The 144,179-nt window shown below is 43.1% G+C and overlaps 2 protein-coding genes across 2 annotated transcripts; one reads left to right on the forward strand and one right to left on the reverse strand.

Moving 5' to 3' along the window:
- Nucleotides 1–381: 381 nt before the first annotated feature.
- On the reverse strand, nucleotides 382–70,166 carry USP7 (ubiquitin specific peptidase 7). The gene is made up of 31 exons (XM_040078720.2): nucleotides 69,703–70,166; nucleotides 39,772–39,876; nucleotides 33,770–33,968; nucleotides 32,263–32,401; nucleotides 31,462–31,550; nucleotides 30,639–30,747; nucleotides 24,908–25,038; nucleotides 22,476–22,530; nucleotides 21,854–21,934; nucleotides 21,669–21,759; nucleotides 20,806–20,888; nucleotides 19,742–19,851; nucleotides 18,734–18,890; nucleotides 17,724–17,868; nucleotides 17,039–17,169; nucleotides 15,822–15,956; nucleotides 15,516–15,617; nucleotides 14,726–14,831; nucleotides 14,291–14,383; nucleotides 13,430–13,497; nucleotides 12,446–12,546; nucleotides 10,930–11,083; nucleotides 9,487–9,554; nucleotides 8,332–8,440; nucleotides 8,161–8,238; nucleotides 7,720–7,820; nucleotides 7,014–7,113; nucleotides 6,043–6,162; nucleotides 4,724–4,795; nucleotides 3,740–3,830; nucleotides 382–1,011 (listed from the first exon to the last, which is right to left on the reverse strand). Exons 1-31 carry the CDS (start codon nucleotides 69,782–69,784, stop codon nucleotides 905–907), a joined length of 3,312 nt encoding a protein of 1,103 aa, XP_039934654.1. The 5' UTR covers nucleotides 69,785–70,166; the 3' UTR covers nucleotides 382–904.
- A 43,857-nt stretch (nucleotides 70,167–114,023) lies between these two features.
- Nucleotides 114,024–130,366, forward strand: HAPSTR1 (HUWE1 associated protein modifying stress responses). Its single transcript, XM_040078920.2, has 4 exons — nucleotides 114,024–114,409; nucleotides 115,164–115,244; nucleotides 119,347–119,622; nucleotides 127,403–130,366. The coding sequence occupies exons 1-4, from the start codon at nucleotides 114,190–114,192 to the stop codon at nucleotides 127,645–127,647; spliced, it is 822 nt and encodes a 273-aa protein (XP_039934854.1). The 5' UTR covers nucleotides 114,024–114,189; the 3' UTR covers nucleotides 127,648–130,366.
- Nucleotides 130,367–144,179: the final 13,813 nt, after the last annotated feature.

The raw sequence follows: 144,179 nt of genomic DNA on the forward strand, positions 1-144,179 counted from the left end.
CCTCCTTTTTTATACAAAGTCAACAGCTTACTAAACACTAGTGAGCATGCCCTCTGTGCTAAAAGGCTAGTTCTTGTGTTTTCCCCATCTCTTCCCATGGTAACTAAATTAATGATATTTATAATCTTTTCACTTGCTTTTGCCAACTTTTGAGTGTCATTCTATTTGCCAGAAGATGGCATAATCAATCACAACGGTATTTCTCAGTGGTTGGAAATTTAATAAAAAGACCCAAATATCTCTTTTTAGGACTCGGGGCATCCACTTGACAAAACGGGATGCAAAGTATTGACTAAATTAAATGAAAACTAGTTTATTAAAAAAGATTCTATGAAGCTGGAGGAGACAAAAATCCCGAATAAGTGCCAACAATGTACACAATGAAGTAGAGATTGCTATTTATTGATGATGTGAGTTTTTCTTTTGCATTTACAAATGCACAAAAATGTCATTTAAAGTATAACTGAAGGAAATAAATCTGATGTGAGTCTAAACATAAGGCTTACTAGCTGCAGTGATGGTGAACACCACACGGGAAGGGCAGCCAGTCAGCTTATGCCATCTATAAACGTACTACAGACAAATAATTTTGCCAATGTCAACTGTTCTACTAAACTCTTCCCTCATTATGCTGACAATTGCCTTGCATTACGTTTACCATAAAATAACTCTCATTGGCATCCAAGCTTTTATAAAAACACCTTCATTTTGCTCAAAAAGGGCAGTCAATAGATACAGAGAAGCCAAACTGAACAGCCTCAACAAAATAAAATTAACATCAGCAGCAAATCCTCTTGCTGAAGACTTCAGATATAGTGCACGTGTACCAAAGTTCTATAGTTGTTAAAAAGGTGCACACACACACTTATTTTTGTCCCTTGCCTTGACAATCTGGTTAAGTAAGTCAGTTATGGATTTTAATAGCTTTTTCAAGGTAAGTGTAGCGACTTCTCTTTGGGGCTTTATTGAAATGGTCAAGCCCTAGCCATGGCCTTGGATGAGACATGTTGCCTAGAAAAGAAAAGAGAAAAAAAATAATGAAGTTTTAAGACTAAACTGAAAAAATGCTTCCATTACACAAACTGGTCCTGTGAGCCCTGCCCACAGTTTGCTGGGAATCACGGGGAGAGCACAGGAGTGTGGAGCAGCCCCACAGCCAGCAGGGCAGGGCTTTCCATCCAACAGCACATCCCGCAGCTCCTTCTGCATCAGGAACCTGCTTCTCCTCTTCTTCAGTCACCTACAGGCCTTTACAGCACTGAAGGCTGTGCTAAAGCAAAAGAAGCACTGTTATAACTTATGGCCAGAGGTACATCAGAGTACCAGCGCTCACCAAAGTGCTGAGCCTGTTTCACACAGGGAGGAAGCTGCCATTGACACATGACAACCAACAGTATTTGCCATAAACTCTGCTATTCCTATCACCTGGTTTAAGTGGGGATATCTGTTAAATTCATGTAAAATGCAAATAATACTTATTAAGAAATCATGAAACTGAACCTCTTTATTTTCTAAGAAAAATCCCTAGTCACTTAGAGGCAAAGAAAATATACAGATATTTTCATTTGTTCAACCCAACATTCTTTATTCTCTGCTAGTTTTCATGAAAAACCACAGTCCACATGCTTCTTGCAAACAGGAGAAATTCCCTTTTAAGATGTTCTCAATGCACAGCATCCAATGTTCTTTGAAGTGAAACGATAAAGGCAGAAACTAAAGAGGCCCCCAGCAAGGAAAGTACATTCTACATTCAAAGCCATCAACTGCAACCACCAAAGCATAAAACACGTGACCTTGCTGGTTGCCTGCATCTGCATTTAGGGATATATTTTCTTCAATCAAAATTATTTTGTTGTTTTTTCTTGTTTGACATAATGGTCAATATCAAATAAAAAGAGAACTGCCAATATTAGTGGGAGAATTTGAATGTTTTTGAAGAAAGAAATTAGGAAGTTGGTGCCAGCAGAGTCATGGCTGTAGCTAGTGTACCTTGGCAAAAGCAAAGGGACACTACTGACATCAGCTATGCCAACCAAACTGGACAATGCCACAGCTTTGGTTCCAGCAGTCCAGCATGTGTTAAAATTGGGTATTTGTAGAAATTAATTATATCAAAGCATATTCTATCACAGCGGTGAATTCCATGAACTCTCAAATTAAAACCTTTTGCTCTCATATTCCCTACAATTCCTACAAGCAGTTCAAGTTCTCCCTTCTCCACATTCTGTGCCAGGTCACCTGGTTAGTTTTTCAAGCTGTTTTGGCACCACTGGCTCTGCCTTGCTCACCAAGTCCAGTGGTTCATTCCAGACTATTGCCTTTCCCTCCCTGAGCCAAGAGGGATGACCCCCAGAATAAAATCAGTTCTCTGCCTGCTCTGACCACACAAGAGAGAGTTTATCTGTCTGTGGAGAAACATCTACCTCCAAGCTGACCATCCAGATACTCTTCACAAGTGGTGCACAGAGAGGTCCTACAGTTACTCCTGGGCTCTGGGGTGACTTGTGCAGCTGCAGGCACTCACAGCTCTGGCAAGCCACAAGCCACAAACCTGCCTGTGCTACATACACAACAAAAAGATTGTTTGCTAGGCTCCTGCAAGTGCCCAGTAATAACACAGGTCTAACTCCCTGCAGGTTTTGAAATAAATGGACAGCTACAGGATTTCTTTACAGCTGTTACATCAATCCAGAGCACAGCTGGGAAAAATTGGAGAAAGCTCAACCCTAGCAAAACTTACCAATAAAAACCAGATTCCTAATTGTCAGAAAAACAGAACTGCAGAGAGTCAGTGCAACTCACAGAGAGGAAGACTCAGCTAAGCTGGGAGAAGAAACCCCAATGAATTCAAGGGTTTCAATGGATCCCTGACTGTGGATCCAAAGGTGCCATTCCCAAACAGAACTCTCGAAAGAGGAAAAGGAAAGATTTGGATTCAGAAGCACTGGTGCAGGTTGCCCAGAGGAGCTGTGGCTGCTCCATCCCTGGAAGTGTCCATGACCAGGTTTGACGGGGCAGAGTGACCAGTGTGGGGTGTGGCATCCATGGCAGCAGGGTGCAATGGGACAGTCTTTAAGGCACCTCCCAGCCCAAACCATTCTATGACTATGGAAACACTCCTGTGGTGGAACTCCTGAAGGACTAACCTGGTTTCTCCCATGTTTAAATGTCTAAGAAAATAGAGGTTTAAATGTCAGTCAAGTAAACAAGATGGCAGCCCATGCAGAGACAAATTTAGAATGGAACAGCATTTGTATCTTGGTGAATCATCTCTTTGGGGGGAAAAAACATCTAAACAGCATCAAATTGACAGATTTAACGTTCTTGTTAGAATCTTCAGATTCATTGAGGATATCAAGCATAAACAAGAATTAAGGATCCATGAGAATCAAACATGCAAGGGGGTTAGATGGACAATAAAGACAATGTGCGACTGATGCTGCAAAGCGTGTTATACTGATACTGGACCCATTTGGTCATTCACATGCAATCTTTTAACTCAAAAGGAAACAGATTTTTTATCTATATGCTATAAAATACATATTCTTGGACTAACAGACATGTAACACTGCTCAGTGTGCACATGGGTGTATACAAATACTTGCTTAGTCACTACATCTAATGTATGTCATATAGAAAGAACAAACTCTTTCTGCATCCTGAGTCAAGGATGCTTTTTAACAGCTGGCAGAGAAACTTCAGCAGGCCAAAAGAAAAGTGAGGTTGTCCAACAACTTACCAGGTTGGGACTCAAAATCTTTCAAGTTCACTTCATACTCATCTTCGTTGAGATATTGGTGTCGGCCCATCATTACAATGGCAAATTTAAACTATGCAAAGAAAGAAAAACACAAAAACAAAGTGGTAGGATACAACATTAAAATTAGGTCTTCAAGCATAAGTCACAGTCTAACTTGGCAGCTGGTTATAAGAAGTGTTCTTCAGGGGTTGAAAAAGGCCAGTCCTGGTTAAAACCCTGATCAACAACCTGGACAATGGAACAAAATAAATGCTCAGGGAATCATGAACCCACATCCTGGAATACTGTGTCCAGGTTCAAGCCCTCCAGGGACAAAGGGCAACAAACTGCAGCAAGTGCAGTGAGACTGAGAGAACTGGGGGAAACCTGGTGTACAGGAACCTCTGAGAAATGGGCTCTGTGTGGCCCAGAGAAGAAAAGGCTGACAGGGCATCTACAGCTTTCCACCACCTGAAGGACGGTGCACAGGAGCAGGCTCTTCTCAAAAAACTGCACAGAGGTGACCTCCACAAGTTGCACAATGGAACATTCTGATTCTGTGCAAGGAGAGCAAAGCCTTCCCAATGATAGCGGAAATACTCTAAAACACAGTGTCCAGAACAGGGCAGAATTCCCAACCTTGGGAGTTTATAAATTGCAACTAAAAAACCCTGCACAACCTGACTGAGTCACGTTCTGCTCTGAGCAGGAATGTGATGTGGGGGTGGCTTCTAAAGGTCCCACACCAGCTACACTTTTCTGGGTTACTTTAATGGTTTGCAGAATATCTGTCTTGATGCAGTACAGAAACACTGATCCTACCCATCCTAACGAATTAGTGCTAGAAAAAGCATTATTTCAGTCAAGCAGCTGTTCTATCACAGGAAATCTACACTTATCCCAAGTCTGTGGTGTTCCAACCTACTACAATAAATTCATTTAGGGTTTACAGTCAGCAATAAAACTCTCCCAACTTGAAATTACCTTTTCAAATTCTTTTTCTTGTATGTCCAGCATTGTCTGAATCCGCTTCATAACCTCTCTGAAGTGTTCACCCTAATAATTGCAACAAGATGTTTAATGTAAAAAAAATCTAGGAAAAAAGGGAGGCTGTTAGTATTTCCTGCTTTAAGCTTCATTGAAAAACATTGCCTCAATCTCTGTTATTTACAAAATTACACAAGTGTCAACATAATTCTGTATAATATGGAACAACAGCAGGCAACTTGCTCTAAATTCAGGAACTTTAAGTCTTATTGATTCATCATTATGCAAACTGCTCCATAAATTGGCCAGGCACTGCCACTGATATGTGCAAGTCAAGTCAAAGTTAAGCAAAGTTAAAAAAAATCAGCAGCAAAACACAAATTTGTAAAAAAACCCCATATTCTTGTTAAGCATATGACTATTTTTTGTAGTATATTTCTGCTCCCTCTCCATGTACAGTGCCCCAAAAAATGACAGATACCACCAACCAAAACATGAGGAATATAAATTAACTGTCTAACAAGAAAATTCAGAACAAATGGTTTCCACCAAAAGCCACCACATAGGTTTTACTCTTCGATCAAAAATATGGGAATTAGTAAAATTCTAATTTTAGAGTTTTAGAGGTAGAGAGATATGTCCATATTTCCCACTCCCAAATTTTTAAAGTAAGTAATTTTCATACCAAGTAGCGTACATCAATCAGAAAAAGTTCAGAAGCAAATGGCTAACTGCTCCCAGAATACATATTGATATTAAGAGAATCAGGATGACATTCAGCTGGAGCAGCACCACAGAAAAACTTGAGAATTTAAATTAAGCTTTCAAAATTAGCTTTTGTTCTTGTACCAACTTTCAGCCCAGAAGATAAAGCACATCAAATTACAGAAGGGATGAAATGCAAAGTCATCTCAGAAAGTGATGGAGAAAGCAACCCCTTTTTCCATAATCATGTCTCAGTGGGAGCAGCCACAGCAGGGGCACTTTTGCCAACAACTCTGCACTGGAGTTACTCAGGTGCTGCTGGAAATAGGGTTCTGGTTTCTTGGGGGATTCTGCAGGGGGCAGGGGATGACAGCTGCTGCCAACTGCCAGCTTACTGCACAGGCTCACTGAAACACTGAACAACCTGGATATGCCAAAGGAACTGAGCTGGGAAATGATTTAACTATAAAATGGCACAGATGGGGCAGAACCTTTGGTACAAGAGCTGTGTTTTCCTACACACTTCTTACACTAATGCATTTCTTCGACGGTGCTTTAAGAAAACATCATCAGTATAATCCCCCAGGGAGAAAAAGGGAGGCATACTGCACCTGGTGTATCCTCAGCAAGAACGGAATTCCAAATGTCCCGAAAACCTCTTTGTGGAAATGTGCCACTGTGATTAGCATCTCATTTTCTTTATCTATATCTACCTGGTCCAGAGGAATTTCCTAGATCCAGACAGAGAATGGTGACTTCAATCAGCTAAACTTCCACAAAAAGAAACTGAAGTTTTGAAGTTATTTTTCTAGTTATTAAGACACTGAAAGCATTAGTGATGTATTGTTACTGATTTCAAACAATTCTATTCAAAAACAATTAAAAGAGCCATGTTGTTTGCCAGAGTCTTTTACCAGAGTCCCTCATCCCTGGCATGACAGCACTTCAGCTTCCCCTACTTAGGAAACATTCTCCCAGCTTCCCTGAATGGCTTTTTTGACAAGAAATCTTCAGTACAGAACTAGCTGACAGGAACACAGGCCTCTTGTCAGCGCCTCATTACAGTTTACACTGGAAACTTTTTTCTTTTTTAATTTCTGATCTTTGAGGCAAGTTAGCAGACCTAAATGATGAGTTGTTTAGTAAAAAATTCACATTAAGTATCACATTTGCCCAAGAACCTCAAATGTAAAAGAAAAGAAAACCAAACCTTCTAGAATATTAGAGTACACAAGTGGGTTCTAAAACATAAACTTTTCTAACGTGAACTCTCAAACAAACCTTGGAATTACTGCCAAGACATTAAATGTCCTATGGACAGGCTTTTACAAAGTCTTCATGTATTGTCACAAAAACATATGTAAAAATGAAAGAATGAAACCATTATAGGGAAGCAGAAGGAACAAAGGATGATCTTTATAAAAGCATTCTTTTTAAAAATACATGTAATATTATCATGTAATCTTAATACAGACATCACAGTACTTGGAGATCAGCACCTAGAGAAAGAAAATTGCCACCTGAAAGAGTTTCCTCTCTCAAAGTCAGGCTTTAAAGCTTCTCTAAGACAAGCACAACTCACCTCTATTCGAAACGTTCGACTTGTTGCAGGTGACAAACACTCTAACAGCTCATCCTCCTGATGGACACCGATTATTTTGTAACTTACAATTTCTAGCAGCCTTAAAGATAAACAGGAAAAGCATTTTTAAAAAGTGATTTTTAAAAGCAAAAAAAAAAAAAAATCGATGCAGCAATTTCCTTCTCAAACCTTGAGAGAGATTAGTGCAGAATGTAAACGGATGCTGCTATTGTATTCATAAAATTTTAAACCAAATATTTAGTAAAAATCAAGCGGTAAAGCCCTAAGAGGTTAAATTATTTCTGGCTCATGGCAAAAAGCCGGGATGTGCCATTCCAAAATATAGGTTTCTAGTGGAGATTATTTTATATATCCTCTTTAAATTACCTCACTTTTAACCCCTTTAACTGCTGAGAATTGAATAGCATGAAATGTTTGGATTTTAAACAATTAATAAGTCGTGGCTAACAAATGCAATTAATGAAACTCAAAGATGTAACTTTATTAAATACAAAAAAATAAGTAACTGTAAAATTTGTATTTAGTTAAGAAAAACCCTTAACAGTGGTAATCTGGAAGCTTTTAACTCAATATTACTTAATCACTTAATTAATAATGTTTTCTACACTATTTTAAATTCTACAGATACTTTGCTGCATAAAATTTACGTGGTCACATAGAAGAAATCATAGTCTTCCAGCTTTACCTTAATTTCCCTGAACCTTTTTCAGAGAGTTCTACAACTTTTTTACATTCTTCTAACAGGTCCCGCACACACCCATGCTTATCTGGATATACTGTTATTTCCTGTGGAATTTGAAACACAAAAATCATTAGAAAATCTGAAAATGTAAACAACCACATTAAAACAGAGAACACACCAAAGTGTTCTTAACCACTCATCTTGAAAAGATAACTTAAGTCAACATCTATGTCATCTTCCAAATTTTTGTTAACAGATCTGATTTTTTAAAATTTTTTTGTGTGCTGTTTGGGTTTTTTGTTGTTGTTTTGTTAGATTTTTTTAATATCATGTACAACTTTGTTGTAATTCTGTGCTACCTAGGGGTAGAGTGTATGACCCATAACCACGGCCAGACCAGCTCTGACACAGGAATGACAGCAAGTGTGTACTGGCTTCACTCACCTCTTCCCTAAACTGGCTATTTAGCCATATGCACTTAAAACTTCTTCTGTTTTCAAAATCAGTTATCTTCATTTTGAGCTTAAGAAGGAAAAGAAAAACACTTTAGGCATACTTTGAATAGGGCAGAATTATTTTTTATAACTCACCCCCATAAAAAGAAAAGACTCTTACCTGTTGATAGTAGAGTTTTTTCGGTTGCCTAGGCTTGAAGAACTGCAGAAGATCTCTTAAAGTACCTTCATAATTATGTCTAAGAGGATTACCAGGGCCATCCCTATAACTACAGAAGGCAAGAAAACATGGTATTAAAATCCTTCTTTTCAAAATCCATCACTGCTCAGTACATTGAAGCACCAAGAACATTTTTATTGCCGGCTTCCAGTTTCACATAAATGCTAACAGGGCTTAAGGATCACAACACACAGAACTTCACTGATTTTTAAACACAGCTGGGCTGTGGGAACAGAAAACCATTCAGGGTGTGTGTTAACTCTTCTGAATGTTTACAAGCTCACGTCAGTGCTGCAGGCTGGCAGACCTACATTCCTCTGAAATTACTGGCATAGCAGCACGTGCTTTAGATTGTGAAAGGTTCATTCGGAGCCACATGATACAGCAAATTCCACAGTGACCACAGCACTGGAAACTACAAAGAGCTACTCAAATTCTCACTGATGACGAAGGGAGACAGCCTCAGGTAATTAAAGAGCACCTACACTTCCATGAATACAAAAAGCTGTAAGTTTTGTGTGTGCATTATTCCTGAAGCACATTTACAGAGCTATAACCTACTACTTTCTGCTCTAGTTTTATACAGATTCAAATCTAGTTTTATACAAATGTGTAAAACTTTAACCAGAAATATCCCTTTGAGCACCTGTGAACTCGTTAGATTGCTGTCATCTCCATAAAACCTCATTTGCAGACTTTGAAGGAGGAGGGACGTATCCAGTGAAGCAATTCCTGCATTTAAACTTGTAAAATCAGCAAAAAATACTGCTTTTATGTGTGCTTGTTTCTGCTCTCCTCCATTCTAGAAATCTGCATTCACTGAAACAGCACTTGCATTAGTTTAGCAATTTATCCCACAGCATCAGGCTTTGAAGTAATTAATGATTTTTAAAATGACATTTACTAGAACTCTTCTAAAACATGCAATTCTTTGAGGCTCTAGAGACAGACATTGCAATACTTCAGCTGTCAAAGCAACCTGCTGTGCTTGCCAGAAAGGTTAACATCTTACTGGTAGAGAATTAGTTAACGACCTGGAAAAGACTAATTTCTGAGGAACAGCTTAGACACAGAATACTAAGGAATTCATCTTACCCTTGGGACTTGAAAAACTGTAATAGCATTGGATCCGTGTTAAGTCTCTGAGCGACTGTCTTTGCAACCTGAAAATAAATTTTTGGTAAGTTCTGAATTGTTTCACCCAGTTACAACATTGCTCTACAATCATACAGTCATTCATTCCACGACAGGAACATTATGCTACTGGAATTCTGTGAGAACCCACTATGCCTACCTCCCCAAGGCTAAATAAACTAGTATTGTTAGTTTCTGAACAGTTGACACAGAATAAGATATTCTAAGGAAAAAAAAAAAAGAGGAAACTGTTTTAATGCAGTAAGTTACTGTTGCCAAAAGGCCACTAAATCCACAATAATTGCTCCATTCTTATCTTGCTTGCTTTTGTTGTTTGGTTGCTTTTTGCTGCTGTTTTTTAAATGATACTATTAGGGAAATAAGTAAGACTTGCTCTGAAGATTCCCACTCCTTTAATTCACTCCAAATAAGTTAGCTTGGTGACTAATAACACCACACTATTCCCAGGAGTACACTTCACATTCACAGCTACACAAAAAGCAGGGGCATTGTGGTTGTGCCTTACCAACAAACCTCAAATCATACAAACCTTACACTTCAACTGAAAAAAAAACCAGTAAGAGAGAGCAATTGGCCTAAAAAAAGATTATGAGAACAGTATAGCAAATCTCATCCCTGACTTTCCCTGTGTATGCAGATGCTCAAAGTTTCTGTCTTTGGAGACAGAAAGTGAAATTATCTGGTTTTAAGTGATTTTTTTTTTTTTTTTTTTTTTTTTTTTTTTTTTTTTTTTTTTTTTTTTTTTTTTGACATTGACAAAAGCAACCGCAGGAGAACTGTAGGGAGTCAAAACTTCTCAGGCTCTTAATAGATCAGATTGGCTTTACTTCAGTCTTTTTCTTGGGTCTCCATGTCCAGTTTTTCTCATCTAAACACCCCAATCCATCTATTATTAACACAAGAGGTTTGATCTGTTAGTGCCACTGAGCATTAAACTTCATTGTGTGAAGAAAGCAATACAGCTTGGTCTACAAAATAAATATTGTTGTTGATATTTACAGGCACAAAATAGGGAATCACTAGATTCCCAAGACATTTTCCTTTTAATGGTCAAATAACTTGAGCAAGTTTTACATATCACTTTGAAAGCAAATGCATAATTTCATGAGAATATAATTTCCCTGACAGAGCAGAATGGTCTACTAAGAAAGAACCCAATTATCAAATAACTCATTATTAATAAAAGTGGAGAGTTTTATGGTATTTTCTTCTCACAAGCCTTAGTGGCTTCCTTAAATTTTTCATTTTAAATGAAACATACACAATGCAAAAAACGTACACGGACAGTTTTAGAACTTTTCTAAAAGTATGTATAATGCATTTGTGCACTTGCGCAAAAGTTACTCTCCAAACAAGGAAACAAAAGAGAAACAGGACACGTGCCTGAAAGTAATTCATCCTATTGGATAAAGTGACAACAAAGCCTGGGTCATTGGGGATGGTTTTATCACAGAAAATGACATCCACACGGTGATAGAGGTCTCGGAAGTACTCCTTAGCCGTTGGGAGCTCGCTGTTATCATTTTCTGGGTCATCCCTACAAGAGCAAATAAATGATGATACATTACACATCACATTGTTACACACACAGGCAGCTGGGGCTTTAAAAAACATGTTCTACAGGAAGTCAGCAACAGTGGAGAGATACAGAGATGAAGTTTAGAAACCTTTTGCAAGAGCCAGCACTGGTACACAGTAGGACTGGTGCAGCCAGCAGTGACCCAGAGCCCGGCGCGTCTGCGCGGTGCAGGGCCCGGCGCCCTCGCCTGCTGCGCTGCTCCCCGGGCAGCCTGGCCCTGCTCTCGGCTCCTGTGGGTTCACAGCACCACTGCAGCAGGAGCCATCCCTCCCTCCCACCCTGGCACAGCCCTGTGTGTCTGTACTAACGCTGCACAGCTTTCCATGAACCCCTGTATCAACCACTTTGCGCAGAGGCCAAATGGACAGCATTCTTTGGCACAGAGAGGCAGAACAGTGGGCACAGGGCCTGGTTTGGGTCACTCCTGACTGGTACCCCAACTTCTCTGCAGAGAAATAGCACCAGGGTACAAGCTGTGCACTTACCCAGGAGTCAGCAGCCAGCCAAGGGTGCATAACACCAACTGGGTCAACTGGGAATGCGAGTTCCAAGGCATGACATGAGAAATACATTCATCTCACATAATCTGGGGTAAGAGTGCTGAAGATAGACTAGCTGGCTTCCACCCACTGTCAGCCCATGGAGAGAAACAGAGCAACACAGTTGGGTGTGACCATCAGGAGTGAGAGTATAGAAATGCTGATTTATAGCCCTGCCAAGCTTATGAAAGATCCCTTTATCTGATACAAGATGAGGAGCTCTTTTTTGCCTTGGAGAAATTTCCAGCTGAAGCATCAGTACACCTACGAGTGGCACCTGCTCAGGCAAACTTGGAGCATCTCATCACTGCAGAGCAGTAGGGACCTGACTGTGAGCACAGGGGAGAGGCAAAAAGGGAAAGCAGTTTAGTGCAGTTCTGGGCTGAAAGAGCTCCAAGAGCCGTGTCCATTGGCCATGGGACTGAGCCCAAGATGTGAAATGCTGGAAGGTTCTTCAGTGTCTGCGTTACAGTGGCTCCAGTACAAAGCTGCACAAATCAGATGCACTGCTGAAAATGCTCTGGTAATATTATGAGCTATTTCAGGATACTGTTTTTCTAAACTAGGAGGACATTTTTCTTTAAGTAATATGGCAAGTGACACTCAAACACCATTGACATTTGCTCATTTCCCCTTTGAATAAACAAATGAGAACTGCAGAGAACACTTCTACTACTGGAATGTAACACTTTGCTCTTGATAAAAAAGCTTAAAGGAAGTTCAGCTTTCAAAGTGAACCAGGTGATTTAATTGCAATAAGGTGCCCCCTTAAAATACATACTTCTGAAACACTATGATGTCACCATCCATGAGTTCATCGAGAGCTTTATCAAGAGATACATCATAGTCTTGAATCCTTTCTGTTAAATTGGGTTTAACTTCCTGCAATAAAGAACAAAAATTGCTGAACACAGAATAAAAGACAAAAATAAAGGTGACAAATAAATGTCACAGCAGTGAAGAAATCATCAGATAAGGTACATTCTTTCAGCTGAAACAAATGGATAGATATGTATCTATACAAATCCAATGCATGTATTATTAAATAGCTATATGCATATCAGATATTTATACTTGCAGACCGACCCAGGGATAAAAGCACCTATGTAAACAAACTGGAATGACACTGCAACCCTGACCTGCCCAGAGCAAGGAGCACAGCTTTGCTTTTAGGAAGGCAGTGTGCGTGCTGCCCTGGAACCACCAGAGAGAGCAGCAGGACTGCTACCAGAAATTGCAACAAGACCCCAATTCCCTTGTTCTTACTCTAGCAAGGACTTTGCCTTGGCAAGATGTGCATCATCAGCACTCAATATATGTAGCAGTTATGAAGATTCACTGCTGGTGTATTTGGGCAGAAACAGCATAGCAGACTAAGGATTTTGTTTGCTGACTTTGGCTTGGGGAAGGAAGGAGAAGATGCAACATTTTCTCAACTTCATTGAGGTGGGTACTGAAAACACAATGGCCAATAATGTCAGCAACATTAGTTCCTCTAACTCAGCAACAACCTGCTCATACAGGATCTCATGGAGATATTTTTTTGGTTTCAAAGCTTTACACTTTTATCTGTTTGATATAAAATCTGTTTTGAAGTTAACTCTCTGCTGCTACTCTTTAACAGCACTGAAGACTTCAAAATTACAGATTACAGTGCTGATAATTTATAAATTGCTATTGTCATGAGCAACGTTTTTAAACATTTTTTTTTTTCTTTACAGCATGCAAAAGACAAAAAAGTTACAGAAAGTCTAGAAAACCAAACCTCATAGAGGATAAGGTTAGTTTCTTGTGGAAATCCTGCTCTCTCACACATAACTGGAAGCAAGTCACCTGTTGGAGAAAAAAAAAGGAATGTGAAATTGTTGCACTAATTGCGAGTGAGACCAACCACAGAAAGGAGAGAATCCCTTTCTTTACCCCGGGTAGATTGTTCTACAATGCCTAAGAAAGACAGTCTTCCACATTAAAGTTCCCCTTGTTGACATTCAACCAGACACACATTTATGGTTTCTTTCCACTTCACTTGAACAACAAAAATATGTGCAAGTTCTTTGAAAATCCAAGAGATGAAATAACATTGCTCCTTCCCCAGAGAAAAGGTTTAATATCTTAAAAAAAAAAAAAAGACAGCTAAATACAAAATTTAAAAAAATGTGTAAGTTAACAAAACAAGACATCCAAAATGAAAAACTGAAATCTTTTCAGTCAGTGGGTATTTGCTGAATTCCTTAAACAGACCCATATGAAAATCAAGGCTCACATGAAATTCAGGCTGAGCAGCTGCTCAGGCTGCCATAGTGGAAGGCTGTAGAAGAGTTATTTGAAAAGCTGTTGGGAGGGAAGTGTCAAATCCCAAAGCTTTACAGGAGGCCTGAAACAGGTGTAACACCTGGGGAGTACAGCAACAGTGAACTGAGCACCTGTGGGGTTTTGAGGCTCAGACCTGCAGGAAATGTCACTGACACCACACGGGGAAGAAAACTCTCAGGTGCTGCATAAAATAAGAATTTCCTTCTGTGGCATACCTTTGGTTTCAGTGATGGAATTATTATTAAAGGAAAAGTATGTGCAATCTACTTTAAAAGCTTCAATGGTTACAATGAGATTGAAATTCAGAACTCACGTATTTTACAGGATATAGGGGTGTAGATATGTCCACAATAATTCAAACTCCGAGTCTTCGGATCATACATCTTCAGAAACAACATTACATCATCTACAAATTAAAAAACAAGATTTAATTTTAAGGAAGACTTAGGGAGGAGGAGATCACCTAGATGTTTTTATTTGCAGAGTAACAAATGTGTGTCTTTGATTTATTAATTTGGTGCCCTTAAAATATAGAGAGAAATTTATCCAGTGAGTCTAAAAACATGCAAAGCATGTCTTCCACTTCAAGAGAAATGAAGGAAAAACTGCATGAAACTTATTTCAGCACTGTAGCAGTTTAACAGGTACATCAATGACATAGCTGAAAAAGGTGTTGCACAGTGTTTTTGGAGATACACCCAAAATGAAAGTATTTTGTATTTTAGAAATGTTTAGCCCGTATGCTTACGATCTTTATCAAATTTGGGTAATGTTGCTCCAGTAGCAGCCATCTCTGGATCTACTGTTTCCAAAAATATTGTCCATGGATTCTCATTGTCACTGAGCTCAATCATCTACATAGAAAGATGTGAGAGAAGAAAAAAAGTCTCTGAAGAACATAACAATCTGGTATCTGCGTTTTCATCAGATACAAGAACTTTATGAAGTCCTACAAGAGGGAGAGGTTTTTATTAAAGTTGTGTTAAAGGAAACTTATGAAATTTATTAAGACAAAAAAATATAGATATAAAACTACCAAAAACTTTGATGAAACAGCAACAGTAGGTTTTACTTAAAATGAACCTACTTCTTAATCTTTTAAAATTTACCAACAGCTAGCTTTATAATGGCAAGGACATTACTTCATTTTAGAATAAAAGGACAGTGAAAAAAAATCTCTGTTTTCTGTGGTATTTAGATACGTTTTACATTTTAAGCAAAAGAATTCCTTAAATCCAGAGGGGTTTTTGCCCCTTTTGTCAAAGGGACATTTCCGTTTTAACCTAACATTAAGAAATCACGACCACACTTTTTTCCCACAGCAGAAAAATCATGCACCACCCACACTCCTGCTTCCTATCCAAATTAATCCACTAAACACCAAGTCTTGCCAAGAATCAAACTTCACCAGATACAATGAAATTTATTTTAAATTAAAAGCCTGAAAAATCTCGTGTCTCAAAGTTACATATTCTTAAAGAGAACTAAAAATGATGGGAGAGGTACAGAAGCAATATCATTTCTCAGTGACTACCTACCGTTTTATTGCCATCTGCTTCATTATCTAACATTGCAGGTCTTTTTGTTCCATTACTTCTAGCTTGCATCGGCCATAATCTGATTTGATCCTGGGGAAATCCCTAAAATAAACAAAAATTGTGACAGGAAACTAAATCAAGACAAGGGAAAATAGGCTAAGATGCTTTTGTTAAACTCAAACAGGTCTTCTGTGTTAAAAGGTCTAAATTAGGATTGCTGTCAATATGTGGAGAAGGTAAGGGCTGTGAAACAACCATAAGGTAACAAAAGAAATACATGCAGGTATTCAGCTACAGAAAACTCACCATTGTTTGAGAGAGGTTTTGAACAAATTCTGTAAGTGTGGAGTTTTTTAATACTTTGAAAACAGTGTATTTCACTTTTTCTTCATCATACATATCATTGCCTTGGTGACCACAGAACTGATCCTCTGCCACTATCTGGAAAATGATATTTAAAGGTTACTATTCAGATTAGCCCAGCTGCACCACGTAATACCTTCTCAGGATGCTTTACTATGCAACCTCTCTGGTCCTCTGGCACAGTGCTAACCCCATTCATGTTCTCAGGGAGCAAATTTGCAAGAATACAGATTATAATGAAATTAAAAAATCATGATTGATAATATCAGTGCAAGTAATTAAATACATTAGTTCTTACAAATTCCAAGCAATTAAAAACCAGTCGTGCTTAGATCCCAAGTCTTGGAATGTGCTCTAACAATCCTGGCACTTGGAGAAAATAAAAATGCTACATAATTCTGTGACTGGTACAGTGCAAGGAAGGCACTGAACCCTTCCCCTGTACTTCCCACAGCTCCCTTGCACTCTTTGTCAACAGAAGCACAAACAGTGCAATGCTGCCAGTGTCCCACTGCAAACTCAGTGCAAATGCAGTGCAGAAGAAGCTGGAATTCACCAGTATCTCTGCTTATCAACACCAGAGAGAACAGGCAAGGAAACATGGAGGCACATGGAAAATGGGTTCTATTTCCCTGTGCCAGATGGGCTCTGGAAAGAGCCATAAACAGGGCTCCTTAAGGCAATTCATACCAATCTAGTCCATCTGGCTTTTCCAAAAAGATAATTGCAAATATAAGCACTCTCTCCTTCTGCTTCTACTTGATGAGCTCAGTTTGGCAATAGTCCAGACCTGCAGCCTATGGCTAGATACATTCTAATTTTAGAAAATAATTCCTGAAGGAGATAAAAGTGCAGTGGCAGGGCAGCCATTTGAAATAACCTGGTCCTTTTCCCTTTCACCTGAACTTACTATTTTTACCCACAAGCACAACACATTCTAAAGAAAACAGAAATGTTTGTAACATACAGTCTTGTGTGTTTTTATTACAGTTTGTTGCATATGTAAATATATTTAAAAGCACTACAATCGTAATTTCTCTTCAAACACAACTTCAGAACAAAAATTAAAAAAAGAAAGTCAAGGCATGCGTCCAGGGTAGTTCAATATTCTCAATTTTCATTGTAAAGTAGTTGTAACTTAATCTGTTTCATAAGCTGACCTGCACTTGCATATAGAGGTGAGCTTCCTGCCTCTCCTTCCTCTTCTGAGCTTCTATCCTTTTCTCTTCTTGTAACCTTTCTACAAGTTGTTGAGGAATATCATGGTCAGTGACGGGCTGTAAAACTTCACCTAGAAAGCAGATTTTATGATGATAATTCAGGATTTACATCAAACAGGTTCTTTTTTATACATGTTGACTTCCCTCTGATTTGAAGTCAAAACCAGCTTTCCTCATCTTTCACTTTATAACATGGTTTGATACCATCATGCTTTGGCAAAAGCAGCACTTTTATGACAAGCCAAAATGCGCTACTTCCATGAAATATGTATCATTGACTTTTGAATGAAATATTCGGTTCAGAATTAAAAAAATATTTGCCACCACTCCATATTTTAAGCATATATATCTACATGTTTACAATTTGGTTTAACTCCACTACCGAAGTCAGCTCCCCAAGTTTCCGGCGCTACAAACCAGCCAGGGCTGAAGCACTTTGCAGCGCCTTCCTGAGCTAAAGCATGACCCAGAGCAGCACACACTTCCCAAAAGCGAGAGAAGGGCTGGCTGATCCCGTGCGATGTCTACGTTCCGACTGTAAATAACGCACTGCTGCTGTGTAGGAGGCAAAGCAGCCCCGAGCTCCTGCCTGTGAGCCCCCTTGGAGCACAGAGAGGACACGTACTGAGCTTGGACTCCCTGATGTAGACCAGCATGTAGGCGTTGGTGCAGTGCCGCACGGACAGGTCGTCGTCGTGCCCCCCGTAGTTGTGCTCGATCGCCTCTTCCTTCGTGCACCTCGACACAACGTCGTCGTCGAATTTACACCACTAGGAAGTTTTATAGAAAGGTGATTTTGCACCTATAAACATGCTCCTGAATGATAAATTAATCTCATTTCTGGCGTGTCTTTCAGCTCTTTGAAGTGACTAAAATTACCCCCAAGCAGCATGGCTTTTAAAAGGAAAGCTAGTTCAGTATAATTCGTGCTACCTGCGACTTGTGCTCAGCATAAGGAAGTCCATAAATACCAAACCTTTACTGAACGTTTTACAGCGAGTACCAAAAGCACAATAATTATCCCAAGAAGCTTCTCTTAAGACTGTTATTCAAATATCTAATATTTCTGTAAGAAACAGAAAATTGACTTTATCTGTTGCAAAATGAAATAAAAATCAGTGATGCACAAGACATCTAGTAATTCTTTACATTTAAAGCAATATACATCAAATTTTAAATGAAAGCAATTAAGAATAAATTACAAATAGCAACAAATTCACAGTAAAATCGGACTTCTACTCTTACTGTGAACAATCATGTACACCCAAAACCAGTCAACTCAAGGGAAGAGGCACCTGACCTATAAATGTCCAATCCAATCAAGTCACCTAAACCTGGAACAGTGGGACATACGCAGACATGCTGAACTTCTGAGTCACAGAAACACTGCAAATGCTTGTATTTGCTTCAGCAATGTCAGCCTCAAAAACATGTTGGACAAAATCTGATTGCAAAAGAACTTCAACACACACACAAGCAAAGGGATTTCCTCAGTTAAAAAGTCTTTTGTTAAAAGCTGAGTGCATATGCACTCTTCTTTTAGGGGACAAAAATCCTGAATATCTGCCCATTTATAAAAACTGCACTTAGGCATTTACAACACACAAATACTTTTAGGTGCTTTTCAATACTCACTTTGCCATCGCCCTTTGGATTTAAGTAAACAACATAATGTCCACCGTGGTTATCTCCACTGTGTACTAGAACTGCATGGAGAATGTAATTTGCAGGATCTTTAGGATCTGTTTTTTGCAAAAATTCATCTAGTGGCAACTGTTCAGGAAATTCAAACCTGGTTTTGAAAAGAATGAAGACAATTGTACTTGTAGTTAAGATAGACACACATTTTTATGCACTATTCTGGAACATTATGTGAACTCCTAAAGCAAAGTATAAAAATTGAACATGTTACTGTTACAATGCCATTTCTATCCAGGATGCGCTGCATACGGTGGCAGAATTTATACTGTTTAAATATGGAATAAAAATAAACTTTTCAAGCAGCTCAGGAAAGTATGCCCTCAGTAACAAGGGCAAGAGCACTTCAACTGAATTAGAGCTGGTTTGGATTCACTGCATCAAGGCCAAAGCTTTAAAATCTGTTATTTTCTAGCAGACAAATGCAGCTTTCCTAGTACAGGTACCACTGGACTGGAACATTACTCTGAAATATCTCACTTTGGTGAGAATGAGATAATTGCAACACACATTCCGTTTACAACCAACCATATATCTTCTCGAGAAATTATCAGCTTCTGCTTACAGTGAGTGGGCAAATGGCTCTCTCTCCATCCATGGAAACAGATGGAGGGCAAGCAGGTAACTCCTTATTCACCCTGCTTACTCTGGTGGCAGCCCAGCCACACACTGCACTAAGAATGCTACACAAGCCATTAAAAGATGACCTGTTCATGGTCAAAACAATCACTACAAATTACCAAACATTCAGTTTGTCATTCTGAACTTTGACGTTCAACCAGTGCACCTTCAGGGGACCTCCACTGTGTGTGACTGCACACGCCTGCCTCTCAGAGTTTTGTCAAAACCAGGACTTTGGGAAGCTATTTTTTGGTAAAATACACGCACAGGCCTAAATTCTACAACAAAACCCAATCCACAGACTAAACCAACCAATGCACTTACCTATCATTTATCTTGATGTTTTGGTCAGTCTGAGGATCATACATAAACCTCATGAGCTGTAGGTGTAACACTGGTGGCAATGTTAGGAACTTCACACCTTTCTCTGCCTCCTAGACATTTTAAAGGAAATAGAGGGTTGAAATTGCAGCATTTTTAGCAACTCAAAATACTTCTTTGTTGCAGACACTCTTCATATGGACTTTTATAGACTTGATGACACAATGTGCACCAGAACAGTTCAAAACCTGGCTGCAATTTGAGTGTCCTAATCCTACACCAATCTCCCACGAGCTACTCCAGTAACACAAGAACTCAGTTAAATTGAATTTAGGCCACTCATACAAACATACGTGGATACCTCACTGCATTAAGAGCAAGTTACCTGCATAAATACAATTGAGAGAATATGGAGGCAGCAAAAGCTCATTTTTGAGCAATTAAGAATTTCATGGTCATTGCACCCTGCCAACAGGGATTTGGCTACTGTGCTACACCTTCCTAAGAACAGCTAAAGAATACGCAGAACATTACTGACAAAACTTGGTATGTCAAAGCTGTGGAAATAAGCTTTAGTAAAACATTATTTATAAAGGACTTCAGCTTACTCCAGTGGGTGCAGCAAAGTGCAACTGAAGAGCTCAGAAACACAGGCACACACATGAATGTTTAATTTGCATGGGTTCATTTGGTGTTCCTGCTGAGAATACAAACATGAGCTCTCCAAAGTTACTTTTAGAGCTATGCTGGATTTTCACTTGACACACGGAAGAACAGACTACTCATAGAGGAAGAACTTCTCAGTCTTGAGACTGGTGGAAAAGCAAACCATTCTAGCAACTGGAAACTTGGACCTGTAAAACTCACTACCAATTAAATTGCTATAAAATCTGAGCTGGTTTTAATAAACCTAACACCAAATAAGAGAAGATATATAAAAAGCTCATCTAAGAAGAAACATCACCAAAATCAGTTGATAAAACCTAGAATGGGCTTTGCAACGCAGTTATTTTATCAAGGACAAATAAATAAGACTTAAAAACAGGTTAAAAGAAAGAGAATAATACCTGCAAGCCATGTTCTCCTGCATCATACTTGTTATCACCATCCAACTGCTCCACTGCAACATAGTCAATGAAGGACTCGAAAACTGAGTGAAAAAAGATTGAGGAATTGTACAGAATGAGGAAAAAGTGTAAGTTTACTCTATGCCTGCAAGATATTAATCAAATGAAGTATTAGGACTGGGGAGTTTGTGTTTGAATATTTCTGTCCTTACTTTAAGTAAAGTTTTATATTGTTTAGGAATGTCAAGAAATGCACCATATTGCAAAGGCATATTTAAGAATACCAGTAGATTTTAAAATCACAGTTCCAGCTGTCTGCCACAACTCCTGATTTCACAGCTGTTAAGCATCAAGCCAGATGCCTCTGTTTGCTGGACTCTTACACATCCCTTCCCATGCCTCATACCACAAGTGCTCAGTAAAGAGATAAGGGACCACTGTTATGTTGTTCTGAGTAGTTCATTATTTTTTTTTTTTTTCTTATTACTATGGCCAGGTCTAAATAAGAATCTATTTCATCCAAGTTCATCTTTATATATAAATTATAACTACTGTGACAATACCAGTATGATGACCACAGCACGGTTTTATGACACCAGAAGACTCCTAAAGTTATTTAGAGTTTTATGAAAAGATACCAATGAGAGAATTAGGGAGGAAGGAGCAGGGAAATGGAACAAGGTAAAATAAGAAATGTAATGCAGGCAGAACATTCTCTGCATTTAAAATGTTTTCAATAAAGTGTCCTAAAGCACATATTTCCAATCACTGTGCACTAACAAACCCATTTGAAAACAACAGGCGCTAAAGGTGTCCAACATGTTGAAGTACTGGATTGGTACATATCACAGTGTATCACTTACTATTTTTCTTTCCCTTTATACTTAGCTGGATGTCATAATAATCTTCTATTCGTTCAGATCGATAGTCTACGTGCTTGCATTGGATATAAGACTGGAAACAAAAGCAAAACAACACAGAAGTTCAATTTTATAAAAGTAACAAAAGCTAATTTAAATTATTTTTGAGAAAGGTATAAAATACATACCACCATCTTCCCTCTGAACAATTTAGGGATAGTGCCTTCTACACACGTGCCTTTCATTTTATTTTCCACATTATCAAGCAGCTGAAAGAAAAGTCAGTTTTTACACAAGATAAACTTGCAGTTTTTAAATTTATTCATCACACACATGACTACTTAAATGAATAGATGCCAAGTCACTTGGACAAAACTGAAATGTTAGTCGATTTGTACTGGCATCTCCTTTCTATAAATCCTCCTTTCCCCCTAAACTGAGGGCTACTCCAGCTACTCCACTCCTTTGAGTCTGGAAACCCCCACTGATGTAACAGCGCATTTCATCTTCAAAACTGCATTTCTCTCCATGGCTGTAACTTACCACTAGCACATGTTCCAGAAACTTTCAAGCTTCCCTATTCTTCACAAATTCCTCACCCATAAATGCCACAAGCCATCCCATTCTTAAAGAGAAACCAAAGCAAAACCTTTGCCTTTGAGATCTAATTTAAATCAACCAGGGCCACTATTATTCTGATAATCCTTAAGCACTATTATTTTGTATATATATAGATATATATACACACACACACAGACTATCAAGAGAAATGTATACATCACAGATCAGCAAGAAATAGTATAAACGTACCACTCGACATAATTCCTGGACATCATGTTGCATGAAGCTGTCTAAAGTTTCCCACCTTTTAAAGATAAATAAATAAAAATTACTAATTAGGAAAAGAACACCTCAAAGAACTCAAATTTTTTGATTTCTTTGCAGATCAACGATGTAATAGGCAGCAAGGTGTACAGACTGAGATTTGGGACTGGCTGATGCACAGGTTCTTGGTGTGTAGGAAGAAGGGGCGGTGAACTTGTGGATGTTCTGGCAGCTCTTCTGTGCCCTCCCCTGTGTGGGACAGGAACAGGGTCTGCAAAGGCACCCAGAGCCAGCTGAGGAGGCCACAGCCAGGCTGTTGCTCTTCCAGTCTACAACCCAGTCTCAGCTCATGCCAAAAAACCTCTTAAAGAAAGGCTTGGAGCAATTCAGTGCCATCGGTTTCCACAGCAGGTTCCCAGCTGCCTCTGTTCCGAGGGCCCTTCAGGTGCAGTCAAGTGGCGTTCAGGGATTATTTCAGCACAGGAAATGGAGGCAAATGGATTTACAGCAAAGACTGGCTCCTTTGTGCTCATCTAAACAGTTAATCCTAGGCATGCAGTGACTCCAAGGAGGCATCCAGCTTTCTGGACTGTCCATGTGCAAACACACAGTGAAAGCAGGGGCAAGGGCAGCAGGATCTAAGTGCCTCACAGCCAGCATGGCACACCGCAACAAGGGTGTTCAGCACTCCTGCCTTCAATAAAACAAGAAGCACAAAGTGTTTCTAGTTCCAGCATTAAATACACCTGTGAGAACTGTAACTTCAACTCAAGGAAGTTTTTTAAGTTCTAAGTCTCTGACAACTTTTTTTTTGCAGCAGTCACCACTCCCAGCTGTATGAAATAAACTCTGTAGACTGTAGGCTCCAGTTTCAGTGTGATGTTCCACCCTGGCCCTGGAAGCAGCAGCAGGGTGATCAGGAGCAGTGCTGTCTTTATCCTCCCTCCCACTCTCTTCTCAGTGACTCACCCCCACAGTCACATGGCAGCAAACTAATCTCCAAAGTGTGCCAACAATTGTGTGGGGTCCACACTTAAACAAGCTGAATCAAATGACCTGTCAGATAATTAAGAATAGAAAATAATGCCCTGACTCTCTAGGCTTTAAACACTAGCCAGCTCATAGGACAAACCAAAGAAAAAGGTCACCCACTAAAATTAGGATAAAGAAGGGCTCCTTCAGACATGGCATCATTTTCTACTTAAAGAAGTCAAACCTAGAAATTCACAACACTCAGTAACAAGTAACACCCTAACCAGCACCTAAGGCTCACAAGACCAAAAACCCCTCTCCAATTCAATGATGAAGGAAGGGAGAAACCTCAATCTTCAAACACATTCTAAAATTCTTTTCCAAGAACAAAAGCAGGCCCGAACACATTTTTAAAACCCTGCTGTGGGATACAAAATTAAGCACCTGCAGCACCCTTGGGAAAGGCCTCTTCAAGCTACTGAATATGACACAGTTGGGATCTTAACTCAAGATGAAATATTTACTCTATCACAGAGTCCTGTCCTGTAACAAGACAGTAGGAGCACTGATAAATCAAATATATTGTGTGCTAGCAGGAAGAGGGTATGGCCAGAAAAACAGACAACACAGAGGCTACTGATGTCCTTTTAGGATTCCCCTAAAGAGCAAGAGTCAAGGTGGCAAAGACACAAGGAGTGTTTTCAGGACAGAGCACAACTACAGGCTGTAGCAGTGGATGCAGGATGAACAAGAGGACAACTCTATGACAAAGATGATACAAAATGTGTTCCTGATGTGTTTCGAAATAAGACAGTGCTTGTCAATATTACAAGACTAGCCTATAAATACAGTGAGAAAAAGTAATACAAAATAAATTATTTTAGAATGGATTTCAATAAAATCCTACTCCACACTTACAAGACATGGAAAAAGAAGACTTGCAAAGGTTATACTAAGATTAATCTTTCTGTCCTAACTTGTGTCTTCAAAATGTTGTAGGAAAATGTTACAGCAGCCATCAATGTTCAACAACATGGACATGCAAATTACTGCTACTGCACTAAATCTAAAACAGATTCCATTTTTTAAAGACATTAACAATACATGAACTCCAATGTGTCAATGACTATTCTGCTCTGAATTTTTCTTAAGTCAAATGCATCACACAATGTTCAGGTAAATCATAACCCTGTTTTAACAGCTCTGTTTCTGTACAGTTCCCCTTCCCAAAAATCTGACTTTTGGATCAGCTGTTTTTAGTACTGGCTACAAATAAAAACCTATGCAAGTAGAAAATTCACAATTAACACCATGTTATATTAACACTTATTAACTATTAACTATTAACTTATTAACACTATATTAACCTTATTAAAATAGAATCTTTGTAAAGAAAAGCTTTATGAAGCCCGAGTCCAATAAATAGTCCAGGTTTTGAAACTTACCCAAATGATTTTGTTAACTTTTTAGTTCCAACTGGTTTGTCACTATGTTGCAGCTCATAAAACACTCTTTGCAATGCTAAAGGAACACTTTTGGATGAATCATCTCCTTCTGTGGGCATCATGTACACAGCCTGAAAAAAGCATTTAGTTCAATTAGTATCAGAAAAGTTTATTGCTCATCCTGTTTAATGCATTCTTTCCTCTTCAGTGACTTCCTTCATAGAACTCAATTTAATCAACACTTCAAAAAAGTCTGAAAAAAATCTTGTACCGTAGTGTAAAAACGTTAATTGTCTGGAACAACTCTTCCTAGAGCACAGTGGTTAGAAAGATGTGAACAACAGATTCCATTCATGGTTATTTTATCTCAATAGTGCCCTTATTCCAGCCTAGAACAGTAAATGCACTAAAGCATTTAACACCTTCAAATACCTTCTCATGCCCGGTATGTCTGTGCAATCATTACAGTAGGACCAGATATACCAATCAATACTACAGACTTTTGAAAGTAACTGGTTTTGTGAAAAAGCAACCACATAAAACCATAAAGGGCAACAAGTGAACAAAACCAGAAACGGTCCACATGGAGAAAGATGTCAGAGGAAGCTCGGAGAGCTCCCAATTCATTCATTCCTACTTAACGTCATCGCTGTCCAGCAAATAAACAGCTTAACAATTCTATTCACTGACTATAGTGACCTGGGAAGGATTGGGAACAAAGAAATTACACAAAGAGACCAAACAGGGATTAAGAGAGTTCAACAGTCACTGAAATGAGATTTACTTTTTAAAAAGTGTACATCGATACATCTAGGGGAGAGGAAGAGCAAACAAAAGGGAGATGTTCATTTGAGAAGCGTAAATATAAAAAGAAACAGACAGCCCTGGAAGGAGATTAGGCACCATATGAAACTAAAAAAGACCCCAATATTAAGTAGTATATGAGAAAATAACCTGTTAAAAACAGAACAATTGCCATCTGAAGTTTTGCCTGTGAAACAACAGGGAATGGTCCATTTCTGTGAGTGAAGTGCTGAACTGGACCCCAGTGACCCCCTCAGTCTTGGCATCAGCCAGAATTCCCGGGGTGTGCAGCACATCTAACCCTGGGCTCCAGTGCCTACATATCCAGTGCCTACACACAGAGCAAGGGCAGCACCTCAGCAGGAGCTGGGAGCTGCAGGGCAAACCCAGTCACTGCTACAGGACACAGCCACGGGAACCAGAGGGGACGGCACCAGATGGACAACACTGACGCTAAAACAATACAAGGCTGTGGCAAAAGAGGAACTAAGAAAGAAAAACAACAAAATAAATGCCTAAAATATTGACAGGCCAGTTTTCTATTCCAGTTCTGAGGATCCACTACATTTTCCAAAAGTACAGCAACAGAAATACTTCAAAGAATAAAGAATATCAGAATAGCAACAGTAAGATGAAATAAGAAAAACAATTTCATTAACAAATCCCTGATATTCTGACAGAAAAACAATGGTTAATTATGCAGTTGTAAACTAATATGATAATTCACATGACTGTATCTTTAAAACCTTTAATGTAATTTTCAGAAGTTACCAGGTAATAGAGATGACCTAAAACAGAATCATGAACACAAATAACTTCCAAATCTTATTTCTCCTCAGTTGCAAGCTACACCATTAGTAGTACTTACACATGTACAAAGAATACATTAATAAAAATTAGCTAAAATTTAACAACAACTTTTTTCTGAAGGACAGTCAACAGAAGTCTTTGTTAGGATAATTCTAAGAACAATAGCTCAACCTCAACCTAATGATAACAACAACAAAAAAGTCTTTTTTTGCTCCACTTTGACATTTGCTTAGACTGCTTTTATAAATTTTGTAAATTGAAGAAAAATGCATCTTAAATTTTATCACTGGCTACAGGTTTTAACTGTTGAAACTCAATAAACCTTCAGCTTTTTCAATGTGTTAAGCACTGCTTCAAGAGTTTATAGTGATGCAGTCTGGAAGAGAACTCTGTAGATTCTGTTCTCTGTTTCTGTGCACAGAGGTGCCAAGTTCAGACTGGGGTCCAGTTGCTCATGATCAGATCCAGTTAAATTCTGAGCATCTCCAGGGATGGAGATCCCACCACCTCTCCATACATCCTAATGTAAAGCTGGACCACCCTAATTATGAAAATTTTCTTCCTAAGGTCAGAACATTCAATTTTAGAACAAATAAGCTAATAAAGCAAATAATTTCCAATTGCTTTATTTTTATCATCCAGATCCAGAATCCCAGTAAACCAGATCGATCTGGGCAAACTCCAATTCAAATATCACTAGCTAGACTTACACCTTTGGTTTAACAAGCAAAAGTTATTTCTTGCTTTAAAATATCAACACCAGAACAAGTCAGCACCTTGATGAGTCAACTTTAAACCTTTTCCAGTACCAGGTTTATGAACCTCTTTAAGAGGGGGTGTCACTAGCTAAAGGTAAAAACAGAAGTAGTTGAACAACCAAGTCTCCAGTCTTCCAAAACTCTATCATCAGCCTCTACTAACTTTTTTGAACATCTTATAAATGCTTTTTAAAAAAACTAAATATATAGATACTTGCTATGTTTAAACAAATAGAAACAAGGCATGAAAATCAAGTCATGAAAAAACGCAAACGTAGTCAGTGCTGATACATTCAAAAAATTAATACTGAAATCCTAAATCAACAGCAGGCTAAAAATCAACCTTGTGATTGACTCTTCCATCAAAAATGCATAAAGTGGAATTCAGAATACCTTGACAATTAATCAAAATCAAATCCTTTGCCTTTAGTTCCTATTTTTTAAAATGTTTTTCTCATATACCATCTGGACAATTAATTCCCTTCCTATATCTCTCAAGTAATATTCAAATAATAATTTACAATTTGCTTATAACTACTACATTCCAGCTGTCATTGAATAAAAACACCAGTTTTATTTCTTTGGAAATTCTACATGTGTTATGACAAAGCAAACATTTAACACAGCCCTCCTTGGCTCTTCATTCTGTTTCTGTATTTAGGTAATATTAGAGCTCTCTAAGTCTAAGTGTTTCTCCACACTACCACTTTTTAAGTATTATTCTCTCCAAACCTTTATTTTTCTGCCTTACCCTCCCAAATTCTGAAAGCTTGACCTCAAGATAAAGGAGTGAGACCTTCTGATCCATGTAAAAAAGCAGGGTTTCTTATTTAGAACCTGAGAAGTTCCTTCACAAAATGAACACAAAGAGGGATAGGGACATGTATAGGCATATTGACAGATATGAGAAAAATTATAGACATTTATATAATAATAGAATGGTACAGGTAACTTTGAACACACTGCTTAAAGCCAGGAATTACTTAAAGAAGGAAAATACTGTGCATGAAATTCCAAGGTTAGGTAAAATACACTGGATAACTTGAAGAGAGCCTGATGGAGAGAAATGGACCAGTGTTTATTATTTTAATGCATATATATTCTATAACGTTTGCAAGGGAATCAGCAAAAAGTTCCTAAATGCACTTGAAAACAGTTCTGAGACAACTCATGTAACAGAGCCCAGGGTCACACCTGGACCCCTCTGGGAGGTCACCACTGCCCCTTGCCTACTGGACCGTAGTCAAGCACATATCTATCAGTCACAAACAACAAATAACAATATGCTCTAACGTGAAAGTTCCTTCCTTTATTCCCTGCCACTGAAGACACCTCTTGTTGCTTAAAAGGGAGGTCTCATCCCAAACACCCAGAACCTCCCATCTGTTATCTGGAAGCAGAGCAGAGAAGAAAGGACCTCTCCATCAATCCTCACCCACGCTTCCCCAGGGCCTGACTTTCCATAGGTACGTGCCTGCCTTTGCTATTGTTCATTGCTTCCCCAGCTCTGCTCCTGACAGCAGCTCCTCTGCGAACAAAGCTCTAAGTAACAGCAACGGGAATCATTATTTCTTCTAAGGAAGGAAAATGCGCTGAAATTATGGAAATGGTGAAAAGCAAACCGAGGATACCACACGTTTTATTTTACTTTGGTTTAAGAGGAACAAGTTCGGTCAAAGTGAAAACAAAAATGTAGAAACTATTTTTTTCAGACAAGGCAACAAGTGATTCTTCCTGATCTGTACCAATGGCAAACGAGTGCTAAAGCTGTCTAAAACTGCCACTGTCATCTGTTCTGTTTGGGGGGCTCGGAAAACCTGAGGAATGAGCAAGGAATTGAACATTCCAGCTGATGTGCAGGAACAATTTCCATAAAGGAAGCTGCAGCTACCAACTCCAACAAATTAGGTTTTTGCATGTGGTCACTAGGCAGATATTAAGAGATGCTAAAAGCTGCTTTTATTTTGGGACTAGTGGAGAAGTGCAGGGAATGGCTGGTAAGATAAGTTCAGTTGAAACCAATCTGTACTACAGAAAGAATTTCTTCTTCACTACCTCACAGTAGATATTGATTTAGCGACTACAAGACAGTCTTGAACAAACTACTCAACTGCATTAGATGGAGCTATTACAAAAACACTTTTTTCTCTCAAGAGCAAAGTGAAGTTGTCCAAAAAATAAAATGCACAAACATTGAGTGCTGAGCAAAAAGAACAGGCATAATAATGAATGATAAACTGAATGAGTAAATTATACCTCCTGCAAAAAAGGAACAGGTGCATAGTGTAAAATGAGTCAAGTACTTATCTGCTGTCCATGGCACTGGGAAGAGCTCAGTTACATTCTATTGGAGTTTGAGATTTTTTTTTTTTTTTTTGCAGCACTTCAGAATAAACCGCACATTGCAAAGAGAAAAAAGAAATGCCAACTGGGACACTTACAGGCCACAGGGATATAAATAGTAAGGTGGTGGGAAATTAAAGACAGTGGAAAGCAGGTACATTAAAAAGGAAAAGAAAGCTTAATTGAACTGCAACAACTAGTATACATAAAAGAAAGTTCAAGTTAGAACAGTTAATTTTCACTAAGAGACAGACAGTAAGTGCAGAAATGCACAGAAGGATGATTAGGATCAATAGGAAACTCCAATATCAAGTCATCACTTCCGTTTTTAATCCCAGTAAGGGTACTGCACCATTTAAAAATGATACATTATCTAGTGTATTTTATCCTGGCTTTAGATGAGATATTTATTAAAAAGCTATTTAAAAAAGTTCTTTCCAGCACAGAAGTAACATCTACAGTAAAAAACAAAATACTACTAAAGTAAATAAAAATTACGTTGTTTAAACTGCTGAAAATACAATGCTTTCCATCACTACAAGGATGGCAACCATAATAACAAAAAAATTCTTCTGCATAACAGGAATTTCAAGATGGAGCAAATGCGTATCTTTGTGCATTGTTTATGGGCTGAGAAGCCATAATTCCCTATTTTAACTATTTCAGAAAAGTGAAATTGCTTCCATCTTTTATCTGCAAGATTTAACTGCTTTGCCTGCCCCCAGCAATTCCTAGCAACATTAACATACAATACAGTCCAAGAAACACCCCCTAAGCTCAGGTCTTCTCCAGGTGCTCTGCCTGCTACAAAAAATACAAAAGCTTGTGTTTGACAAACTACAAAAGGGAGCTTCCTGTACTGTGCCTGCAGTAAGATGTGCATCTCCATGTAAGTCACAACTCCTCTGAAAGGATAAAGGAGGCAAAAGGATCACACAGATCTGTTTAGAAGCATTTATAAATGCTAATCAAAATAGCCAGTGTTATAATCTCATGTTCTTTCATGTATTACTTACCTTTCGTAGCTGATTTGTGAAAAATAAAGTCTGTAACAAACTGTTCATGTAACAAGTTGCTCCCTGGTTCTTTAAGCCAACATATCCTGTGTGCTTCTTTGAATCCCACCTAGAAAACAGTTTGTGGTTAAAAACAAGAAAGTTCTGTATTCCAATAATAAAAAGTGTTTGTTCTAAGGTAGTGCTGCTGGTGGGTATCAGCTACTCTCCACTGCTACTGAAGGTTCAAATAAACTACACTTCACTGCTGCCTGCCAGTAACAACAGCCTTTGCAATGAAATGCTTAGTGACTTTATTACTTTTTTTTAAAAAAAAACGTGCTATATGGCAGGAAAATTATGTCTTATGAGAGTGTCCTGGAACTCAGAGCTGTACTTTTAAGGGCAAGTCTGCACCTCTGTACAACCCTGTTGTTTACAAGTGCCATGAAGGAGAACAAATGAGATGAAGCAGTTTTACAACTGTAAACCAAGGCAAGTGACAAAGCAGAGCCACTTGGCTGCACCTGAAACCCCATCAGCTCCCACACCACAAATGCCCAGGCCAGAACTGCAGAGGTGTTAAAACACAAACCAACTCACACAGAAGCTGAGGCTCCACAACATTTTGCTGACTGATACAAACAGAAATTGAAGCTATACAAAATCTCTATGTGACTATAAAAATATTGCACGTGAGAATTCATCAACTGGTAGTGACAAAGTGAGAATGTCTGATGGAAGCTACAAATGGCAGTAACACAGAACACTTGAATGATCCCAACCAAAACCACTAGAATTAAGAAATTTTAATATTGCTTTGTTTTTAATCCAAGACACTTACGCCACTCCGTGCGGAGCATCTGCTTGAACGTAGACTTCAAAAGTAACTTTGTCCTCTTCTATAAAGCCTTTCTCAGGATCAGTAACTTCCTGTGAAACACATATGACACAGGAACATGAAAAGTGGAACATGCAACATGACTGCAGTGAAGCATCCAGTTAGACACCACTTTCTAATTTCCAAGCCTAAGCTATCAGTAGTAAAAAACCGAAGAAGCAAAACTGAAGAACACTAAAAGCAGTTGTTTTTCAGCTTACAACATTTTAATTCTTTTATAGTGTCTCAGTGCAGGAAACTTGTTCCTGCATTTTAAGGAAGTTTAACTGAAGTGTTTCAGTTTTCAATGATGTAAGGGTTAGTAATCAAATGCTCTGCTTCTTCTGGACAATATTCCAAAACCTTTGCAAATGCTTAAAAAGTTGTCACAATTCAAGAGAAACCTAAGTAGTATTATTAGGGCATTGAATATACATGTACATATACACAAAGAGCATATGGAAATGCAAGCAAATTTATGTTGCTTCAGAATGTCATTGACTATCACATAGTGGTAAAAAAACACAAGCACTCGAGCAGAAAATAATAATGAGGGAATGTTCAAATTACAACATATATAAATCACTCTACAGAAATCAAATTAATAGAGTAAGAAATTGAGAAAAAAATCTACAGCAATGATAGAAAAAAATAACAGCTTGGGGGGAAAGAAACCCCTTTGCTATCAGCATCTCAGTATGCAGGAGTTACAGGTACAGAACTGCTCCTATATAGGAAGAGATTAATACATGTCCAATTACTTACACTCCAGGCCATGAAGTTAGAAAAGCCCCAGTCATTCTCCTTATGAAAGAACAAGTGACTAATACGACGACTGAATGATTTTTCATCATCCTTGTAGTTTATTATCTTGAGAACTGCTTGTGCATGACAGGACCATGACCTATAAATACAGAAGAAACACTTGAAACTCCTTCAAAACCAAGCTTTTTATAGTCGTTACATAATTTTTTTTGTTAGGGATTTTTGGTACATTACTTTCACACACCGGATTTCTTTCCTTATTAGATGTTAATTGTTATTGAGGGCATAAACCTCTGGGGCTTTCTGAAGCCACATTATCAACCTGCAATGGAGATTTTCTTACGGCAACAGTGTTGACAATAAAGTGTGTCAGTGACTTGCAGGTTGGTTTAAGAAGCTGACAGCTCTTCCAGGTGAGTTAGTTCTGATCTGCCCCACTGCACATAGATGGGCCAACTCCAAGTGCTCTTGGTGTCTATGGAGTGGGAGGTCCCAGCCTTTGGTAAGGAAAAGATGAGGAGCTTCTACCTTCCTTCCCACAAGATAAACTCCCCAACACTGATTATCTCAGCAGCACTTCTTCATGCCCACTGGTGTTTAAAAGCACCCTACTTGTGCACGGCAATCAGTCTGGGCACAGCTCAGACAAGGTCCTGTCACTGCCTCATGCAGTGGCACTGCTTGCTCACCTCCACTGGCTGCACCTTGGTTGGTACTTCTGAAGATCACATTAATCTTTTTCTGTAAATACTTGGATGTGAATCACATCTCCTGTGACTTTTTAATACACTTACAACTTTTTTCTTTACATTCTGCCCTAAGCACTCACCTTTACATTATAAAAACATATTATTCACAGTAAACAACAAGCTTCGTGAGATTCACTGCTAGAATGGAGCTACCCTATTGGAAAGGACACCTGAGAGGTCTGCACTCTTCCGGGATAAGCTACAGGAATTCCCCAGAAATTTGGAGTTATATATAAAATTTTTACTTTTATTTACAAAAGTGGTCAAAGGCACCCAATGCTGATTTGCATGCAGGACTCCAAGAACACACACGTGTTCAGATCTTGCTGGATGAGCCATGAACTCCACTTAAGGAGAGGAGTCATGCCCTGCTCTGCCTGCACTGGTAGCAGTTACCTGTTCACATGCTTCACAGGGCAGCATTTATAGCTTGGCATGGTTAGAGAAGCTCCACTTTCATTTGAAATAAACCCAGAACTTTCTCCAGGCCAAGAAAACTGTCAGTCAAAGACTTCTCCTTCAGCAAGCATATATCTAAATTCTATCACAAACTTCTAGTGGCACAAGCTGATTTTAGAGGATTATTCTCATACTTCGAGATTTAGAAGGGTGGGGGGTAAAGGGCACACAAACCTTTTCAAGAATTCTCTCCTCTTGCAGAAAGCAGGGAGAAGAGTTTTCTTGTAGGTATTTGTATTTCTCGCAACAGATTAACCAGTATCAAGTGAGGGCTTGTACAAAAATTAAAAGGGTCTTACGTGGAATCAGATTCAGCATTGCACTGAAGGAAGAATCCTACGCTTTTTTGGTGTGGTCTGTCCGGGTAGAGCCGTGGCATTACCATGATCTTCCATGGCAAATTCCGTACGAAGCAGGGAGGGCTGAGCACTGACTCACTCAACCTGTTGAAGCGTTCCACTGTAAACTGAAATGTTGCTTCTGATCGCCAACTTGTATCTGTAACGCACAAACACACACCACTGTTTGAAACACCACACCTTCTTCACTCCAAAATCACCAACATCATGTAACCTGAGCACGTTTCATGTAGTGGGATGTGGGAAGCAACAAAAGCTTCCCCATCCCAGAGGGACAGTGAACGACTCAATTACTGACGTTTCAATTTTTTCATTTTGAAAAACACTGCAACTCCATTCAGGCAAACAGCGCACTGCAAGACACATTCCTTTTCTACACTATTTCCTTAACTGCTTCTTTAGCAGTAGGATTTGTTACCACTCCAGTTTCTTCTAAAGCAGCAGGTGCGGTAAGACAGAAACATCAAACGCTCTACAACAAAATCACAGCCCACTCTTAACTGTTCCTGTTGTGTAGCATCTCCACAGCCCAGTTTAAGTCACTTCCCTGCATGAACCCATACGCACAAAGGAATTTTACAATCTGTTCAAATGCCCTGTTGATACCATGCCACCATTTAGTTGCTTTTGGCTCGCAACAGTATATTTTAAAACAGACGAATGCCATAGGTTGGTTGTTGGATTTTTGTAAAATCGTATCAGTTTGCTGAAAATTAGCTCAAGAGTATGGTCCTGTTTTCTTTGTGCTATGCAAGGACTTTAGAGATTTTCAGTGGTCTAGCACATAATTAAATGAGACTTTTTTTTTTTTTTTTTCAAAGAGCTTATTTTGACACACACAATTAAAGTAATTTTGCCTTCTTCCCACATACCCAGTTCTTCACCTACCACAATCTGTTCTGCTTCTGTAGTACACAGCTATAACAGGGTGCTGGAGACTGTGACAGCTTCAGCAAGGCTCAAGGCCAGGCTGTCTTTACTGTGACACACCTCATACTGCACTTAGGGAGGGAGAACCCGTAATTTATCCCAACAACTCTACAGGCCAGGGATGCATAAGCCACTCCTCGCCTTTTGCATGGCTCCAGTCTGACACTCGTGCAAAACGGAATCCTGCTGGCTCTGAGGAGGCTGGACTAGCACACAGGGCAGCAGGCAGCACCCACGGTCACCCTGCTGCTCTCACCGCACCCATGGGGGATGCACAGCTGGAGGTGCATCATGCATGCAGCGACACCCAATTCAACTGCAGCTGAAGGTGTGTCACAAATGCAGCAACACCCAACTGAAATCAAAGAGCGCTGAGGGACAGCAACACTGAGCCAGAAATCAGATTGTGAAATTGTGACAAGGCACACAGCACAACAAACATGTTCCTCCCATGCATGGACAGCAGTCGTTTACTCAGCTTGGCACAGCACCACAGACAGCGCTGAATCATTTTTCCAAAACACAGGTGAGTCCTGATTGCTACCTTACTTAAAAAATGGAGCACTCTTGATTACAACATGCAACAGGGTAAAGATTATACACTTCATACAGAAAATTACCAAGTTCTATCCACAACTGCCAGGGAGCTATGACAGGTTTCTTTCGTCTCCCTTGTGAAGCAGTTTTCAAGCACTTGTCCTACTCCTGAACTGCAACACCTAGGATATTTTGTGTATGGCCTGACAGCCCTGAGCATTCCAACTGACCCTTGAAGGTAGTACAGCCCAAACCTGCTTCCTGTCCCCTCTACTCCTGCAAAGACCTTTGTGTTGCCCTGTGCTGTCAGCCTCCTCAGTAACACAAGAGTTCAAAGGATTGCTTTGTCCTTTTTCCCTGCCTGGAAGTGCAGCTAACTAACAGTCTGTCACCTACTCAAAAAATGCTCTCTTCCCAGTTTCACTACTCACTGCCCATTGACAGAGTTAAGAGCTGTACTTCTACACCCAAGAACCTGACAGGCTGCAGACAGAGGAGCTCTAACTTGATTTGCAGCCAGGATAAAACAAATCTGTAACTTAACAATTTAAAATCAGTCTTGCATCACGAGTACCTCAAACCAACTTGAAGCCACCTCCCTACACACAATCACTGTATCAGTGCTTCTGGGCACAGTCTGAGCTTCTGAAAAACGAGCCAAGTTTGCTTTCTGCCTCCTCTGATGCAGCTTTCAGAACACTTCAGCACAAGGATGCAGCAGTGCTGCTACAGTGTCAGCTAAAAATGCAGCCCACGCAGCATCTGCAGATGCTTCAGAGAAAGTTTGCCTGTATTTCTTGATTTCTTTTCAGGAAAACCTGTGCATGAGAGCTCACCAGGGAATGGGAACTCTTCTCTGTAAAATATTTGAGCAAGCACTAGTAACTGCTCCATAAAAATGCAGCCTTGTAACACAGGTCAATCCTAAAATAGAAGTTTCTTTAAAAATAACAACCCTCCTTTCTTTCCAGTAGGCCCATTTTTTCTTGGCAAGTATAATGGGTTAAAGGATGAATTTTATTAGAAAATGAAGTTTACACAGCAAACGTGACAATTATTTTGAGTACATCAATAAATAAAGCCTTTTTTTTTGCCATCATGAACGTGTCCTCCAGATGCCAGTTAAAGGCTGCAACTGGCAGCAGGATAACTTAGTAGTGACTGGCAAGTGAGACTTTTATAAATCCCAGAACTACAAACTGAACACAAGGTAAGAAGGACTGATCCAGCTGACAATACTTGGAGAAATTACAATGGAATGGACTGTCTTTGCTATGTGGAAAACATTTTTTCGTTGATGAGATGAATGTCACATTCAGTATCTTAAGAGAAGAAAGATCCTACAAATCAGAGATCCAAATACTGAATATGTTCCATTTTAAGGCTGAAACACATATTTAAATGTTGATACTTTTGGGAAAAGCAGATTTCTTTATTCTCTTAGTAAATGTTGATACCTTGAAAGTGCACTGGAGTTATTAAAATATTCTGAAACTGAATTATTAATGGAGAAACTGGCTGAATATTCTATGAATATTTTAATAATGATCCAAATACAGCATGCAATACCAGCATACGGCTAAGACTGATGCTTCTGAAAGCCTTCTTGCCTCCGCAATTCTTCACAGAAATGAGACTTCAGGAGGTAATGGCAAAGCTGTGAGTTTATGTTCAGCTAGGGACCTTCTGTTTGAACTTTAACTTCTAAGAGAATTTATTCTATGTGTTGCTTTGAATACTGATGCACTTGCAAGCAAGTTTTGATCAGAGCCTTGTTTTTATTATTTTTTACTTTATTTGCAGAGGCTGCTATTCCAGCTTTTAAAGCCTGGTTCATTTAAGTCATTCTCCATACAAAGCACAGCACAGTCCTTCAGCTGGTTCTTTTTAATTGCTAAGACTTCACACAGAGCAGCAACAGGTACTGGTCACAGCGCTTGAGAGAACACAGCCATATCTGAAAGTCCTGCTGGTGGTCCACTGCTGCTCCCGTTCCCTGTGTCTCACAAAGCCTGCAGCTTGTTGCCTAGCAAAGGGGATGAGAGCTGCACTTTTTTCCCCCAATCTTATCAGACATTTCTTTATGTGCTAAGCTGGAAGAACAAAATCACCTCAAAAGTTTCTTGAACTCAGAGAATCACCAGAAAGCTGATTTCTATGATCCAGCTGGAAGCATTAAGCTTTCATCTTCCTGTTCACCTCTCTCACAGGAATCATTAAACTCATTAATTTCACTGAAGAGGTATCTAAATTCTCCTCGTGCATTCAGTATCAGCTCAGATTGATGCCCCTTGCTATGAGTAACACCAAAGGAAAACTGCGTGCTTATCAGAGAAGCCCATATCTCCCATCTTCCCTGTCTTTGGAATCTCTGAGCTATCCATTAACCATGCACATCATGCTGCAAACCAGGTTAGTGAGAGCACAAACAGCAAGAGAGCAGTTGCACTGATGTGTAAATAATGCAACAGCAAGCAACTAATCTGATTTACAAGATTTGGAAAAGAGGCATCATCCACTTACGTGATGCAAGTCTTCAGGAATGCTTTTGCAACTCTAACATTTTGCAATAAGACTCTTTTCTATCTGTGTCAATGCACAGCTGTAGCAGCACCAACATGTAGCCAGACACTCCTTATTCAAATGTGATAATGAGGAACTCTTAAGAGTACTGCTTAATAATCACACTTGAACCCTGAAGGATGCCCTTCTGCAGAGTGGCCCAAGCTCCAGACCACGCTGGAAGTCCATAAAGGCATGAGAAGCTTTCAGAAGCTTCCTGTGAAACACCTTCAGGTACTTCTCCCTAGTGCAACATCTTCAATATCCAGTTCTGAGAGGAGTCAAACAGTTGTGAATTGACACAAACAGGTTCACGGTAGTTTTGCAGTTAAAGGGTCAAAGTTATTCTGAATGAAGAGGTGAATATCTGATTAGGTGCCAATACTGATATAGCCTGGCTTTCATCAGCTATTTCTGCAATTTAAGTTCCTATTTTGGCCAAGTTGCACAAGTATATATAGATCAACTAGTGGACAAATGGTTTTTCTAATTCGCCAACGTCTTATGTACTGGTTGTATCAACAGCAAACACTATCAGGCTTTCTGCATATAAACATCCCTACCAAGAACAGAACTCAAAGAGATCTGTTCTAGCCAGAACAGACTGGTGTCAACCCATGTGGTCTTCTCTTGCCACCCTCTAAGTATCATGGCCTGACAGACACAGACATTTAACAACTTTTATTAACAGTTTTTGAAAAGAACAGAATTCCCTGTTTCAGTCTCACCTATTTACTCTGAGCAATAAATCAAAACCCTCTGAATGAGATTAGGTAATCACAGAAATAAAATTCATAGGCTAAGAAGACTACATTTTTCTTTCACTGCAAGACTCTAGTCACAGAAAACTTCATCTTAGCCAATGATACAGAGGTGATTCAACCATGAGATGCTTTTGTTCTGAATTTAAACCCTATTCTCTTCATGGAACATTACTATTTTCTATCAGTAGTCTATGTTCCTTGAACACATGAAAGCAAGCATATTTTCGACCTTTAACCTCAAACTTTGATTTTTCTGGGGAAAAAAAAAAAATCACTCAACATTTTTGCATGAATCTAAATGTCTAAGCCTAGTCCTAAATGTACTCTCAGAAGACAGCATGGGAAATGGAACAAATCCCACTCATATGATGTTTTCCTTCTCCCACCGCAATTTTACTTCATTCTTCAAAATAAGCAGTCCCTGCCCATATCCTTTCCTAAGAAAAAAAAAATCATTGCACATTTTCCTCACTACACATAACAGATTTAGAAACTTGTTACCTTTCTTTAAATATCCCCAAAGTTGTAATTATTTGATCTTCTGCAACAAAATGTACACCATTATTCTCATTTAATGGACCAAGAAAAAGACTTCAAAAACACATGTCCCCTTTTATTAACAGGACATTAATACACAATTTTTCATTTGCTTTTGCAAGTAAAAATAGGCATTAGAACTGAGAGCAAAAGATGTTCCTCAACAGAACAGCTACCACTGACTTACCATACAAAGACAAAACCAGAGCACAGCTGCCACCTGACATGAGAGCAGGACAGATAAGGATTCTAAACACCTTGAAGGAATTGCATAAATGATAAAATTACCATTCAGCAAAGCCCAGCTGCAGCACCTTTAAAGGGCTGTATCACAAAACATAACAATGGACAGAAGCACTTTCAGCAATTTTTAAATGAGTACCTAGACAGAAGTTCTAGTATGAGTACCAAGTTTTCAGAAGTCTAATCCTGTTGTACAGCTACGTCAAAGGGATACCTACACAGAAAACCAGCAGTCATAACTACAGAGGGATTCATTTTTTTAATGAGCTGCAGATCACAGGACATAGGTAAGAGATGGACCATTTTATCCTCAAAATCATAAAACTACAGAAGCCAAAAAACCAGTGCATTTATTGAATATTTACTTACCATCTTCCATGTCTTCCTCAGTGTTGTTATGTCCGTCAGCCATCGCTACATTCCCATTAATGACAGGATTTTGAGTAATTCTTGGAGGATCATCTGTATCTCCAGCTAAGACAAAACAAAATATGTAAAAATTAATCATGTAATTAATGATCAGAAATTAACTTTTTTGTCTCAGGTTTTGTTTATGAGACACAAATTATGCACACTTGGCACAGAACAGTATTTAGTTAAGTAATTGCTCAACAGTTGTACTGGTATGTGTCTAATGAAAATTCCCCATATAGGTTAATATTTATGGATGAAGAAGAAGGTCCACATTAATGTGGGATACAGATACACAGAACATAAACTGACTTTTAAGTTTCCAAAGGGCCTTACAATCAGCATCTCATAATCAAGTCTCATCAAATAACTTTTTCTTTACTTTTTCTTGCATTCTTACAACGCAAGAAATTTTTACATCAGTTAAAGTTTCTAACAGCCGACTTTCTAAACTAACAAGCTACTTTAAGACTTCTTCAATGTTACTGTTTTCTTAAGAAAAAACCTGAACCTCTAATAAATCTTACTTGGGGAAGATTGGAAAGGAAATCTTTTAGGATTAAGGAACATTTTAGATAGAACCTTTTCCAGTTTCTAGCCATCACTGCCATTAAGTTTTGCTCCAGTGACCATTACACATGTAAATGCTACTAAACCAAGAGTTATGAGACAACTTGATGAACTGAAACCCCACTATTTCTAAGGAGCATTGCTTTGATTGAACAAGCACCTTCCTGCTTCCTCCAACAACTGAACAACACCTCCTTCCACTGCTCCCACACCAAAAGCCAGTGGATAGTTTCAGCATGATTTCAGATAAGTGGATATATTCTTGGATAAACTAAACTAGGTTTTATCATCGAACTGCAAAACCTTTAAGCCCTTGCAACCATCTCAAGGACAAGCACTACTTAAAAGACACTCTAATTTAAAAAGTCTGATGCGTTTCTCATTGCCATACAACTCATGCTATTAACTTATATATTCCCCTACCCCTCAAAAGCCCCAAGGTCACGGATTTGTGTAAGCAGGAACGGTTTTACACCCAAAAGCTACACCCGAGTTACTGTCTGTGTGCAGTGCCAGGGACGCGGGCAGCCCGTGCCAGAGGATGGAAGCCGTTCCCAAGGGACACGGCAGGAGCCCAGCGCCAGCACAGCAGCCCGGCCGTGCCCTCGCCCGTCAGCACCCTGGACAGAGCTGCCCTCGCCACCGGCCCTGCCCGGCGCCCACCCCCTCCGCGCTCCCCACGGCCACGCAGGGGCCCCACGGACCGGGGTGCCAGGCTGTGCACAAGAGCTGCCAACGAGCCTGGACATCTGCCTTTTAGAGATCTGCAGCTGAGTTTCTCCTGGGCAAAAGAGACAAACACAAGCGACAACAGGAATTGCTGTGTGATCATCTCCCGAGTCTTTTAAAAGCCCCAAAGGTAGGATAAGGCACGGGAGAAGTGCAGTAGCATCAGTCACCAGGTGCTTCAGAGTCCTCCCTCTCCTCAGAGCACACCATGCTTCTGCAGCCTCGTTCCAATTCGCAGCACACAGGAAAATACTTTCACACCCGGCACTTCTATTCTGATTGTTTACTCTCCTAGTAAATCTGCACAAGTAGTAACCTCTGCCCTCAGCACGACAGAAACAGCTCAGGCTAGAGACTTACTCCTGGATTAGAGCTACGCTAGATCACAGGTGTAATGCTCACACGTGGCTTTCGGACACTTATTAGGGTGCAGCAGATCTCCCTGAGACACCAGTGAAAGGATGTTGTGAAACACACACTGTGCAGCACCCGCGGTAACACGTGCGCTCTTCTAAATCCTCGGCCTTAGAACAAAAGCAAAATCAAGGACGACTTGAAGTTTTGACTTTGTAAGAAGAAAAGGTTTGCAGAAGATTGTGGAGGAGCCTCAGGGGCCTCCTCAGCAGCTATCAGCAATGGCAATGCTGCACTAGAACAGCAAGTTAGAGATTTACTACAGCAAAATTATAGGGGGACAGGTTTGAACTCCTTCGAGTAAAGAGGAAGAAAATGACAAAAATTAGGAGTAAGAAGGAAAGATCTCCAATTTCATCTCAACATCCTGCCCGCTCCCCAGGTTTTTTAACCTTTTAACAGCACATGCTTGTCCAAACAGAAAGCTGCCCTCTGGGTCACTGCATTCTAGAAGCATACAGCATGTTCTCAAAATGCAACAATTGTTTACAATAAATTAATACTTTTTTTAAAAAATTATTTTTCCTCCTAAAGTCATCACCAGTGCAACTTAGTATGTGGAAACAAACTGGAGCAAACACCTGTGGAATAGTTCTGTTCTTCACTAAAATACTATCCAATGTTATCTTTTAACATGGAATTTAAATACTGACGCCAGGTTTCACAGGGAAAGAACTATCATTAACTAAGAAAATAAAGAGCTTTCTATGAGATACTGCTCTACATCCTCCAAAAGTATGAGGAGTCAGACATCACAGCAACAGCAATCAACTTAAACAGAGACACTTCTGAGACATACTGTTTAGTGATAAGACAAATGAACCATGATGAATGCCCCTGCTGCTTCTTCTGACATAAATGGACACAGAGTTTGTGATACAGCTTTCAGTATGGAAACCAGATAACACCAGTCAATGCTTTTGGCTACTGTAAACAAAGCAAGTATTTTAAATGCTAATAAAATTCAACTAATCCTTTACACAAACAAAACACAATCCCTCCTCAACAGATGTACCAGCAAGAAGTATAACAAAATACGTTTTCTACTAGGCATTGAAAACCAGTAATTTGTGTTTTCCTCTCTTGTCCTTAAGAGCTCATAGGAAAGAATTGTAAAATCATACCAAGGTTTAATTAAGAAACATATTTTCCTTTGCCTCAAGCAGAGGGAATGCCAAAGACTTATTCAAATTATACATTACAGGATTAAGGAAGAGAAAAAATACCTGTCCACACTGGCCAGGAAAACCATGCTACCAAACATACTACTTAATACAGTGCTGTCTTTAATTAAACCACAGTGTGTCAACATCAGTCATGTCATCTGTCCATTCCCACATCAGAATACCCAGTTTTAATGATATCCCTGGAATAAATTTGAAATTTTTATGAATCAACTGAAAGTTAACACAAACCACATCAATTAAGGAAGTATCACAACAAAGTGACTTTAAGAATAGGAAGAGTTTTTAACTCTTTAAATACATTACTGTGATATTAAAGTAATACAGCTTTCAATAGCAAAATTGTAGACGCTGTAAGACTGTTTTGTAAGCACTTGTTTTCCACCTCCCCAGAATGCAAACACATAAACCTTTGTAGATATTCTTTGGTTACAAAAAGAAATGCAAGGCAACACAAAAAATAGTGATGACAATTTCTTCTGAAATATTTAACATACCATTTTCTCTCTGCCCATGGCAACGTGTTGCAAATGAAAAAAACATCTTGAAGAGTTTACAGGGGGTCTCTGAGTTCAGAGGTTAAAATAACTTCCAAGAAGAGATTTCAGATACTAGTGAGTTTGTGCACAAAAAAAGAGCTTTCACTTAGTTACTGAAAGATCATGAACACTGAAATAAGTCTAAACACTGACATATGCAACTGGAACACAACTGGAGCATGATGCCATGGTTTGGGAAGCTGGTAAGAAGTGTCAGTCACCTTACACAGACAAATTACTGGATTATATATAAATGACTCTGCAGGTGCACACCTCTCATCGCTCATTAACTAAGTCTGTCACTGAAGTGTTGAGATGAAAGCCTGAAAGCAAACTGGTTATGGCAACTGCTGCAGGGGAAAGCAGGAGAGAGAAGGAAAAAAACCAACTAAATTCTCTGAAACTATAAACTTGCCATATAATGACAGACCCTACCGAAAATATATATATGAAAAAAATCTGCTTGTTATGGACTATGAGCTCAGTATTTTCATATTCAAATATTCACACTATTAAGAAATCAGAACTAAAATAGCATCAGTGACAAAAAAAAAAAAAAAAAAACTGTATTAAAAAACCCCTGTTCTGATAGACTCAGTCTGTTTAATAACATGAACTCAAGTGTCACTGTAAGATACATTGCTCTGTTGTTTTACTGTTCACAACAATTCAAATCTACAAGGAAGGAATCTCAGTTCGCCATTGTTTTTCCCTACTGATGAGAAAGCGGAAAAAAATTCCGTCAAGTTGATGTGACTTCTGGCATAACTTATATCCAGTTCTAAGACGGGAGCACTGCAGAGTGCTCTGTCCCTGAGCTGCAGGACACGTTGCTCAGCATAAACAGGTGTTTGCAGTCACGTGCAGCCAAAAGCTCCAGAATGACTCCACAAATGCAGCAATTCCACTACAGCAGCAACTGTCTCTATTTAACAATGATGGTGAGCTATAACTTTACTAAGCTTTCAGTCATGACTCACATCACAGCCATAGTCAGACTGAAAGATTATCTGTAATGTTTGTCACTGGCATTTGGAGCCAGCAGCCACACAGGAGAAACTGAAGCAGTCCCCACAGAAGGTTATGAAACATTTGTTTCCTTTTGAGGTTAAGGAGACCACAGAGGAGGTGTAATAGCGATACTAAAACTTGGTTACAGTTATCACACACATCCGCCTCACACTGGCAATCACTCTGACCGAGGACTTTTACAGTCCCTCCCTGCAGCAGTGCCACAGCAATCCTAAAATGAGCAGGGAATTGCACCAAGGGCAGCATCAGCAGCCTGAAGGGAGTCAGTCACCCACTGCTGGCAGCAGCTTGCAGAATGCCATGAGCTTTCACAGCCGGGGTCTTGCTTTTAGTGGGGGAAAGCAGAATACACCATGATTTTCTCCTCTCTTCTGCTGGACTAAACGGACATTCCAGAATGAAACCCTTCATGAAAGTTTTAAAAGGGCTTTTTTCTTTTAAAATACAAATGCAACACTACATATAGATATGGTAAAGGCGTGCGTGTGTGAATTCCAGTGGATGGGTGAACCTGCAGTAAACACTAGGAAAAGGACTTACTGAGCAAAAATATCAGGTGGCAGGAGATAAGAGTAAAGTCAGAGAATGCAAATGAGCAAAGTCCATGCTGTAGCAGTCAACCTACATCAGCATCAAGGATATCCACTACATGCCCAACACACAGTTCATTTGCATCTCAGCGTCAGGACTCAAAGCACAGCCCCCAGGGCAGCCCAGCAGAGTCATGGCCCTCTGTACTCACTACAGAACATCTCTTCTATTGTGGAACAAGCCATAATCTCTTCAAAAGTTTTAAAAAAATCATTATTTTAAAATGTATCAGTATTTAAAATATATCAACATCTAGAAGTTTACTTCAGTGTACAGTTTAAAACACCAGCCTGACATGGATAATAGCACACAAGTTAAAATAATAATAAAAAAAAATTAAGAAATCATCACTGCTAGAAATCATAATGAATAAACACCCTGTGATTTCAAGGGCTGTAATAAATATCACTCTTTAACCACCAAATTGATCCTTGCTATTGTAGCCATTGGGCAGCACATCAAAATACAAAATTGAGAAATTCCTAAAGCAGCAGTAAATGTCAGCTTTCCGAAGCAGTTACCGAACTGTTGTGGTGCAAAGAGGACACTAAAGCAACTCAAACAGAAAGCAAGAATAGTACTTCTTGAAAGCAAACAAGAAAGTTAGAAAAATGTGAAGAAGATGATAAACAAATACCTGCCTTGAGCTGGAAGAAACAATGCCAACAGGTTACTTTACAACTCTGGAGCAAAGACTGCCCAGACCATGCCTGTAAGGGGGCTGCAGGCACTCCCATAGAAATGGTTTTTTTGTGGCCGTAACAGCTCACAAGAAAACTTGTGGGCTCCAGCAGCTTGCTTCTCCAGAAGTCTGGAAACCATTGCTCTGAAAGCCAGATGAATAGGGTGGCTCCCAGGAGGGCAGGGTTTAAAAAGAATGAACAAAAAACCAAATAACCAGGCAAAAAAAAAAAAAAAAACCAAAACAACCACACATACCAAAATTAGCCAAACAAGCTCTCAACTCCATGATCTGAATGGAATTCATTTACAGTAGTCAATCTTTGAACTACTAGAAGTGTTCAGAGCAAAAATTTCCCCTCACCTGCTGTGAAAGAACTCAGCTTTTCTAAAGTAAGAGAAACCATTTGGCCTCTAATCCCTACCTGCAGTTAGAATACAAACACCACTTATTGCACAAAGGGACTCAAGAGAAAAGGAATTAAATGAAAAGCATTCTACGCAGTTTCATTTTTCCAAGACAGTCCTAGGTTGCTGTATTGAAAAATCTGAAGAAGAATCAAGCAATTTCTGTACTGCGGCTGCCTTTCAAAAGGCATCCAAAAATAAAGCAATTCACCTAAAACATTTCAAAGGTATCAAACAGTAACAGAGACTGAGATTAATTTGGCCAGAAGAATGCGAGGAGGGGAAAGGGAAGTACATAAACTCCCATGATCCTATGGATGAAGATGTAGATAACTGCTTGTGAATTTTATATTATTTGTCCAAACAGTTAAAAGTTAATCCTCCCAATAGCAAAACTGGGGGAAATTTACTTCGGTTTTATTTATTGTTTTTCTTTCTTCATGTTTCATTACTTGGTCCAGTGCCAAAAAAAAGGTGTATCTAGAAATATATGTACCTTAACAAGGAAGTTATGAAGGACAATGACTAAGTCTTAAAGGGAAAAAGCTTCTACAGAAGTATGAGGGGGCAGAGCCAAGCTTACAGACTAAGGGAGAAAGGTATTAGGGGTATAGGAAGTGAGGAGACATCCAGCTAGAGAAAAAAGGTTTAGAGATCTTCAATCCTTTCAAAATTTGCTCTATTATATCTATAAACAAAAGAGAAAAGACATTTATTTACTGACAAGCAAGTATCCAATGCTAAATCTTAAAACAAAACAAAACAAAAACCAGTATTATATGGAAGTCTCTTGCTCTCTAATTGTCATCTGAAACAAGTAATTACTACATTATTGACTGGGAATTGCAAATCTCCCACAGAAGGAGATGATGTTACACAAGACAGCAAATGAAGAACTGGGATGGGACAACTTCCTGGAAGCAGACTCATCCCTGCCATGCCTACGGAATATTCAGCAATGACTAGACAGACAGTAACAACACTGCAGCCACCACTTATTACACTGATCAATCATTATGTTGCTGTGCCTTCCATTCCCATCACTGGGTCTGCTCAGCCAAAGAGGACACTTTGACGAAGTACAGGATGGCCAGACTGGTTTCTAACTGCACCAACGTAACTAATGAATGGAACAAAACTGTATTACTAGATTACATGATTATTCTATTCTTAGATAAAACAAAGCAGTTACACTCTAAGAAGCCCCTGAACACTGAACAGCACACATGAACAATACCAGTCTGTAAGGTAAATAGTATCAGAAGCTTCATCCCACTGACAGTTACCTTCATGGGAAAATAAACAGGCGGTACAATGTAACTCTGTGGATAGAAAAATAGCTACGAACAAGTAACTTACACAGAACCTGCTCTATAACTAAGCAGTTTGCTGCAGCAACCCATTTATCTGCTGATCTTCAAAGACAGAAGCAGTCTGATAGCACTTTACAAAATAAAACCCTTAAAATGTCTTTAAAATGTGATTAATTTCCTACTGACACATAAAAAGCATTTAGGGTGTTATCAATACAACTACTCAGGGGACTTTAGGCTGCCATTGAAGAAGCCACCCCAAAAATCTACTGAAACCAAAAGTGACTAAATTACCTGCTTTCAGCAGTTTAACCCTTTGCTTTATGAATAATTCAATGTCAGATGAAAGATTGTGTGAACCAGAGTACAGTTTGGACACTAACAACATTACAACTTCATGCTCTTGCTGAAGAGAGTGTATAGGCAGCCTTCACATTTCAAGGGATCTTTCAAATGCTATTTAAGCCCCAGGTATTTAATAACTGGGGTAGACAGCAGCACTGGTGCGAGTTTTTCTTCAGTACCATGAAATTATTTAGCAGAAGATCCCAACCTGCCTCATTATCCTGGCTTTACGCATTACACAGTGTCACAACCTTTTGGACCTTTTAGCAGCCATTAGGACAAGAGGAGGTCTGCTGAAAAATCTTTCACAGTTCCTTTTCTTAGTCTGAAGAGCTTTTTCCGCTTAGGCTATGTGTCTAGAAAACTATCAGATCATGAAGAAAGGCAGGAAGACTGCTTCTGGCTACCCTGTAATACTCAAAAACCCAGTAACTACAACAGTTGACAAGATAAATTATTTTTTTCCATGATCAGGGAAGGCCAACACACCAGAAGTGTCACGAACCATTATGGCAGCAGCTCCTGGACTTGCACTACCTTCTCCTTGCTGTATCTAGAGCAGCAAGGCTACAGAAGCAACTACCCTAACTCGTCAGGTCTTGTCTCTGCACATTCCAGGGATGGCAGTGTGATTACATCTCTGCTGTGGCTCGGGCACTCGGTCCCAACCTACCGAACACACCCTAAACAATGTGTTTTTCCAGTATCACACCCCTCTGTTTTAGTGCTCTACTGAGTAATGGCCTTCCCCACTGCAACAACAAAGGCTCCCATCTGTGGCATCACTAGAGAGGCTGCGAAATTACTCAAAGAAAAAACTTAGTTCAAAAAGAGGAAAAGATGCATCCTCAGCTGGAACCAGGGCAGTCCAAAGGCTACAGAGTATTTATGTTTGTGTGACACTATACCCAGCACGCTACAGTGCTGTGGACATGTTTTTGGTGTGTTTAAGACAGACAATTAAACAGCAATTAAAATGAGTTTATATGGACAATAATATAAGCTCATGATGGAATTAGTGATTCTGCTCCCATTAGCACTTCCCTCTTTCCCTGGAGAAGTCTAGAAAAGCACACACCTCCGCCACCTGGACCAGCATGATTTTATTACTCAGATATGTAAGTTTTTCAGAACTCACTTCTGTATAATTTCGGATGAGTACGAGCCACAGTCTCAGAGAGTCTTGGGGTACACCTATTTAATTAAATACAATAACTGAACAGTCACAATATGCTTATGCAGCAAAAAGGTTTTGCACACTTACCAGTAGCATAAAACATTGCCTTACATGGGTATGATCACACACACCACTTGCCCAAACTAGCTCTGAAGGTACACTGCTTCTGCGCAGTTACTCTGCTACAGAGTCAAAATATTATTCACCACTATTTCAGAGTCTGTAACTCTGGTTTGAGACCAGATTCATCCCTACAGCAAATTGCACTGCTCACTCCTGAACTCAGCCTTGAAGCATGCTGAGTTTTGCTCACACTAACAGTAGCACAGGAAGGTAGCTTGAATGTATTTTCCTAATGGTGACATGATTTTTAAACTGCTGAAACACTGTTGATCTGTCCATGCTGGAGTTTAAAAGCAAAATTAATTTCCTAGTAGAGAACAACACTGGATAACAATATGGATTTGCACTGGAATTCATTTTATAGGCACTAGGAGCAAAAAATATAAACCACCTACTTTAGCCCCATCTTTTAATTTATCTTTTAACAAAAAAGACTACTCCAGGCCACAGAAACTGTGCAATGTGCCCAAAACCCTCACATTTAGGGATCTAACACTTCCAGCATTTCTTCCTGTTCTTTTCAGTAATGCTTTTAAAGGTCTTCCTTTTTTATTGGAGATTGTCTAACTCATCTTGTTTTCCCTCTTCCTTATACTCCCAGCTGTGCAGAGAAATGGATAGATACATAAGGTATTCCACGTTCACAGAATCTGACTCAGTGGTTGCAGGTAGCTGGTAGTTCTAGACTAGGCTTTGGTGAGAAGAGGGAAAGGCAAATAAATCAGATTCAGGAAAATAACATTAAAAACCATATAAAACTGTGAAGAAACAGGCAAGCACAGTTGCTCATATTTCCTTCTCATCTGACAACACAAGCCTAAATCCAAGTTTCTTTGATGCATAGTAAAGGAGTCAAAATCAAACACACTCACTAGAAAGTGCTCCTTTGAGGATAACTATGGAACGTGTTGCAGAGGTGGCTGTTACAGCAAAGCAGCCTGAAATCCCAGGCCAAAGCATCTCCAAACTTGATCCGGTAGTCCCACGGTGAATCTAGAAAAATGTAAAACCTGTGTCCCTGAGGACACACGGAGTGGGGACCTCTGCCATGCCACTGGATGCATACACTTCCTAGCTGGGATGCACAACTGGATGATCTCAGTAGCACAGTATCTGACTACATTTTTTTTCTTGAGCTGGTGGCTTCTGCAACCAAGAACCACTACAGGCTCTAATTAGCACAATGCACTGAGTACTAGAGCAATCTGGAATGTAATATGGAAGCAGAAAGATACTGTTTTTACAGAAGAACCGTAAATCAAGCCTGTCATGTGCTGGTGTGGCTTCTTCATAACTAGAGGAGGATATGGGATTTTCTACTACTTAAAATACACAAGGGACTTCATATTAAATTACCAGAATGCAATTTAAAAAAACAAAATCTGCTCTCCAGACTTTCAGCACATCTTTCCTCAGTCATCCAGGACCCCTCCTAGTCCACTCAGTCAATACTGCTAAACAGCCAGTTGATACCTTGTACCATCTTTATTCTTCTTGCTGTAACTTCTTTACTTCTCCTATACCTTTTCAAGATGGAGGAGGAAAGCAAGGCTGTTAACCAGGCTGCACTCGGTGCTCGAAATGCAGCAGCGCAGTGAACTTACACAAAGCATTCATTACTCCCAGTTCACTTCCAAAAGCGATGCAGTGAATGGAAGAAGATTCTGTGAGGAGTGCTGAAAAGGTACTGAGGCAGCGTGGCCAGGCTCAGATACCCTCGGGGTGTGCACAGCAGGGAAGGGAACCCGCCATCCCTCCCCTGCACTCGTGTTTAACATCAGCATCTGCCACTGACAAACCTCAATACACCAGGTTAAACGATTTCTGCTCAATCCAGAGTGGCTAATCTTATGCAAATATCCAGGAAAAGCATTCCCAGCTGTGGAGAAGCATCCAGGCAGTGTGGGGCTGGGAGCAGGATGAGCCATACACATGCAGGTGAGTTTGCTCCTGGCTTGAGCAGGGAACTGCTCTGAGCAGCCTCTGCTCCAAAGAAGCGTGCGGCAGTGAAGTGCAGAGCTGAACCAATTAGCGTGGGGCGCCCGGTGCTGATAAATCCTAACCTCACATCAGGGTCGCTTTTACCAGTGTAGATTAACCGTGGGGAAAACGACAACAACAATTAAACCATTCAAGGCCTGAGGTTTGAGGTTGTTTTGTTAAGTCCTTTATGTGAACTGATACACACGCACACGTGCACGGCCTGGCAACACAGGAACATTTACTGCTTCCTGCCAGCCATACAGGGAACACTGCTGACAAAATCATTATTTTCTACTGAAATTCAGTTTTCACTGTGTTTAGTAACAGATACATTTCAAGGATAATAGTAAACTATGATTTTAAGAGATTCCTGCTTAAAAAAAAACCAAAAACACTTATACTTTGAGTTAATTTTAACGTTTGTTTTTGATGTAACTAACAAGCAATTACGCTCTCATCTAAAATTAACAACTGCAAAATAAGCAAAACAAAAAACGTTCCTTTTTTCAAATGGGATTGTCTGGAAAAGAAGCTTTCTTGTTCTCTAAGACATAGACTTCTGAGTTCTATTCTCCACTAGCTTCCCAAATTCCTAAAAGACATGGTTCCCAAGAGCTTTTGAGGTTGTTCCTTAATGAGCTCAATTTTCCAGCCTTGCCTGTTAGCACTGTGCCATGGTCTACAAAAGCTTCACTGACAGAAGACGAACACAGAACGACTGTGCATGGAAGGCAGGTCCAGCTGGGACGGGAGATTTGGTGATGCCCCTGCCTTGAATACAAAAAAGGCTCAGAGCTGGTGCCCCAGCGAGCAGAGACTGTGGGGTGGTTTACCCCATCCTGCTCCCATTTGGAAATCCCCTTCCCTCCATCAGTGTCCCCATTTTGACTGAGTCTCCATGAAGATTTTGGGGTCTAGACACTCCCAAGAAACCCCAGCCACTAAACTTCTGGCCAGCCTTAATCTACTGAATCATCTGCCAGGTGGCTGCTTTCTTCTACTTTGTAGCACGAACACTAGCGATCATTAAAATAATTTTAGAAGCCTTAACAGAGCACTGATCCAAGAGTTTTCCTCAGTCTCTACAACAGAACCATTAAATCCCAAAGCAGTTTACACTTTCTTCAGCATTCGTTTTAACTAAGATTTAACCTTTATTTTCCCTTTCCATTCTGACAGCAACCTTTCTACCCCCAAGTGTTAATGCAAGAAAATTATTACTTAGGCTCTAAGAAAGAGCTGATTATTGTTGTAAAATGTTCTGAAGATCAGCTTTACTTTACTGCTTTGAAGATGAAAGTTACTGTACTGAAAACATCCAAATGTTAGCAGACACCAAAATTAGCACTAAACAGTGTTAATTATTTAATACCGTCTACATGGAGAACAACTTTCTTCAAACAAATAACACAGCTGAAAAACTGTTTTGTATGGAATCTCGGGTGTCAGTCTCCACTATTTACCACGGAATTCTTAAAAGAATGCAGGAGAACTTTATAATCCTCAGTTAAGCACTCCACTGACAATTTTATCACTTTTCTTTGTCAGCAATTTTAAGTCGCATTCTTTTCTTACTGAAAACAAAAGAAAACTTTTAAGTGACTGAAAAAGCTTTTCCTGTTTAACTATTCAGTGTTAAATAGCCAACCAGCTGTTCTGGTGCCAAACAGGCTGCCATGGGACCACGGAACCAAGTCCCTGCTTCCCCAGGCCTATTAGTTAAGCAATCACAATCAGGAATGAAGTTATACTTTGTATTCTAGAGAAAACAGTGTACAGACCCAGCCATATACAGATTTTGAGGCTAACTTGCTTTTCCAAATCCTAACACAAACACACTGAAATCCAGGAGGCAAAGAAACTGCTGTGTACTCCTCCACAGGCGCACTAGCTGTGAACAGCCAAATTCAGATCTCCAAACCTGAGCAATTTGTAATACAAACAAGAATAAAGAAGAACCTACTGATATACACTGGAACCCCTCTAAACCAGCAATCTTTTAGAACTGCATCACAGACAGAGCTTCTTGAACCCTGTACTTCATACAGTAACCTCTGCAGCTGTTAACTTCAAAACTACACGGTTTATGAAAACAACTATTTCAGAAACAGAAGATTGAGAGATGCATTCAAGAAGGAAGACCTCATACCTATGTAATTTAATTTTCGTTTCATTTTAAAGAGCAATCAAATGGCAGGGGTGGACGGATAATGATGCTTCTGATAGATTTTATTGCATATGGTGGGGCTCTAGGATATTTCAGTGCTCTTGGTAATGTCCTGATATGTCATCGTCCCAAACAATCACCCAATTCAGTTTTCCCTGGTAAAGGGAGACAAAACAAGTTGGTCAAAATTCTTCTCCTTTTTCTTTGGAAAACCAAGTTACTTCACATGTGGCAGCAGTTATAATTAGCACATTTTTCACCAGAAATACATTCTGAAGAGGAAGTTGTATTTCACTGCTCACATGTTTGTTGCATATTTACTTTCTTACTACATATTACATTTATTTTTTTGTTTCATAAGCCAAATCCTCAGCCAGTATTTCAACAGCTTTCTGGACAACTATTCTTAGAACACAAAGGCAACAAAACAGACTAGAAACACATTTTAGGACAGTTGGCTACTGCATGCTACTCAGTGAACTACATCTTTCTTATGCTTTACAGAACACCCTGATTCCAGAAATCGCCAATCTCAATACTCTATTCTTTCTGGCAAACCTCCCCAACTACTTCTATTTTCACTTCACTGTTAGTGCCACTCACCTGAAGCAAATTTTGAGGACGTTCAAAATTAATTACTGCCTTCCTGCTTTGCCTCTGGCTAGAAGCTGGTATAAACACCACCACCGAATTAAGCTGTATCTCAAATTCCTTATTCTACCAATGATGAACGATTCTTCCTTTGTCTCAGGACAACACAAAGTCCCTTAAGTTTACTCCACACCCTGTATTTTTCTCTCTAATAATGCAGCATTTTGTGGTCTGTGTCATCATCACCACTACAACCTCAAACACAGCTGGGACAGAAACCCTCACTACTCACACTTTTTTTGCTCCAGTTAGTCCATTCACATTTCCTGCTACAACTTAACCCCACAAATGCTCTCACTATTTGGAGTACATCTCTGGAGCATACAAAGGCAGATTTTTTTTGGCAGTGTTCCCCTCTACTAGATCCTCATTGCCTCTCTTTTTCCTGGACTACTTTTCCCTGACTTTAAAACTGCTGAGAGTTTTCCTTGAAGGGGTGTGAGCATGGGATAGTGCATGGCAGTGGATCCCAGGGGAGAAGAGAAAAATAAACCCAAACACAGAGGTACACCACAAACTGTCTAGTATGTAATTCCTGGCACTTCCTTAGCTCCAGACCTTTTTCACCAAAAAAATTCAATTAACAAGCCATAGGATGTTCCTTCTTTCAGAAGCAGAGAAGACATGATTTAAGACATCTTGCTGAAGAAATAGAAGTACATAGAAAAAAAAGAAGTATCTGCAATTGATGTGCATTATTTGCAGGTTTTTCACTGAAAAGTGACTAAATTTTTTATTCTTTAAACTAACTGAAGCAGGGAGTTCCAATTTAAATGCCATTACAGTCAGGTCTGACCCAAACCTGAAACAAGCTCCAGATGTTATTGGTCAAAGTCGGAATTAGAGCAGGATTTAAGAATTACTAGAGACAGTAATAATCTAACTGCAACTGTTATCCCTTCCGGAAGGGGAAACTTTTTCTCTGCAAATAAGAAAGAGACACACTGTGCCTTTGCAATAAAGAATAAGAAGAGATATAAAAGACAGTTTTTAAAAAGGAGAAGATAAAATAGACAGGGACTGAAAAGAGAATGGTTACTTTAGTGGTTATTTTGCTGGAGGTTATCAGGGAGGAGAAGCTGCTCCCTGGGACACCGCTCTCAGACCAGCAAAAGAACCAAGCCATCCCTCTGAAAGAACATTCAGTTATTTTACCTACAAAACCACGTGGCTCCAAGTGGCAGTTCTGTGTTTATCTGGCTGGTAACACAACAGTGGCATACTTCAAACAGCTAAGCTACACAACAGGAAATTTATCTGTGCACATGTAACAGGAGAGTTTTTACCTGTTTAAGCTTGTTCACAAACCTCACCAGACACAACACATTGCCTAGATTTTTACCTAGGAGATGTATCTTTTCCCCCCTTTACATCCTTTGACCATGAAAATGTTAAAATAAACTGTTAATTCATATGGCCAAGATCTGGTATTTTAATGTCCCTGTGGATATTTTATTATTGATGCATTTTCAGCAAACTTAAGATCAAAGAAACCCCACAAGACCAAAAAGAGAAACAGACAAGGGGACACAGTAAGTACACCTCTGTACATCTGAGTACATCTCACCTGGACTTGGACAATCTGAGTAAACAAGATATTTCCCTAAACATCTGGATGATAATCTGTGGGATGCTAGAGATCCCTGGGATTTTATCAGAAAACTTCTATCAAGCTGTACGATCTCCCCATACTGCCCTTCTCAAGGCAGGGCCAAGGGATTTAAGCCACCTGCAGCTGAATTGCAGGAGAGAGGCAATGCACCCCAAGGACCAGGCTGCACGCACAGGAGAAGTATCACATCCACTGCTGCTGGGTTGCACATGGCAAGATAAAAAGGTATTCCTTCAGTGTTCAAAACACTGCAAATGCCACCCTCTCTGCTTTGAAAATTAAAATATTTACTTCAAAGTGCTGACACAGAATAAATGACCCCAGAACAAAGAGAAACACCTTTCAATTAACTTGCAGGCACCTGGTTTTAGCTTTTGCTATTGCCATCATACCTAAAACATGCAGTGTTCACAGCCAAATATGGGTTTATAACTGGGAGGAAGGGTATTTTCATTATTTTCTGCAAATCCTACTAGCAATCAACTCCACAAATTTCTTCCTTTTGAAGTAAACAGAAAGGCTACAAATATAAGAATTTCAATGCCAACAGCACTTATTCCCTGTCTGAATACAATCCAGCACCCCTGAAGTCTGAGCATACTCCAAACCCCTGCAAGCTTCCTTCTCAGGCACAATTCTCAACTCACCCTGCTGAGCTGTACAGGGAGCTTTCACTTGAATGCTGAGCTCCAGCTACTGGGGAAAAGGAAAGATTACTGCACACCCACCAACAAATGCAGCCCCCGTGCACTGGCACACATGCAGACAAACTCAAGGCACTGGCCCCAAGCACTCCAGCAGAATCCTGGCATCCCTCTGAAGCTGAGGTTAAGAACCAGAACGGAGAGACAAACTCCTGCTACACAACAGCACTGCCTGCACTGCATTAACTGCATGTTACACCTACTGTTCTAGGGACAACTATGATATTTCTTTTAGAGAAAAAAAAATCTGCTGGACGTGCAGAGTTTCCATGAGATTTTTGTTCTCAGTTTCAACAACTATGCAGATTGGCTCAACAAAGATACACCTTTCACACTTTCTGTTCTGTAAGTGAGGACTAAATCAGAAACAATAGTATTGGCATTATTTACAGAACTTAGGGTTATCTTAGTATTACTGACACTATTATTGTAATATTTGATTTACATAAATACCTTATCTGAGATTAAAGAAATGACCCTGCATTTTATTTCATATACTAGTCTACTTGGTCTGGCCAGATCTTGAACAGGATCAGCAACCCAAGTGCCAGCAATACAGTGTCTCAACATCCAACAATCAGAATCTGTGCTTACACAGGTCCATAACTTTCATGATGCTCTGTCTTCAGGGGGAAACAAAGAAAACCAGGAGACAAAAATCCTGAGTTCTGGCGCATTAAGGGTTTTCAGTTTTTGAGTTTTGCTCCGAAGTACAGAGAGGATGAGTGAAAACCTCGGCAGGTACAAGATGTACACAGATGGCAGGTACACGATGTGCACACAAGAGCTGTTCCTGCCACTGCTGGCTCCTGCTACCTCACTGGTGCTCTATAAACTCTTCAATGGTCACATGCCCTTCAGTAGAGCTCGAACAACTTAACTCCAATCCTTAGACTTTATTATCGTTGCTTGAAAAAACACATCTCAAAGAGCTGGTAGAACTCTGTGGAAAGAAGAAGGTATTTCTCACCACTACAAGTGGCATATCTACAGCAATTTGTATTTTCTCCCAAATCTTACAACACAGAAAGTGATTAAGCAATCTGGGTAGGCCATAAATCAAATTATTCAGGTATATTCAGATGCTGAACTACCATTAAAATAGCATCTTAAAATAGCTTTTGCTGCTGCTGAACATTACTGAGACAGTCCAAATTTCTCTGCAGATCAAGGAGGCAGCTACACACATTCAACCACTACAGTTACATGGACTTACTACAGTTATTCTGGACTTACAGATCTTGGTGAGTGAATTAACATGGGAAAGAAAAACAGTAGGGTGAGGAAAGCATTCCAGCTCCCAGAAATTTCAGGCCCACTCAACACAGCCAAGTATACAGCTATCTTTTGAACACAGGCTGAACTTCTGAAGTGAACATATACCACTAAAAATTCCATGTCAGTGAGTGCTGGCACCACTCCCTGCCTGGCAGGCAGTTAACACACCATCTTCTTTCTCAGGGGCAGCAGGAAAAATGAGCAGGTATCTCTCCAGCCTCTCCTCTGCTCAGGTCCAAGGAGCACCTGGACAAGGCTGCAACCAAGAACAAGGCATTCTTCCCATCTGCCCACTTCTCCAGGTGCCCTTCTGAACTGGACCAGGAGGCAGGGCACGTTTCTCTTTTGGAAGCAGTTAGATGTTTTCAAAGCTTCTCCTCCCTAGGCAGCCCCTCCTCTACCTTTGGTGCACGCTCACCTGGAAACAGAGCAGTGTCCTGCCATCCCAACAGCTCACCCAGCTGGGAGATGGCTCACCAGGACGGAAGTGCTGTCAGGAACAGGACTGCTATGGGGTGCAGTACATCCCCAATGGAGAAGCAAGTTACCAAATTAATAACCCCTCCCCAAATTTCTGAGCACGATGTAGAAATCAAAATTGCACATTAGCAGCAGAGGGTTTACCACACTGAGAGTTTAACAAGCTTCTCACAGAAGGGAACAGTCCATATTTAGGGTAGAAATCAACCATAATTGCTCAACAACTCCACTTACTTAAAAAAATTTCTTATTCCAGAAAACACAAGTATCTATTTACAAAGCTGTATGCTGCCAAAATTTTAAATACTTCTATTGTACACCCATCCTTTGATTTAACAAAGCATGCATCTGAGGTGGTTAATGTGCATTTCAAGGTATATTAAAAATAAGAGATCAAAAATTAGCATTAGTCCAGGTAATCTCTGCCAACATTTTGCTCCAGCTATTCTAACTAGACCCTGTCTAGAATTAAGCTCATCAGTTCTAAGCCAGTTTTAACTTCCTAGGTCCAACCGGTGAATGCGATGCTAATAGCAACAGGCACACTTTAAGCTGAATTCAAAATGACAGAAATTTCATGCATCTTCTTCTGCAAGCTTTCCAGATCAGGAAGCAGGTTAACTCTGAAACTCTATGCTTCTAACACACCTGCTAAAAACCTTTATTATCCAACCATATTCCAGAAATCAGTGTCTCCTGTTTACATTAGTACCATCACACTGGCCAGAAAGCTTGGCTGATCAAACAGCTGCACTAAACACCAACTCCAGGTCTGAATGCAAGCTAGAAATTTTTACCCCACACGAAAAGACAACTTGGACAGAAGACATTTAGATAATAATTGAATTTAAATTATTATTTAAATTTATAACTTATATTTTGTATTATTTAGATTTGTGATTTAAAACGGTAACTGATTGACTTTTTAATATGTACTTGAATCAGAAAATAATAATCCACTTTGTACAGGTGAAAAAACTGAAGACCCTTCACATATATCTCCAAGTGGGAAAATGCAAGAAACTGTATTAAGCTACTAGGAATACCCTTGTGGGAAGAAAAGAAAAAAAGTAGTAAAAGAAGTGAAGACATTCAGAAGCAGACCTGTAATAGGAACAATTTCATCCCCAGAAGTGGTTTGCATCTGAACAACATTCAATTTTTATAATGGTAAAACCATGCATCTGCACTAAGAGCTCTATAAACTTGGATTTTATACCTTTGGAACTTTGCTACAGCCCTGCAATGCATTTCTTGGGGGAAGACGAGCCCAGGTGCCCAATAAAGGGTCTTGGGTATGTTTTAAAAACAAGTTATAGAAACCATGAATGGCTTAAGAATTTTCTCATCCTCCTACCTCCTCAATAAAGCTAACCCACTTGTCTGTGGGACCAAATAATAAAGCAGAGCAGTGAACTCAGCTAGGTTAAAAATAAATAAAAAATAGGGAAGTTATTGTAAATTCAGATCTCTTCATTCCTCTTCTTATGAGCAAGGAGGCAAAAGGAAAGCACAGAGGTCAAAAACCCCTGCTCTGGAAGACAATCTCTTCTCTGTAGCAATGTTAAACTGAACTAGACACAACTCTTCCCCTGGCTCTCAGCAGCATGCCAAAGTCATCTGACATAATGAAGTCTGGTGCCCAGACCAAAATCAAGGACCTTCCCTGCAGCTTGTGCTCAGTTTTGGGTTAAGCTCCTCTTTTGTGCAGGCATTCTCAGCTGGACTGCTGCACAGCCACCTGACACAGGACCAGTCGAGAGATTCCTGGGATGTGGGAGATGCCTCTGACTCCAGAGAGGTCAAGCATGCACACCTGCTAAGTGGGCTTCTGCTGGACTAATTTAAGCAAAAGCCAGGTAATAATTATAATAATCTTGAACAAAATGGGCCTTCAAAATGCAGACTGTGTTGAATTCAGTGCTACTGGTACAACTCCTCCAGCAAAAGCAAGTGTTTACACATTTGGATAAGCAAAGCTCCTATGGCTCAGTTTGAGACCTTGTGTATGCTTTACTTCAAGCAATCACATACAATTCTTGGATTTGATCACAGTTTTGCTCTTCGAAGGTGGCATAAAATATCTGAATTTTTATTAATCTTAATTATTAGTTGGAATACAGATTTACACAAACACTTCATGAGGGTATGCATGATCTGAAAGACACCAGATATACATACTGAGGAGAACCACTTGAGGCACGGGCACTCAGTGCACTCAGTTCATTGTAACTGCAGGATGCTGAAAGGTCTTATACAATTAGTTGGAATGTTTTCTTAATCCAGCAAGAAAGGCCACTGACCAATAAAGCTGAAGTGCTTTTCTCTCAAGTTTAAAAGCCTGAAGACAGATGCTGAGGCTCCACAGATCTCTCTTCAGTGGCAAAGCCAAGAGGCTCAGTCCCACCTCTACACCGCAACCTGTCCCAGAGCCAGCTCAGCTCCTGCTCAGCTGCAGGGACTGGAGAGCCCCTGGGTCTGACTCCTGATCTCCAGCCAAGCACAGAGGACACAACAGTCACACCTTATCAACAGGCAACTGACACAGGCACAACAGAGGTCCATTGTTGTGCAACTTTCTAATTAGTTTCCCATTCATCCGTGCTATTATCAAAATCAAGAGGGTTTCCCCAGCAGAGCTCTGCTGATAAGCAAAGGAGCTGCACAGCTGTCCCTCCTTCAGAGGGAAGCCACAAGAATCCTTTCCAGTAAGGACCACATCCTTCCCACAGCAGCCCTCTCTCCTGCTCTGGGTGATACACTCCAGGGCACAGGTATTAGGTGAAAGCACAAGCCTGATGAATCAAATAAGTTGAAAAAAATCAGACAAATCTGCTGAGGATAAGGAAGTATTTTAAAATCACTATGGAACTGTATATTTGAAGGAAAAAACAATTATTATAAAATTCTGTGGTTAAACTTTCAGAATTAACTACTTTTAAAGAAATTATTAGTCAGTTTTTAGTTCTGGCAGATTTGGGATTGATTTTATTGTTGCTTATTTTTACATCCTCAACCATAAGGATACTTTTAGAAAGAAGAAAAAAAAATAAAAACCCTGACATTTTTATGGTTACTTTCATGGCATGACAGAAATAGTACTAAGTGTTATATTAGTTTTTAAGGGGACTGCTTTTTTTGATGCAAGAGTGCAAGAAGTATTTGAACCAGTCAGACTGAAAGAGAGGAGGCGAAAGTCACGCAGGAAGAATAAGAAGAAGGAGGAAAGCAGATGAAAATTGTGAAACAATTTTACTCTAATTGCTACTAGCAGGGAGGGCTTTGCATGTGCCTTGTGACCCACTGTTCAATTCATATAACATACAGACATATTTATCGCTGTGTTCAAACTTCTAATAATTTCTCCTGTTCTCCACAATTAGGTTCACCCCTTGATATTATTAAGCAACTAACACTTAACCAGGTGAAAAATTCTTTAGAAGAGGTCAATTCTGTGCTATTCCCAAGGAAGAAGGAAAACTAACTAATCCTTAGCTTGATTTAACAAACAATAAAAGGTTCACACAGACTCTGCTTAAGCAAATTTCCTCTTACAGCAAGTACACCTCCCATTGTCTTAGGACCTGAAGTCTGTATACCCAGAGAGCAGCATGTGAGTGTCCTGTCAGCTTCAACATCTGTAAGAGAAGCAAATTAACCATTTATCTAACTGGAAGAAATAAGATACGCTCTGAAGGAAAACTTGTGCCTAAAAATTGTTACCTGATCGTGGTGACCAGAAATATCTGGTGATAAGTAACCGAGACACATCTCACAACTACTGAGCAGCAAAGAGGTAGCTGCATCAAGAGAACTGTCTGGGTTTGTGAGCAGGAAGGGAGAATCCAAGTTCTGCCCCACCTCCAAATGAAGCGACCTCAGGTCTTGGAAAAAACCAAAGATGATGCAGAAATCACCATGCCCCTGTACTAGGATTCAGAATTCCACTTTGACTGAGACAATACACATTTCTAGATGGAGGGGAAGAAAGAAAAATAATAAAAAAAAAAGAAAATGTTCACTCTCCAAACGTTTCTCAATCTCTCCATTCTTTTCCAGCAATCAGAGACTGTCAAGACTAAAAAATGCAACAGGTTACTGTCCAAAACTGCATAGTGCTAAACAGCACAGTCATATGGGGGCTGAGGCAGCCTGGTAGGACCAGATCCATAACGGTCCCTTATCAGAGCTGATGGACAAAATAGCAACGCATGGAAATAGAGACCCCAGGCACAGGGTGGCCAGCCTTTAGATCCTAATACCTGCACACTGGAATGCTGGAATACAAGCCTCTGCCATTGCCACAACCATGTCCAGCACAGTGGGAGAACTGCAGAACATGGGCAAGCTCAAAGCACCTACCCCGAGTCCTCCTCCTCTGCTGAGGAATATGGGCTCAGCCGCACAGGAGCAACACGAGCGGATAGCACAGCTGCTCCAGTGCCTCGGCAGGGGGGCTTCCTCCCACAACGTGCTGGTCTCATATTGGGAAGCCTGTTTCTCTTCTTAAAAATGTAATTTCTCCCTTCTTAAAGGTCATATATTAAAATAAGTAACATCATTTATTACCTTATCTACTAAAGATAGATGTAACATCTGTACATTTTAAATTCACTGACTAGGCATTTTATGAAATCGATTCACACCATTGATGCCTGATCTATTAATCAGAAAGAATATTAAGTTGTATTTGAAGTTTAAAACCATCACCAAGTTTTAATAGTTACTCTCACACTTTCATCAAAATCTCCACCTGAGTTTTGCTGAACAGTACCAGGAATATTAGAAAACTCACTAAAATACATGGGGAGGAAAATCTCTGTTGTGGGAATACACAACCATTCCTTTTTTCAAACATGGCAGAAATTCATCCAGTTGTTGTATTAGGGTAACATCACATTTACAACCCTAATCCAGAACTGTTCTTAGACCTTTACCAAAACACATATGCACAGCTGGAGATGCCATATTCTTAAAAAATACCCTTACACTGCACCTTGTGAAATCATCAGATGATCAAGATTAGAGCTCAGTGAACTCCAATGATGTTCCTACACATTATTTGCTATTTACACTAGGAAAAGAGAAATTATGAAAAATTACCTTAATAATTTTCACAGATTTCTGCATTCAAATCAAGTTCTACTGGAGTGCATTAAACCCCTTAACACACAACATTTAAAGCTCCAATTTCTGTTTCCCAGTAATTTTATGTTTTATATCAAAGAGATGTGACTATTTATTAAAAGAACTCATCACCTCTCCTAGATTGCAAATCACTGCAGCACTGCTAAAAAAAAAAAAAAAAAAAAAAAAATCTATTTTGAACTTTCTCCTTATAGGACATTCCAGCTCACTATCCACGTTGTCTTTCCCTGGCTTGCAATATGCTTTGGAGTGCCAGCCGAGGGGCTCTGGTGCAGAACAGCTGATGGTGTTCAGGACACCTGGAAGGCTGTCTAGATCCACACACCAGCACGTATGCAAGAACAGGCTGAGGGAACAGTGTTTTTCCTTCCTCAATTTAAGGAGGATGTTCCTGGCACACCTTCTCTGAGTGGCATCACTCTGGAGCTCACTTTACAGCTGCAGTCAGGGAGAACTCAGGTTTGCAGACAGTGCAAACTGCTCTCCTAAGACATTTGACGCTACAGAGCATGATGGCTTTGCTTAAATCTTCACTATTATATGGGTCAGGAATTACTTATTTTGGTAATGTTTAAAACAGTTGCCAAACAGCAATTAAAAACACTAAGTGAGTGTTCAATACTATGATATATTGATTACAGTATGGAATTAAAATTTTTCAAAATTTATCACTTAATCTCCGTATTTTAATGCATTTTGCCTAACAAATATACCCACCATGCTGTACACTGGACAATCAAATTGTGATATTCTAGATCATAACAAGCCCAACATAAAACTGTTTTCAAATGTATTTTTAAATTCTGAAGAGAATCCCCAAGATTCTTAAGACACTACAGTAAGACTAACACTGTCTTCCCCAGACTGGAAATACTCAGCACAGTATTTTCAAAATCCATCTACTAATTCCCAGAAGCCTAATTATTTCTAGTGGACAAAAATCTCAGCCTTCTAGGGAATCTAGGCAAATCAAAGTCAGAATAAGACTATTTCCAAGCTGATCATTCTTCATTTTGCTGGCAAGTCATTCAAACCCTACTCAATTTTTAGAAACCTATAGAAATAGTTTTACTACAATCAGCAAAGCAAGATGAAAAATAAATGGATTAGCAGAAATGTTAAAATGTTGCAGTCTAAGCCTGCAACAATACGCACAGATTATGCTACAGCCATAGCCACTGATTAGGGACACTCACTCTTTTTGCTACTATATGAAATTAAAATGCTATAACCACTGCAGCAAAATACATTAAGCGACCAATGGAAATATTTCAGAAAACAACACTATATATTTAATAACTTGATAAATAAGATAGCCTGCCTCCAGCCCCCCTTGTACTTGTCAGAACACTTTTTACTAGCTGTTAACCTTGTTGCTGGTAATGTCAAATCAGTATGTAGTAATGTTGAATATATTAATACACATGTATTTCTGGGGGAAGAGCACACTTGCTATGGATTACTAATAACTTGTATTGCAAGCCATCCAATATTTTACTCCTTCACAATCGACAGCCCTAAGCCCTACAGCCCCAAGATACAAAGTCCAACTACAGCAACTGATCTGAGACACCTCAAAGAACAAACTAAAGCAAACAATGCCCTATTTTAAATTTATTATCATTCAAGAAAAATTGGATGCTTCACAAGCTTTAAACCAGTTCATTTTCACCCTTACCCCAAATATCAAATGATGTCATGCAAGATGTACTGGCTAAACTGGTTTAACTGCTAAAGGCTGGATGCACTGTTTAGATTTTCTTGTGATAAATTACTTTGCAGCAATGAAACTGATTCGGTTAGTTTTAAACAACTATCTTCACCTGCTTTTTTAAAGTACTTCGGGCTCTTATTACTTCTCCTCACACAACTTGACAGCTTGCTACTTCACTTTGTTTAACTCCCTAGGACCAACAGGGAGCAGTTTTTACCACTTCCGAATTCAGTCAACAGCATGGAACAACCGGAGTGCTGTAAGGAAGTCTGAGATACACGGCTCATCCTGAGGAGTGTGCGACCTGCACTTCCCTCTGAAGCTTGCACACACTTTCCACTATTTCCACTTCTTCACAGAGAGTTTACTAAATCTGACAGCTTACTGAGAACAGTTTATGGAGAATGCACAGAAGGAACTCCAGACACAGCTTGTACTCTCCAGAAGCCACCAAGGCCGTTTTCCTGGCTGGCATGAAGTGGCTACTTGAGAACAATCCAATGCACATCTTCTCCCAAAGCCAAGCAAGTTGTTTCCAGAGCTACCAAACATGATCATTATTGGGAGCAAGAGGCCAGGCCTGGTTCTCTGCTTTAGGTATAACACCAGAATTAACCTAATTTTGCTTATTGTCCACTGCATCAGCATTTTTATATTCCCTCGCTTGACCATCATCTGTTTCACGAAAAACGTTGGAGAGGGGAAGGGGCAGGAAGAACACATAAATAAGCAGATACCCACAGCTGTATAATGAAATTTGTCTGCATATTCTCCTCTCAAACACACAGCTCCATTTTATCACCACCTGGCTAAAAGCAACAGAAGATAGCAAAGGAGCACAGGGAAAAAGAGGGATACAGGCCTTCAGGAGGAAGGCACAGAAGCAAGCAGAAAAAGAAGTGAACATTAGGTTATGTATGCAAATGATATTAAATTGCCAGGAATTGAGAATACTAATGAGGACAAAACATGAGAGGGAAGCGAGCATTTAGAAGACAGGCAAAAATAAGTTAAGTATTTGAGACCAGTATTCCACACTGGGTCTGAAATCTAGCAAATTCTGTCCGTAATGAGCAAAATAGGAATGAGCAAGGAGCACAAACTTTCAGTTGCATGAAAACTGCAAAGTAGTGTGCTTTTAAACTTTTCACATACACACAAACATGTCAGTTTTTTCCTAGGGTTTTCTGGTATGTATCTTGCAGCATTTCACCTGCAATTCAAGTCTCAACTTTAAACTGCCCAAATTAAAGGAAAACTTAAAAGATAGCATTGCGGGAGAGGCTGCAGAGCTGACACAAGGACAGAACACAAGTGTGCAAGCTGAACTACCAGTCACTGCATGTTCCCTGCCTGTGACACTGTGTTGCCAAGCCTGTGCTGGCTACTTCAGGGAAGAAACTTCCGTAAAGAGAAACACATGCACCTATGAACTATGGGTAGAGGCTGAACCTACAAAAAAAAAAAACAGATTCAAATTATAAACAAGGGAAATTTACAGTTATTAAACTGCAAATGAGACTTCTCATGAAAGAACTCTATGCAATATGTAACTGTAGACTTGTATTAAGTCCTTTGTAGCTCACATATTTGTGAAAAGATGTTACAGAGGAAGCATATATAAAGTATCAGACTTGGATTCCATTACACTATGTAGAGCAACTCACTAACAACGCTAGAGCCCTAATTCTTTGCATGATAAAGCAAACTAAACACCCTACTTACAGTACAGAAAAAACTAATATTTCTTCCACTAAATTTATTTAGCATACAAATAAACTCTGCAGAATTTCCACAGGATAATTTACTAATCAACAGCCCAAACTGTTAATTTATCTAACACCCAGGCACCAACGGCTCATCTGCACACTCCCACTCTGTTTCGGCCCAAAGGCAGGCAAGGCACCCAGAATCACACGCTTTTATGCAGCAGTGAATAAATGATGGGTGCACACGGAATCCAGGACCAGAGACAGAATTTGGCCAGGTAACTGTCAGCATCTGTGCTAGCTCAAGCTGCCCTTCTCGTTCCCTCCTACCCCAATGCCAAACCCTCACCACATTCACACAACACTAAATGGGGCTGCAGAGTGAACCCAATAACAGCCTGAACTGCATTTTAACCCCTCTCTTTCTGTTTGTAATAGTCACAGAGAGGGGCAGCAGCACCATGTGCTGGTGTGGCACATGAGGAGACAACCAGCAGCAGCAAACACTGTGTTGTCCAAGTGTCCCATCAGCTTGGGAAGTAGCTGCCTTCAGCTAAAGGACACAGCTCCTACTACACTGCTCTGAAATTTGAAGTTTCTCTGTCTACATATCACTACTGCCCAGCCCCTGTAAGGCTAAAGCTGATTACTAACACCCACAGGTAACAGGACTAAATACACAAAGGGGTGACTGGTAACACAGCAGCACTGTAGCAAGTACTGCAAGCAGGTCAGGCTACAACACCCTGGTCCTGCTGAGCCTGTACCTGGCCCTAGCCACACCTGTCACTGCTTCTTTCCTCCATCATGCAGAGATGAATTTTCCTTTCTAAAGGGAATGTCTTCATCCCTCATGAAGTCCAAAAGCCCTGTCCAGTAGTACTTTTATTTACACAGAGTGTCCATAAGGTCATCAAGGAAGAGTAAATTAGTCATAAGGGAAAGAGGAGGGGAAAAAAACAGGGACATGAGAGCAAACACTCAAAATACCCTAACTGATTCAACTCTGAAGAGTTTAATTCCACACTTTGATTACTACATCTGAAATGGTTATTTCACTCTTTAAAAACTGTTCATCCAGTGTAGCCGTACACAGACTAAGCAAACCTTCAAGTAATTTAAAATCAAGATGTGCAATTTTCCACTGTGCATTCTTCACATGCCTCCTAAATCTAATGTGATCATTCACTGAAGAATGGCATCCAATACTGCTCTGTGCGTGTTAAAATTAAGCTAACTACATGTTATTAAGTCTTTTCCTAACTGCTTGAAAACATCTCTAAAGAAAGCACAAACACCCATATATTAAGATGATGACCATTATTTTACACATTAAATTAATAGATACCCATGATGTCAACTTTTAATAAAAGTTAGCAATAATCTGATCTCTGCAGTCCAGTAAAATGAACATGTTTCTCTAAGAAAAATCAAACTTATGGGAACAAATCTCCAAAGGCTAAACTTTTCTGGTTTTGCTTTTACATAAATGGGCAGTTCTGTAAAGTCTCAAAAATTACCAAGTTTGTCATATCAGTTGGAATTAACTGTGTGCGGTCTAATAGATTTCAAACAGATTTCTGAGACAATGATAAATTCTCTGTATCACTATGTTGACATGTGCACAGACTCTTCCCTCCAATGGAGGTGGCTACCAGCATGATTTTCACAACCATCACAGGGATTTCTGCATGCATTTTGGACTCCCATATTCCCAGTGGCAGAGGGGTGCAATCCAGAGAAGTTCAAGACACCCTTAACTGCATAAAAACATCCAGCATGTCACAGTGAGCCCAGCATGGTGGCGCATCCAGCCCACAAAATTCAAAATAAAAAGAGTAAACCTAGTTAATATTCTAAAGGACTTGAAAAGGACACTGAGAAAAATGCAGATTACTAAAGACTATCAAACAATCTGATGAAAACTGCAACCCACAAGATGCTAATATTTGTATGTATACGAATAGGAGGTATATTTTAAATCATCTCCTTTTACATATCTGTCCTATTGTACGGAAACATCAATCTGGAGATTTTACTAAAACAGAAATGAAGAGTAACTTAGACAGTAGATAAGTTTTAGCCAGTATTGTATGAAATAGACACTTATGTTTTAAAAAACCAGGTTTTATGTAATGACCTTCTAATCTTGAAATGCAATCTCACCAGTCACTGTGACAAACTTCCACTGAAACACCTTCACTCCTTCCAATTTCAATGGCCATTATTTAGCAGAAAGCTACATTAGCTAAGTCAATTGACCCGTTTTCAAGTAAAATATCTCGTGCTGGTGAGTATTTATGTCACTCTTCACTAGAACGGCTGAATGAGAATTGTCATCTTCACAGGCAGGCATTCTAAACGATATTTAGGTAGTTAGTGATTTTGACCTCCAAGTCAATCGGTAGGAGCAGCTACCTCACTGTGGCCGTCCTTCCTTTGGAAACGAAAACCCCACCGTACATTTACCCAAAATAATTTTACAGCGTTGAATTCAGATGGAAGGTGTTGTTCAGAGGAGGGGAGGGCGCGCAAAAAACATCACCACTATGTAAAATAAAGAGAAAGGGAAAAAAAAAAAAAAAAAAGGCCCCGCTAAAGGCACCACTGGAGACTACACCGGACGGGGGTAGGGAACATGCAAACGTAGTGCCTCCTTTATGGAGCCAGCGCAACTGCATGACGGTGCAGGATGCGGGCCGCGGGCTGTGCAGGCGCTACACATGGCCAGCGCTGCCCGCCGACCCGCGCAGGCCCGGCCGGCAGCGGGTTCTGTAAATAACCCTCGGAGGAGGGTTAATTAAAAATGGCGAGCAGCGTAGCTGCCTGCATACAATGAGCGGCCGGGCAGGGCAGGGCTGCAGCCCCCCGCCCGCCCCGCCGGCCAGCCCCGCGACAGCCGCGTCCCTTTCGCCCGCCCCACGCAAAACCGTGCCCCGGAATCACGACAACTACTTTGACCGGACCCCCGTGCCCCCCCGGCTCGCCCCCATGCTCGGCGGGAGGCTCCGAGGGTCCGGGGCCGCGGGGCTCCTTTTGTAGCGGCTCTTCCCCCGCGCCCTCCCCCTCCCGCGGTGCGAATTCCTGCGGAGCCCCCCGGGCCGCCTCCCCGGCCCCGCACCGCAACTTTCCCCGGCGTCCCCCCGCAGCCCCGGCGGGCAGCGCTCCCCGCGCCCCGGAGGAGCCGGGACCAGCAGGAGCGGCCAGGGCAGAGCGTGTTTATCGCGGAGGGCGGCCCAGGAGCCCCGAGGGGACGCGGCGGCGGGGGAGCCCCGGGAGCGGGGCAGAGGGGGAAACTCTCCGTGGAGTTGCGGGCGCGGGCCCTGCCCGGCTTTACCTTCCATCTCCATGTCCTCGGGCTCGCTCAGCTGCTGCTCCCCGGGCTTCTGGTGCTGCTGCTGCTGCTGATGGTGGTTCATGTCGGGCTGGGGCTGGGGCTCGGCGGCGGCGGGCTGGGCCTTTCCCGCGGGGGGCTGCGGGCCTGTGTCGGGAGGGGAAGGGGCGGAGGAGCGGCGGGGCCTCGGCAGCGGCCGGGACTGAGCGCCCGGCTCTGGGGGCTGCGGCGGGGCTCCGGCGAGTAGGGAGCGGGGCGCCGGCGGAGGCAGCGAGACGCGCACGTATTTGCTCGCTATTCGCCCAATCTCGGCGGCGGCACCCGGTCGGGGAAAAGGGGCTGGGAGGAGGGACCGGCCGGGGGCGGCGGCTTCCCCGGGGCCCGGAGGGGAGGGGACCGGGAGGGGGGGACGGGAGACCCGGAGTCAGGGCCCGGTGGCGCCCGGCGCTTCCCCTTCCCCCGGCGAGGTGTCCGCGGCGCTGCGAAGTCGGGGAGGCGCCGCGGGGCCCCTGCCGTGCCCTCCCGCCCCCCCCGGCGCCCCGGCACCGCCGCTGGCCGACGCCCGGCTCGCCGCTCCCGGCCCGCGGGCCGCCCCCGTCGCCCGAGCCCCGGCGCGCTGCTGCCGCTCCGCCGCCGCCAGCGCTCTGTGCCTCAAAATGGCGGCTGCGGTAACGCCGTGAAATGTCACATCCGCATGAGGGGGAACAGCCCCGCAGCCGAGGAGGGAGGGAGCGAGCGAGAGAGGGAGGGGAACAGCGCAGCGGCCGCCGCCGCCGCCCCAGGAGGCCGGAGGGGCGGGGACAGGGGCCGGCCGGCGCCGCCGCCGCGGCCTCTCCGCAAGGCCGCCGCCACCTGCGCGGGGAGCGCCGCGAACGCGGCTCTGCGCTGCCCGCCGGGCCCTTCGCGGCCGCCGCGGCGGAGACCCCGCTGCTCGCCCCGGCTCCGGCTGGCGGGGGCCGCGCCCTGCGCTCGCCGTGCGGGCCCGGGCGAGGAGCGGAGGGAGCCCCGCACGGCCGCGCACCGACACCGGCCGCCTCGCGCGGGCTCCGCGGGGCTCCGGCCCGGCTCCGGCGGGGCCCCGTGGGCTCGGTTGGCCCTTGCGCCGGGGCCCGCGGCTGTGCGCCTGTGCGGGGACTCACGGCGGAGCCTCCCCCGCACGGGGCTCGGCCGGGCCGGGGGCTCTGGAGCGGCCGTGCCCGAGGTGGGCCTTGCGGGGATCGGCCCGTCCCTGGCAGACACCCTTTGCCTCTTGTGCGGCACGGAGCGGCGGGTAAAGGACGCGTTTGCGTGATGTGTGGAAAGGGAAGAATCTGCTGTAAACAAGACTGTCCCGCCCCTGCGTGCCCCTATTTTGTCACGAGCCTCGTGTGGAGGATGTAGTCGCTCCCAGGGAAGAGAAGACCTGTCTGTTTTCCCGGGATGGACGGAGAAGGCAGGGGTGCAGATGAAATAGATAACACCTGACTGGTCCGGGCTGCGGTTACAGCAATGAAGGAAGCAACTTCATTGAAGGGTGAAAGTGTAGTTGGAAGGCCGTGGGGAGTTCCATTAAACAGTCCAGTGTTTACTTCAGGATCCTGGGAAACAGGCAGCAGGATAGTCTCTAAAGGGAAGGACGCAGAACATGCAAAATTGGGCCTCCTGAAGGGACTGAAAATACACCTGAGCAGACAGTGCTGGTCTGCCTGCAAGTAGATAAATGAGTTATTTGTTTTTCTGGTTTATAAAATGAGCAAAGCAAAACCAATCTGAGGGGAAAATTGGACACGTCTGGCTTCTCAGCAGCACAGGGGTAGGCAGGGAAGGAAAATAATTTCCAGGTGTTGCATGTGAAACCCTGCCTTAAGAAGTAAATTCCAGGTATAGAAAAATGGAAAAATAAGCAAAGATGAGGATAGTAGTGGGAGGATCAGGTTTTACAGCATTTAATTTGATAGCTTGCCTCTCAAAAAGTATATTCTGACTTTTCCTGTTGTCGCTCTGAATTTTCAATAGCTTTTTTAAAGAAAAAATGAATTACAAATCTGGAAATTATTTGTTGTTATTGACCCAGACAAAAACATGAAAAATCTGCCAAATCTGGGTTTACAGTATCACAGCAAAAGAGGGAGACTGGGACAGAGGTTCAGACAGAGATTGATGCACATATCTTTAGTCTCCTCATGTCCTAAACTTTGAGTTCCCCACTGCCAGTCTTTCCCTATAATTATCTTCCAGAACAATTACTCGTTCCTAACGACTTCCATTCCAACCTCCTAAATCATACACAGGTTTAAACTCATCCCTCCATCCTCCCTTCCAAGTGATCCCCAATACAGGATGAACCAGTATGTCACAAGAAGGTGGCTACGGATTATTACCTGATTCTTCAGCCATGGACACTGGGCTTGTGGGCAAGCAACAGCTGAGGAAAACAATTTCACTACTGCAAAGAATGAGTCCCTAAAATTAACTCTAGGCAAATGTTATCATAAGGCTTAAAATCATTCTTTTGTATGCAAAAACTTTTCTGAGCTTCAGTACATTTTAAGGTAGATAATTTTCCAAAATTGTTGAAATATTGTTCCAAACTTCCTACTGTTTTAGGGGACTAAAAATTGTGCAAAATTCATCTGTACGAATTCTTTACTGTAGAAAAGTGGAAAAGGTCATATTGAAGAGAAAAGCAGGAATTTTCCTGTCATTAGCTGCGTGTGGGGACAATGCATCATCAGTTTGTAAAAGCAGCATATACAAATCCAGCACTTGATTGTATATTCCTAATTTAAGTCAACTTTATCTTTTGAGAGTCCAGCTACAATAAGATCTAAAGTACCTTAAAATGTTTTGAAAAGAGATATAAAAATGTGTCATTTTTATTGTGCAAAAATAGCAAAAATCCATTGAGAATGGATTTAAGTATTTATATTTAAGAGGGAATAAATTTTAAGTGTGGGTATATAGCAATGTCAAATGCATTTATGAAATAATTAAATAGCAGGCATTTTATACCATCAGCCAGTGATTGTAGCAGTGTGATTTGATTGTTTCTAAGCAGGAAATAGAAATCATATTAACTGCTGAGCCTAAGGTGAAGTCCAGATCTCAACATGTGCTAACACTTTGTCCTAACTACATGAATAATACATCTGTTGAATATTCCTGACCCTTTTCCACTCCCTCCTGAACTTTTCTGCTCTCCTGCACAAGACACAAGGGCTCTGTCCTTTGAAGGAAAGGACGGTCACCTCTGTATAACCGCCTGGCCACTTCTCACTGCCTGCACTCCAGCACTGATTCCAAATCACTTACTCATCCAGCTGATCTATAAATGCCTCCTATTTTCTTAAAAATCTGTTTCTGCACTGCACACCACATCCTCCTGTGACTCCTGTCCACTGTAGTTCTGATGGCAAATTCCTTGTGCAGGAAAGCTGGGCAAATCTCTGGCATGGGTTACTAATATTTACAGAAAACTAAATACCATTAGCAGGAACATCGTGGATATAGTCTAGGTATCCATTGCTTTCATTCTTGTCCTTGCTTTTTCACTCCTTCCTTTCATTTCTTACACCCACCGACAGAATCTTCTCTAAAGTTAGGCCTCCATCCTGTCTCCCAACCCTCCCTCCTGGCCCTTGTGTCCCCCAGAGCTCTGCTGTGGTGAAGCTGCACCTGAGCACGGGGTTTCATCTCCCAGGTCCAGTCCATGGATCAGCAGGCAAAGGGATCCGCCGTGTGTGTCAATGGGGCTGGGACTGGCTGCGGCCTCGCCGCATTCCCTCCACGTTAGTCACCCTAATGAGATGGCGTTAAAGAGGTGCTATCGTCTTTAAAATGCCATTGAGGAAATGGGCTTTGTTTTGAGAGGCTGACCTGCTCCTAAGCCTCCCTGAAATGTAAAAATAAATCCAAATCAGGCTGTTTAGTTTTAAAACACTCCCAAGCCCGTGTTTGTGCTCCAGGCTGAGCCTTGGGGAACCAGAGAGAGCCCCGTGTCCCCCTGTGCCTCTGCCCTGCAGGAGAGAGATCCTGACCCTGGCAGGGCCGGGAGGTTCATCCCGTCCTGCCCAGGGGTACCCCCATCTTCAGCAGGGCCTGATGGCCACTGCTTGGAAAACTGTGGGAGGGAACTGCGGAAAACTGAAGGAAAGGAGGAGGGTGCTCAGCCCATCCTGTGCCCCGTGGCAGAATCAGCCAGACCAGGCGTGTTTCTGCCAGCCTGCTGGTTTCCTCCCTGCTGCAGGAAATCTTGCTTCCCACTTGGCTCCGCTTGCTGCCCTGGTTCAGCCTAGGGATGGCCTCTCTCGGCCAGTGAGGACTCATTTCCAGCACCACGGATGGTGCTCCATAGTGCGTGCAGGTGGCCGTGCCTTTAATTAAGAAGATGTATAGCCATTTAATGACAGAAGGGCAGTTACACCAGCACACGCCCTTCATACAGCTGCCCTAAACCAGCAGAACTGGGGTTGCTGCTTGTGCAGCTTATTCTGCTGTGTTTGTGGATGAATATCCATTAATGCAGACGTGTCTCCGTGCCAGCAGGCTCTGACACACACTGAGTGTGCCCCGCTCAGACAGCCTCTTCTGGTCTCTCATTGTTTTTCTCTTCCATCTAACATATGCACAATCAGACACTTGCTACAGTGATAAAAGTAGTTTTAAATTATCTCATGGAGGCCAGAAGCCCCCTATTCTGTTGTTCATGGTCCTTCTAATGCTTTGCATCATTGTCTGTGCTGCCTGGGTTCCTTTGTACCTGGAAAGAGTGAAAGGAACCTTTATTTAGGGACCCAAATAATCATATCTATTGTTGCAGGTGCTCTAGATCAACATAATTGCAAACCAGAGACCTTCCAGGTGAAGCAGGTGATCAGTGTCTCTTGCAAACGCCTTCAAGCTGAGTGTGGGGAAGAAAACAATCAGAAGCCTTCTGCAGCATGTGAGACAGGAAGCCAACAGGCAAAAGCCATAAAATGTTGTTAAAGATTCAAAATGAGTTGGGAAAACTAGGTTATTTGTTTGGCTGCAATGTATGTATTTAGCTATAGCGACTTATTCCACAAGTAGTGGGATGGATGAAGTTTCATGCCCTGTAAATGTATTTTCTACATTTTGTAACACTCAATATCCTGCAATAACCTCAGATTTTATGGCTCTTCTTTCCAGTGGCAAATGGCTTCAAGTAACCCAAATCTTTCCCTGAGCAAGGGCTGGACTCAATGACCTCTGAAAGTCCCTCCAAGCTGCAATAATTCCATGGTTCTTTAACGTGCCAACAATTTCCACAAAGTATGCACGTGTCTCCCACTTCAGTTTTTTACCTTTTTACTGATTGGGGTGGGTTTTTTTGAGACTGATGGACAGGCAGACAGTGCAATAACCTAAGCTTTGTTTCCTCAGAAAACTAGAGTAAAATACATAATTACAACATTTTTCAAGGATATTCTCAATAGAGATCTTTGGTTTGATGGTTTCTCTTTAATCATACAAACATTATATTTTAAGGAGAGATATAAATCTTTATTCCTTAGTAATAAAAGGTGGTGAACCCATTACAACTGAATACACCATAATTCAAAAATTTACAAGATTTAAAGTATATTTTGTAGCAGTTTTTCAAAGCCAAAATCTTCATAAAGCTTCCACAGGCAGTTGAGACATCTAATGTCATAACTATATTAAAAAAATTGATAAACTTTGATTTTTACAATAAAACTGGGACTTTTTTGCTGAAAACTTGAATGTTTACACTTAAGATGGTAGGTGGTGATCAGTCTCTGTTTGAAAATCCAGTGATTCTTTTTCTCATCATATTTTATTGGACACTGTAAAATATAAAGTCAAGTATTACAGCAAGAGACATCCAAAGTAAAAAGGGAATGGAAGGTACTTCACCAGTCCAGAATGTGAGCTGTGTTTGTATTAAAGTGAGTTAGTGGCCTTTGTAGAAAAAAATAATCATTTTTATGTTCTATCCATCCCTGTATCGCACACCCCAACAGAGGTGGCACAGAGCAGTGGGATGAAAATGAGGTGAATTCTTCATTTGGCATAGCAATTGATCAACCCGCTGCTAAAAAAAAATTAATTTTTAATTTTCCTGATTTTTGCCATCAAAACCAAGGATCACCTGTAATAGCATTTGGCTACTTTTCTATTCAGTTGAGCATACCAAAGAATTTCTGTGCATTTTGCCCAGAGAGTTCTTAAAAAGAACAAGAACAGAAACTTCCCAGTTAAGGTACCACGCTGAGACTTAGGAGATGGTTCTTCAGTTCTTGTCTTTGTCACACCTGTGCCACACCTGTGAGCCCTGTTCTGCAAAGCACCAAATGGCTGACCCAAAACACCACAGCACACCTTTAAGTTGGCCTTGCTAACTAGAGGCATTAGTTATGTGTCCACAGATGTGTTTCTCTGCTTTGATTGCAGGAAGGAGACACAGAGATAGGCAGGCACTGTCTCTGTTAAACAAAACACATTTTTTTCTGCTAGGTGTTAGTGCTGCTAGGCAAACAAACTATAATGAAAATAAATAAAAAATAAAACATGAAAAATATGAGTTTTTAAAATTTGATCCATTTTCTCCTCCCTGAAATCACTTCCCTTTGCCTGACTGCACGTCACATCCCAGCCTGGATGCTGAGTTTAGCTTCTGTGTACTTTGCAGCTGATGGCAGCCCAGGCGTCAGCCTGAGATTCACCCTGCCATCTAACTCCAGCAATTTCCTTATCTCCTTCCTATGCCTTCTTCCTCAGAAGAAAAACCTGCCTTCACAAGTCCCTTCCCACTTTCAAGATTCCACATTAATGATGACCTCTCTGGCACTGGTTCTCCTTCACCCTGGTCTTGACTTTATCCCGACAGTTTAACAAACTGAAAGCAGCGTAACCAGGGGATGCCATGGCTACATTCAATCTGTATCTGTCATATTAGAATAATCTGTTGTATACTAAGGGATAGATTTGATTTCTTTTCCAATGTGTTATTTACAATCTGGCAGAGTTCAGTACAAATGTAGGAACTGATCTTGCAATTTGATCAGCCACAGCAGACCCAATGAAGTCAGTGGACTCTGCACAGATGGATCGGATTCCAGTATTGAAGATTATCCTTGTAAACTGCTTCACAAGCAAACCTCACAAAATCTGTAGTCACAGAATGACTAAATAAATAAGGCAAGTGATATCTGTAGTTGGCATTTTTACTTCATATGAGTGTCACAGCATTGGCCAAATTAATCCATTTTTGTTAAGTGGTAGAGAAAAGAGAGAGAATAAAATAGAAGTGAAACTAGTAACAGAGAGAAACTTTTAAAAGATAAGCTTGGGGAGACACACCTTTTGCTTTGAAGTGAATAGAACTAGGTCCTAGAAGACAGAACTCTCTTTCTATCACTTTTAAATGAGAGCCCTGATCCTGCAGGGAGCTCTGGGCAGGGAGAATCAATGCAGTGTCCTTCTGTGTCTCAAGTTTTTATTTCAGATCAGAAATTCCCAGTAAAATGAACAAAAGTATTTTCCCCTTTTTTTAAAATAAATTAGAATTATGAAGCTTCATAATTCCTACAAGAAACTCATGAAGGAAAAGCCCTTAGGCTTTTGATAAATATGTGACTGCTGAATTTAGCCCAGAGTGAGTTCTCTCCTATTATTAGGAATTGGAGTTCAGTGGGAGCAAAAAGGAGTTTGATTAGAACCCCCTGCCCTCTGATTGTTCAGATATCAGCCTTATTGCCATTGTCACTCTCCTGTTTTTCCTATGCTATCTGCCAGCCTGCAAAGCTGGAGAGGTCAAAGTGCAACCCAGCCAAAAACCCAGGACAGAATAAAAAAAATACCTTTAGTCTTTTGTCATGAAGGCCTTGCGACACAAATGAGATTTTTTTGCCACATCCTCCTTAAGGTAATTTTGGGAGGTAAATGCTACAGCCATTTGAGCAGAAACTGAGTGTTAATTGCTAAAAACTGCTCTTGATGTGTTTTTTGGGGAGGAGGAGTTGCTCACCCCAGCAATGCCTGGATTTTGCAGCATGTTGCAAAGAGAAGGAAGATATCAATTAGAGTAATAGGGAGAGCAGTGCTTGGAGCAGAGATAAGCATCTGGAAGTCTCCTTCAAGCAACCGCATTTGAAGACTTGAAAACAGGAAGGATTAATTTAACTGGGATTCTGAAATGGAACTGAAACTGGAGTTGTTTGCTGGTGGAATCACATCATTGCACCTCTCGCTATTATCAGTGGCAGTTTACATTCAGAGGAGTTTGGGAAACTGGATTTTTAAGAGCAAAGGAGAACTGACAATAGTGTGGGAAGCAAGATGAGAGCACAAATTAGCATTTCCACAGTGATGAAGTCAAAGCCCAAGTGTGGCATCTAACTACCTTTAATTGTCCTCAATATTTAGCCATGAATATTAATAGTATTTAATCAAGCTGGTTTGTTATCTGAATAGGAGACATTCAGCTGGTGCTGCCATCACAACTTAGAGCAGGCTGCACTGGTTCATCACACCCTGCTTCCTGGACAACCTTTCCTATGGCCACTGCAGTAGGAGTGAATTGGCCTTTCACTCAGGCTACATATTGGTTGAGCTTGGGTTTTAACAATAAAAACCCATTTGATTCTATTGAGAAAACTTGTGGGGAGGGGCAGAGGAAGGTATTTGGAGTAGTTTTAGATATATTGTACTTGAAACACTTCTGATGCATGGTGTGGTCAGTAGTAGAAGGGTATGGGAAGGAAAGAGAATTGCCACTTTTATTTTTCAGTTTTCCTATGCACAGAAAACTCTGGAATTGATAATTTTTCAGTGTAAGTCACTTAGTCTGGGATCTTTAGGACAAGAGACTTTTCAATAACTTTTCACCTTGATCCTACAGTTGCTGCATTAAACAAAAAACAGAATTCTTATGATTCCTATACTCTTTCCAGCAAGGATATGTACGTGTATATATGTCTGTATATGTATATGATTATTTCATGTCCCTCATAACTTCTTCCTGATTGTGCCTGGCAAGGAAGTCCTCACCAAATCACCACAGCTTTGCCAATGGTGAAGGCTGTTGTCTGGAGTGTTATGATGTAGGAACCTGTTTGGACACTTGATTTCCCTGGCTGCTCTGGAGGCTACTCTGGTGCTTTGGCAGACTGGTGGTGCTCATTATGCTTCTTACCTCAATGCTCAGAGTGCATTGATACTTCAAAAAGCTTTTCTTTAATAGCTTAACAATCAGAATCTTCTACAAATGCCTTAATTCAGTGCTTCTAAAGGCTCAATAGCACAGCTTTTTCATGTTTTTGTCCATAGGCCAAATGAAGTCTCACCACCCAACTGGATGTTTCTGCTAAGGGTTAACTCACAGAGTCATCTGAGTGCTCCAGACACAGCCAGGGACAGGGGTTCTTATTTATTAATAGGATTTTATTCTTCTGAGTAGGAAAAGGAAAGGAAAGCGATCTCGGGGATCCTCCACAGAAGAAGCTGAAGGAGCAAGAGCCATCTTTCAGCACAGCCCAAGCCCCAGGAGGCTGGAATGTTTAAGGTTCTTGTCAGGAGCTTTCTATCAAAGACAAATCTTTTGCCTCTGCCTTTTGATCAGAATGAGGAGAAGATTTTTGAGTGATGATTAGCTGGATTTCAAACTTGGGAAAACATATAGCCGCAAGTGAAGAAGAACTGGTGCTTTCATTTGATGATTCCTGGGTGATTTAGCCCATCATAGCACCAAGTTAGGGCACTGACCTTCCCCAATATAGGAGAGAAGCAGTGCATCCAAGCAGTACATCTGGCTCCTTGATGTAAAAATGCCAACAACTTTTGAATGAACATGCCTGAACTGAATTACTCCAAGGCAGACTCTTAATACTTTGCTGTGAGTTCATATGGCAACGGGTATTTTTGAAACCTCCTACAAAAAGCTCTGCTCTAGTGTCTTTAAGGGGCCTGCTATTCCTGACTTCCTTGGATCCAATCATTGTCTGGTTTCTTAAAGACTTTTTTGCTGACCTCAGGTGAGTTTCATGCATCAGTCACTTCTTTATCATCATTCAGATTTTAAACGGTAGATCGCTGCAGAGAGCTCATCTGAGAGTCCCTGCAAAGAGGAGACTTGAGACACTTTGCCATTTTTACCATTTTATAATGAACCCCTGTTCTAAATTTTTGTTAGCAACCAGAATTAAAGTTGTAAAGGCCACTGAAGGTGAGCTATGTGGACTTTATCCATGCCTCTACAAAACCATTATGGCTTTAGATTTGGTCTACAGCAAGAAATCCTCTTTTAGTCATCCAGTGCTGTGGAAATTGTTTCTGATATCATAGAAATCAATCTTCTCAAGCCAGTAGAAACTTCATCTGTTTCAATATAACATTCCTTAGCTCTGAGTTGCCTTTGCTGTAACCTTGCATGCATCTTTCAGAGAATGCCACTGCTATGATGGAAATCTCTCTGAGTTTGAGTTTGAAACACCTTCTGTTTCAAATATGACTTGGCTTCTGTATCTATCCCTTTCTCCCAATAATTCCATCCTGACATGGTTTTTCTCATAGTTGTAGCTTCTTTTTTGTCACCTCCTGATACTCCAGGGGTAAGAGTCCAGGCAGCCCTCTAGAGAGGGCAGCCACTCACCAGAGCTGAGTTCTCTGAAGAGACTCTTCACTCCTGTCCTTTAACAGGAGAGTCTGATAAGATATTGATTTTGTAACTTCTGTATTGTTCTGAGACTTCCTTCCCACTCTCATCCTCTTTTATTTTTTGCCCTCTGATTTATTTCTCTGGTAAAACATTGACTCCTGCTCAAACTGGGAGCTGCATGGAGCAGCTGATCCAGTTGTGACCACCAATTTGTGCTTGGCACTTGTACCCAGCCACCACCTCTCTGGGTTATAAAGGCTTGTGTTTATCTCATTCTGAGAAGCCAAGATACAGAACTGAGAATCCTCACTGAAATGGGGATCTGAATGTTCTCTAACAATAGCCCTTTTTTATAAGGAGTTGATATTACGCAGTCAATGCTGTTTGGGTGTTGCTAGTACACTGTAAGATCTCACTAGGCAGTCACAGCACTAACACTTAACCAGAATTAAAGAACAAAGCAACAACTAGGAAAAACCATGCATATATTAATTCAGAAATGGGTTTTTCTGAGGAATATTTCAGATTTACACAGGTACAAAATAAAAAAAGCACTATTATTGGTTCTGGGAATTTGAGTAAAAGTAAGAGAGGAGAAAGAATATTTTCAAAAACTTTAAACTGAGTATATGAGAAATGCCTTATTAATGCTAGGTACTAAATCATGGACACACCTTTCCAGGAAAAAAAGGTGGAAGCCTGTGTCTTAAGGGGTTTAAAATAGTAGGAAGCAGTCCTGCACAGGTTACACAGACACTCAGGACCTGAGGAAGGCAGACAATGCCTCAGCCAGCACAGGTACAGCTGGAAGAGGATAAGCCCTGATGCCCTCAGGCTCACACAGCTTTCCAAAGGAGATATTCCTGTGCATAACTTCACACATGGCCATTTGCAGACCTGCAAATCTAGTGCAATTGCTTTCTTCCTCTCTATAGCCTATAATGTGAGAGCTGAAAATTACTTACAGTAGACGGTGCTGTCCAAATGTGAGAGCAACCTGATGTTTAAATAGGTTGTTTTTCAAAGATTCTTCCAACTTGCTACTGATCATCTCTCAGTCCAACAGCTTGGCACTGGTTTCAAGGGGGTAGGATACATTTTCCAGTCCAATGTCCTCATTTACTGAGTGTCTGAGCAATAATTTATAGCAGTGTCACACAGTCCCAGAAATATTACATTGCCAAAGTCAGTATGTTTGAAGATGTCACCACTGTGCTCACCTTTCCCATCCCCTTGCCATTTGTCACTGCCCTCAAAACAAGGACAACTTTTTTGTGAATCAGCACCGGGGCTGCTGCAATTCTGCTGCAATTCTGCAATTAAGGCCAATGCAGGCTGGAGTTCTGTTCCTTCAGTATATTGGGCTGAGAGTGGCAATCTAGGACCTGGCTCCCCAGAGGATCAGCTATCTCTGCCTTGGAGACGAGCAAGGCTGAAGGTGCTGTGACCTCAGTGCTGATTTAATCTGCTGGCCCAAGCATGCTGGAGCCTGGTTCAGCATCAGGCACCAGCAGTGATGGAGAGGCTCTGGGCAGCGTGGCAGGGACTAGAGGCCAGGTAGATTGTAGGTCTGATTTGGCTGGCTGAGGAGAGCTTGTACATAGTGATAAGCCCTTTTTGAAACCTGCCAGGCAAAAGCTTGAGGACTGGCTGTCAGGAAATCCATGGGACACCCTCAGTCTTCTGCTCCAGTGGAGGAGACGGAAGAGTGACGTAGATATACACAGTAGCAGGGCAGCAAGGAAACGTGGAGAAGCCACAGCTGGAATGACTCTAGCTGACTCTTGAGGACTTGTAGGAACAGCTGTGATTTTGGGAATACATGGCTGAGCAGGGGGAGCTACAGCTTGGTGTGGAGGTGGAAGGAGGCAGGAGTGGAAGCCCAGGCCTGAAGGGAAGAGAATGTCCATGGGCAGCTGAGTCCTGGTGTGGATGGGCTCCTGAGATCAGGGCAGCCCAGGCAGCTGCCCAGAGGCTGTGCCAGGGTGCAGCTCCAGGAGGGATCTGTCTGTCTGTCTGTCTGTCTGTTGGGCAGTGTGTGCCCTGCCTTGGTTCTCTGCCAGGGAGCTGCACAAGGAGACCTGTGCCAACACATGTGCTTTGTGCAATGCCTATGCTCCCACAATCACCTTCTCCTCTTTCTCTGTTACGTAAAATTCAGGTCATTACTTTTCTTTCCCTGGTATTTTAGTTAACAATCACTTTTTTGGTAAAAAAAACAAAGCGACACGACAACAAAAAAACAAAACCACAACATTTTGTAACTGTCACGGAAGCTGAAACTTTTCAAAGCTTAAATCTTCAGAGCACTTTGGAAATTCATACCAGATTCATCATATGAAGCAACTGGAGGGAACCAAGGCTGGTTTGGGAGTCATTTCTTGGGATATCGGACTTCAAGGAAAACAAAATAGTGTGAGAAGGACAAAGGCCTATTGTTCTTGCTGTTCTTCTGGCTCCATCAGCACTCTGACTGTTCCTGCCCAAAGGAGCTTCCTCGTTCTTTCTCGGTTATTTTTCAATCCACTTCTTTCCATTTCCGAAAGACAGAATGTGAAGTGGATCAATTAACAAAACAACAAACCTCAGGTTTCCTAACACCAAGCAAATACTGCTGGAGCCCATCTGACAGTGCCCAGGATTGGAGGATCCATTTGGGAGCACCAGCTGGCACCAGAGGGGAGCAGGAGATGACCAGACCCAGCAGCAGCAAGGCTGACAGAGCGCTCTGTCTCCTCTTGAGACTGGGTTTTTACAAAACTTTATGCAGATTATAAGATTTTCAGTTGTTTTCCTAGATTGATAGTGTGTGATTCCTCCTGCTTTATTTATGGAGAGATGATTTAGCCACACGATTAACTAACAGAACAACCAATTACACACATATTGTAGTAATTGTGAGTTTGCATACAGAAAACTCACCGTGGAAATTACATGAAACAGGCTCATATCAGTGAAAAAGAGGAAGACTGGCTGTTAGAGCAGGAACAGTGTCAACCACATCCTCCCATACAGACCTGTCACCTTGCTTTACTTTAGCACTCGTGGAGATTCTTTTCCCAAAACCACTTTGGTGACGTTTTTAAACCCCTGCAGTTTACAAGATGCTCACGTTGGACATTTGTTGTGTTGGACAGTGACTCATATAAACTCCTTGTGGCCTGTGTTTGTTGCTAAATGCTTTTACTGTGCAAAAGACACTTGAGTGGGGATATTACAAACGGGAGGTGTTTGTGTGGTGGCTTGCAGCCAGCAGCCAGTGTGGCCTCTGCTACTTGGGACACTTCCTTAACCCTTACACTGGGAATAAATAAATACATATAGGTATTGCAGAGGCCCTGTGGAACAGCTGCTCCCAGGAAATATGTCTCCGAATATCAATGACTTACCTGTTAGGAAGTTTGAATTGTTCCTTGAAGGACTGGATAGCTTAATGGTTGAATCCAAGAAGCAGAAAAATAGGTTAAGTAAGTGAAAGAAGCACAAAATGATAGCAGTAACCTGTAGGCAATCTCAGTTTGTCCCAGAGGAATATCGTCACAGAAAGACAAAATGGTTCTGAGATATGTCTGGAATTAAAAATTCACAAATTCAGACTACCTACTCCCACTCCCAAAATATTTTGCTGTAAGATTTACCATCATCTCAGCACACTGATGGTGAGCTAGGAGAAATGCCAGCTAATTCATGAACAGAGGGGACTGGGCAGCAGTGTAAAGGAAATTAAGAGTTCTGTGATTTGCATCCAACACCAAAATAGCAGTTCTAAATCTAATTTTTCTTTATAGATTTAAACTCGATGTTGTACACCAAGGAGGCAAATGCATCTGTGTATCTACACTATTACTGTCAGCAATACCGAGAGAAGGAAAGGCAGTTGTTACAGTCACCAGAAATAAAAATATATAATTAAGGTTAAAGATGGTTGCTGAAAACTGATAAAGGGAACCAATAAAATTACTAGAGCATGTCCTCTGAATATCCTGGTCTTTGACAGCGAGCACAGCCTGGAGCAGCAGAGCAGAGGATCACACAGCAGCTCCAGCAGCAGCTCATCCTGCAGGAAGAGCCCAGGACAGCCACGGGTGGGCACAGTCCCCCTCCCAGGAGCTACAGGAGAGTCTGATAACAAAATAAATGCAAAGCTCATGTAGCTAACATGCTACAGGCTTTGCAAGAGACATCCTCGGGTTCTGGAACGCGAGCAGTTCAGCACTGGAGGGTGTGGGGCTGTTCCACAGCCCAGGGTGCATCTTGCAATTCCCAGGTGACACCACATTCCTGGAGAAGCACGGTGAAGGGGAGAACAGTGACCATAAACCATGGTCACGTTCAGCCACCAGCCTCGGGCGGTTTTTCACGTAGCCTTTACAAGAGCCATGACCCAGGCCTGTGTCTCCCACCCTGCTGTGCTCTCGGGGACACCGACCCCTTCCCTGCAGAGCCAGCCCTGCCCACCGGCTGTTCGTGGTGTTCTCAGGAGTGGTCTGCCCACTCAGAGCTCCGGAGGGGCATGTGCCCGCTGCTGAGGTACTCATTTGCTGCCTGAGCTCTGGGGCTCCTCAGTCTGGGATGAAGCAGGAGCTCTGGGAAAGGCTCTCTGCTTCCCTGGCCAGCCACCTGTGCTCTGCGTGGCTGGAGCGGGGCCATGGGAAACCTGGTAGGAAAAAGCTTCCTGTCTGGCTTAGAAAAGCACAGGTGAGCCCCGAGTTAGGCACGTGGTGATACTTGTTATTGCCTGGGACCAAGGTCAGGTGTGCCACCCTCCTTCCAGCAGTGAGGAGGTGCCCTCTGTGCTGGTCCTCAGCGTGTCTGTGAGGGGTCAGGCTGTGTCCTACACACTTGTCATTTCTCCCAAAAGCAGCAAGGAGATTAGCTCCCAAATCAATGCATGCAGAGCGCTCTGTGTGCCACTCCAATAGTGTGCTGTGCAGGGGAGAACCCCACCATGCCTCCCCAGTCATAAAAGCTGCAAGGAGAGCACCACTGTGCTACCAGACATCAGAGAATCCGATCTGCACGGGACAATGTGCAGAGGCCAAGTCTCGTCATTTCTGTTGTTCCTAGAGCATTGCTTATAAGCAACATTTCTCCCTTTTGTAGAGTCCTTAGACATAATTGACTGTATTTTAGCAAGTTTCTTGTCTGTCTTCCCTTGTTTCTCAGTGGGTTGCCATGCTGAGAGCATAGGAAGCAGCCTCCTCCATTCCTTTCCCTCCTGCTCCCCTGGGGATCTCTCCCTCCCCAAATTGCAAGCAGATTGAGACGTCTGGCATCCAGAGAAGTGGGAAAACAAACGACTCTCTCACAGTCCCCGTTCCCCTCCTTGCCTGCCCTGTGAGCCCAGCTGGGCTGTGTGTGCTGGCTGTGCACAGGCCAGGAGCTGCTGCAGCCGGCCAGCACTGCAGGGCCATGGGGAGCTTTGTCCCAGTGTCTCAGGGAGAGACACGTGTTTTAACACTCATTCTGGCCCTGTGAGAGAGGTTAGACTCCTGAAAATCTGCCTACCTTAACTTTACTACTTTTTATTTTTCCCTATTCTACAGCCTGCAGCATAGAGGATTAAACATCTAGGAAAAAAGTGTTGTTGGAATTTTTTGCAGCTTTCGGTGGTTCAGATGAGACGAGCAATCAAAGGGCAAGGCAGAGGCATGGCTTTTCATTGCTGCTATAAACAATCAAACTCAGACTTTGCACCATGTAGAAGGCTGTGTTATAAACAAGCTCGGCTGCTATCATATTACCATCCCCAGGCTGATTTATATAAACTGCCTTCTGAGCTCTGATTAGCTTCAAACACACGTGCTGTATAGGCAGAGCAGATTGCTGGAATAAAATTTTCAATAAGACTTGTAATTATTCAGGTGCCTACTAGTGAGAAATTCCTGTTCCAGGGAAGTTGCAGGCAGTTTCTGAAGTGTTTTAGGAGGAAGGTAGTTAAGCAAATGAAGATGGACTGGTATTTCTCTCTGAGGAGGCTGCATCTCTGTGCTGTTCAGGCTGTACATGAGTCAGGAGCAGTAATTGTTCCGTAGATCGCTGGAGGGGCAAATAAATGCGTTGTAAAGTTAAGGTAGAATGCAAACATCTGCATCGGGCCCTTTTAATTTCTTCTATGAAAGGAATATTTACAGCTAGTGAAATCCAAGGAGTTTTCAGGCATATGTTCAGAGGTCATGATCGGGACTGCTGTGAGTGAACATGCACAGCGCATATGCAACTACAAAAAGAATTTCTGTCAAGGCATATCATAGAAAGAACACTGTTCCTTCCACTCAATAGTTCAGAAATCACACCAGCCCTTGATTACAGTCTTACATCCCATGATATAAACCCTTCTTCCCCAAAAACATTTTTGAGGCAAAGACACCCTCTGTTTTTAATGTGCAGAGCCAGACCTACCTATGGCCGAGAATATATCAACTTCTGCCTGTTCAAATGGCAGGGCAGCTAGGCCGGGGACACAAGAATTAAACATTACAGTGGAGGTGTAGCTGCTTAGAAAAGTGCTAGGAAAGAGCTGCCCCAGAATAAACTCGGGAAGCTGCGGTGCGGTGCTGCAGCCGAGCCGCGCATTAGCGGAGCAGCGGCACGAATGTGCGAAATGGGCGAGCCTTTATCAGGCAGAAGTCCCCGCTGGCCTGGATTCCCGTGCAATTGAAAGCAGAGTCATCGACAACAATGGGAGCTTTATTTATCCCGCACAATCGCTGCCAAAGCAGTCCCGGGACGTCCATGAGACCGCTATGAATATGTTTGGAGCGGGCTGAATCTGGCAGCGCGCTGCGAAACTGCTGCATCACCAGTCTCAGGTCTGCCGGCTGGCTGCACTGACTGGCACTTTTTGTGCAGGGCTGCTAAGGAAATTTTAAAGCTTTCAGGAGCCTGAAATGGCACCGTTCAGCCTGCCTGCCCCTGTGGAGACCCATGATTGCTCTACCCTCTAGAGGCGGTGGCGAGGATGTAATCGCTGCGGTTCCGATGGACACGGCGAGCCAGGTCTGGGGCTGTGCCCGGTCCCGCATCCCCCACACGCTCCCAGCTCCCCATCTCGGCGTGTTTCGGGCAGTAATGCATAAAGAGATAAGTCAGGCCTAAAACGGGAATCGTTTTCTATCCTCTGTCTGAGGGCTCTCAGGACCCCATCATGAGATTGCCCGGTTTGTTTTTTTTTCCTTTATGCAAGGCAGAAGTAGGTATGTACCAACGGAAGGAGAATTTAAGTTTTTCCTTTGTCAGGGACATTTGGCACTTTCTGATGTGCTGCACGGGCAGAAATCCCTGGCCATCTGAGTGTCCTACTGAACTGTGCTTAATCCTGTTAGCCTCGCTAATACGACCTACTTCTTCCCAGGACTAAGAGTCATCCGGATTTCACTGGAAACAAACATGAAACTAAATCTGCTTTCAGCATGGAGGACTCCAGAAAGAAGAGTCGCTTACTGACAAGCCTGGACTCGATACCACAGAGGAGCAGAACTTAAAAGTTCGCACCAGAGAGCAGCTCAGCAGATTAGAAGACTTTTCACTGGACATTATTACCAAGCTTGCAGAGCCTAGGGAGCAGTGAGAATTTAGGAGCATCAAACTGATAACTTCTCTGGAAGGACCACTGATTGCATCAGGGGAGATGGAGCCCTTACAGCAGAAGGACTCAATGTTCTACAAAAGCTTGGGAAGAGACTTGGGAAAATACTTCACTGCCTCGTGGCCAGGGTCTTTCTGTAGGAGAATTTTCAAATCTTCACTGAAAATAAAATAACAGGAAGAATTTTAAGGGGAATAACCTTTCCTGGTTTGTGAATATGCCTTTTCTTTATGCAGTCTTCCTGACTTCTCACTACATGAACCCTCCAGATGTGAGGGTTGAGGCAAAGCTCAGCCAAGATCAGGATGGCTTTTGGTGAACAAAAAGAAGTAGAAGACAGCAAAACAGCATGACAGGTACTCTCTGAGGTGATGCTGACCTTATTTCCTAATGGGTTAAAAAGAGAGAGGCAATAAGCAAATATAAAAGGATAAAAGGAAATTTTATATTAACTATCTACTTGATCTCTTCCCAGAGTGAAGGTGAGAACCTTCTTGACAGCTTCCAAGTACCCGGGGTTCTGCTCCGGGGTTAATGTAAATGGATGCATTGTGGAAAAGCCACTCAAGTCCACAGTTTGAATTTGGCTAATTAGAGGAGGCCTATTTCTTACCATGTGACCCTTCCCATGAGAGGGGCACACTCAGAAACTGGTACACCAGAGCAAATGCAGATGCCAGGTACAGCCCGAGCCTGAGAAGCAGTCTCCAGTGCGTTGTTACCGTGTTCCTTAAGGGAAAAGCTTCCATTCTGCACTGCAGTCCAAGCCACAGCCAGCTGGGGGATAGAAAGGCAGACTTGGAGATGCCCAAGGAACTTGTCAGAGATCCAGAATTAAAGCCCGGCGTAAAGCCCGGAGTATGGCAGTGGCAAGCCCCGAACATGCCAAATGTCACAAACCTCTCAGCAATGCTCGGAGATGTCACCAAAGTTTCTGTGCGACATTCAGTTGTCGTTTCTCTCTGGAGACGTGCAGGAGGACACTGTCACAGCCTGCGGGGCCACCAATGTGAGCGGTGCAGTGCATGCGTGGGAGACCACAAGAGTCTCCCTCGTTATCAGATGCTTGAGGAGTCTTTGTCATCCTGATGCCGAGAGCAATAAGGTGATAAATCAAGGGAAAGCAAAGCTTGTAGGTTGAGAGTGGCTCAAAAAATATCTGGCAGCCCCCAAAGCGTTCATCTCCCACTCCCATCATCACCTCCAATTTGCTTAAGCGCTGTTTGCTTTGCGTTTTGGTTTAAGCTTCCCTTAGCTCGGGCATAGTGGCAAACCGTGAGAACATCCAAAACCGACCTGCTCACCTCTTGCCTCGGCTCATAAATCCCAAACTGTGAGACATCTTGCAGGGGAAAAACCAAAATGTGCTGCTTTATTAAGAGACTGTAGGGATCTGCAGTGCTCCAGGGGGAAAATGAGAGGCAAAGTTCAGCAGTGGAGGGTGGAAGGGCTGGCAGGAGGTTGTGGGAAGGCTCAATAGCAGAGACCAGAGCCCATCTCTTCCCCCTTGTTTTAGGCAAATCACTCTCTAAGTGCGTGCTGCAGGGCTGTCCTGAGCAGCTCAGTTTGTGGTACAGGCAGCCGTGATACAACACTCAAATATCGAGGTGGTTGCTCGGCAGTGATAACACAGCTCAGAGCTGGAAGCTTCTCAGTGGGAAATGGATATGTGGAGTGGAGATAAAAGGTCGTGAATGCTGAACTAGAAATGTTGCTATTGGTATGCAAAAGGATATAAACCAATCTCTTAGTATGAAAACATGATAAAATAATGTAATTTTCATTGAGCAAAGTAACACAGGGACCTATTTGGAACCTCTCTTCAGTCCTCCCAGATTCAAAAGTATCAGACAAGTAATTTTATTTCCCTGTCGCAGCTCATTATGAAAGGACATGGCATGCTCTGCATCCTCTCTGGTTCTAAGATGGGTCTTTATCTCATAATGTTCTGTATGTGAAAGTATCCTGATCTTTGATCAGCATTAGACCAACACAAATAAAGTTAGAGCAATTTCACTGGACGTTATCTCCAGAGAAGGCAGGATTAGGAACAAAAGATCAATTTAAGGTGCATTGACAGAGCTGGATGCTGAGCTGTGTCTGAGTGTTCCTCTGAACTCTGAACAAGAGCAACACACAGCTTCTGTGCTGCTTTCAGCTGGTTCTGCTCTGCACGGTGACTAATGTTACACTGATCTGGTGGAATAGCATCAAGGATCATATGAAAATAGTCCTTCAAGTACAGTTTGCTACCAATCAGGTTGCAAATGGGGTGAAAAGCTTGAAAGAAACATTGACTCACCAAGCCAGAGCTGTTTGGGCTTTGCCCAAAACTTCCTTTGAAAACAAAAACTGCTTGAAGAGTCCTCAAACCTTTAATAGTGTGCCCCAAATTAAGAAAGTGTGCAGAGAGATACAGGCTCTGGTGTAGCAGGATTTCTTGTGTGTGTCTCACTGCTGCCCAGCAGGCAGATGTGGCTCTGCTCCTGCCCCTGTGCTGCCTCTCCCACCCTGCCCTGGGTCGGTGATGCTGCCCCGTGCCTCAGAGGCTGCTGTCAGGGCCTGTGGGGAGATAAGTGTCATGACTCACTCTGCTCTGGTCAAGAAGGGTGTAAATATTCTACAGCTTCTCTTGGTTCTAGAAGAGAAAGAAAAGGGGAGTTTTTAGTTTCTGAGCACAGTGCATGGCAGAGCCACGGGCAGACTGCATTACATCCCCGTGGACTCGCAGAGTCACTTCTTTTTTATGGGAGATATTTTTCATTTCTTCCACCGAGTCAGGAGAGAATCATCTTCCTGTCCACCTCCCATTCAGTCCTCCTCCCATTCTGTCCTCCACAAAAATGTTTCACTAGAACTTTTCTGATGGTGCCCAAACCTGATAAATGGCACATAAAATACAGCACTGTCAAAATATAAATCAGTTACAAAGCACCTCATTTCTGGTGAGGTGACACAGATTAAAAACCAGGCTGGGGGATTCCTGATGTATTTTCTGGAGCTTCATCTTCCCAACTTCTTTTACTGTTATGCAAAAAAACAAGGACTATTTGTGGAACGTATCAACTTGCTTAAAACAATACAAGCAAATGAAAACACAGCCTTGCCTCCTTTTTTTAGTAAGTTTGCAAACCAGCATGGTCTAGCCATTCATCCAAGAAAATTCAGAGGAATCTGAAACCCATTCCCTTGGCAGCAGGACAGAGGACTGAATTAAATGGGAAAGCCAGCTCTTGACAGCAGAGAAGTTCCCTTCTGGTATGAGACATAAAGGTTCACACCCTCAGCTGCTAAAACAGAGGTTTATACTACACCAGGAACCGTCTCTTTCTTTCTCAGGTTGACTCCAAAAGTGAAGATGAAACAAAACAGGAACCAAGATACAAATGGAGTTATTTAAACTGTGACTTATGGCTGATTTGGACAAGTATACACCTGTCACCAAATGCCTCGGCTGCTTGAAGGTGCCATGTGAAAGGCCACTGGCTTTGGAGCTGTTTGTAACCAGAGGCACAAGAAGCCACCCAAGAGACCCTAGGTCCCCATAAAGCAGAGCTCTTGGCCCCTCCTGCAGATGCCAGGGGCACACATGTGGGCAGGCAGGAGCAGTTCTCACTGCCAGGGAATAGCCCTGACTGGCAGGAAGGCTGGCAGAGGCTGTCCCTGTGCAGGGAGGTCTCTGCAGGAGCCTGGGGCAGTAAGGTCAGCCAGGGACTGGTGCCATCCCCACCACCCACACCTCACTGGGGGAGACCAGGCTGGAGGGTCTGGACAGCACAGAGGGGGGGAGCTGTGGGACTCAGCCTCAGGCTCACTTGCAGTCCCCTCTCCTCTCCAAAATCTCACTCACAGATGACCCAGTGGATGGCAGTCAGCAGGCCAGGGATCCTTATTCACTCTGATGCAGTTAAAATCTGATTGATTTCCACCCGGTGACTTCTGAAGTGGTTGCCATACCCAGATTGCCTCAGGTCATATATTTTGTCTATTTATATCCTTGCAAAGGAGAAATAAATACAGGTAGATGACACGGGAAAGTGCCCTGAAAACCAAGCAGAAAGCTTTAGTGATAGCAGTTTTATCATGTCTAATGATAAACTTAATATTGCAGAAAATGCTAAAAGTGAGAAGAAATGAAAACAATTTGTATCTTTGTGCATGAACTGAAAGCGACAACACCAGGGCAGTTCTATCCAGAAAACAAAAACCCACGCCCCCTCCCTGGTTTCTATTACACTCAACAGTTAAAAATTGCTGCTGGTGGGTAAATCTTGGTGTGGACAGAATAAAGGCTGGCCCAGCTGCAGTGCAGGGCTGGTGGTTTCCCTGTCTGTGTGTGCACAGCGGGCACTCTCCCTAATGAAGGATAATTGTGTCAGTACATAATTAGAGATAAAAAAGCGGGAGGGTGAGATGCCAGTGATGAGATCAGCATGGCAATCCTCCTAAAGAGATAGATATCTACTTGCCACGTGGTTTGGGGCCAGGACTGGGACTAGGGTCAAGGAACTACATCTCTGCCTAGGCTGTTGCATGACCCTGAGGAGAACGTTCCACTTTTCCTTGTCCCATTTCCCACGTGGTGCAGATGAAAGCTGATTGTTCAAATGAATGTCACCTCTCTGCAGAGGACCCATGAAAAATTCAGGCAATATTTGAATCGTTTAAAGGTTCTTTCCAAGATGCACTGGAGCAAAGTTTACAGAGCAGTTCAAAGGCTGGAAGACTTGCAGAAAGAGTTTAAAGGGATTATTTATGACTTAGCTAAGCATTGATTAATGGACAGTGTGTCTGGAGGCAGCCAGAATCCATGTCTACAGGAAAGGAGGGGATGGGCAGTAGTGAAAGCATCAGTTATCCTCTCATGGGTCCAGCTGTTGACACAATGACTGGGAAAAGTCCAAGCTGTTCTCTACATTGGGGCAATGAACATGAGACCTTGTTCTAGAGACACAGGGTCAGAAGGGACTAAGGTAGGGAGAGAGATCTGGGGAGAAAAGGCAGAAGAGGATAAAGTGGGAGAAAGGGGATTGCAAAAGGGACAAGGAGACAGTAAGAGTCAGAGTGCAGTGTTGGAGTTGGTAGGGGCTCTCCCTGGGCATTGAGGATAGCAGAAATCTCTTCAGCCATGCCTAGGACATGGTGAGGCCTCAGAACTGAGACCCCAACACAGCTGGGATGTTCCCTCCTCTCCCTGCTCTGTGACTGAAGTGAGCATTCAACACTTGGTCTGGGCAGCACCTGGATCTCAACTCCAATATCCTGTTGGAAATGTGCCAGGTAAGGACCATCAGAGTTAGAGCCCAGGATAAAGGGTTGTTCTTCACAGTGCAGGTGGTCTCATGGTCCATGAAGAGGAGGGGCCTGAGGAAGCCCTGGTGAGCAGCACTGCTCTGACTTGTGAGGAGCGAGCTCAGCCGAGAGCAGAGAGAGCAGGGGCGTTCTTAAAACCACTCCTTGGTGGGACATTCCTTTTTTTAAAGGCCATTCATATAATGCTGGAACAAGAATGGGAAATGCCTTGTCTTGGGCTTCCTGTTGTCAGAGCGAAAAATGATCCAATATTCTCCCGCACAGGGCTGGCGTGGGCCCAGGACGCTCCGGATCACGAGCGGGGCCACGGGGCTGGGGCTGCTCCTCCTGCCCATGGGCACCCTGCCTCCTCCTCCAGCTCATATTTTATTTTTAATTCAGCTACTCAGAGGGATGGAGAGAGGAAGAGGCGGGTGCTGCCCTGGGTGGAAGTCCAAAGAGCATTGTTTTCTCATTATGAGCATTGTGTTGCCATCATGGATAATTATAATCTTACATCTCATCTCTTTTTTTTTTTTTTGAAAGCCACACAAAAGCACCAAAGCCAGAAACTTCTTGGTGACAACCCAGGAGATGTCTGTTGTTCTTCCTGCTTGTATTTTATCTTATGGGGATTTGAGGGTATTGCTGTGGAAATACTAGATATTAAAAGCTCATACTTCTGTTTGCAAAACAGATCTTAATCGCTCGCCATCCTAAACAATTGCCCTGGCAGGCAAATTCTGCAAAAATTAACAGCCAAGAAGGATGAAAAATCTTCTCTTTTTTCTTTGTTGAAACAGCAAAATCTACATGCAAATTCACTGAATCAGCCAAAACCGCCCTGCTAATGCAGCCCTATTCCCAAGGAGGCACTTTTCCAATTTTCTAAATTGGAGCTACTTGTGTTTCCTAAACCTTGTTCCAACTATAGCTATAAAATAAAGTTCAATGTTTTTCTGCAACCTGTCCCAGCATATGGAGCTCTGCTATGAAGCAGAGGGGTGCACTCCATCCTTGCCCTCATCCCCTTTCCTGTGTGACTCGCAGGAGAAGTGGGCAGTGCAGAGCCCCACGGGCCCCGGGTGGTCGGAGCTGCAGGTCAGCACAGCCCTGGCGCTGAGGATTAGCAAGGCAGCGCTGGTGATTTCTGGTATCTCCTTGTCCAACAGGACAAAAATCTCATGGACTTTTGTTGAGGCTCCTGAGTGATTTCCCACTTCCAAAAATGATGTGGTAGGACTGCCATGGATTTACTGGGAAATAAGCAGTGAAGTCTAACAGGATTTTCTTGGGTTTATGGGCATTCCAGTCCTGGAATTCCTGTCCTTGTGTTTGACTGAGTTCCCTGTAGTCTCTGTTACCCCTTGGGGTCTCAGTTACATCAGCCACAGGTCTCCTAATTGTCAGTTCAGGCTGTGCTTAAAGCAAAATCACTCTCATGAGGTTCAGAGGGTATTGCTTTAATGGCAGCCATTTCACTAAGTGATGAATTTTATTTGAGCGCTTCCTTGCCTTGGAGAAGATTAATCTCTTTTGCTGTTTCCCCTCCTGTAGAGAGTAGCCATTCCTCGATCTGACTTCTAAAAAGCTTGAGGTGAGCTGTCTGTGCTGCTGCTCCAAGGCGCTGCTCGGGCAGCAGACGATTCCTGAGATGACAAGAGTTCCCTCCAGGTCGCCTCTTGCAGCGTCTCTGGGAGGGCCGTGGGTCCGTGGGGCACGGGCTGCTGCTGGAATACGGTCCCAAGGAGCCCCTGGGCCATCCCCCAGGGCAGGGCTGGCCAGCCTGCTCCTACATCCCTCTGCTCCCTGGGGGCTCCGGCAGAGCTGCTGACCCCCAGCAGCACCCCCTCTTTGGCTGTGCTCTCACCCATCCAGGCAGCAGGATTCTGCAGTAAATTACACACACACCTGATAAAGCTTCTGCAATACCTGAAAATAGGAGTGCAGGACCCCGTGTTGGTCCGTGAGAGAGATCAGGGGCGAGCGCAGTGCTCGGGTTGGTTTGGTCCGGCTGCATTCTGAGGCTGATGACGGGATGACAGAGGGGTGGTGATGTAACTCCCCTGCAAGGCTCTTCTCGCCTTGCCGAGCACTTCGGTGCAGCAGTGACTGCAAGGGTTAGGAAATTTCTGAGATCACTGCCCTCCTTTAGGGGCTGTAACTATTGAAAAATGCCAGAAGATAAATGGGCGTTACGAAATGTGTAACATTATGTCTCATGTCTCAGCTCCCGGCAGCCAGTACATGTTTATTTACTTATTTCGTGGAAGTTCAGTACCTGGATGGGAAGCTGAGGGCAGGTGTGAGCGTTCCAAGCACAGAGCCAGGACCTCTGTGGCTGCTGAAGGCTCCAGGAGGGGCCTGGCACAGGGAGCTGGGCACAGGGAGCTGGATGCAGGGAGTTGGATGTTGGGCTCTGGGCAAAGGGAGCTGGGCACAAGGAGCTGGATGCTGGGAGCTGGAAGCAGGGAGCTGGATGCTGGGCTCTGGGCACATGGAGCTGGAAGCAGGGAGCTGGATGCTGGGAGCAGGAAGCTGGGCTCTGGGCACATGGAGCTGGAAGCAGGGAGCTGGATGTTGGTCTCTGGGAGCAGGGAGATGGATGCTGGGCTCTGGGGGCAGGGAGCTGGATGCTGGGAGCTGGATGTTGGTCTCTGGGAGCAGGGAGCCGGATGCTGGGCTCTGGGCACATGGATGCTGGATGCTGGGAGCTGGATGCTGGGCTCTGGGATCAGGGATCTGGATGCTGGGAGCTGGATGCTGGGCTCTGGGAGCAGGGATCTGGATGCTGGGAGCTGGATGCTGGGCTCTGGGAGCAGGTACCTCCCCCATCCAGCTCTGAGCCCCGGGCGCTGCTCAGGGCAGCGATTTAATGCTAATTTGAGCTGATGGCCGTGATTTCCAAAGCACTCAGTGTTATTGTACACATCTTTTCAATCTTCTCCCCCCGTTCAGTCCACAGGCTGCGGTCTGCACTGGCTCCCGGCTAATCCCGCCGTCCCTGCAGGGGCAGGCTGTGCTCAGGAGGACGGACCCGGACCCACACCCGCTCATCGTCCCTCCCTCCGCTCTACCTGCACCCTGTCCTCCTCCCCGCCCCAGCTGAGGTTCCGTTCCCCTTAACACGTGTCACACAGAGGTTTCATGTGCAATATCACTATGAAGGTCCCTGAAAATGATTTCTTCCCAGGAAGCAACGCATCCACCCGTTATCCCAGGATCTCTCTGCTCTAGAAGCGTGTACAATGACATTAGTCAGTCAGGAGCTGGTTCGGTTTTCTTGTTTCATTAGAAAGACATAGCTGTAAAGCTGCACAATGAAAAAACCAAACCTAACCCAATTAGGACCATAAGGCGCTCCATTTGAATTTGGAATGTTGCTTTAGATACACTACACAGGTACAGAGGCACTGCAGACACAGAGATTATGCAGCACCTAAAGGCAAAGACACTGGAGGGTGTTTGAGGTGAGAAGGTGCCTGCTGGGATATTTCACGCTTCCCTAAAGGCAAAGTGATGTTGTGTGAGGTAACCAAACGCCCGCTCGGGGGTCCCGCAGCCGTGCAGGGACTGTCCCCCCGGGACAGACCCAGCTCCCCAGCGGCTGCCATGGCCCTCCCTGCACAGACCTCTGACACGATCTGAAGGGGTCTTCTGGGCTGCCGTGCCCATGAGGAACTGGCTTTCATGGAAAATCACCATGACCGTTTCCCCCGACCTGCTCCCAGGTACTGTGGGTTTCAGGCAGGCTGACACAGCGAGCTGCTCCCCGCTGCCAGCGCTCTGCTCCTCCTCTCCGCACGAGCAGCTCCCTCCTTCCCCCGAGCTGTGCCAGTGCTCAGCTGCCAACCACCAGGCAGAGCCCCTCCCTGGCCCGTGGCTGCCCTCCCCAGACCCGCACCCGAAACACTTCAGTTCTGCAGAGATATTTCCAAGGTGAGGACAGTGACGCAGGAAAGGGACCTCCTCAGACCTGCTGAGCGCACCGCAAATCTGCGAATCCCTCTCTGATGTTACAGAGACGAGCTCGCGGAGGGGCATCTCTGCTCCCACTTCTGGAGGAGAGGAAGTTTCATTGTTTTGCCCGCAGGCGACGGCACTGACACAAACATTTAGTGTGCACAACGACAAATACTCTGTATCTGAGCACATTCATACTTCAAGAGTCACCAAGAGGGATTCGAGCACATCTGAGTGCTCAGCAGGAATGGGAAGGACAGAAGGTTGTGCTTAGAACTTTGCAGCCTGGCCTTAACAAGAATTCCTGACAATTAGAGTCAGCCTGCAAGGAGCTCCTGCCAGGTATTGTAGGCGAGTCCCCCTTGCTGAAGGAGGTTTTTAGCAAAAAAAAAAAAAAAAAAAAAAAAAAAAAAAAAAAAAAAAAAGTCCCTTTTTATCAAGAAAGTGGTTGCTGTCAGTCCGAGCAGAAGGATGAGGCACAGCGCAGGCACAGGGATGCAATCTCAGCAGCGAGGAAACCGTGATCCATCTCGGTGGAAGCTGAAAGCAAGGCAGAGCAAAGCTCTGTAAAGGCTGCAAGTCCGACGGGATTTTGGGGCTGAAAAGGTGACTTTTGTGTGGGAAGAGCGCTGGGGGGAGGGCAAACCCCCGGCCAGGATGGATGGGAGATGTCTGCTTAACAGCCCACATTCCTGGGCTCTGCCACCTCCCCCTAATCTCTTGATTTTAACAACAACCAGCTATTTGTCCCTAAAGTGGGCTGGCAGGGGACAGAAAAGGCCTTTCAGGTACGCAGGTTCCTGCCGCGCTGCCAATTCTCAATTATTATACGAGGCATTTCGCAGTATTTTGTGTAAATTTTGTGATTGATTTTTTTTTTAAAAAATATTTATTTATTTGTTTGATTCTTTATTAAATTTTTAAAGCTTCACACGCTAGAACTATGTCAATGTGAGAATTTCAGCCCAGGTTTTAGACTTTTTGTTTTGGTTTGGTTTTGGTTTTTTTTGTTTTTTGTAACCCGCAGCTTGCTCTTTCAGAGGAGGGGAAGGTGATTAGGGAAGCTTTGTGCTTTTAGAGGCAGTGCCCCACAAAAGTGTTCCTAATCACGGCCTGAGCTCGGGATCAGCCCCATCGATCCAAAGAGCAGCTTCCCTAAAACCTGGGAATGTGAGGGTGAGGTGGGCAGACACAGCACAGGGTCTGACAGAGACGAGGGGGAAAAGAGCTGCTGCTTCCCTTGCGGGAGGGGTGGGATGGAGGAAGGAGCGGGCAGGGATGGGGAGGCAGCCCGGCGGCTCAGGCGCTCCCGGGCTGGGCAGAGCCCTCCCGAGCAAAAGGTGTCCCCCCGAACGGGCAGCAGCACGCTTCTTTTGTCATGTCCAGAGGGAGTGCGGTGGTAGGGGTGAAACCTTCCTTACACCCAGAGGAAGGCGTTCGGAAAAGCTTTTTTGGCACCGTCCCACGGGACAGGCGTTGCCAGCCCATCTTTCAGGAAGGAGAGAGGCGGACGCAACCGTTTGAAATAAGACGCAAAATAAGCGTGGGCCAGAACCTGTGCGGGAGATCTGCTCACCAGCGCAAGTCCCAGGGAACAGGGACTGCTGCCGATGCCTGCGGGACCGTGAGGAACCCTTCCCAAGCACTAACCATGCCAATGGAGTGCTGACCTGCAGCCCGCACAAAAGGCGCTGAGCCCCCATTAACCGCTCTGCAAGAGGGGATGGATGTCCCTGCAGTAACCTGGGGCAGTGATTGATACTCCGGGATTTCTCTAAGTCACTCCTCACACATCTCGTTATTTTAAGTCCAAAAGGCTTTTTTCTTTCTTTCTTTCTTTCTTTCTTTTTTTTTTTTTCCCCTCTTTTTTTTCCCCTCGAAACAAACACTCTTAAACGCGTTCCCGAAGTTAGAGCTGCGCTAGTATTTAACGATCTTTGAGGGTAAATTGAATTCCTCCTCTTAAAGCAGCAGGGAGAAATTAATCTGATGGTTTCTATTAAAGGAAAAGGTGCCCTGTGAAATTCTGCCGATGCGTTCAGCAGAGTTCGCGAGTCACATTTATGATTAGTTATTCATGTTTTCACTTTGAAGTGTAGGGTGATGGTGTGGTAAATCCCGCAGCGCTGGGGAGCGTTTATTTTGGAGGAGAAGTTATTTGTTGGAATTTCTAAATATATTTTGGGTCGATCTTAAAATAATTAACCCGCGTGGAAGGTCAGTAGGTGGAAGCCTGCGGGGAAGCGTGGCCACCCTTCTCCTGCTCTGGAGATGGGCGTTAAGCTAAAGCGAGGAGGAAGTGTTGCTCAGCCTGAAGTTGCATGAAATTATTTCGAAGTCACCAGAGAAGAGCTCTTCTCACAGACAGCGCTTGGCTTCGGGCACACGCGCTCCCTGCAAACATTCCTTGGGAGCCGGAGAAGCGCTGGGAAGGGCTGGGCAGGGCTGGGACACCGGGCTGGCAGCGGGCACGGGACGGGAGGGGACAGCAGCGACAGACAGACCTGGCAGCAGCGGGCAGAGGACAACGGGGACAGCAGGGGACAGCAGTGATGGGCAGGGGACAGCAGGGGACAGCAGCGGGCTGCAGGGGACAGCAGGGACAGTAGTGACGAGCAGGGGACAGCGGCGGGCAGCAGGGGACAGCAGAGGACAGCCGGTCCCTGTCATTCACCTTCCCAGATTTCTTTCCGTGGGTTCCGTGTACAACGGCTGGCATTCCCAGCCTTTCCTTCCCTCCTCCCCACCGAGCGCTCCGGGCCCCGGGAGAGCCCCAGAAACCCGCCTCTGAGCACTGAAAATCAACGGGCAGTTCATCGGGATAACTGACGGGATAAAAATCTATCGTCGGGTCCCCCGGAGGGCTGCGGAGCCCGGGGGGAGCCGGCGACAGGAGAGCCCCGGGGCTGCCACGCTCCCCGCGGTCACGGCTGTGCCAGGGGAACACCAACAAGGTGCAACCTAACGATTCCCACCGGAATTCCCGTGTGTGCTTTGGCTTCACCTCCCTGAGAGCTGGAAGCGTCTCCGCAGCCAGACCGTCCATCCCGGGCGTGCCCAGCCCAGGTGTGCCAGGTGCGCTCCTGGAACACAGAGCCGGTGCCCGGCTGGCAGCAGCGCCCTGCGGCAGGGACACAGCCCGGGGCTGGCACCGGAGCGCTCCCCGATTGTTATATAGGTCAGGTTACCTTCGAGCGTCGTGCCTCACATCAGACCTGCCCGTGCAGGAGGCTTTATTTATAGCAGATATGAAGTACAGAGATACAGGCTGCGGCTTCCACGGGGAGTGGTTGCTCCTCATTAGACCCTTGGACCCAATTTCCTCCGGGATGTGTCGTCTCAAAGCGTTGCCAGATTGTACTTACGGATTGTATCCAGACAGAGGGTGACAAGCACTATACAACCAAATTATAACATGAATCAAGCCAGTTGTTATTTGAAAGAAAAAATGCTTCTCCCAGAGCTCATAATTTATTAAAATCTGAAATCAAGAGCTGAATATTTATAGTTTACTTTTGTTCTTCTTTCTGGAGCTCTCTAGACAGACATTTTGTTCAGTTGGCCTAAAAAATTAGATCTCTGCTCAGAATGAAGAAATCTGAAGTGCTCTCACAGATTTCTTTCCTTCTGGAAGATATTAAGAGTTTTGCCCACGATTTTTCCATTTAACAAGCCTTCTGGCCTTTAGTGACTTTGGGAATGTTTTTTGACAACATTGTCCAAAGCACAGCTCAAAATGTCATGCCATAACTGTTTTAAATTGCAGTGGCAGAAAGAATAATTATTTCTAGATTATCACTTAAATTGGCATCTGTCTAAGAAATGGGCTTGTTTGTTTAAAAATCTATTTCAGGAGGGTTTTTTTTTTTTTTTTTTTTTCCCAAATCACAAAAAGTAATTCAACACCCACTATAGAAACAGATCACCTACAATCATAAGCACATCTGGGCTTAGTATTAAAGGCTGCTTATTCGAATTATGCTCACAAGTAGTTCCTTAAGGAAATGGACTGAAACGAAGTCCAAGTAAGATAGCTATAGCAATCCAAACTTCTCTTTGTGCAACCTTAAAGGCTAGTAAATCTCCTCAAAAGTCAGCTTGTGTCCAAGGGTCGGCAGCAGCTTTATTCCTTCCATCCTAGTGAAATCCCTACTGAGGAATGAAGCAGCTTACATTGAATCCACCGACTTTATACTCACATTCAAAATTAATGGGCATATATCTTTGCATGGAACAAAATGAACCACATGCTAACTTTTAACAAGAGTTTTAAACCCTGTGTTGAGGGGTTTGCATACACGGAGTGAGACACACACACACAGAGCCCTGGCTCTGCAAAGGAACAGCACAATTCCTCCTCCAGGTGAGGAGGAGTTTTAATAAAACTGGTATGGTACAGGGCAAAGGGCCAAATCTGCAGGAATTCATCTCCTCAGCACAGGTTGGTGCTTGGAGCGGGTCCTACAGATGTTCTTTAACCGCAAATATTTCGTGTCTTTAGGTGCATGTCAAAGCCTCCTGACACAGCTGGGAAGTTTAAACCAGAAGAACTCTCTGTAAAGGCACCTGCCCAGGAGAAAAACAGCAGCAGAAGGGAAGCAGACAGCTGAACCAGTCCCTCTCTGTACTCCTGCAGTTCAGGAGTTCTAGTGCAAACATTGGGAAAAAGCTGTTCTATTTACACAGACAGAAGGTCAAAGCCCAGGCTGGAGCTGTGTCTGGTGTCCTCAGGGCCAGGACATCAGGGAGGGCATCAGCCCTAAGGCAGAGGTGGCAGAGGGAGAGGCAAGAGCAGCAGGATCCTGGCTCTTGTGTGAGATCCAGTGCCCAGTTTCCTCACTGCTGGACATTTTTGTTTGGCAGGGTTTAGTACTACATGACAGCTAAGTGTTATCCATGGGCTGACCTTCCAGCTGGACATGTGAGGAGTACAGGGCTATCGAGAGGAGCCTGACAAAATACATGCAAGGACTGCACTCTTTCTCTGGGACAGAGATACCTCCAGTGGCTCAGCCTGATGGAGACACACGTGAAGTATGGAATTTTCTCCCTGCTGTTAAGATTGTTGCTGACTTTGACAGCTTTTTCTCTGCTTAAATAATATTTTCATGTCAGAAGACAGCACTAGGAAAAATCTGCTTAGCACTCGGCAGCAAACTTCTACCCCTGAGTTTTACACAAGGAAGCATGAACTGCCCAGAAATGCAGAGGATCCACACTTATGCTTCAGGGTAACTGGATTTTCCTCCCAGCACTAAAATGCTCATTTGTCCGTGGGTTATTCAGCAGGGAGGCAGCCAGTGGCTCACCACAGGCTCCCTGCAGCCTCTGCAATTATACACCAGAGCAGTGCTGTGCAATTACACAGCCTCTGCCATTCAAATGCCGCAAATCACTTTGCAAGCACTCATTAAATAACTTGCACAACAACCTTGCTGATAAAGTACACACTCTAATCATGTCTGAGCATCACAGGCTGAGGCACAGAAGATTCAAGGACTTGCTCAGGGTCACACTTTGAGGATCAATAGAAGTCACTGGTGACTTCCCTCTCATTAGCCAATGCCAGTTCTTGTATGCAATATCCTTCATTTGGATTTTAAAAACAGAAGACTGATGCCATCTTTCTATTCCTGTTGGAAGGAATCCACGTATCAAATCTGAGTGTAAAAATACCATATTTTGATACAAACATATGCCATAAAAGGAAATCATGCTAGTAGAGCTTGCAAATTCATAGCTCTTTAAGTCCTGAAGCAAAGAGCTCTTCCTGAGTATTTATGTGATTTTCACTTCACCACCTCTCAAGTGGAACACAACATTCCCTTAATAGCACACAGCAATACCCAGCATAGAAAGTGAAGTACCACATCCAATGATAGGTCTGAAAACGAGGAGGGATTTAAACCCAGAAATAAGGTAGTCCTTCAACAAAAAGCTTGATCTAGAATTCTAATTTATTTTCTCTTCTTACCAGAAACTCTATTAGGAAAATCTGATTTTCTGCATATGACAGAGCAGATCTCAGCCACAAAGTTTCAGCCCAGGGGAGTGTCAAGTGTGCTGAAGGGCAAGGTCCCCATACTCACACCTTGGTACCACTGCATCCTTCTGCATCAGCCCATTGCACGCACTCCTGGGTCAAACAGAAGGAAAAAAGGCCACTTACAGTCTGGTTTGCTGAAGATGATCCCACAGTATACAACTTCCCAACAGCTTTGCTTTTATTTAAAGAGGGGCAGATTGGCATTATTATTATTGGAAATGGATGGAGCCATGGACTCAGGAAGTCCGTAAACCATTGCTGTGGGAGTGTGCACCAGGGAAGAGCTGCTCTGTACTTGCCTCACTGCTGAAGATGGTTTCCAGCCTCCTTGGTCCTATTCCTGCAGGCTTTGTCGTGGGAATTTGGGGAATTCATCCAGGAGCATCCAGAGCACTGTGATGCTGGTAATGAATCCATTAATTTCTTTAATCCTTCTGTTTCGTTTCTCTTGTATTCCTGATGAGATCCCTGGCTGTTTCCATCTCCCTTAGCTTTTCCAGGTGCAGCATTCCCTGTCTGAAGGGCTGCAGTGGCTCCCCAATGGATGGCAGCTCCATGGGCTGGGGTATCCAGGAGCCCCATGTGCCAGGCTCACTGTCCCAGCTTCTGTCCCCTGTGGATGCCATGGGATTCCTGTCTTTGTATGGTCTGTAGGGGTGAAGGATGAGGACCCTGAGGTGATGGGAGGACCAGGTAAAGTGAGAGAGAACATCTGGAGGGAACACCTGGAGATCCAACTGCTCTGCAGCTGCCAGCCTCGCACTGAGAGCGTATCACAGTTCTCAAATCTATTTGAAAAAGAATATGAGTTCAAAGCTGGCCCAAAAGCAGTGCAGAAATAACCCCTGCTGTCAGTGACAGTGAGGAGCCATTCACTGTGTGACTTGCACCACGAAAAGCAAGGACACAGCCCTGCACAGAGCAGAGGTGAGGGGCAGCCCCATCACACCCAGGGCTGAGCCTTCCTTCTGCCAGCGCCTGCGGCTCTGCAGGGAACAGCCTCTCTGCCACTCATTCCCTTCTCCCCCTCAGATGGCCTTTCCCAACATTTTTGTCTTCCTGGCCTTTCTGATGGGCAACACCTTCCACAGATAGGCTTTGGGGGTGGAAGGCAGCTGCCTACAGGCAGAGATCTTCCGCTTTGTAGCTTCTCCTGCCACACAAAGGCTTGGGGAGCTCCCTGCTCCAGGAGTGCAGCACAGGAGGAGGAGGCACCACTGCTCCCTTCTCCCTCCCACACAGCCTTTGTGCAAACGGGGAGTTTCTGTTCTGCTTCTTTAATCTGGTGTCCTCCTGTGAATGCCACTGGGAGTAGCAATTCAGGAAACCAACTTTTAAATGTTTGGATGTTCAGATCCTGTTAATCAAGGCTGGAGTTTCTTAATGAAGGAAAAGAGAAGCACTTTCATTTCGTTTTCATTTCTGTGCAGAGAGCTCCAGAAATTAAGTGATAATTTCATTAAATTATTATCCATAGAAATACACCCAGATTAGTGTGATAACTCAGCTAATGGCATCTGTAATTATTTGATTACACATGCTGAACTATGGATCTATGAATATTAAATATATTAGACACTAATATAAAGCTAGGGGATAATCTAACTGTCATGAATTCAGATAAAACAGTTATAAAAAACATATGTGCAGTATTAAATCTCCCAAATGAAAACCAGCAGTACATCCCTTCCCAACTCGAACTCCATGTGATGCTTCTAGGCTATTTAGAAGAAACATATTGCTTTTTAGAATGGAATAATTATCTTTTTTCCCCCAAATATTTGAACATCTGTGCACTGACACACACCTTCTCCTCCATCCTCATCCCCAAAATCCCTTGAACTGCCAGCTGTGGCACAACATGAGCCAAGACCCCGAGTCTGCTCCAGAGAAGAAAAATGTAGATATTTCATATCCCATATGTATTTTTACAATCTGTTTCCACTGATTCAGAGAGAAGGACCTAGCACACTGACCTTAAGTTGACAGAAATAAATACAAATGAACATTTTGAAAGGGATATATGATGATCTATGATGGTCACTCTCCCCAAAATAGTGAAAACATTATGTAGAAAACATGATGTACCATGTGGACTAGAATAATTCAGTTTTGAAAAAAACTAACAAAACAAAAAATAGGCGACAGCAGGAAAGCACAGCTTCATAGAAAGAATAGTAAGAATTCTTGGGAAGAAGGGAAATGCATCAAATAGCTGATCTCATTGCTGTGCTCTGTGACAACTGTTGGGTTTTGGGTGCAGGAAAACCCCAGACCTAAAAACACTTTATAAAATATCCAACAAGACCCAGCTGCTGCCCCTGAAAACACATCACAGGTACCTTGCAGCTAGCTAGAACTTCCTGTACTCATTGCAAACACAAAGGTACCAAAATTGCTCTGCTCTGAGTGGGCAAGTTCGATCCCTTCAAACCTGTGGCAGACTTGAGGCAGCAAAGGAAACCAACCCAATGCTCCAAATGATGATACAGCAGCCTGAGCAGATCCCACAGGCTCTTGTCCACCTGGCATCCAGCACCCACCCACAGACAGGACCTTCTGGCTGGCAGGAGGGTACTTTATTCCAGATAAACAACCTGGATGGATGGCAGCGATCACCCCGGGGCTGGCAGAGCTCCAGCTGACACAGCCTGCTGAAGCCAGTGTGTGTGCCAGTGGGGGCACAGGGAATTTAAAACAAATTTCAGCTGAGTTTTAGAATGCCTTATTTGTTCTACAAGTTGTGCTGGGGTTATTTATGATTTTCCCCCACAATTTCAGCAGACATTTCTACCTCAGGGACAGCCAATGTTTAAAAAACTCCTTCCCTTAGCTTATTCCTTCTTCTTTCCTCAACCTAAAGGTGAGGGAATTTGGCAGCTAATATTTCACCTGCAGAAGAGAAGAATGATTTAGAACACAGTATTTAGCTGCTGTTGCTTGATGACTTTATAGTGATTCATGTCTGCCCTGTAACGTCTCAGCACCTCCACATTGCATGAGGCCAATGACCAGCTTGGAGAACCAATTTGACTGAAAACCAGTACTGTTACAAACACAGTAAGATGAAAAATTGCCTCGAATGTGATCTGTTTTGGCATGTGATGGACAACTAGGAATGCTGACATGAAAGAAATGGAGAGAAAATTCTGGCTGAGGACCTTTTGGTGAGTGCCTGTACATTGTCCCTGTTTGGCTGACACTGCCCACAGTGAAATGGGGTGGGCTGGAGCAGCAAAAGTAGGCAGAGATGACCCAAAATTCTTCAATCTGCAAGGCCAGAACTAGAACTTCAGATCTAGAGTAAAAGGCAAAGAGAATATAGGGAAAAAAAATAGAGAAAACATGTCACATTTCCATGTTTATTGGATTTTAGGGTTTGTTTCTGTCTGTTCCCAGGAGTAAAATACAGGAAGAGTTACAGAACATTTGTTGACAACAATGGACTATAGCAATGGGGGGAGAAAAATATGCTTTGGAGTAAGTGCTTCACTATCCTCATAAATCTGCACTGGAATAGACTCTGGCCATTGTATTTCTGAGGCTGTTACAACAGAGCACAGCATGGTGGTTGCTCTCACCATGGCAACCCAGAAAACTGCCCCATCACAGAAGGCTTGCACTCTGCAGCACCCACCTCTCCCCGTCCCTGCTTCTCAAAGGAGCCTGATACATTCAGGACTTGGAGGAGCACTTGAAGCCTGAGCCCCAGCTCCAGTGCCACTTAAAGTCTCCTGTACTCCATCCAGCTGCAGCCACTGGAAACGTTAACAGCAGCTCTCTTATGCTGCAGAGCTATTGAAAAATGGGGTCAAACCTGGTAAAGAGTATTTTCAATTTCTTCAGTACATAGCAACCTTTTGGGGCCCAGCACCCGCTTGTTATGGGGAGTACTGCAGAGGTTTAATGACCTGAGCTGAAGGTTTGGTTATGTTCTTCACAACGTTGCCCTCTACCACCATACCACTAGTCCACTCTGAGGAAAGGGGCTCAGATCATGGCCTGAGCCCTGGGGGAAGTGATTTCAGCTGGCTCTGGGGGAGCGGCTGCTGGGGCTCCTGCCACCTCCTGCCACCCCTGCCACAGCCCTGCCACCCCTGCCACAGCTCTGCCACCCCTGCTGTCCTGGCTGAGGCTCCTGGCAAATGCCAGCCAGGCAGCCAGAGGTGATAAAGTCACATTACATCTACAAACCAGAATTCATCTGTTAAACTTTGTGTTCTTTAGTATTTTCATCCTGTTTCATTTGAAACATTTTATTAACACCTTGTGGCAGAAATCTTATGCAGTCTGCCTGGTGAGACAAGGTATTGCATCAAGCACTTCTGGAGTCACCCTCTTTTTACCTCAGCTAGAAAACTGGTCATTGCAGAAGAGAAACCACATACATTATCCACTGAGGCTGAATGATTCCTCTACATTCCCCAGCTCATGCTCTCTTTGCTCAGGATAAATTGTTAAGAGTTTAAAGAACTGACTCTATGGAGATCCATGAAGTGCAAGTATTATCCATACTTTTGATGGAATAGAAGCATATTATCTCCTTTATATAGGTGGAGAATTGAGCAGAGAAGCTAGAGGATCCATTTTGGGAAGTGTTGTGCATCCTACTCCCACACAAACTAAATGAAGTTTTCCCTGGCCAGGGTCCCAAGGGATTACCGGTATTCCAACTGCTCTTGAATCCTCCAATAACTGAGCTACAGGACTGCAAATATTATATTTAGCAGTTGAAATTCTTTAAACTTGAGCAGTCAGTCATTACATACATCACAACATGGGAGTAGGTGGTTTGGATTTTTCCTACTCAACTGAAGAAGTGTGGGGAGAGACGCACATTTTGAAAGAAATAATTTGGTGAAGAACTGAAAGGACATTGAAGTTGGCATCCAAAACCCGATGCCTAACCTCTGCTCATATTACTGCCCACAACTATGCACAATATATCCACCTACTCTTTAAAATAAAATGCTCAAATTCATTTGTTCTTGAGCAAGCAAAATGTTCAGTAGCTTCAGTGGGGGTTCTGCTGAGCCTCAAAGGCTGGAACAGGGAGCTGGCAGTCATGGCTTACTCAGCCATCTAATCCTGCTAAAATCACTCCCTGCAGAGTTCCAGGGGTGCAACTGAATCAGAGCCTGCAGCTCCTGTTGGTGTGTGTCTAGGACAGTGTGAGTTAGTCAGCGAGGCTGAGGCAGTGCTCTAGCACTGGTGTGGCTACCAGATAAAGGGGGGGCCTTTGTTCTCATTTGCAACAATATCAGGTATGAGAAGATGCTGCCCTCCAAAACCAACTCCAGCAACACAAAGTGAGTGTTTGCATGACTGCACCCACCAAAGCACGTAATAAACTCCTGCTCTGCCTATGACCCCATTTCTTGGTTTCACAAGTCGTGGGTTATGTGACATTGATTACTGACTGTGTGGAGGTTTGCTGACAGCTCAGAGAGAAAGCCATTGGATGGAGACTTCCTACCTAGAAACAAACAAACAAACAAACAAACAAACAAACAAACCCAACTCAGCACAGGGTTAGCTTTAGGAACATCCCCGAAATCTGCAATTCCAAAACACTCTGCAAAGAGTGATACAGTAAACTATGTTTTCTTTCATAGTCTGTGATGCTCTATAAAAAATAGAGAAAAATGTAATGTTGAAGTGGCTCAGAGCTGCCTTTGGGAGCATGCAGGCAACCTACTGGCGACCTCTGGCATCCTGCTCCTACTTCAACTAACACATGACAGTAAGTGCTGAAACACCTGCCAGCTGCAGTAATTTGCATAGTGCAGAATATCCCAACATCCCACCATGAGTTCACACGGAGAAATTCTACTTTCATTAAGATTTTTTCAACCCCTTGGTTTCCTGTCTCACAAAGGTACTGGAGAAAATAATCTACTCTACTAGCAAAGGAAACACTTAGACGACCTCCACATCAGGTTTTCCCCAACACTTCCTTTTTTTTTTTTTTTTTTTAATACAGTCATGTATTGGCAGTAAGCAATTAAGATGGTTTTACAGTTAGAATGTGACCTGTAGCAGTGGAGATTATGAAATATTGTTTCTCCTGCAGCCTTGGACATAGCTTTGGGATTCAATTTTGGGTAAAAAATTGCATATTGGGCCAGCAGTTCTACTGACCATAACCATAGCACAAGCTCCCAAACTGAATTCAGCTTGGAGAACTGTCTTAGTGCTGACAACACTAAGGACGACCAGCTTGCGCACAGACAAATAGGGTGGTGTTATTAGAAGTCTGTTCATTCATTGGATAGCATGAAAATGTTATTTGCTGGTCCTTCACAGCAAAGACCATCTCTTTCATTTGTATGCAGCCCTCAGCAATAGGACTCTGTTTGCAAATCTTGACTGGTGTGCTATGTAGAAGCTGTTTTTTATTTTTGATGATGCACTAGAGATTTGAATTCTGAGAAAAAATAAGCAAACTGTTTAGAGAAGTTTTATAGACAAGTAAAGTTCTCCTTTCAGAGCAGTTTTTAAGGCATGAAGAAAGATTAGGCTGCTCTGAAGTACTGAGCAGGAGGACAACTGCACATTCACCTCATGTTTTACCCAAGAAATACCTTTAATTTCAGTGGAACCAAATATGTAGTGAGTTTTACAACCCAGTAAAACTGAAAACTGTGTCTCCTACTCTTTTTGGTGGAGTTTGAACTCACACATAAATTATCTGTATCTCGTAGGAGCTGTGTGGTCTTTCCTGCAAAAAGAGAGTCCTGTTCCTTGTCTGGATTGTTTAATGATTTTGATATCAGAGCACCGACCTGAGATTTGGAGAATCTTGTTCTTGCAGAGTCAAACTGCTTTCCTTCTCAAACTGAGAATGGCTTTTGGGCAAAGTCTCTGGATCACTATTTTAGGCAAAACCAAATTGACCAAGCTTTACTGATAGAGTTTCAAGTTGCTTTCATGTGACACCATTTTGATCATGGTCTTAGAAGTAATGTTACTAAAGTACTCCCAAGAAATTGCAGGAAGATTACAGATGCTGTTGCAATATACATCTTTTATTTAAGGTTATCAACATTTTAAAATTCAAAACAGCATTCAACTAACCTTTTTGCAGCGCTTACCTAGTTCTGGTTTTTTCAGAGCAAACCATTACCTAGGAGCACATATTAGAAAAGAAATGCTTTAATCCTCTTTCCTTACATTTCTACTTCCCTGACTCAGAACAAGGAGAATGTGAGGCTCTTGTAACCATAAGGAACCCTCATACTTTGATGGTCTCAGCCTTTATCGATCAGTTTCTGTTTCAGACTGATCAAGTGTTTGCACTAAGGGTGCTCTATTGTCACATTTTTCAGTGGGGAACAGCAGTAATAGCCAGCAGACACAAAAACTCATCTGAGCACATCAGGAGCAGCTTAAACTGTCTTGATTATGTGAGTACAACAGGCAGTGCACAGCTGTTTTCTGTGAGCTAGACTTCTCATAAATACCTGCTGCTTGCTTGCTCAGCCATACTATGTCGGACTTCCCCAGGATGAAAAGTTTTGTCTGAGAACCATTACAATTTGCAGATGAGTAATCGCCTTCCCTGCTGACCTGCTTTTCTGGAGGACAGCATACTGAGAGTCTGATCACAAAGGAGAAAATGGTGAAGAGAAATTAAAATATTGCCAGATCTGTTTTTTCGCTTATTGAAATGAATACCTACTCCCTTCAGTTCCTTCTCTTAAAATATCATGAAAGTTCTCTTATACAAGTGTCCAGGTTTGGCTGAAGGATTGTGAAAACATTCCCATGTCTATATTTAGCCATCTACACATTCAGATAATTTAAAATGTTACTTTTAAGTTTGGATAGATTGTATTATCAATAAACCTTTCTCTTCCCCCGTTCTATATTTTCATTAAAAAAAAAAAAAGAAAAAGTTTTCACTTATTTATCATTCAACTCCCAGTAAGAGTCTGCATAAGGGAATAAAACAAGTCTTCAGAGCCTTCTACAATTAGCATATTCTCATCATGCTCCAGTAATTATCTCCATTGATACTTCAGTTAGGATGCCACACGGCTCTCATCACTACAGCATTCCCATGGGGGAAATTAAGATGCAAAACACTAAGATTACTCAGATTCCACATTTGCCACGTGCACATCAGTGCCCTCACGGTCTTTGTGCATCTGACTCTGGCCAAGAAATCCCTTACCAGCAACTAAAACCAGCACAATTGTGCTTGTGCCAGGCCACCGATAGCGGGTCAAAAGCACAAAACTTGTTCTTTATTTCTAGGGAGAAAAGGTTCTTTAGTCAATCAGTGTTGCTCAGAGCTGCTTAGGAGGTGCCGGGGAGAAGAGTGTTTGGATGTGTTAAGAGGTTTTATGTACTTTTGTTTTTCTCCTCTTTGCTGCTTTCTCCACAAATAACCTCAAAAAGTCAATCAATATTGTCTCCATTCTCCACTTAATTCTTCTTCTCTACCTGCAGGACTCATAGGGTACATTACTCTTCTAATCCCAGAAAGTGCTTGGCTCCTTTCCCAAGGCCCTAACACCCTTTTTATCTTCAGGTGGCATAAAGAGGTCTGCAGACCAAGTTCTTTATTCTACTAAAAAATGACATTTTCCAATTTCAAAATTCAGTATCCCTATGTTCTCAGCTAAGCCTCTCTCCATTACTATCCCAGAAATCACCAACGGCCACTTCACAAAACTATAAAAAAATTCATACAACAACTCCAACATTATCCACCTCACCTGGTGTAACGTGTGTAAAAAGGAAAAACAACCCTCAGGATCCCAGCAGTTCCTATCAGCCGTGAGAATGGTGTATAGCCAGGTTTGTCTAAATTAAAGCAGGAAATTTGGGTGTTAAGCTTTTACCCAGGATTGCCCAGAGATGCATTACCACTCCCTGTTTGATTTGCTCTGAATGGGCATCAGCCATAGCCAAATTTCAGGACAGTCTGCCTGATAAATCAGGACTGACACTGCATTGTATTGCAGGAATGAACTGTTTATTTCATAGTTGCCAACATTATGCAACTCTTTAGAAACAGTCAGAAAACAGATGTGTGGTAGACAAAGTCCAGGATAGCCATGTCTCCTCCTCTTCCATCAAGCTCCCTGCCCTAACTTCTGATCTCAAAGAGCATCTGCAAAGCCCATGAAAGCTGACAGGAAATTCTGCTATGTTTTTGATGAGGGAGATGAATTTCAATACTTGGTTTATTGGAAAATACTAGAACACAATCCCATCACACATTCCTGTGTGATGCTTTACAATATTTCAAAAATTTAAGAGTATAAGGAATGAATATTTCCAAGTTGTAGGTACTTTATAAGAAATCCTATTCAACAGAGAAGATTTCTTCTTCTGTTCTTTGCTTTTCTTAAACCAGTTCCACAGGTGAAAAATCCATGTTGCACCACAATACTTACTTAGTACTTACTGCCCTTCTGATTGATGGACGATTTACAAAACCAATTTGGCTGAAGTTCACAATCTTAAACAAGAATTGGACAGTGCCTTACCTAGAAAGGAAGGAAATATCCACGCCTTTGTGTTTGTGCATTAGTGTTACACATCTGAGATAATTATTAAAAGCCAATGCCACAATTTCAGTTTAGTGAGACGTGCACAAAGTTATGGGTGCTCTTACCCCTTCTACTCACATGGAGTGCCAAGGCATAACCCAAAAGTAGGAGATTCTTAATAATTAGTCTCACTGGTTTAGGAAATGCGGTAGCTCAGCTTTAGTTTTCAGATGTCCTCAGAGGTAAAAAAACCCAACCCAACAGTTCTTTTTATACCCTCCTACCACCTCTTTCCCCACTATATATGATCCAGGCTTGAATTCCTGAATGCTTTAGGAAATTGTACAAACATCCAAGTTCAGAAAGGGACCAAGCACGGACTGGATAGAACAGCCTGTCAGAGGAGGGAGCAGCCCACGAAGCGGGTGAGTGTCTGTACCATGGGGTGGGATGGGCACAGCCCGTGTGGCTATAACCAGTTGGGTGATGTGGCCGCGGTGGCAGCGCAGCCTGGGGACCCAGGTGGGGGTGCAGATGTGCCCGGCCCTCGCTCCACAGCAGGGGGACGTTTGCTTTTACTGGAAGTGTGGCTGAAGCAGCTGGGAACTGCATTTCCACAGCAGCAAAGTGACGAGATCGCGAGGTAAACGAGTGTTTTTAATCGTGCGCAAAGCAGCTGTGACTTCAATCTGCTTGTTGAGACTGTGCCTGGTACGGCGCAGAATCAAGAAACGGTAAATAATGTGTAAAACACGCAGAAAAGTGATGCCGTGGGTCTGAACTCTCGAGGCAAACCCCTCAGCCGTTTCTGCCGGACGCTGGACCCGGGCCCGGCCGTGTCACACGGCCCTGCGAGGCCGCCATCTTCCCCCGGGGCCGGGAGGGGAACCGCCTCCCGGGCGGGCTCTGCCCCTCGGCGGAGCCGCGGCGGCCGCTGCCACCTCCCGGTACGGCCGCGGACAGCGGCTGCCGGGGCGGCCCGGGGCCGGGAGCGCCTCGCCCGCTCGGGGCGGCCTCGGGGCCGCTGCCGGGGGGGCGCGGGCGGGGCCGCCTCATGCCAGGGGCGGGGCCGGGGCCGCCTGAGGCAGCGCACTGCGCACGCGCACCGCGCCGACGCCCCCGGCACGGGGCTGTGACGGCGTAACCAAACCCGCGTTAGCCCCGCCCCCGGGGTGTCCCGCTTGACGGACGCGTGAACGAACCAATGAGCGCTGGGAATCCCCCACGGCCCGGCGGTGCCGGGGCGGTGGCGGCCAATCGAGCACTGCGGGCGGGGCGGGCCGGCTGCGCGTTCCCAGGCGCCTCGGCCGGGCTCTCAGTGCGCTCGGGGCGGTGCCGGCGTTCGGAGTGTTTGGGGCCGACGGAGCGACGGGCGGGCCCGGTATGGGGGTGAGGTAGGGCCGGCCCGGCGCACGGAACGAGAGCGGCCGGCTGTCGGGACTGGGTGTACGCGGCGGTGGGACGCGGAGCCTGGCGGAGGATGGAGGACAAGAAGGAGGAGGGCGAGGCGGAGATCCAGGAGCACGGGCCCGAGCACTGGTTCAGCAAGTGGGAGCGGCAGTGCCTGGCTGAGGCCGAGCAGGAGGAGGCGCTGGCGCCGGAGCTGCAGGACGAGGCGGCGGCTCAGCCCGAGCACAAGCAGCAGAAGCTCTGGCACCTCTTTCAGAATTCGGCAACCGCCGTGGCGCAGCTCTACAAGGGTGAGCACGGCCGGGGGCCTGGGGAGGGCACAGCTGGGGGGCCGCGGCCAAGAGGCCGGTGGGGCCCGAGCGCGATGGAGTCGGGGCCCGGGCAGTGGGGGGGTGGGGTCGCCGAGCAGCCTCGGAGCCGCCGGGTTGGGGAGGTGCCCGTAGCGGTACAAAGGGGCCGAGGCGGCGGGAGGAGCGGCTTGCCGGCCCGCGGCCGCCGTCAGCGATGGACGGGAAAACAAAATGGCGAGAGGGAGGGGGAGCCGCGGTCGCGGCCCGGACAGCGCCCGGCGCGGCCTCCGGGGCGGCTCCTCCGCCGGCCCGGCCCGGCCGCACCCCCTCCCACGGCTGCCGGAGCGCTCGGGCCGGAGCGCGGCCGCGGGGTGTCGGGGCGCCCCGGCAGGGGCCGCGCCGGGAGTGTCCGAGCGGCGGGGTCGAGCCCCGAGCGCCGGGGCGGGTGGGGGGAGCCGGGAAGCCCGGCCCCGCCAGCGACTCCCGACGCCCAGCCCCGGGAAGAGACTCCGACAAAATGGCGAAGCGGGGCCGGGCTCATTGTGCGGCGGGGCCGGGGCGGGGGCGGCCGGGCGCTCCCCACCGCGCCGGGGGCACGGCCGACCGCTGCCCCGGCCGGGCCGCTTCCCGCCCGCCCCGCTCGGCCCCGATCTGGAGCTGCCTCCGGAAGGTGGAACAAAATGGCGAAACCTAACATGGCCGTTCGGAGCGGGTGACTCCAAAATAAACAGCGTGTGTCCTTCCCTCCCTGCAGACCGGGTGTGCCAGCAGCCGGGGCTCTCCCTCTGGGTCCCCTTCCAGAACGCCGCCACTGCGGTCACCAACCTCTACAAAGGTAAGGGGCTGCCCCCTCGCTGCCCCGGCAGCCCTCCCAGCCGAGCCGGGCCCCACTCTGCCTCCTGCCCCGGCTTACTCATAAGTAGGGCCTGTTAATGTCTCTTATTCACCCTGATAAAATCTAACCCGAGACTGCTTCCTGAATCTTGCAGGTTTTCCCTGGGCCTCTTTAGCTGACGGTAGCTGAATCTTTTCTGTTGCCTCATGTCAGTGACTCATGAACTTAAAAGCTGTTTTACTTTGAGACCCTTGAAAAAGAGTATCTTTAATGTGTCTGTTTCTTGTGAATTCAAGGGAGGCGTACAATGCCTTGTTAAACAAGACTGAAATTGCCGGCATTGTTTATATTTCATGGTGCATTAGATGTTGGGGTGTCAGTATAATGCCTTCTCTTTTGTGGTGGAGCAGAGTTTGGTTTAGTGTTCATAAAATTATGCATAGATGTTACGTGACAGAAAGTTATATCTTCTTGTGTCAGTGAGGCTGCTTAAGTAAGCCTCACAGTTTATTTTAAGCACTAGAATGTCATTATGGCTGTGTCCAGCGTGGCTGTAAGAAGGCAGTGTTGGCCAGAACTTTGATAGGAGTGTGCTCTGCATGTGCCTGTGCTTTAGTACTGGTTTACTGGATGTTTCTGAACTCTGCAGGTTTTTGAGTTGTCACAGGAATTCTTGTCTGCAGAAGGATCATTCAGTGGTTTTAACTTTGTTTAAAAGGTTGTGCTGAAATGATCCATATCAGTGGATGCTGAAATTGGCACACTGTGATTCCCATTGTTACTGCCTTCCATTCCAAGGAAGGGAAGTGCTTTAAAGTTCCAGATGTTTGTTTTTCTGGCTTGTAGTTTGATTTTTTTCCCTTGTGGTGTTTTGTTTTGTTATGTTGCTTTTTTTTTTTTTTTTTTTTTTTTTTTTTTTTTTTTTTTTTTTTTTTGTCTGTACAGCATTATCTGTAGTTCTACCTCTGTGCTTCTTTATTTGCCTCCAGTTTTGTCATTTTGGATTTACTTTAAGCAGCTGAACTTGACCCGTTTGTGACGGGTGATCAGGTTTCTGACAGATGTGGACAGAGCAAGGAGGAAATGGAGGTGCACACCCCTCACTGCCAGAGTCTTGGCTCCTGCAGAAATGCTGTGTGTTTGTGTCAGGTCATGTGAAGGGGCAGCACCTCAGAGCAGGAAGGTGCTGGCCTGAGGGAGTGGGTCACTAGAACATGTCTGGGGACAGCAGTCATTTGAGACTGGTGCTAGACTAGCAGCAGGTAGTGTTAATAAATTGTCTGGAATAATTACAGCCTGTCATTACAAATGGCATGGCTCTCCCTTACAGCATCTTTAGTATGAAGACTTAGGCTGTTTATTTCTGGTTAAAATGTTTGATTACTTGTGCTCTAGGCAAAACGAGCCTTTTTGTTGGCAGTGATGTGATTAACTGGTGATCAGGGAGGTTAGAGTTGAGGTTGAAAGCTGACTTTAGTCAGGTATCATGTAATACTTCAAAAACCAGCACCTGAAACAAATATTTTCTTCAAACAGATCCTAAAGTGCTAAAGTACCTGAATTACTCGGGAATGCCATCTTTCAATTTTCAGTTAACTTGTAAGTCAGTAGAAACTTGGTGATAACCTGGTAGAACCAGCTGAACACTGTCATATCTGACAAGCTGGAGTCTCTTATTGTGAACTTGCTTTCCCTAGTGATGAACATGGCTCTTAAAAAAACTGTTTTTCACATTCTCAGTACTGTTTGTTTTGGAGGACTCTGTCAAAACACTGGAGGAATACTTGGTATGGTGAACCGAACACCACAAACTGCCTCTTGCCTTGTCAGCTGCTTTCTGATCTGATAAATACTTGGATTTTTGAGGCATCATCTTTTTAACAAGAGCAACCCGAGGAATGGTGCATAATGAGAATGCCATGTCTTGAATGTCAGCATTTCTTCTGCATATAGATTAGAAGTTTAATATCACACCACACTGATGGTCTTACATCCTGAGTTTCCGGTGCCGGTGATAGAGACTGCGTTCAAGGCACTTCATTATCTTGCAGATTGCACTAAAAACGTGAAGGCATGGCTTGTAATGTAGGATTTAGAACTTAAGGACACTGTGGAAGGTTCGAGGTAGATGTCAGAATAAGACTTCTGAGCCTGCAATTTACCTTGTTTTTATTTTAAAAAAAAACTGAATGTTTTCTAATGTCAATTTTGACTTAGTAATTCCAGAATATACGGAGCTTGGCTGCTTAGGTTTTGCCAGCTTAACTTTGTAAACAAAGTAGTTGTGGCTTTTACCATAAAAATCTAATCTACCCGGGGTAATGATGCTTGAAACTTCTCTGGGCTGCATCAGCAGTCAGTGTTTGACCTCATACCTAGTTCACAGTTAGCACTTTGTAAAGCATTCTCAAACACAAAGAAAGAACGGTATTGACGTAAAGTCGGCCTCCAAGCCTCAGAAGGGCACTCCTGGTATTTCAGGAAGTGATTAAAGGAGTATTTTCAGTTTCCAAGTTGGCTCCAGAGTGTTTGGGCAGCTTTTACTGCCAGTGCATTGGAGTCTGGGCTGCTTTGGAGTATAAGATGGCAGGAGGAATAATCTGTCATGTTGCTGTTGCTTTCAGGGGAATTAGCATTTGTAAATGTAGCCTTTAGATTACAGTACAGGCAAAATACTCTTAAGAGTGGATAAAAGTAACAGGTTAAGTGTACTTTGTCTATCTGTTTAGTTTATACTCCAAAAGCTCCAAGATGTAACTCGGCTCAGTTTGAGGTGATTTTGGTCTGTTGTGTTAGGTTTGAAGTGCTGCTCTTTGGCAGTGTAGGTCTCAGTGCTGTCTTTTATGGGCTGTGCAGTGGTGCCTTAGAATGTAAGTCCAAGAATAGCATTTAATAGTAGTTCTTTTTGGGGTTTGAGTGTGACAAAGCTACATTGCATGTGTACGTCACTGTTTGTAATCCAGTATCTTGTGATAGCTGTTCTTAAAGAAAAACCTTCATGATTCTGGGCAAATGGGTTTTGCCTTGGGCTTCATTAATAAAACAAGAATATAAAATGCTGTTTAAATCAGATTTGCCACATCGAGAAAATTCTATAGTATTCAAAGTTGGAGTGGATATATTCATGTCTTCTAAGGAGCAAGAGCAACATAACAGTACTTTACATTAAAATAAAATAGGTGTTGTCAAAGCTCTGATAGCAAATCTGTGATGAACAACATGAGCATAATTGTGTAGTGAACAGGATTTGTCCCCACCTGTTACTGTGGTTTGAAACTTACTCAAACTGGTAGCCAGAAATACACTTCCCGTAGTTTGAAAGCAACTTAATACATGGCATTTAAGTCTTTTGGAAACGCAGTTATAACTGATGTGCACAGGGGACTACATTAACAGAGAGTGAAATTGAATTTTGTAGTAGGATTTATTGTAAACAGTGTGTTTAAAGCTTTTGTATATCAAAATTGCCTTGAGATCCTTAATGGGAAAGGAAACCTTCTTAGCCCTTTTAAATGGTTTGCTGGCTAATTGAGAGATGTTGGTGACACTTGTATTCTAGCTAGTTTTAAAACTATGGCCTGTGACTTGCCTCTGCAATTGAAATTCAGCTGAAAGTAGAAGAACTTGAAAGAAAATCATGAGTTTCCTGGCAGTTCCTTACTTGTCAGAATGAAGAAAAGCAATTACTCCTTTCTTACATTGGGGCTTCCTGGCTGTATTGATGCACTTTGTGTGTCTAAGTCTGTTGTCCATTGATTGAAGTATCTTCCTCAGTCTGACAGCTCTAAGTGTGTTTTTAATGTAAGTAAACAGTGCTGCAGCCTTGACCTGAAGTATAATAAATGCTGTTTAAGTGGTGCTGGAGTTGCTGTTGACTATGTGACTATGTGAAGAGGATGGAATGTTTTGGCAAACACTGTCTTCTGGTTTAATGGAACTCCTCTTTGCTGCTGCAGCCGCCTTGGTGCTGCTCTATGGTGTAACCTGTAGAAGATGTAGATACTTCTTCTTTCCCATGGTTGACAGGAAGCCACATGAGTGCTGTGCCATGCTGTACATAGCTGTGTAACACTAAGAGAACTTTTTTTCTGTCTTCTTGCAGAGAGTGTGGATGCCCACCAGCGAAGCTTTGATTTAGGAATTCAGATAGGCTATCAGCGCCGGAATAAGGATGTGCTAGCCTGGGTTAAAAAACGCAGAAGAACTATTCGAAGAGAAGACTTGATCAGCTTCCTTTGTGGAAAAGTCCCTCCTCCAAGAAATTCTAGAGCTCCCCCAAGACTGACTGTAGTATCCCCTAACCGAGCTACTTCGACAGAAACTAGCTCATCTGTAGAGACTGATTTGCAACCCTTCCGTGAAGCCATAGCTCTGCATGGTAACAGTCACTTTTTCAATACTACTCGGTTAAAATTGGGTGGGGGTTCTGAGAGCATGTTGGGCATATCATAATGTGTCATGGACCTGGTGTTCCAGCTGAAGGTATCCCCTTCATTCTTTATGGGAGCTTTTGCATGTATAAGGCATGTGTTGGCTGCTAAAAACCTGTATAGTTGAGTATTTCGAATGAAGAAAAGGTATTGAATAAAAATGAAATTTGGGTCTGTAATATTGCACAGCTGTGAACTCAACAGTTAAGTATCAAGTCTTGATAGTGTTTTTGAAGCATGAAGAGACTTGGCATTCATACCAGTGCTAAAGTAAACAGAATTCTTGGAAAATGGCAATGCTATGTTAGCAACTAGTTAAATATTAAGATTTGACTACTAGCAAATTTTTGGGGGCTTAGGGAGGAAATTTGATATCTGAGGCTTCTGTCTCTAGCTCTCTAGTACCTTGGTTAGGCACTGGATAATGCAGTTCAACATTCTACTTAAAGTACCCTGGAAAGAGTGTTTCACTTACACATTTTTGAAGTAATTGAGTCCTGTTCAGAACTTTGTTCTAGTTCACTTTCAGATTTACATGTCTTCCATTATCATACTGAATTGCCTTCCTTGCCATCAACAGCAGTGTTGGTGGTGTATCTCTTTTCAGGCATGAATATTTAGTAGCTTATTCTGTATTGGATTATGATTTAGCAAGTGATAGGCAAATGTGCTTTAAATTACTCTTGAGGTGAGATGAGGCAGTTCACCCCTGGGTGTTATGCCTTCTGAAATTCAAAAGCGTAGAAGGTATCTTGAGGTACAAATCCTAGACTACTCTAAAAGTAAAAATTAAGCTATCTTAGAAGTACAACCTAAATGAAATTTTTACTGTGTGGATATTCTCAGTGGGGATAGAATTGATGAGTTAATTAGAAGAGTGAATTCCTGAAAATGCAGTCTTGGCTTCTGCTGTGCTGTGGTGGTTTTTCAAGATACACAATCCAGACACTGTTACTGTACAGGTGACAGCCTAAATCTGGTATTACTTGCTACCCTGTTGCCATTTAAACCAAATACGCTTCCCCACCCAGTCCTGTCGGTTTTGGCAGTTTCCTGTCTCATACTAGGAGGGGTTGGGGAATTCTGTGCACCACTGTTGCTTACTCAGTGTAGATAAAAGTATTTCATGAGAACAGCTGCAGAAGCTGGCTCTCGCTGTGATAAGCACTCTCGTAAAAATGATTTTCTGAAAATACAGTTGAGTCTGTGGAGTTGTATTTAACTGTAAAGGCTCAGTCTCAGGTGAGAGGAAGTGTAGGTAGACTCACTTCAGCACAGTGAGCTCTCTGAGTAAATTCAGAGGCATTTGTATTAGTAATATGGCACTTTTTGTGTCCATGTATTGTTTCCTAGCATTTGCTTTGTACAGAGGTGGTTTATGGAAGTCACTTCTCTATAGCATGAGGATCTGAACAAAGATGTATAGAACTTCCCATATTTCATAATGTAATGCAGAGTCATGAGGAAGTTCTGTCCTCTGTAGTGGCACTGCAGGGGCTCAAAATGTACTTTTCCCCTTCATCAGCTGGTTGACAAGATTACATGTCAGTCACCTTCTGGATTAGGTTCTCCTCGTATCAGTTTCAATCTGGTCCTTGACACAAATGCTTTTGTGCTGATCCTTTAGTTACTAGGCTTGTATTGGGCCTCATAACTGGTTTGAGGTTATTGCCTACAATGTCTGCATTACTCCAGCTTCTCCCCATTTTTTTTTTCTTTAACATTAAGGAAGTAGTGATTAAGCAATGTCATGAACTCGTTTCCTATTTATTGTAGGGCTTCTCAAAACTATGTTTTGATTTTGAAACCTGCCAAGGATTGTCAGGTGTGTGTAAATTGTCCTCATTAAACCTGTGCTTATGGTAATTTTTGGCACATTGTTTGAAAGTGCTGCTTCTGGGTATCATGAGGGAACATGAGAGCCTGATGATGGTGAGGAGCAGTCCAAACACAGAGGTTTTGAGAGGAGTTTCCAACTGGCATTTAAAGGAGGGAGGCTCTTTAGTGCTGGTTGGCTTCCTGGTGGGAGTAGAGCATTTCTTTATTGGATGGGTTGGATGAGACTTGAGGGATAATGCTAAAACTTTGCTGCTTGCAGCAAGACCTCTTTTAGGTGAAGCAGTCATAGGTATGAATAGCTTGTGGCACCAAGTAAGCTCAATGGAAGCAGAGTGTACTGACTTCTCAGAAATAGGTACTAATATATGTCTAAAGACCATGGCATTATAGCTTGATCTTCCCTTTGAAGGTGGAAAATACTTTTTTTTTCATCATGTTAACCCCTAAATGCAGCATAAGCACATCTGAAAATTTTGGCAGAAGCAGTGGTAACAAAATAGCTGATAATTGAGTATTTCCTGGAACATTAAACACAATTTTAGGTATATGCCCTAGACTACACCACTGGGGAATAGCATCCTTTAGGCATTAGTGCAGTCTTTAAACTGTATGCTTCATCTAAAAAGAAATATCTTAAAATTGGATTTTTGGCCTTGCCTCTTCTGTCTCCAGCCCTGTAACCTCTGACCTGTATTTTATTTCTGCAAGATCATTGACGGTTTTTGGATAAGATGTTGAGTCCAGAATCTAATCTTGTGATGCTGATTATCATGTCTTTCTACTACAAGAAAAGTTGTCTTAAAAGCAGAACAGTAGGGAAGAACTTGTTATAGTAGCTAAAAGCAAAATTATCATGACAAAAAATTAGGCATGAGAATGTCTAAGATGTATGTGATCTCCCTTTTAACTTGTGGCACCTATGCTCTGCAGTTGTTACTGAAATCTTTAGTGTTAGTGAGAATGAGACTTTGGAACCTTACTCTTGCAAGAGTAAACTTTGGCAAACAACATCTTTTCCCTTATTATCAGCTTTTCACTGTTAGCATGCCGATGGGTTACGTTTAAAATAAAGCATGGCTGGTGACTTGAACTGTGAATATTTGAAAAGAAGTTCAAGCCTTTTAGAAAAGCTGAGTAGTTATCTCAAAGTAATACATGATGTTTTACTCTGAAGTGCCAGTGCAGTTTTCTGTAACTTTAATGAAACGTCAGTGTGATGTTTGGTGTTTTAAGATGTGGTAGTAGAAGATAATAACTTTATTGTCCAACATCTCGATTACAGAGTTGGGTTTTTAACTTCCATTAGTCCCTGAAATGTGATTGCGCCTAGGCAAAGTGTGGATATATCTTCACCTACTCTCTGGATGTGTATTGACATTTCCAGTTCTGTAAGAGATGAGTTTCAAATAACAGAATTACATCAATCTGAGCTAACAGTCCAAGATTCCTGGCAGTAGCTGGTGTACCAAGTGTGGTGCACAGCCTGTGTCCTTTACTGTGGGATGTGCTCCGTGTTTCACAGACTGTCCTCCCAGCGTTGTGTGAGAAAATGCTGTGACTTGAGGAGGGAGAAGAAGCAAGCTTGGAAAGGTGATGTTGAAATGCATTTGACTTGAGCGTTCTTAATCAAAAATTAGGTGAATTTGGGGGAAAAAAATAGGACAACAGTACAGTGAGAGAATGTAATTTATTTTTCTCCTTAGCTTTAATGTTGATGTATATAATTCATGTGATTTGATCTCTTTGGGGTAGAGAGAGCACTTGGCCCATATAAGTGTGTGGCCTGGCCCCTTAAGTGTCTGAATTTCCACTGGGCCTTCGTATTTGCTCCTCAGAGTATTAAGTGCGGTTTAAAACGGAAGCACTTAGCAGAGTGGAAAAGCAGCAGTTGGTAAAAGAGGGAATGGCAGAAGAGAGTTCAAATTGGTCTAATTTAAAGGTTGTGTGTATATGTAACTGTGATGGAATTGTGTATTGGTATGTGCTGCTAAAACTTTTTGAGCCAGTATTAAAAACGGGTGAATATGACAGAAGAGTGACAAGGATCTCTCTGCATTCCACTTTGTATTTATCTGGGGTTATTAACTAATTCCTCCTTTGGTCACACTTATCTAAGCGTGAATATTCCTTTTGATACTTCCTGATTAAAACTTCTAGAAAACAATAGTTAGTACTATTACTATACTGAACAGTAGCTACCCAGTATATTATGCTGTGGTAGTGACCTGAATAAGTTGTACATGGGCATGATTGTAGTGCAGATGGAACAGCATTTGCAGTTTGTTACACCAGTGGTGATAAACTTGCTAATTTTGAGTCAACAGTTTTAAGTATTTTTGTAATCCAAGAAACATGCTTTTAGTCAAGCATTCTGATATTTTGATAGGTTTGGAGTGTACTTAGTTATAAATTGGCTAGTATTGGTCACAGCTCTTTCTAATAGTACTATAAGACCTTTAGAATATAACTTTTTGTAAAATCATTGTCTATGAAGTGTCATATTGTTGATGACTGAAAGATATGACAGGAATGAGCGTGTACTAGGCCCTGCAAAATGTTTGAGGTACGCCTTCCACTTCAAACCTTTCCAGTTTAAAAAGGGAGTAAGAGCCATGTGTGCTTTCTTAAAGGTCTCTAATAATAAAGGAGATGTCCCTGGTAGAAAGGAGTGGGAGAGTTCAGAGGTGGATGCGAGATTGTGGGAAAAGTAAAGCCACTTTAGCAGCTGTTTGGATCTTTGTCCTGTTGTGTGGACAAAACTGATGTGCCTGTGGTTTGGCCATATTAATCACAATATAGGAACTTGAGGTTGGGAAATGGTGTTTGCTGACAGTCGTGTCATCTCACCACTTCCTAATGTCAGTTATTGCTTTAAATAATTTGGGAAGAGCTCTGAGTCTGCTGAAAGCTTAAACCCAGAGTAATTTGCAGTAAAGGGTTTTTCTGACATTTCCTCTGCCTTGCCACAGCTTCCCAAGGAAAAACTTAACTCTTTTCCTTGTTGACCAAAAGCAGATTTTTATTTTTTTTTAAGCATTGCAGATTGTTTGCAGAGACGTTGGTTCCATGAAGTGGCATCTTGATATTTGAATGTATATCTTGAGTTTGCTTTGACTCTTTCATGTTAGCACAATTAACCAGTCCTAAACTGTGACCTGAGTGTTTCATCTGACAGTTTTGCTCTCCTGGATGGGTGGGCAGTGCTGTGTACTCTAGTTAACTGTCAGGAGCTGAGGCTGTCACTCGGCCTGTCAGTGTACCCAGCCACTCTTATTGGTACTAAAAACCTGTGTGAGATGGAAGGTTAACCTGTAGCTCAAAGTCCATGCTGTGATGCAATATCCTTGTATTCTCATCTGTAGAAATTAATTCAGAGCTACTCTCCTGCCTTAGACACCAAGTTGGATTGAAGATTCTAACTTGTAATTATCTCCTGAAGATTGTTTGTGTATTTAAATGTACAATGATTCAGCATTACCTAAATACTGGGAAGTCAGTGACTGCTTTAGGCACTGCCTGTGAACTTTGTCAGTCTGGTTTAGAATATGCTGTGGTGTGTTACAGGTGCATCTTTTAACTCTATCCTATTTTAAAGAATGCTTGTTACTTGAAAAGGTTCCACTTAAAAACATAGTTCATAGAGTGGTGCCAAAAATGTCTTTCCATGTCACAGGTCAGTTTTAGAGTTTATTTAGAATAATTTTTCTTCCCTTACTTGGGCACTAGATGTAGTAAAAAGATGTCATGATAAAACTGAATTACTGTGTTGCTCATTTGGTATGAGTTGTATAACAGTAAATAAGTCATGTAAATTCTTGACTGTTAAGTGTAAGTAATGACACTGAACTTGTGTGGCTACAGCAGATTTGCTTGGAATAGGGATGTGGGGGGAAATCTCTACACTCAGTTTGCATTTGAAAAAATGTCACCTGTATGCTGTTGGATTTTTTCCAGTTTAAATGTACAGGGTGAATTAATGTTTTTTCTAATGTATGTCATGCCAGCTGAAATTAAACTACTGATGTCTTTGAATTGTGAAATGATTTGTTACCTGCCCAAATTATGCATGTTAGAAGTTTATCCGAGGTATGGTATCTGAATTGGCTTTTTCTTGCACATTTGTCATCAAATAGCTGCTTTACTTTCTTTGGTAGATGCATGGGAAATTCTTTTCCTAAGGGTTTTGAATTTAAGCTTGACCTTAATCCTGAGAATACTGTCACAAACCTAATTTCTGAGTTACCTTTACACTAAAACACCTTCTTCTATTTAAATGCTTTCTTCTGTTGTGAATGAGCAATGATTTTGCTATTAATAGAATCTGCGGGGTGCCTCTTGGAGTTCAGACCATGCTTCTGAGCCCTGTTTGAACTCCACTTGGAGTTGTAAGCAAAAGCCCTAAGAAAGAATCAGTGATTAGTGGCTGTGTCTACTGGTTGCTCTGTAAAAGTATTTCCTGTGCTGTTAAAGTTTGAAGCTTTATATGTCCCTTCAGTAATGTTCAGCAGAGTCAAGTTGGTTGGCCTGACTTGTGTATCAGCCTGCCATTGCTGCAGATGGCTTTTAAAAGACTTTAGCTTCTAACTCAGGTTTCTGGTGACTGTCGTAGTTCTAGCAGTTCTCTCTTCCCAGAGCCTCAGAAATTGCCTGTTTGGCCTACCAGCAGCTGATGGGTCGGGTTTTGTTAGGCTTGATGTGTCACTCAGTGATTTTTGGCTGCTCATTGGACAGTACATGGAGATGTAAATTAATACACACACAAGATTTATGATGGCTGGACAGAGCTATAGAATATTTGAGACTGGAAAAGAGAGCTCTAAGATTTTGAAGGTTACTGAGAGGGAAATCTTCGTGGACAGTTCAATATTTCCTTGTTCTTATTGTTAGAAAATATGCAGATCTATCTTCTTTATCTTTCCTAGGGCCAACAGGTGTTTTTGTACTCTCCTGCTAATACTCAGATTTGAAGAAGTTATGATAGCAAAGATATTTGTCTTACCTCTGAGCTCCTGTTTGCCTCCAAGTACAGCCTGAATTGGAAATTGAGTAGTTAGCCTTTGGTGTATTAGTCTTCATTAAATTTATGTTTTGGAACATCCCACTTTTGTAAAATTGTAATGTTACAGAAGGCAGAGGTTAAATTAGTATGAAACTTCATGGTTTTCTTTTTATGGCCTTGGTCCTACAAGAAATAAACTTAAATTTGAATCAAACACTATTAATCTGAATACAAGTCAAAGTACTGCAGGGTACCTGTCACAATGATTTGTTTCAGATCAGTTGATAACAAATTTTGGTTGATTGTCATGTGTTTTTTCTTGCTTGTTCTTTAAGTGCATTTTTAAATTTAATGACACAAATGTGTTGGCTGTTGGTGTTAGCCATGAAATAAAAGCTTGTATTTATAAACTAGCTGTGGTGTACACCTGTCTGAGATCTGCTGCCATGCTGCAGTTTCCTTCAGGGAGTGAAAGGGAGCAGGGTGATGGTGTTGACACAGGACCAGCTCAGTTCAACTGGAAAAGGTTTGGCAGGGCTGTGTAACTCCTGGTCCAGTGTGAAGCCTTTAAATTGAAGTTACCTGCTCTTGAGTATGTCTGTGTTTTGAATAGCACGTCATGCTTATGGAGTTAATGTTTGCCAGTGTGCTGTTACAACCTGGTGTATAAGCTCACTTTTAACGTCATAAAAAGCAGTTCTGGTAATTACTGGGTTATTACACAGACTGAGAGCTGAGAAGGTGTGCTCTGGACTGGAATGGTACAAAGAGTAGGATGAAGTGTCTTTAAGATCTCAGCGGCATTCGGCTGAGCACGGTCCCGTGTGGCACAGGTGGGAACTGAACTTTCTGTGCTGTCTGACTGAAGCCCTTTTTCTCTCTCTCCCCAGGTCTTAGTGGTGCAATGGCTAGTATAAGTGTTCGCTCGAGTACCCCGGGCTCGCCTACTCACGTGAGCAGTGGCTCCAATGCTAGTCGAAGGAGAAATGGACTCCATGATGTTGATTTGAACACTTTCATATCAGAAGAAATGGCACTCCACTTGGACAATGGTGGAACTAGAAAGCGTACCTCAGCCCAGTGTGGCGATGTCATTACAGACTCACCAACTCATAAACGCAACAGAATGATCTAAACTGCAAAAATTTCAAACCCACCATGCTGCTTGAAAGCCACTTGATCCTCAGAGTACTATTGAAAAGGAAACATGAGGCCATCTTTCCATAGTCACTGTTTAAGACAAAGATTTCAATAAATGCCATAAAGGAAATTTTAGATATTACATTAGATGCCTCTTGTAACTGCGGCTTTCTTAAACTATATTCTTAGCAGAGGACATCAGATATTGTGTAGTAGTTAGCAAGATCATCATAGGCGAACATGTATCTGTTCCAAGGCTAAAAGTGACCTTACTTGTATTATTAAAGGGAAAGGAAATTTCAGATGTTTATTTGGCTATAGAATTCTTTTTTTTTTTTTTTTTTTTTGTCCTTTATTTCCTGCTTTGAGTATTTGCTTAAACAGTATTGCCAGTTTGACTGAAATTGTCTTCAACATGACTTGGCATCTTTGTCAAAACTGCAGGCTTCCATTTTTGCAGCACTGTACCATGCACCTAGTTTCTGTATAGTAACAGTGTGCAAGTTATAAATATTGGACTGTACCCTTTTTAGTTTTAAAAGCAGTTGATAATTCTGGTGATTGTGTGATAATGTAAAGAGGTGCTATGATGGTCATGCAATTAATACTTAATATTGAATCAATACAAGGATCTTTATTGGATTCACTTTGTGTGTTCTAGTGCTCTGAAGTAGCAATATTAAACTTTTCCCCAATTAACTTCATAGGCTTTTAAATCAGTTTGAGAAAATATATGTACTTATTGGTATTATCCTTGTGGTAATCATACACAGTGCAGACTGCACCAGTGCTGACCTAAATTTAGAGAAAAATGTCCTGTAATTGGAAAATAGGCTTTTCTGTTCAGTATTAGTGAAGGGTAGGTTTTGTGTACACCCATATCCTATTTTACATTTCTTGTGAAGTAATTGCCCATTGCTGGGGAGGGGTGGGAGGAGAGGGAATGTGGGGAATAGTTGGAAAAGGGGTGTGTTCTAACAAGTAAGACTTCTGGTCACATGCGGAAACTTGGACTAACTTAAACAAGATTCTGTGATGCCATCCCCTTCAGGAGGGAGTGACATGCAGTTCTGTGAAGTGCTAAGAAAATAATTTAAAACTGGAAGTTGATTATAAGACTCTGGATAAACATGCTGTAAGCATGAATTAAAAAGGATAAATGGCTTTCTTTTTGTGTTTAGCTTACATTCATAGGATTGAACTCTGGCTGCCGTAACTTAAGCGTAGTCTAAAACTGAACTAGAGATCGAGACTGATCTGCTGCAAATCTGTTTCTGAATGGGGAAGGACAGATGTCAGTCTGGGAGTGTCCTGACTATTTTTATACGTAGAGGGAGAAAGTCTTTGGTGGAGAGCTCTGGCTTTAGGGCCTCTAAATCTCTGCCTGGGAAAGGAAAACAAGAAGAGTAAGAAAATGAAGAGCTCCAACCATGCACGTTGGGAAAGGGGTATTTAGAGAGGTGGTATGCATGCTTTAACTGGAAGCATAGGCTGATCCTGGGATTAAATGTAGCTATGCTAGATTCCCAGTACTAAAAATTGTGGTTTCTGGTGAAGTTAAGGCACCTTGAGCTCCATGTTAATGCACAGCTCTTCAAGACTTGCTTACGTGCTTGTAGAGTCAGATCTCTTTTGTATTATCTTTGCTGTTTGAAGCAGACTTCACTGTAGGTTTGCCCTTTTTACCCTGGTGCCCTTTCATCGATGTCTGTAGTCAAGGCAAGACAGCAATGCTGTGTGAGATCCTCAAGGTTCTCTACTTGAGCATGATTTTCTTGCCTTGTGGTGCTTCCATCACATTTCTTTACACCGAAGAGCCCTTGAAGATGTCAGCAGTTGCACAGTACTGTAGTGAGAGGCTCTGTAGTTCATGGACAGCTGTCAGAACTGTCCAAAGTGGTAAGAACTGCTCCAACCCCCACCTGTGTTACACGGCTGAACTTGCACATCACTTGAAGACTCAGTATACATTAATTTCAGTTACTGCTATTAACTACAGTTAATAAGGTTTAGTTTTTGTAAGATGTTAATACTGCATAAAGCTAGTTTTTATTTGGAGACTGCATTTTCAGCAAAGATTTTGAAGATGGTATCTGAATATATGTTAGTATTTATTTGTCTGTTGGCAGCGGGATTTTTCTGTTCTAAAAGAAAGGTGGAGTCCTGAACGGAAAGGACAGGTGTGAGAACCATTCTTCAGCTCTTCTGTTTATTTTTTAACTGGCTTTTACAAGTAAGATGCTTATGCTCTGCAACTTCTAACACACTTTGTTCTTAATGAGATAAAGGTGACATCAAACTGGTATCAGCTCTGCACACAGGGGCTGAACTGTAGCAGTGCTGCTGGTCTAGCCCAAATACAGAGCCTGTTCAAATTACTTCTCCCCTTTCTTGCAATGAAATAAATCTTGGTAATGCTCTGAAGCATTAATTCAGTCTATTACCATCTAAAACAAAAATTTTCTGGCTTCTTATTTAATTTGTGCCATTCTTCTTTGGAAAAAAGCAGACTTTGATATTAAACTGGTTGCATTAATGTTTTTTTGCTTGTACCTTAAATATTTGGCAACTTTTGATTGTTTTTTATTTAGCCCCAACTGTTGTTTGCTCTTAACGTCTGCCAGAATGATCAAAAATGCATGTATTCACCTGATAAACACAGGAGAACAGGTTGTCTCTTAAAAAAAAAAGAAAATAAAAAAAAAAGTCCAGTACCTGTTGCTTTGAAGACTATTTCTTGTGCCAGTGTAGAAAACCGATCTTCTGGAAATAGCTTTCAGCTATTATCCAAACTGTAGCTCCTGGAGCCAGAAATGAGTTGATTTTCAGTAAGGAACACTGACTGGAGAACTGTTTAGTTTGGTAAAAATGGTGCTTACTTTTGCTTTCTCCTCTGACTCGTGCAGTTGCCCGGTCTCTTCTCCATGTACATCCAATCTAACCTGAATGTGCGGCAGTTACATAAAGTACATCCTGCACTGAAGCTACTGAGCTTGGCTTGCTTATTAATGAAGTAAGTTTTAAATGTTCAATTTAAATCTATATTACAATAAAGTAATGCAAAAATGATTTTGGTTGAAATTGAAGTCCTGCAGTTAAACTTACTTTCAAATGTGGTTTACCCAGCTGGAGAAATAGAAACTCTAAGTCATAATAAACCTAATAAAAAAAAAAAAAATACAACTAATCAGACTGCTTTGTAGTTCTTTGAAGTTTCTGAGCAATACAGTCCATGGGTAATGGCAAGACAAGATGTGATCAGTGTGAGCTGTGTGGATCAGGACTTTCCTGGAATGCACTTTGGTGGTAGCTGTTTGCTGTGGCTTACACACAGGTTTTTGTTTGGTCTCATTTGACCTAATGATGGTACAAAAAACTGGGGTGTACTGCATTTGTACAAGATGTTCTGCAGACTTCTACGTCACTAGGACTTAGAGGCATCTTATAGAGATTTAAGTGGTATAGGTTAGGAAGTGGTGTTGACTTCGATAGTAGAGCTTTCCAGTCTTCTGCAACACTCTTTAGACTTAAGTGAAATCAGGTGCTTTAATTAGCAGCATTTCCTGCTTCATGTGCTTGTCCCTAAACCTGCAAACTGTTTTCCACTTGATTTATCAGCAGGTTTTAGAATTCCATTATGAAGGAAAGCTTTATAAAGCTTTATGAAGTCATAGGAGCTTTCAAGTTTCAAAAGTATCTTTTTAATTAATGTTAACGTTTTTTTTTCCCTTACTTAGCCTGCGAAATGTTCCAACAGGAATTTAGAAGGATTCTTAAATAGCCTCTAAAACACAGCATCTCTCAATTACTAGCCTAGAGCTAAGTAATCCTTTGGCAGAGATGAGGAATGCATGCCTGATGTGTTCTGTGGGGTTCTCTGCACCAGGTGGGGCTGCTGTGGTTGTGTGGGGTGGCCACAAGGCCCCGTGGGCTGCTCATTCCAGAGCCTCTGCTTGTGCAAGGTCAGGGGGAGGACCCTGGCACTCCTTGTCTGTGCATGGAGCTCCTGGGGATAGATGGAGCCTGGGGACTTCCCTCCAAGCCAACACTGGTGCTCTCTGCTGCCCTGGTCCCACTGGGCCCTCTCAGACTGTCCCACAAGGACGGCACACACGGGCTGTAGTGAATAAACAAGCCAGAGTCCCTTCTGTGGAGGAGGCAAGCATCTCCTGGCTCTGGGGTTGTATAGAAAAGAGATGGAAGCCAAATGTTGCCGCATTTCCCATGTGACTTTGGAAATGGAGGGTGGTGCTGCTGTCCCAGCAGTTACCAGGGTTGTGGAACACTAGGACTGCACAAAGTACCAGGATCCTCCTGGAATCTGCTGTGAGCCCTTTGGGCAGAAACTGCCTTGTAGAAAATCTTAAAATTCAGTATTAAATGCATTGATTAACTGGTTAAAACAGCATATAAGACCTGTCTTAAATCATGCTTTGTAATATCTCACTGTTCTATCAGATTTATTTTAAGGTGAGGTTGTCTCTGGATGCCATAGGACAGCAAGCCATGCATGAAGCAATCCCGGGATCCCTGGTGGTGTCATGGTGTAACAACTTTACACCTTAGAAAAACTCAGAATGCTTTTCCAGCTCCAAAACTCAAGCCACAGGAATTTTTTTTTGGTACTTAAAACACCTGGTGTGTTTTTTACAAAACATGAGAGCCGAGGATACGAAATATTTGCATTTAAACCTAGGTATGCTCAGAACCTTGTTCTGTTTCTACTGAAGTCTGAGAGGGGCATGTCCAGCTGCTGCCCATGCAGCCCTGTGTACCTGTGCTGACAGGACAGGCCAGTGCTGCCCAGTCCAGAGGTCAGAGTTTGTTACTTTCCTGGGCATTTCCATTTCTATACTGCTGTTTAAACCTAGCTTTCTTGTTTTGAAGTGAATTCCTTGAGTACCATCTGTGATGGGGAGAAAATACCAAGTTCTGCTGTTTAAGTAGTTACTTGATCTCATATAATTAATAACTCATAGTGTCTAGTTACCTCTCTGCAAAATAATGGTCTCTAGATCACTTTCAAACCACAAAAATCCTCTGCATCTTCGGCATGCTTTAGGCCAGTCTTGTGGCTGTTTTTAAAAAAATACCTGCTGTTCTTTTTTGAGTATATTTCAAATTTCAAAGCTCTGGGAAGAGAGCTTCACAGTAAGTTTGCAAGAGTGATATCGCCATATCTATTTCATAGAGTACAGCTGAAGATAACTAATGCTGTCTTCAACAAAGGTGTTCTAATGCCTGTTTTCCTATTTTCTCTGAGAGCCTCAACAAAAAGAAATACATGGTTGGTGCTTAGAGGTGAGTGACCTCAGCTGAGGAGGACCATCTTCTAGAGACTTGCATTGAATGGCCTGCCCGTAATCCAACTGTTTATTCTACTGAGGGAACTATAATTTGTATTTTTGCTTTCATCTCTAAGCTTTTCTGCTGAAAAAGCTCACTAAGTGAAACCTGTTTTTTTCCTGGCTACATTTAAATTACTTACTGTGAAAGAGCATCTGTGGTCTCCCATGGGGTAGGCAGGCTTTATTCCTCTCCCTGGAGAAAGTGTTGTCCTTAATGTGAATCGCTGAAGATGCGTGTCTTGCTGCTGAAATGAATTTTAAAGTCTTTGATTTAAGTGATTGCAGTTTTCAGAGCAGGAATCTGCTGAAGATGCTCTGAATGTTGTAGCTGCAGAGGTTTATGTGCTTCCAGTGCAGGGATGGAACTCATTTGGAGTCTGAGATGATTAATTTAAACCTGATTTGTCTGCATCTGCTTGCTCTGTAACAGCTTCTGATGTAGTCTTGTCAGAATTCAGAATTCCTTAGACCTAGATGCATATCCCAAAATATGAGCAGTTCACCTGTCCTGTGTTGAAATTTTCCAGAAAAATGGGTTCATCGTATTTAAATCCCAACAACTGGTCTTTAATCCCTTCAACACAAGACCTGAGAGTTCCCTCAGAGTAAGTTTCCAGGCTGACTTGATCTTTTCTGATCAACTCACAAGCCTTATCTGCATCTGGTTTTCTTCCTCCTGTGTGTGACCATACCCAAGAAGCTTCTCCCTGTGCTGAACACAGCCTGTCTGAAGATCCAGGTGTTTCTGGTAAGTGCTTTTGTGTAATTTGTGGTGTTTTTTCCAAGTTAACATAATCTTGGATTGCCTGCAGGTTGTGGGGTGTCCACCCCTGAAGAAAATGCAGACTCCATCCTATTCTTGAACACGCTTTGGGCAGCGGTTGGAGCAGGTAACCTCCCAGGCACCCTTTCCACATGAGTTAGTCTAAGATTTGCTCTGTCCTGGCCTTGTGAGGGGGTAAAAGGCACTGCTGTCCTTGCTGCCAAGCCATACCTGCTGCTCAAAGACACTGAGCACTGACAAGAACAGAAGGATTTTCCTTTCCTATGAGGCACGTGCTCCCCTGCAAACTTAAAGGTTGTCATCGAAATTGCTATTCCTAAGTATAGCCCTTCAAAGCAGAAAACAATCCCAAATTTGACTATGTGGATTTCTTGTCTCCATCTTGCACATTTCATGAGCTTTGAAGTAACTGGGTGGATTTGGGCTGGATTGTGGAGGTGCAGGCGTGTGCTGGGAGCTCGTGTCACCTGATGGAAGCATCACCTCCAAAGGAAGGAGAACATCTGCCAGAGCCTGGTTTTGATAAAGGCATAAAAATGCTGTTTTCTAAGGGCTGAAATTCCAATTAAAAGTTTTGCAGTCGTTTTGTATTAGGGCCAAGCCCGCTCCTCATTCATGTTCTGACAGGTTGGCAACTCATACAGTGACCTGGGGAGCGAGACGTCGTGTATGTTGGGTTCTGTTAATGTGCATTCTGATGTGATTTGATACATAATCACTTAAGGGTCTCTTATGTCTGTTTCTTCTATGACTTATTGAGAGACCCTAACCCTGAACTTAAACCTGATACAAAGGTCTCAAACCTTCTACTTACTGGACAGTGTCTCAGAAAATCACTGTGGGCTGTTGGCTTCTTGAAATTGCTTTTCGTAAACCTGGGATACTGCCTGAAAAGTAGACCTCAGATTAGTTATTCTCTTTCAGCCTAAAATCTTCAGAAATTCGGATTCAGTTTCTCCAAAGCCTGAGTGAGCTCAGACTATGCACATACGGTCAGCAGGAGGTGCTGAAAAATAGAGGGAATAAGTGCTGTGCAAGAGGTGGTAGAGGAGCACTGGAAGGTGAAGGGAATTCTCCTGTGAGCTCTCATTGCCCTCAGCTGCAATAGCTCTGGGCTTAGATTGGGGTAGGTTTGTGTTCCTGCTGGCCCTGGTTCAGCATTGGCTGTCGTTGCCAATGGATGGTTTGGGTGACTTCAAAAAGTCATTTTTATGATGGTCCATGTGCAGTATGACTTAGAGCTATGCAAAGCCTGAGTTCCCAAATAAAGCCCTGGGCTTTGGTTCATGGTTTAGGCCCAGTGGAGGCATCTCTGTGTCACACAGGATTTCATGGGGGTGATGCTGATGCTTTAAAATATCTCCCAAGTTTTTTAAAGCAATGCAAAGAGCCCATGGGATTAATTAGATGCTATGCCTAGTCCCTGTACCCCTTTGAAAACCAGTCCTTCAGCAAACAAAAATAATTCCTCAGGTGATCCTTGCCAGTGATTTTGCAATATTCTTTGTGAAACAAAATGCCCAGAGACAAGTAATAAGTGCTGTGCTCAGAGGCAAGCAGATGATGGCTCTAAAATATGGTGATCTGCTGTTGCTGCACTGAGAATCTCATTGCTCTGAGAATCAAGACCCAAACTGCTCTGACCACAAAAATGAAGGTTTGGCCTGAAGAATGTGCAGCTACATGTCAGCTGTCCATGGCCCGTGGTGCAGGGCGAGGTGGCCTCAGTGCTCCTGCCAGGAGGCTGGAGAAAGCACAGAGCACCAGGAGCTCTCTGCTGCTTGCCTTTCCAACCTGTCCTGCAAGCACTGGAGTGGGTGTGAATAAGGATCTCTTGAAGGAATACAGAAAAGGGCCACCAGGGGCCATCACCTTGAACTTGCCCTTTCAAGTGTTATCTATAAATACGGTTCCCCAGAGCAATCCAGCTGGCACCCTCTAGTCAAGCTCATCATGATCTCAGATAAAACCATCAAGTGGAGCCAGATCTTCAGCTGCTTTGTGGAGCCTTGCCAATTTCCACTGCTTGGGAATGAACTGGAGGAGCTTCTTCCCATGCTGGAGCCACCCAGGAAAGAAGAGAGGTGAACCTGCCAGGGGTGGCTGTGCTGCAGCCCACTGATCTCTGCAGGCTGCAGGTAGAGGGGAGGACATGAGACTTCTCTCCAAGGTTACAGAGATCTCATGTCCCATTAGTCCCATGTGGTGGTAGAGCTCCTGTTTTTTTGGAAGTCTCACATTGGGGCATGCCCATGATGTGGCAGTGATCCAGCTACTGCCTAAATATTTTTAAAAAGCAGCATTTGTCCCCGTGTTAGCAGGCAGAGAAAAGACAAGGTGGTGTGGGCAGCATGTGTGGGGAAGGAGTCCTGGCTCTCCCAGAGTCTGGAGTTCTGCTTCTTGTGTTTTAAGCCCGGATTTTCTTCTGGAATGTGGCATCTAGCAGCTTGTGCCAAGGGCTACTCTGCCCTGTGTGATGGCAGGGCTGCATCCCTCCGCTGTGGGTTTGCTTCCTAACAGTGCCTTTGCCTGCTCTTGTGACTGGTGGGGAATCAATGCTTTTTTTTAGCTGATGAACCTCCAAAGATTATCAGATGAACAGAACTGTACAACAGAAAATCGTGGATTTACTAGCTGTGTTTGTATCCTTAGAAGCGCTGTGTGCTGTCATGTTGCCTTTATAAAGATAAAAATCCATCTTGACAGCCTGCTTTGCCTACTTTATCAGTGGCTGAAGGCAACTTGCAGGCCCTCGAAGCTGAAACTGTCACTTTTTGTTAATCTTGTGTGTTTCTTGTATTTAAACTTTCAAATAGATCAGTAGAGCTGGTGTAATCTCCATAATCATGACTTTATTATACAAGAGCAACTCCTGAATATCCAGCCCGAAGTTAACTTTTCTCAGGCAGCAGTGAAATGGTGACAAGATGGCCAAGATGCCTTTCAGGTGATTTGGTAAAACCTGTGGCACTGCCCAGCCCAGCCCAGTGAGGCTCAGGCTGGTGCCTTGGTTGCTGCAGGGAGATGCCTGAGGCAGAGGATGGAGCCATACTTTCCCAGTTCTGCTACTTGTATCTCATTCTGTTTCCTATTTATAGACATATTGTGTCCATTATCTGCCACAGTGACACTTAATCCATGTGGAAAAGTCCAGGCTTAGCATCTCACATCATGAAGCTGGTAATACATTGCAAATTAAACAACATTGTTTGCTCTGTTTTCTTCTCTCTCAAGTTCATTTGCATACAGGATGTGCTCAAGAAACGCAAGACAGAAAAAGAAAATCAATAGTCATCGATGCTAAAATATTAATGTTTCTTCAGGATGAGGGGTGGAGTGGAGTGAACCCCCAGGAGTTCAGCGCAGCCCTGAGTGCAGTACTGCAGAGTTTGCAAGAGCACTGGAGAGCAGAGGCAGTGCCAGCGTGGGCACAGAGAGAAGAGCCTGACTTTGCTGGACTCTCCAAACCCTCAGTTCACTCTGACCCACGGGGTGAAGGGGGTGCTGTGCAGTGCCTGTCGTGTGTGTCAGTGTGGGAATGGCGCCCAGCATTGCCTGCTACCCCGTGCTCTGGGAAAATCCCCATGGCGTGCATCCACTGCTCCAGGGTGATGCAACGGGAACGTCCCTGCAGCTTCTGCTGTCCAGCGCTGTCCCACACAGCCATCCCCCCTGTGTGCCCTGTGCCAGATCTGTGCTCCTGGGCTGGGGCTGTCCTCTTGTCTGGGTAGTGAGGAACCATCAGTGAGCTGGGCAAGAGGTGCGCCAGTTCTGAAATGAGTACAATTATCGTGAGCTGTGGGGATGCCTTAGAAAGGGTTACACGGAGAAATAGGCCAAGGTTTCCCCATGCTGAGGGTGTCATCCCTCCCCGGTGGCTCAGCCCTCCCAGTTACTCCTTCACAACAGGTTTGTTGCCATTGCTGTGCCAGGCAAGCGTGTTGGTGGCAGAGGAGGGCAGAGTGTCCCTGTGATGTCTGCAGGCTGCCTGGCAGAGCTGGCTCTGTGCTCGCCGTGCTGGCGTGAGGGGATCTGACCCCTCGGTTCCCAGCCTCCAGGAACGCTCCGTGTTCACGTCGTGCTCCTTTTGTACAGGTTTCCAGAAGAATTGCTTTTTAGTTGGAAGCCTTCAGATGGGATTTATGTGAATGTGAAACCCCATCCGGCATGGGCAGAGCTGGGTTTCCCAGCCCGTTCCTTGGATGCTGCTGCCATCTAGGGTGAGACAGCAGCGCCTCGGTGCTGGCCTTATCGCGCTCTCCACGACTTTAACACACTGTCCCCGGCCTTATCGCACTGCCCCTGCTTATCACACTGTCCCACGGCCTTATCTCACTGCCCCACACCCTTATCAGTGTCCACAGCCTGCTGTGCAGGGTTTGCTCCTGCAGGGTTCATGGCAGCCAGGCCAGGCCCCACCGCAGCTGCCGGGGCTGAGCCCCGTTTGGGGGTTAAACGTGGGCACACCACCTCACCACAAGGTGTTATTCCAAGGACAAAGCTGCTAAAGGGCTGCAGAGGAGCACTGGTGGAGGCGTGGTGCTGCTGGGGACACAGGGTTTGGTCTCTGGCCTTGCCATGCGCTCCGTGGCGCTGCAGGTGCTGCGGGCACAGTGACCCTGCCGCGCTGGCGGGGAGCCCGGGGCGCACACCCGGCTCGTGCCCCTGGCCGGGCAGGTTGGCTGGGTTGTTGTTTACAGGTCCCTGTGCAGGCTGCCAGGGGCTGTGCAAGGGGTCCCTGATGGCCGTGGTGACTCGGAGCTAAAGCCCCTCCGAAGGAAACTTGTGGCACGTGTTCCACCTGGGCCCTGCTGCCACCTTTGTTTCTGTGTTAAACAGGTCTGGTCTGCCAATCCAAGAAGTTTTCACACACACTTGGAATGTGAGCCAAAGCCAGGCTGGCTCCTGCCCAGCCTGAGGGGCACAGGAAGGGAACAGGTGTTCACTTCAAACCAAAATCATTCCCGAGCTTGAATCCACACTAATGGCTCTGGCCCTGCATCAAGGACTTCAAAGCAAAAGGAATTTTTTTTAATAGTTCCAGTTCAGGTGTAACTGAAATCCCATTTTACAGACTATTTCCACAGACTCCATGTTTGTGAAGCCCAGGAAACAGGACTCAGGCTCGCTTTTCTGCAGCAAACTGGAGCCTGGCTGAGTGCGCTGTCGCCACGTGGATTTTCCCAGAGCTTACCTTGGTGAGGTAAAGCTCTGAGCTCAAATTCCTGCTTAAATAAATTTACATACAGTGTGCAGTCCCTCCCGTCTGTCCTGGAGCCAGGTGAGGGGCTGCCAGGGCTGTTTGGCACCCCTGGTATGGATGAAGCAGGCACTGAGTAATCCAGATCAATAGCACAGCTGTGTTACTGTGAGCTCCTGACTGAAGGAATGGCCTCTGAGATGCATGTGGACTTCAGAACGGGAGACATGGCTGCCACAGACAAGCAAGTACATTTTTTAGACTTTTAACTACTTATGTTTTTTACTTTTAACCGTTTATGTAAGTAGAAGGAGAGCCGTGGCACTGCATCTTATTCTGGCAAATTGTTTCCCCCTTGTGCCCCCCTGTGGAACCTCCTGACTCTGCTTTCACTCAGCAATGCCTCACCTTTGCTATCACTCTTCCCTTGCCTCACATCCTCTGAGTTTTTCATTGTTTAAAATAAATCTGTGCTGAGATTATCTGTATAGTCCATAGTGTACAGTTCTGAGACAAAGTCCACCAAAGGGCCAGCAGGAATTAGGTGTTTTCATCTCATTGGGAGCTGTGCTTTTCTCCAGGTTTTCTATTGATTTTGATGAATTTCAGCAATTTAGAGCACAGATTTTGACATATTTTTCATGTGCTGTGGCTGCAGAATGAACTGTGGATCAGATATTAGAAGACCTGTAGTATCAAATGGTTTGACATTTTCTTTTGGGAAGCCTTATAAAATCAGTAGTCCATGCAGGTAATTCTCCCTTCTTACAAATCAATTCTTTACACAGCTACTAAAACCTTTTGCTCTTTTGATGTAAGCTTAGGATTGACCAAACCTTAGAGTGTGCTCAGGAGCGGAGACATGACTTAAAACATGCAAAATAACACTGGAGTGAACGTGTCTGTGCCTTGTAGTGCTGTGTGCAGTGGGGCAGAGTTAGAGCTACTTGGTTTTACACCAGGGCTTTGGGACTCACAGTTTACTTACAATTAATAAATATTAGTAAATGCCAGTATTTACTTAACTGACTTGCTACATTGTTTTGGTGATTTTTTTTTTTTTTCATGTTTTAAAATTATGTGAAGTTGGAAGAAAATATTCTTCCCTTTGAAAGAAAGCAGAAGACTGCACACCAAGGAGCCCTTCAGTGGATAGTTCCCTGAATTTTCTTTTGAGTAGCCCCTGTTTTTCCCTTACCTTTGGAAGTACATGGCAGAAATTACTCCTTGTTGCCACCCTGAGTTTTTTCCCTTTTTAAAAATGCTTCTTGGACATTTTCCACTCCTCTGAAGCACTCTTTGGAGTGGGGCAGTGGGAAGGTGATTCAGTTCCTAGAAAAATGTTGAGCTGGCACTTTTTAATGTGTGAGGGTTTTAGATTCATCTCAAATGAGTACATTTAAAGCTGTACTGATTTCAGTGTGCTGGGGACATGACTTTTTCCCTTATTTGTTAATATGGATGTAGCTATTAGAGATAACTACTCAGTTTAAATATTACAGATGGACCAAAATCCATCAGTGACTCAGAGTGCAATTAAATGCTTTTTACTTTGGGGTATTTAGATATTTCAGAGGCTGCTAACAATTTTTTATGAAAGCAATTAGGTTATCACAAGTATTGTACATTGTATCTCTATTTACAAAATTCTATCATACCCTGAAGTGATGTTTTTGGGCCACAAAACGAGCGACGTGAATGCTTCACTGGGGAGGCTTTTGGGATGGGGACTGTGAGGAATGGTGTTGTCCCTGAAGTGGTGACATTGTACCTCAGCAAGTCGCTCTCCTGTGTGGTGATATTGTACAGGGGTAATTATTGCCTAAATTCACCCCAAGCACATGCACCTCAAAGCTCATTACAGAGGAGATGGAAGAAAAACACTGAATATCAGCAGAGAGAACAGCAGCTCGCCAGGTACAGGTATCAGCTATAGCTAGAAATTTCAGGAGAGACCTTTAGTGCCATAAATGGCTTTAAAGTCATTGATTAATTAAGGTCTGTGTGCCACAGAAAGGAAACCTTCAGCAGCTTCCCTTAGCAGCCACACAGAGCTTGGAGCAGAGGTGTGGGGTGGATTTGCCACAGAGCCTGTGCAGAATTTGCTCTGCATTGTCTGGTGTGGAGCCACAGCAGGAGCCTCAGCTGCAGAGGACATGCCCACCTGGAGTGTCCTGGTGTGTGTCACCTTCTGAAGGATGGCTCTGTCCTCCCTGGGGCTAATCTGGCTGGAGCCCTGCAGCAGGAGGGGATGCCCACACCTGCAGCACATGAACCAGCCCTAGGAAGCTCCAGCTCAGCTGCTGCTGCTTCAGGCCAGAAGACCCCAAACCTGATGGTTTTGACATACAGGAGATGATTTCACTGGTGAAATTGGCCTGAAACTGGCCATCATTGGCCTGGTGAAGGCGAATTTCAGTACAGGTAGGCTCCTGGGTGTATGTATTTCCTTTCTTATTTTACTTTGGGATTGATCTCATGCTCAGAAATGTGAGGCATTGCTTCCTGCTTGCATGTCTGTCTGGCATCCACAGATGGTGGATGTGGAAGTCCCTTGATGGACTTTTCCTCAGAGTAGCATAGTAGGGTTCCTAGAAATTGAGAACTTGGAGTAACAGCCACAAGTCATTGCATGTAACTCATTTTACACTCCAACCAGTACAGTTTGTGGTGTGGAAAACACCTTTAGTGTCTTCTAAACTTTAGTTTACTTTGCTGCAACATTTCCCTTGTTCTGTAAGAGTCCCAAAATTTGTTCTTGGATAAATTCCCATTTCTCAGCTGGCTTTCAGCAAGTTCCAGATCTGGTCCTAATTATTGCAGTGTGAGCATATGTTATGTAAAGAGCTGAAAAAACCCAAAATCATCTTTGGAAATACCCTGGTATATTGATGGGTTTTCTGTGAGCATCCAAACTGGGACAGAGTAGTTTTCTTTCATAGATCTAAGCTGCGGAAAAAAAGAAGCTAGAGGTGTCCAAATCTGCATGTGAGGAGCTGTGGGTACCCCCTGGGTGGGACCACCTCTTGCACAGGTGCTCTGAGCTTTGCTCTTGGCTGGAGCAGGGCTCTGTGGTGTCACCCTGGTAAGACCCTTGCTCCTCTGTGACCCACGTGAACACCACAGCAGGTCCCTGCTCCCAGCAGGAGCCGACAGCTAATGGCTTTATAGAAGGGTAGTGGCAGGAGACTTGGCAGCTGATAGCAGAGCAGCTGTATTTGTTGTTTCTGTCTGCCAGAACACAAAACAGAATTAATTTAAGCTACTGTACAGGTTAATACAACTTTTAAGGTGAGAGATACTGTATAAATATAGTGCCACCAACATCCTAGGCAATATTTTAGTATAATACAATATAAAATATAAATACTTCATAAAGTATTTTAGACTTTATAAGGTCTGGAAAATTGTCCAGGTAGGGTGGGAGGATAAATCCCAATGTCAGACCCCTGATGACTCCCTTTGGTTTCCTCCTCTGTGACTTTGTGAATACATTTGGCAGTGGCTGGAGTTCAAGTTACAGTCACACAGAGTAAAAGTGAATGTCATTGAAGATGTGCTCTGGAAAGAAGATGTAAAGCTGCTGCACGTAATGACATGGGATAATTTGAGGATTGTTTCTCCCTAAATGGCCAGATGCAAGTCTCCTCTGGACTGCAGCAAAGAGGGCACAGCGCCCACAGGAGTTCTGCAGCATTTTCACATTTCCTTAACCTTATAAACACCATTTTTAATGTGCTGTTAGCAGGATGTCAGGCTGGGAACGTCTCCGCAGCCTGTGCAGCGGAGCGAGCAGGGAAGCTGCTGCGCACTGAACAGGAGATGGCACTGGCACTCCAGCGGCTGTGCCGGGCTCAGCGCCCGGGCGCTGCCGAAGGACGGGCTGTTACTGCAGCTCCGCACACACTCTCATCATCCTCCGCTCTTCATGTGAGACAGGAGTCTATGAAAAGGGTGAATGAACTGCAGTTATTGTCTGTGTCTCTCTGGGGAAAGGGAAATCCCCTTGCACCAGGTGGGAACCTGCCCCTTTCCTTTGATTTTCATCTGCGGGTGTCTGATGCAGCTCCTGCGAGCGTCTTTCTGAAAAACTCAGCTTTAGTGTCCTTTTTCTGCACCGACATTAGCTATGCAGCACACAAACTAAGGTGACATTCATGCTGGCCGAGGCAAGCTCAGGTTGTGCTTTCTCTCCTGCAGCTGTGGAAGTGCAGCCCTTCGCCCCAAGAGCCTGTATGTGCTGCTTCTCCTCCTGCCCCATCTCTCCGCCATCAGGCATTCTGAAAGGCTGAATGTCCCTCTGCTTCACGGCATTAACCACAGCGCACTGGGGAGCAATGTGCAAGTGGCCCCTAAGCAGTGGGTGAGGAGCTCTGAGTCAGGCTCTGTCCCTCTGGCCACCATCCCACCATCTCCTGTTGTGGTGCTCAGGAAGGGCTCCATGCCCTGACTCAAAATGCTGGGCACAGATCTCTTTTTCCTTTTTTTTTAAATTTTTATTTTTTTTCTCCCACCTTTTTGCTTTTCACATCATACTGGAAAGAACCAAGTTCTGTTTGTTTTCAAATCTAATAAGTCTTAATTAGACCCAAAGTAAAGCTTTCGTGGGGCTGTCAGCATAATTACAGGCTGGGAGAGCCTTCCTGATGAATCTAAATCCAGCCCCCGGCTTCCTGGTCCTGACAGAGGAAGGGGGAACAAGGCAGGGGTGACAGCAGCCCCTTTGCTTCTCTCCCAAGTCCTTTGCGATTTTTTTCTGCTCTGCGTGAAGGTTTGTGAAAGGCAAAGCAGAATAGGCCTGACAGCAACAGAAGGAAATATATTTAGAAACATGAAAAATAGGAAGAGAAAATGTTTTATTTGCATTATTCACCAGGTTCTATTATTTATTACATTGCTGTGCTAGTGCCTGGTTTTATAACTCCCAAAGAAATGATCGTGCTTTGGAGGGCAGCTTTGTGCTGCCCACTCCTGACACGAGGCATTCTTTGGCTGTTGCTGCTGTGAGGGTGGGCAGGCCCTGGCACAGGGTGCCCAGAGAAGCTGTGCCTGCCCCATCCCTGGTCAAGGCCGGCTTGGCAGGGGCTTGGCACAACCTGGGATGGTGGAAGGTGTTCCTGCCCACGGCAGGGCGGTTGAAATGAGATGATCTTTAAGGTTCCCTCTAACCCAAACTGTTTCACGGGTCTGTTTCG

This window comes from Hirundo rustica, chromosome 15 (assembly GCF_015227805.2).
Source record: "Hirundo rustica isolate bHirRus1 chromosome 15, bHirRus1.pri.v3, whole genome shotgun sequence".
Lineage (NCBI taxonomy): Eukaryota > Metazoa > Chordata > Aves > Passeriformes > Hirundinidae > Hirundo > Hirundo rustica.

Coding starts and splice junctions, on each gene's coding strand:
- HAPSTR1 (XM_040078920.2), top strand. CDS start 114,190: ATGGAGGACAAGAAGGAGGAGGGCGAGGCGGAGATCCAGGAGCACGGG. Junction 114,410..115,163: donor CGTGGCGCAGCTCTACAAGG/GTGAGCACGGCC, acceptor CCCTCCCTGCAG/ACCGGGTGTGCCAGCAGCCG. Junction 115,245..119,346: donor GGTCACCAACCTCTACAAAG/GTAAGGGGCTGC, acceptor GTCTTCTTGCAG/AGAGTGTGGATGCCCACCAG.
- USP7 (XM_040078720.2), bottom strand. CDS start 69,784: ATGAACCACCATCAGCAGCAGCAGCAGCACCAGAAGCCCGGGGAGCAG. Junction 33,969..39,771: donor TGAGGAAGACATGGAAGATG/GTAAGTAAATAT, acceptor TGTGCGTTACAG/ATACAAGTTGGCGATCAGAA. Junction 9,555..10,929: donor ATAGGATGAATTACTTTCAG/GCACGTGTCCTG, acceptor ATTTATTTTCAG/GTTGCAAAGACAGTCGCTCA.